The sequence below is a fragment of the Danio aesculapii genome, chromosome 19 (genome assembly GCF_903798145.1).
Source record: "Danio aesculapii chromosome 19, fDanAes4.1, whole genome shotgun sequence".
NCBI classification, from domain to species: Eukaryota; Metazoa; Chordata; class Actinopteri; order Cypriniformes; family Danionidae; genus Danio; species Danio aesculapii.
This window is the reverse complement of record NC_079453.1, coordinates 41,843,122-41,968,351: the sequence shown is the minus strand read 5'-3', so window position 1 is coordinate 41,968,351 and position 125,230 is coordinate 41,843,122. Positions and strand designations below refer to the sequence as shown.

Sequence of the window (125,230 nt, the reverse complement as noted above, 5' to 3'; positions counted from 1 at the left end):
GAATTAAGTTGTGACATTAGGTGACCAAAATTCAATGTCCAGTCAGCATCTAAGGACAACGTCCAATGACGACGTCAAATTATATTTGGTTGATTTTAGGTTGAGTTGGAAAGGGACCAAAATCCAACGTACAGCTAACATCTTAAACCAACGCCATATTGATGTCAAATACTGACATTTATTAGTTAGGTTTGGCAACCAAAATCCAACGTCTGATAGACGTCATAGTGGTAATGTCCACACAATGTCAAGCTGTAAAATCATTAGGCGTTGATATTTGGTTGATTTAAGGTTGTGTTGGAAAGTGACCAAAATCCAACGTCCAGCCAACATCTTAAACCAACGTCATATTGACGTAAAATACTGGCATTTATTTTTCAGGTATGGCAACCAAAATCTAACGTCTGATAGACGTCATAGTGGTAATACCCACACAATGTCAAGCTGTAACATCATTAGACATTGATATTTGGTTGATTTTAGGTTGTGTTGGAAAGTGACCAAAATCCAACGTTGAGCCAACATCTTAAACCAAAGCTATATATTGAAGTCAAATACTGGCATTTATTTTTTAGGTATGGCAACCAAAATGTCAGTGGTAACGTCCACACAATGTCAAGCTGTAACATCATTAGACGTTGATATTTGCTTGCTTTTAGGTTGTGTTGGAAAGTGACTAAAATCCAACATCCAGCGTCATATTTACTTCAAATACTAACATTTATTCATTAGATTTGGCAACCAAAATCCAACGTCTGATAGACGTCATAGTGGTAATGTCCACACAACATCAAGCTGTAACATCATTAGACTTTGATATTTGGATGATTTTAGGTTGTGTTGAAAAGTGACAAAAATCCAACGTCCAGCCAACATCTTAAACTAACGTCATTTTGACATCAAATACTGACGTTTGGTATGGCAACCAAAATCCAACGTCTGATAGACGTCATAGTGGTAACGTTTACACAACATCAAAAATAATTAGACATGGATATTTGGTTGATTTTAGGTTGGACGCTGGACATTAACGTCGCTCTGTTGTTGGGTTCTGACATCAACCCGAATTACATTTCCAAACAAAATGCAACGTCCCCACAACGTTGAGGTACACAGTCAATCTAATGTTATGTTGACATTCTGTGCCTGCTAGTATGGATCTCTGAATCAGATTAAACCATTAGCATTTTGCTAAAACATTACCAAAGATTTCGATAATTTTCCTATGAATTGTTGTATTTTCTTGAAAATCAGCTATCTTCCACCAATATGATTTGTCAATATTAGTACACCACGTAACTACAGAAGAGACAAGCTTTAAATAAGGAAATTATTGAAAGTCCTTGCTCATTTTTGATGCTAATGGTCTAATTAAATTCAATGATCTATGCTAAGCTAAGCTAAAAGTGTTCCCGGAGAATGGCTGAATGGATTCAAAAAATGGCAAATTTCAACTGCTTATCTCTAGAGGAGTTGTAAAATTAGCCTATTTTCAAAATAAAAGCAGAGTGTTGTTTTAATTTTATATTACTTCTGTAATTTGATATTAAAAAGGGAATGCCCAAATATAAACTTTAGTGATGTAGAAAGTAAACATCCTCGCAAAATAGCTGTAATGTTATTTGTGAGTCATTTTTCTAAAAGTGCACTGCAGCTTTGAAACAGAGCTCATTTGGTCACCTTTTCCAAACCATCAGGAAAATGTGACAATTCAGCTTTTCTTCACCTGATCATGAGCATTGTTTCTAAAGGAGTTACCTGAGCTCCTCCAGCAGAGATTAGATGAGATGACTGCACAATCAGCTAAAATGCTGCTGACATTCATTTTTATTTAAACATGATGGGTGATATGCATTGCATCACAAACATATTATTGAGCTCATGTCTATATGGGTGTTTAATGTATGAGAGAATTTGTTGCTGGGCGGACCTGATATTTATAACTATTTATTAACATTTAAAACAGGATTTACAGTAAATATGTATTTTAAAAAGTAAATTTAATTTGATTTCACTTTGACCTTGAACTATAAATGTTGTGGGCTAAAGTCATCAGTTTACAGCTTCTTTGGATGACTTTAAATGCTGAGATGAATATGCTGGTGTGATGGTACCTTTATGGTTTCAGGTGGCACTCCCGGATCAGGTGCTTTCTCCAAATATGTAGTTAGATCCTGGTCCACATGTTCAAAGACCAAAGTTAGTTTGGTTTCTCGGTCAGTCCTGGAAACTGTGCATACGTCAAACAACCTGGATGAGGGAAAGGCACAATCAAGAACACTTTCATTAAAAGCTGTGTGAGTCATGTCTGTTAAGTGTTTAGCATCAGTTTTGACAAGTTCATGTGTGAATTAGGGCCAGAAAAGACCGAAAGATCATTTTCCAAATAAACTTGAGTTTGAAACAGCTTTTCAAAGAAAACTAAAAATCTGTAGAATTCTACTGGTAAAAGGTCATTATTTAAGGTTTACTGACAAAAATTGTAACTCAAAGTAACACTGACACTATTTTTTTTCATGTTTAATTCCACAGGTAGAAAGCGATTAGTCGACTTTACTTTAAAACTTGAGTAAACCAGTTACCTTAAAATTAGTAAGTAAATGAAATATGTGCATAATTCAAAAAATATTGAGTTATGTCAACTAAACAGTTCAAAGTTACATCGGTTTTACTCACTTTTAAGTAACTAATTGTTTTTTACAGTGCGTAAAGCTGCTTGTATCAAAGTAGTCAATTCTATAAAGCATTGCATATAACAAATGTGACATGACTTCAAATTCAATTATCAGATGCTTTCTTAACTGCTGTTTTCTCACTGCTGTCATTCATGTTATATGTTTACTTTGTTTTTAACAGGAATGAGCACAGTACATATTTTACTTATTCAAACAAATGTCGTTAGCAGTATAATGTGGCACAAGTATTTCTAGCACATTTTTACCCCTTAGAAAAGAACAAAAAAATAATAATTACTGTGAGTATATCAGGGGCTTACTTTAGGTAGATTTTACAATTTAATTTGTAAATAAGAGTTAAACATAGATGAAGTCTTATAAGTAAAACAAGCTAAGGTTATGTCTACACTAATCCTGATTAATTTGAAAACCCTGTCTTTGTCTAAAAATTTTCTGTGTAACTTGTATCTTGTATCACCTGCTTTCGATACACCATTGTTTTGATACCTTCATATTGTATGCATGTGTACATGCATTTATTTATATGTTTGTAATTTTATTATTAACATTATTTTTTATTTAAAATTTTTTTGTATGTTTGGTTTTGATTTCTTTAATAATAATAATAATAATAACAATAATAATAATAATTCCTTACATTTATATAGCGCTTTTCTGGACACTCAAAGTGCTTTACACATTTTTGGGGGAAATCTCCTCAGCAGCATCCACCTGGATGATGTGACGGCAGCCATATTGCGCCAGACCACACACCACACACCAGCTGATTGGTAGAGGAGACAGAATGATGAAGCCAATTATGTTTTAATATAATATGTTATAATATAATATGTTAATATGGGGATGCTAAAGAAGCCATGATGGACAGAGGGCAAATTTGGCCAGGATGATGGGGTTAAACCCCCACTTTGTTTCGAAGGACATCCTAGGATTACTCTTTACGAGGGGTGCCATAGGATTTTTAACGACCACAGAGAGTCAAGACCTCGGTTTAACGTCTCATCCGAAAGACGATGCTCACTGTACCTATAAAAATACTATACCCTTAACTATACTGGGGCGTTAGGACCCACATAGACCACAGGTTGAGCACCCCCTGCTGGCCTCACTAACACCACTTCCGGCAGCAACCTAGCTTTTCCATATGGTCTCCCATCCAGGTACTGACCAGAAGCAGCCCTGCTTAGCTTCAGTGGGCGACCATGTTAGAATTGCAGAGAGCTAGCTGCTGGCTAGTACATGTTTAAAGTTTCTAAGAGCAATAAAGACAAAATGTTTTTGTGTCCGCCCAATCATTCTTAATTGTTTCCTAAAAGTTGTCCATCCACACTGAAATGATTAAAAATTCCTTTAAATGAGCATGCGTTAAGACAAAACACACTTTGCGCTTTATCATTTCCACCTGCCTTTTACGCACTTTCCAGCTATTTAAAATGTCACAGCAATATATCGAGGAAAAGCATAGTTTTTTTAATGGACAGTCAGTAAATGGAATTGTTGCTACATTTAGCACAGGAGTATGTTATAGTAAGTACCGTCGAATCTGAAATTATTCATACCCCTGAATTTAAAAAAATAGGTTATGTCAACTGAACCGAACAAGTTTACTCACTTTTAATTAACTAACTGTTTTTTACAGTGTGTAAAGCTGCTTGCATCAAAGTAGAGTTGTCACAATACTGGAAGTCGGTATATCATCAGCGGATCGCTTGTATGTCAGCTCATAGGCAAACCAGCTGATTGACGTGATTTTGAAACGCTCCAGTGTCCCTGTAACTGTGGTTACACTCAGTAAACAGCGATGACTTCGGTGAACTGATTACAATAATTTCAGCTAAGCTCGTGAACACAATGGCAAATCAGCACTGTTTAAGGACATTCTCAACAGTGCTCAAATGTTTGTGGGAAATGGACGTTTTTTATTTTTTATTTCAGTATTGATTGGTACCGAATTCCAGAATCGTGACAACACTACATCAATGTAGTGAATACAAATACAAAGGGATTCAAAAGTGTGCAAGACCAATAAAAAAAATACAGGCCCTCTAAATGTGACATAAAATATTCATACCCCAGAAATTAATCATTTCAGGCTTAACTGGGGTATAAATCATTTCGGGCTTGACTGTAGCAAATGCATGAAAGGAAAGGTGATAAAACAACTGCCCCAAGTAAATATTATGTGTCCTTTGAAGAAAAACAATCTAGAGTATCTATAAAGTGACATCAATCTGTAAAAATGGTGTCCAAATGGAGAGCAACCAAAAACAAACTGCAGTTCAGAGTCCTCCACCATTTAAGCAGAATTGGTCACATGACTAAAAATGCATCATCATTTACGAAAGCCTTTCACAGTCAACACTGCTGCTGTTTATAAAAAGATATGCTTTTGTTGCATAAAAAGAAGTGCAGACGGAAAAATGTATAAGTGGGAACATGGCCTGTGACTTTCCTCAAGGCAAAACATGTCTTCATACCAATGCAACAATGCCAAAGCACTACAATTTCTGCTTGTTCTGCAAGGCACACTCTCTAATTGCCTGACGTCGCTTGAAGATAATGAATTATCCCTGACTTTTAATGAAAGACTAAGTCAAATATCCTTAATCTACCAAAAGAATCTTTCACGGTACCGTTACCCGATCCCATGACATCATGCACTGAACTTCTCCAGGAAACGCTTCTGCTGGAATCCAGATTGAGCCTCCACAATGAAGCCTCTTAACCAACAAAACATATGGCATGAATAATATTCTCATTATAAGCACTGAGAGGTTGCCTGCACTTTCCAAACACACGGCCCTATAGAATTCTTAAGCCCCTCACATCCATTATTACCAGTGTTTCATTTAAACCTATTTTCTTGCATTGACTTCTTTTCCCCCTTGGAGTTCTACAAAAATATGTATACTTTATTTCTTAAATACAAACGCAATGGGATTCAAAAGTCTGCAACCCCAATAAAAGAATATAAACTGTTATGATGTTAAAAAAAGAGAAATATTTCAGATTATACAGTAATTCTTATTAAAGGGGACAAATTATGGCCTTTTTTACAAGGTGACTGTCGCTTTAAATTCAAATGAGATTGTGCTGTTTTCAAAAGAGGACGGTGCTGCAAACTCTATCTAACAAAGTCTATGCATCTTAAAACTCCCCATTTAAAATGCCCATTAGGCCCCGTTTCCACCAATATGCTTTAGCTTTAAAACTGCGTTTTAGAACAAAAACGATCTATGTACACACTGACGTTTTATCTAGAGTTTCTGAAAAGATCTCAGTCCACACTATACCGCTGAAAACGCACATCACGTGACAACACACACACTCTGACATGCGCTGCAGCGTTAGCAGACGTCTGAGCTCCAGGCAGTCAGTGGATGCTTTGAGCACACCTCCCCAGGTGAGAGCAGTGCACGTCATACAGTTAATCAAGGATATACCACTGGATCTAATCTCACTATATTTGTCAAACATGATATTTAATTAATCTTTTCTCCATCTACTGACTTTTTGTTATTACTTGATCTCAGGTAACATGTTTTGGCTGAGCGCAAAGATATTAATTTATGTAAACACGTACACTGATTCTGCACATTCGACTGACTGCTTGCCTTTATTTCCTATATTGTACAAACTTTTTTTTATGCTACATGTTTATAAAGGCTATTATTGATCATTAAAACTGATATTCAGCAAAAGAAACAGGGTATGTTTTGTATTTTTTACTGAAAATGAAAGGAGGCAGTTTTGTTATAGGCTCTATTTTGTTATAAATATGCATACAGTGAAGATGACGTATATAAATATGTAGTTACATGACGCCTCAACAATAAATAGGCAAGAAGGAAATAAGCAGTTCCTTATATCATGTTTTCATTTTATGAATGACGTAATAAAGCACACTGTTTTCTTTGAAGATTTACCCGACGTGTCCTCGTGAGTTTGTTTTCCATATCAAACTTGCAAAGTCTTTGCAAAGAACTTACAAGGAAAGGATGCAGGATTAAACTTTGAAGCCCCAATCAGAGGCGAATGTCTGCAGCCATGGCTCCATTTTTAGATGTTCCCCCATCCACACTGACACGGAGCAGCAGCATTTTCAAACCAAAATGGCCTCTTCAGTGTTTTTAAAATGCTCCATTTTCAGGGCTCGAAAACTCCAGGGGAGTTTGGACAGAAGACGTAACGTATGCGTTTTGAAACTAAAAGGTATTAGTGTAAACTGGGCTTTAGTCAATGGTATTAACTTTAGCAGGTGAAATATCAAATGACGAACAGCTGCTTCTCACTCAGGGCTGTTTAATCTAATGAAGGAGAGATAACCACTAATAGGTAGGGGTTTCCACCTTTGATCTCAAAGGGAGAATGACATTTAAAGTGTTTCTATCAAGTGTGATTAATTTTCACCGTTGGAGGCTGGCTATATTTACACACTGTTGCCACACAGCCCCTTATAAATGGTATTTTTTGCATAATAGGCCCCTTTAACTAATCAAATATGTAAATTTGTGACACCACTCACATTCTTCCATTAAATCTCAAGATGCTCTTTGGATAAATGATGACATGATCTTCGTTTGACTTCCTTTGAGTTCATATGTAAAGCAATTTGCATATTAACAAATAGACAGACTATTTAAAGTCCTTGAACGACATACGTTTGCAATTCAGACTTTTTACGGTCAGGCAGCTTCTGGTGCACAATGCTGTAAGGCAAGGTTGAGGCCTTGAGCTAGGTCAGCCAATGACGTGAGTTCTGCCATCAATTGAATGAACCAAGTCCTTCAAACCAAGCCATTAATCTATTAGCTGCAACAACTTCCCTTACAGGGACACCAATGATCTCAAAACAAGATTTTCCATCTACCAACCAACTCTGACATTCATAAGCCAGCAAGCTAAAAATATCAACACATTACCAAAACAATACAAGACAGCCTTGATGCCAGACACGGACAATGGGGAATTAAAATGCATCTATTTGCAGTCAGAAAAGAAAGCAGACTGCTCACAGACATTTGCGCATCAATGGTTTCACATCTGGAAATAAAGGTCAACAATAGCTATCGCTTGCAGTTGACAAGCAAAGGTGAATTGCCTGAAAGGTGCATGCGTCAATGGTATCATTTGCATTTGTCAAAGTGATTACCAAAACAATGGGGATCCACATATCTGTTGTTGGTAGACTTTGTAATCCTGAATCCAAACACCGCTCAGAGATATATGCCTTATTTTTAACCAACTCAACCTACTTGCTAAAGGAGTATAATGACACAGTAGAATTCATTAAAAGGTACTGGATTTGATAGTTGAAATGGACATTGTAATGGATTTAATGGAAACCATAATGATCATTTGGGTCTCTGCTATTATTCCCAATGGAATATATAAGAAAGCACATTAGAATTAATTAAAAAGTACTGGTGTTAACGTTAAAATGGCAATTGTATTGGTTTTAATAGAAACTATGATGGTCATTTGGGTCGCTACGATAATTCCCAATGCAATATGTAACAAAACACATTAAAAACCCTTAAAATGCACTAGTTTTGATTATTAAAGTGAAAACTGCATTAGTTTTAATGGAAATCATAATGGTCATTTTAATCTTTACTGGTCTCTACAATAATTCCCAATGGAATATGCAACAAAACACATCAGAATTCATTAAAAAGTACTGATATTGATTGTTAAAATGGAAATTGTATTGTTATAACTGAAACCATGAGGGTCATTTGGGTCTCTACAATAAGTCTCAATGGAATATGTAATAAAACACATTAGAAACCATTCAAATGTACTGGTTTAGATGGTTAAAATAGAAACTACATTGGTTTTAATAAAAACCATGACAGTCCTTTGGATCTCTAATGGACTCTACCTTAAATCCTAATAGAATGCGTCACAAAACACACTTGAAAGCATTACAAATATACCGGTTTTGATGGTTAAATGAGATTGATCGGTGATTAACAGGTATAGCTACATATCCTGTCATCAATATAGCACATGCTCACGATAAAATAACCTTTAATTATTTTAAGTAAGCATAAATCACCTTGGATAAAGGCATTAACATTAATGCATTGAGCGTGCATTTATATAGCACAATTTTTTTATTTATTTGCATTCTTTAAATGTTTTGCATATAAATGACCCACAAAAACAACTAGGAGGACTGTATTATGCTTGCCAGATCAGTAGTTGGTCATGTCACTTTGTAAAGAAACTGCAGCCCTGTAGTCCACCATTGTTGTTTTGGTTGTACTTGCTAATGTCGATAGACTGATTTATAAACATAATGCTTAAAAAGTTATTGTAGGTTACACAAAGATGATACTGGTACAACTTTCTGAAATCCATTTATATGTTGTTGTGTAAAAAAATTGCCATTTATTAGCTGAAAACAGCAGTTATATCTGAAAACGACTTGCTGCTCTATTCTAATCAATTGCTATTGTCATTCTCAACATCTGTGTGGAAATTGTGATATTTTTGCTTTCTAGCAAGGAAGCAACACGTAGGAAAATTGTGCAATATGACAGTTTACAATTTCAAGATCTAGCCTGATCTAGATTATGATTTTAGCAGTTATATTTCACTTGTAAACAAGACCAACTTTGTAATGAACATCTCTAGTGTATAGAGTTGAAATGTTAGTTATTTTATTATTATAAACTATTTATGTGCATTTCCAAGCAGTTTTTAAAAAGTATTAATACAAAACGGTCAGCTTTTTTGTGGAGATCTGTATTTGTTTGTGAGTGATTTAGTATGGCAGCCACTATAACGCAATATGACATGATGTAGAATCACATTTTCTATTGGATTACTAAGATTTGAATAATAAGCTCTCTGCACTTGAGTTATTTCAGTAACTGAAAACTGTGTGGTACAACAAAATCCGTCTATGGAGGCAAATTCACCCAATTTATGCAGTTATCTTCAACTAAAAGAAGCGTTTTAAGTTTCTCGAAGATCTTAGGGGACGTCCCTTCAACAGGGGTCGATGAGTTTGAAATGATGTGGCAGGAAATCACAGGCGTGACTTGTGTCTGTACTAATTGTTCACCAAACAGCTCATGATGCCTATAGCTGTACATATTATAGATCATTTTAGGAAAGCTTTTTTTTTGTGGAATGTTTTATGGCTGCCAACATTTCTCAGATCTCCTGCAGATTAGAAGTGAACGTAACATGCCCAAACATTTTTAATGACTGACGGGGACAGGATTTTATGTTTAATAACCTCTGATATCAGGAAAAGGATATGTCAGCAGTCGTATTAAAAATATTGAGGGCCGGAGAAAGGTGCAGGAAATGAAACTTGCGATATGAGGAATAATGTTGTTTTCATTATAGCATCAGGCTTTTTTTAAAAACACCAGCATTTAGCCTCAGTTCTTTTAGCACTAGGTTGACTATAAATAACATTATAATGTGATAGTTGTCTTTCTGCAATCCTATGAAAGTCATCATAGGATTTGCAGGAGTTTTTATGTTTATAATAGAAAAATTTTATCAATTTTAATGTGAAACAAAATGGTTCTTTGAGTCTCTATGGGTTATTTGTTTGTCTTTTATTGGTGGCATGCCAAAAACCAATAAATCCTAAAGGAATATGACACATTAGAATTCATTAAAAAGTACTGGTTTTGATGGTTAAAATGGAAATTGTATTGGTTTTAATGAAACTATAATGGTCATTTGGGTCTCTACAAGAACTCACAGTGGAATATGAAACAAAACATATTGGAATTCATTAAAAAGTACTGGTTTTGATTGATAAAATGAAAATTGTATTGGATTTATTGGAAACTATAATGATAATTTGGGTCTCTACTGGTCACCACATGATTCCCAATGAAATACACGACAAAACCCAATAGAATTCATTAAATAGTACTGGTTTGATAGTTGAAATTAAAATTATTTAAATGGAAACCATAATGATAATTTGGGTCTCTACAATAATTCCCAATAGAATATGTAACAAAACATTAGAAAGCATTCAAATGTACTGGTTTTGATGGTTAAAATGGGAACTGTATTGGTTTTAATGGAAGCCATAATGGTCATTTGGGTCTTTACTGGTCTCTACAATAATTCCCAAAGGAATATGTAACAAAACACATTAGAATTCTATAAAGAGTACTGATTTTAAGCATTAAAATGGAAATTGTATTGGTTATAACTGAAACCATGATGGTCATTTGGGTCGCTACGATAAATCGATGAAATATGTAAGAAAACACATTAGTAAACATTAAAATGTACTAGTTTTGATGCTTAAAGTGGAAACTATTGGTTTTAATGAAAGCCATAATGGTCCTTTGGGTCTATTGGTCTCTACGATAAATCCTAATGGAATGTGTCACAAAACATATTCAAAACCATAACAAATATGCTAGTTTTGATGGTTCAAATGTGATTGCCTGTACTGTGTTAACAGGCTATTTGTAATGTAATCCTTTATAATTTATGTCATGATGTCTATAACTGCAAGAAGAATTATCATCTATAAACAAACCTAAAACGTGTAAAATCATCAAAAACACATACTTAATCAACAGGACCAACATTCCCCCGTTTATTATGTTTTTTTTTTTACCTGACAACATTTGGATGCTCAAAGGATTCGAGCTGCCTCAGCACCGCCACCTCGCGGATAGTGGACAGCGGCATTCCCTCTTCCTCAGTCTGCACCCGGACTCTTTTCAGGGCCACAAACCGGCCCCCGTTCTTCAAATCCCGAGCCTTGTACACCTTTCCATATGCACCTTCGCCGATCTCAGCCACCGGCTCATATTGCTGGGTCGAGCTCTCTTTGTCCATGTTTTTTTTTTCACAGCGAGGATCTGCGGGGAATCCCGAAACGTGACGAGCGCGCGCGGATATTTCACAAAGGCATTATTGGGAGCGCGGCGCTGGCACGTGCACTGCCTGTAGAGCGCGAGCACAAAAGAGGCAGAGGTAAACACAAATGTGATCAGAGCTAAATCAAATCTTATCTAGGGCTTGAAGATAACATACATAGTGCTTAAATCATAAAGACAACATACACAAAGCTAACTCCGCCGCTTTTATAGCCAAATACCAAAGATAGGCTTGTTAATATATCAACATCTGGAGTACACGGTAATAAAGTATGTGGGAGAATATGAGAAATGATGATGTCCTGAAATCATTAAAAGTTCTTGTTAAAGCACACGTGCTTTCAGGCTTTGTATTCATATTTCATACATTTTATATGACATGCAAAGCATCTTGGGCTAATATGTCAAGTGGTGCAACCACCAAGCAAAATTACACGTTAATATATATATATATATATATATATATATATATATATATATATATATATATATATATATATATATATATATATATATATATATAAATAAGTGTTTTCTTATTAAGATTAACAACTTATCAAGATTAAAAAAGACAATTGACTCAATTATGATGGTCTGTTCTAGATCAGTGGGGTCTACATGGGACCTCTGTGACATCATTTCCTTTTTTTATAGCTTATTTTTCAACAAAATGGCTTCCTGCAATCTTGGTTAGACCACACTGACATTTTTGAAAATATATTAATTCCCAACTTTAAACAACTGTAAATAAAAAACATACAGAATACAAAACATAAATAAAACAATAGTTCACAGCTTCAGCACAGTAATACCACCTTGTTGAAGTTGTTAATTATTTTATTTTAATTCCCAAAATAATTTAAATTAAATATATTAGTATTTAAATATCAGCCTGTGATAATATATAAATAAATTTGACAACAACCAAAAGTTAAAAGTTGTAATGTAAAGTGGTAATAAAAAGTTTAATAAATTATTATTTATTATTATTATTACTATTAGGCCTATTTATTTTCTAAATAACTCAACATATTCGCCTGGTTAATCTATAGAGACATCACGGGATATGCCAAAAATACTCTTCCGACATCATAACTCTCTCAAAACCAACTTATAAATATAAAACATGCCCCACATTGTCAATAAAACCCAAACGGCTCAGTTTCCTGACAACCCCTGCTCCTCTTTGTGCCACACTGCCATGAGCACGTGGTTGTCTACTGATTGCATTGTTTTAGCAGTGCGCATATCCATAAACGCAACCAAAAGTGCCTACATTATTCCCATCCACGTGAACGCGCAACTCTAACAACCCACGCAAAAAAAAGCAAAAACACGTGAATGGTCAGTATAGTTACCCGGTTGGTGCTTATTCCGCCCGGAGAGTCGCGTCATTCATAAACTTCAGCAACTTTCCCTGCGTCTCCACACGCATCACAGCTCATGCAGCGTCCGCGCCACGGGCCACACAGGTAGTCGGATGGTGCACGCGCGATTAATCCCCATCTCCGGCAGCACCAAACAGCACAACGGATCAAGTGAAAGATCGTCCGATCAGCCCGTCTTGAGTAGAGCAGAATGCATGCATGCAAAAAAGCGAGTGATTTTCATCGATCCGCTCCCCCTGGATGTTTTGCAGGAATACGCGGCGTGTGTGTGTGTGTGTTCGGTCCCCTCCTCGCTTTCCCACGCTGGCTGAATGTGGCTTGACCCCCTTCAGAGCAGTTTGACACAGAGCAGGAGCGTTTCCGCATTCCTCGCAGACTACAAAGACTCACCGCCTCCTCTTGCTTTCCCCCTGCCTGCTCGATCCCCACACCATTCATACTGCTTTTTTGTTTTTGTCTCGGTGTCAAAACGGGATCACACCGGGGGGATAGAAAGAGAGAGATAGAGCCGGGACGCGGAAGGTTATTGGACGCGAAGGCTTGTGCTAATGGAAAGTTTTGTGAAGATTAATAATCATCAATAAGTGCACTCATTGAATCGTGAGCGTCACTTGTAAATGTTACTGCTGCTTGTTCAAACTACTTATTTAAAATGAGCTGAAACAACACATTTCTTGGTCTTTTGCCAATTTATTTGTTTTATGTTTAGTCCACTTAAATTTGTAAACCATTAAGTCAACTTAAGCGTTTTGTGATGGGATAACATGAAGAAATTGTGTTGGTTCAACTACCTGGTTAGAGGATTTGTAGTTGCTGGCATGGTTTGCATGGGATTGAATTAACAGAGGGAAATGTTGACAATAGAAGTAATCATCAGTGGTGGAAAGAGAACAGAAAAATAATACCCAAGTAAAAAGTACCATTACTTGTCTAAAAATGTAGTGCAAGTAGAGTAAGAATATCTGTTGTGAATATTACTCAAAGTATGAGTAAAAAGTAGATCTTTCAAAAGTACTCAAGAGTAGTGAGTATTGAGTATAATGCTTTAAAAAGCTGATGCATTTACATGTAAGTTGTGCATGTGTGTGTGTGTGTGTAAACGTAAAATTCTGTAGTGCATTTAGTTATTGCCCAGCAGGCACAGAACGTCATAAGACGTTAATATTAGGTTAGATTTAGGTTATGATGTCAGGTGATCAAAATTCAACGTCTAGCCAGCGTCTAAGGACGTTATTCTGATGTCAAATGACGTTGATATTTGGTCGATTTTAGGTTGTTAGAAAGTGACCAAAATCCTTTGTCGAGCCAACATCTTAAACCAACATCATATTGACATCAAATACTGATATTTATTCATCAGGTATGGCAACCAAAGTCCAACATCTGATAGATGTCAGAGTGGTAACGTCCACACAACGTCAAGCTGTAACATCATTAGCTGTTGTTATTTGGTTGGTTTTAGGTTGGACGTTGGACTTTCATTTCGATTTTCATTTCCAAACTAAATGCAACACCCCCTCAATACTGGAGTACAACGTAAATCTGATGTCATGTTGACGTCTTGTGCCTGCCTGGTGTTTAAGGCCATTTTGGTCATCATACAGTAAACATCCGTCATCTTCTCATCAATGACATGCATCTAAACAGTCTCTGGGTCAATGCGTGTAAAGATTCTGCACATCTTCTTGGACACTGTTAATGCTTCCAAACAGTTTGCTGCAATTATAAATCCCTCATGTCTTGAGGTAGTTCGTTATGAGGCGATTTACATAATATGTGTGATTTGATTGGACAGGAATCACAGGACTGATTTTTCTGATCCACATAGACAAGAAAAAATAAAGTAGTGACTGCAGGTTGAAGGAAAGTAGTGGAGTGAAAGTACCGATACAGCACTAAATATGTACTCAAGGGAAAGTAAAAGTACACATAATTGCAATATGGGACGTTGATCTCTGCTCTGTCGACTTTTGATGTTGAAAATTCAACGTTACAGTTTAACAAAGTGACTTTTATTGATATTTTAGTTGTTTAAAATAATATAATGTATATGAAATGATATAGATAGAAATAAGTATGTAAAATAACAGAAAATGTACTGGCAGTTTATTACAAGGTTTTTGAAGCATAATATACAATACCAACCCAGACAATATATATATAACTTTAAACTGTTAAAAATGTTAATAAAAGTCACTTTTTCTAACTTTTCAAGGTTAAAAGTTGTTTCATATAAGATCTAGGTCACATGACGCCATTCAAAAGCATAAATAAATGGGGAAAATAAAAAAATAAAAACAGGAATCACAAAATACGAAAAAAGTCTAATTAACGGATATTTTTTACAGTGTAGTTTTGGAGGTAAAATTTAGGTGTAGTTTAAAGCATTGTTTCCCAACCCTGTTCCCGAAGGCACACCAACAGTACACATTTTCAAGCTCTCCCTAATCCAACACACCTGAATCAACTCACCAGAAGATTAGAAGAGACTCCAAAACCTGAAGTGAATGGGTGAGATAAGGGAGACATCCAAAAAATGTTCTGTTGGTGTGCCTCCAGGAACAGGGTTGGGAAACACTGGTTTAAAGAATAGTTTGAATTATTACGAATGAACTATTACGTTACCACATCTATTATTGGTTCATGTTACATGTGATGCTTATTACTCACTCCTCTTACAACAAGCTTTTTTCAATTCATGGAAAATTTGTGGATCTGAAAATGTGGATTAATATTGCATGTTAAACACTACATAAGTAATCCAGAAGCGGGTGGCGCAGTGGGTAGTGCAGTCGCCTTACAGGTAGAAGGTCAGTTGGAATTTTTGTGTGGAGTTTGTATATTCTCCCCATGTTCGCGTGAGTTTCCTCTGGTTTCCCCCACAAGTCCAAACTCATGTGCTATAGGTGAATTGGGTAAGCTAAATTGGCCGTAGTGTTTAAATTATTAAAAATTATTAGATTATTAAAGGGACCAAGCCGAAAAGAGAACAAATGATTGAATAATCCAGAAACACAATTCTTGAATCATGAAAATCTTGAGCATTTTGCACTTTAATGTACTGAAGCTATATTATAACGTGTTCGACAATACAGATTAGCATTTCCTGTTATATTTTTATTTATACATAGACTTTCTCTTAAAGTGTGTTAAAAATAAATTTTGCTGTTGATTGGGAAGTTGAGCTAAAATGGTAATATACTGTTGCCAGTATATAAAATAAGTGTCAATTGAATGATATTTAAGGACACTTTCTGATTTCATATATATATATTCTCCCCGTGTTCGCGTGGGTTTCCTCCGGGGTGCTCCGGTGTCCCCCACAAGTCTAAAAACATGTGGTATAGGTGAATCGGGTAAGCTAAATTATCCGTATTGTATGTGTGTGAATGAGTGTGTATGGGTGTTTCCCAGTGATGGGTTGCAGCTGGAAGGGCATCCGCTGCGTAAAACATATGCTGGATAAGTTGGCAATTTATTCCACTGTGGTGACCCCAGATTAAAAAAGGGACTAAGCCAAAAAGAAAATGAATGAATATATGAATATATACATATATCTTCAGACCCACCTTAATCCTTCGTGGCATAGATTCAACAAGGTACTGGAAATATTCCTTGGCACACTATCCTGCTGGAAGTAGCCTGCTGGTCATAAAGGGATGGACATAATCAGCAACAATACTCGGGTAGGCTGTGGCATTGATACAATGCTCAATTGGTACTAATGGGCCCAAAGTGTGCCAAGAAAATATCCCCTACACCATTACACTACCACCACCAGCCTGACCTGTTGATACAAGGCAAGATGGATCCATGCTTTCATGTTATTGATGCCAAATTCTAACCTTACCATCTGAATGTTGCAGCAGAAATTGAGACTTATCAGATCAAGCAACATTTTTCTGTGTCAATTGTTGCCTCAGTTTCCTGTACTTAGCTGACAGAAGTGGCACCCGGTGTGGTCTTCTGCTGCTGTAGCCCATCTGCCTCAACGTTAGAGCTCTTCTGCATACCTCGGTTGTAACGAGTGGCTATTTGAGTTACTACTGCCTTTCTATCAGCTTGAACTAGTCTGGCCATTCTCCTCTGACATCAACAAGGCATTTGAGCCCACAGAACTGCCAGTCACTGGATATTTTCTCTTTTTCAGATCATTCTCTTTGAGAAACCCTAGAGATGGTTGTGTGTGAATTTCCCAGTAGATCAGCAGTTTCTGAAATACTTAGACCAGCTCGTCTGGTACCAACAACCATGCCACATTCATATACATGTATAACCCTTTTATTGTTTTGATAAAAACCTTCCATATTTAACCCATATTTATATTTAAAGACTGAAATCTCTTGGCCACACCAAAAAATCTTTTCTATTTGTATTTCTATTTAAAACCCGGGTTAACCCTACTCTTCTTGCAATTTTTAAGATTGATATCCAGCATAAGAAATCCTAAAGTGTTGATAATCAGATGAATCTTCCTGTAAATGAGCTGCATTGTTGTGTGTACAGTATGGGGGCTCTGAGGTGAATGAATCTGCTCGTCTTCAGTATTCACCGAATGCCGAACGCTCATTGATTTTGAGTAAAAGCGCTCCGGCATGGGGGCAGATGATGAGTTTGAAGTAGTTTTGTCTGCCAATACAGTTTCCCCGATGCGTGCCCCCTCTTGTCAACTTAAAATTCAACTTTTTTGCATCACAAAGCGCACATTACACACAAAGACCAATAACTGCGAAGGCTTCCCTGTACATTTATGCATCATGATTGTTCATTTTAAATGGGCCCTGAGAGCCATTTCCCAGATTGAATACATTACCGTGCATACACATGCTTATTAGGCTGTGAAAAACAATATAATTACATTGGTTTGTGTGTGGTATTTTCACTGTTGCTCATTTTGAGAAAGAAGAAACTGTCTTGTGAAAGACAGATGTCATTTAAGCCTCAAATGAGTCACTGAATGTATATGTAAAAGAAGAGAGCGGCAAAAAAAATCCACCTAATGCTATCTAAATCTGCAGCGTTAAATGATTCTCAGGGACTAGAAACATCTGAGTTGGTGAATAAATGAGTAAACCAAAGAAGATTTACACATGTAGCATGGTGGTGGTGTGCTGTTTTTTTTACATTTGTCTTTTTGTGTAAGGATGAAAAGGAATTCTGTGGTCAAGATAATTATCACTTAGCAAAGTATTTTAATTGTCTCCCAGTAAAAGCTGTAATGGTTTATAAAAACAAACACATGCTTTAAATCAAAAATGAATAATTCAGTCTGTAAAGAAAAACACCTAAATATGTAAATGCACTGAGAATTTCCTGTTTTTCTATTTTCTACACTGTATTTCTCAGTGACTTTTTTTGTACAGCCTCACACTGCGTATACTGTGTTTTATACCATACCGCTTTTTGCACTATATACAGTTTTACATCTGCACAACTCTGGTTTGCACTCCTTGCCATGTGCCCTTAAATGTAATTGTATTGTTTACCATTTTTATTTTTACTTGCAGATTTTAGATGATATTATATGGGTAATTGTATTTATTGTAATTTCTTTTTAAAATTCAACTTTTTGTATTAATATATGTTAGGCAACTAGGGTCTGAGAGTAACGTAATTTTGATTCTTTGTATGTCCTGTACATGGGGTTGAATTGACCCTAAAGCTGACTTTGACTTTGACTTGATAGGCAAAGAAACTAGATTTTCCTATGAGAAATTTTCAATAATAAATGATATAATCTAAATTGAAAACTTAAAAACTTAAACAAAATTTTGTAATTATGCAGCTAAATATCTTGAAAAAAAAACTATGTAATTTTAGAATATATTATATTATTGTGAATTTAATTTGTACTGAGATGGAAATACAGAATGTATACTGGGTGAATATATTGACTAATACTAAGTATTTAAATATATATTTTGTATTTAATTTTAGGTTTAAGACAATCATAAACAAGTAAATTTATTTATTTAGTCTTTGCCAAGATGGCAGTACATCATATTTTACTAATTTTGCAGTAAATTAGTATTCAGCTTACAGAACAATTTAAATTGGTAATTAATTTAACTCAAGTTATTGAACAACAGGAGTTTGTTTTATTTATATATTTATATATATATATATATATATATATATATATATATATATATATATATATATATATATATATATATATATATATATATATATACCACTTTATTAGGTTCATCTGTCCAACTGCTTGTTAACGCAAATTTCTTATCAGCCAATCACATGACAGCAACTCAATGCATTCAGGCATGTAGACATGATCATCGAATGACTCGTTACAACTGAGGTATGCAGAAGAGCTTCTCTGAATACACAAAAATCCAACCTTGAGGCAGATGGGCTACAGCAGCAGAAGACCACACCGGGTGCCACTCTTGTCAGATAGGAACAGGAAACAAGCTACAATTCACACAGGCTCACCAAAAAATGGACAATAAAAGATTGGAAAAACATTGCCTGGTCTGATGAGTCTCGATTTCTGCTGCGACATTCGGATGGTAGTGTTAGAATTTGGCATCAACAACATGAAAGCATGGATCCATCTTGCCTTGCATCAACAGTTCAGGCTGGTGATGGTGGTGTAATGGTGTGGGGGAATTTTTCTTGGCACACTTTGCGCACGTTAGTAGCAATTAAGCATTGTGTCAACACCACAGCCTACCTGAATATTGTTGTTGACCATGTCCATCCCTTTATAAACACAGTGTACCCATCTTCTGATGGCTACTTCCAGTAGGATAGCGCACCATGTCATAAAACACAAATCATCTCAGACAATGGTAATGAGTTCACTGTACTCAAATGGCCTCCACAGTCACCAGAACTCATCCCAATAGCTTTGGGATGTGGTGGAATGGGAGATTCGCATCATGGATGTGCAGCTGACAAATCTGCAGCAACTGCGTGATGCTATCATGTTAATATGAACCAAAATCACAGAAAAATATTTCTAGTACCTTTTTGAATCTATGCTATGTAGGATTAAGGCAGTTCTGAAGGCAAAAGGGGGTCCAACCCCGTACTAGTAAAGTGTACCTAATAAAGTGCCCAGTGAGTGTATGTATATATTCATTCATCATCATTCATCGTTTCAGCTTAGTCCCTTTATTAATCTGGGGTCGCCACAGCAGAATGAACCACCAACTTATCGAGCATATGTTTTACGCAGCGTATGCCCTTCCAGCTGCAACCCATCACTGGGAAACACCCATACACTCATTCAAACACATACACTATGGAAAATTTTAGCAGCTTACCCAATTCACCTGTACCACATATATATATATATATATATATATATATATATATATATATATATATATATATATATATATATATATATATATATATATATATATCAACAGTATATGAATACAATATGTATACGTGTGATAAATTAATAATTAATAATGGAAAAAGTTATTTTAAACCTGATCTCTATAGTTTTACCATTTATAAAAATCTATTATGCAATATATAGCATTATATTTCTAATTATTTTAATTACTATTTTTCTTAGGTAAGTCATTCTCAAGGCAAAAGCCAAATGCCATTGTAAAAAGGTGATAATTAGAGAAAGTGTAACATTGTTTGTCGAACCAGCCACTTCAATTGCACAAGTTCAATCGTCTAATGTGTCTTTTTGCATGCGCTTTGCTTATCATTACAATGACGGCTGGTTGACAGAGTGTAAGCCCGGATGAAAGGCTCCAATCATACACTATCAGTGCTTTTTAAATGACAATCTCTGCGGTCATTTGAGACGCTTGAGTGGCAGATGGGGATCAGTCTGTCCATGTAAGAGAGACTCTGTCCAGTGCAGAACAGGTGACTTTCTAGCAGATTACCTTTCCGCCCCATACACTTCTGACCAGACACCAGTCGGCCCGACAGCAGCCTCGCAGATCGGCTTTCTCGAATCAGATCCAGCCACACATGGAGGCAGCATTTGTGAAAGTGATCCTGACAGTGCTCATGTTACTCTGAGTGGATTCACTGTCCCTTCAGTCCACAGAAGAGCTGCTGACCACGCCCCCAACACTGATGAGAAAGCAGCATCTGTGGATGAATTGGAGATATGTCAAAAAGCAGGACTCGGTGACTTGATGACAGGATTGAAAGTCTTACTGTATACAGGGTTTATGCAGGTTTTATAATAGGGTAAACCCCTTTAAGACTTAAAGGGGGCCTATTATGCAAAAATCACTTTTATAAGAAGTGTTGTATCGCAACAGTATACGAATATAACCAGCATCTAATAGTAAAAATGTATTAATTAAATTTTTTATAATCACATTTCATAAAAACAGTTTGCAGAAACACTTTGATTGACGTTCTCCCATTGTACGTGTCATCAGAGGGGGAAAGCCACGCCCATTCGTGACCATCTCTCCCTTCTTAGCATAGAACGTTGTTTTTGAATCTCCACTATGCTGACACATACATTTGTAGCCCCACCCTCTTTTGAAATATGCACACATTCTCATTCTGTTATTTACTTGTTTTTGACTTCTGTTTTTGTCTCACCTGCTTTCTGGAACCATTCTTCGCCAGACTCGAACCCTGTCATCATGGTCAACTCTCTGCAGCTCAAGTCCGCTTACTTACATGGCGAGCTACTGGAAAAACTGGTAACAGCGGGGTAGTCGTTCATATGGAAGTAAGCAGTCAGCTGGTAAGCATGAAAAGAAACGTCATCATACCACCCTGTATCGTTCGTTTTAAAGATGAAATGCAGCCATACATACTTCTGCTTAGATAATTTGCGATCTCCAGAAATGTAAATAGGGCTACGTTTTCAGAATGATTATATGTTGGTTAAGTTTGTCCATATTTGACCCAAAACTGAGTAACAATTCCACCCACACTACAGCAATTTCCCAGATATGAGCAAAGGCATATAGATTTATATACTTATACCTCCTTCTCAAAGTCAGGAAATCTGGCTATTCTATTATTATTCACATGCTTTAAAAATAAATGATCATTCATAAAAAGACGATTGAGTGACTCTATCTGTGCCCTCTCTCTATACAAAACATCTGCTCTAAACATCTCCATTTAATCTCAGCATCAGACACAAAGACAATGCTCGGTTGTTTTTCCATGCTGGATTGATTTTTCATCTTTTTTCCCCCCTCTTTCTCACTCCCCCTCCGCTAAAGTCCGGTCCAGGCAGCTAGTAAAGCCTTCCCCGGCACAGGCCCCTTAAGACAAGACTCTTTCTGTTGAGCATTCCCATGGAAACCAAGTAACTAACTTGAGGAGGAACATAAAAACTTGCTTTTTTGGAGGAGCGAGGAACACCTGCCACCTCTGCAAACGGAGAGCCGAACACACAGCGCTTTTACACATCGTACAGAACGCACTTTCACTGGCTCTCAATGAGACCCTCACATCTGTTATCACTTACATGAATAGCCATTTATCAGTGATTTGTGAGGGGACTGTGCACTAGCGGAATAAACATCGTAAGGATATCCCATAGATCTCAAAGCTTTCAGTGTCGCAGCCGGGGATCAATGCCAATGCTGTGTTTTGTGGCAGATCTACATTTATGTTCTTAAAGCAGAAGCTTTTTCAGCTTGGGAAATTGCTCAAATTGTGACGGCTATTTTGGCGCATGTATGGAAGGCTCTCAGGGACAAAAGGATGAAATTGGATTGTCAACATGCAGTTTGGTAATGTAAATAGGATATTTCCTGCAGGAGTCAAGACTAAATTAAAAAACACCCTAAAATGCAAATTTATTTGATATCAAAACCTTCACATCCTTTTGACTTCCACACACTGATGCCTTTTTGACCACCAAAAGAACGACATAAAATCTTCAATTCCAAATTTACACAGGATTTTTTTATCCGTACAATGTATGTAAACTACCTAAAATTACACCACCTATCCAAGTTTTAGGAACATCAAATGATAACTTGACTTCTATTTGATCATTTGGTATCAAAAGAGGCTTATATAAAAGGCAAAGGCCTCTAGATTACGTTTATTTTACCAAAAAAAATTATTAACAATTAATTAATTATTAAACAATTAATTGATTTTTATAAAATTTAATTATGTAATTAGGACAGTAAGGTCTGACTTTGCTTAGACAAAATCTTGTCACTAAACAGAAATAATGTCCAGTATAGAATATAAAGTCATGGTGCAGTGGAAAAAGAATGAATATTGTGTATGACTCTCATGAGCTTGGAGGACTGCATCCATACATCTCTGCAGTGACTCAAATCACTGATTAATAAAGTCATCTGGAATGACAAAGAAAGCATTCCTACAGGACTCCCAGAGTTCATCAAGATTGGATTCCTCTTTTAATGCCTCCTCCTTCATCTTACTCCAGACATGCTCAATAATATTCATATCTGATGACTGGGCTGGCCAATCCAGGAGCACCTTGACCTTCTTTGCTTTCAGGAACTTTGATGTGGAGGCTGAAGTGTGAGAAGGAGCGCTATTCTGCTGAAGAATTTGCCCTCTTCTGTGGTTTGTAATGTAATGGGCAGCACAAATGTCTTAATATCTCAGGATGTTGCCATCCACTCTGTAGATCTCTCGCACAGCCTCTATACTGAATGTAACCCCAACAGATGATTCATTGGAAAAAATCTACCTTCTGCCACTTTTCCAAATGATCAACTAGAAGTCAAGATATTATTTGTTGCTCTTTCAACTGCGATCGATGACAAGACTTGTCAGGTGTCAAGGGCGTCGCTGGGGGGTGGGGCGGTGAGGTGGAAGTGAGGACGATTCTGAGGGCCCATACATTTAGGGCACCCCCAGAGACATAATAAAGGGCCCACAACAAGCCGCGAACCCACCCCCCCACCACCATTCATTCGCGAATCAGAGGGCTGATGGCAGCCAGCGGCGCCCCTGGGTAGTGTACATTGCTGTGAAAAAACACTTCTAAAATCTATTACAAAACTGTCCTATGATCAATTATTGACAAGTTTCTTTTAACGCCAATCTTAGATTTTGTTTTGACATCAAGGTGACTGCTGGGTTGTAAATGTGATGATTGTGAATGATCAGGGCCCCACAAAAAGAAAGGATTTTATAGTAAACACACACAGTTCAGCTGTTTCCCAAATGACTCTGAACTTGTACACTCAGCTGTTTAGTGTCATCTCAAATAGAACACTAAAGTTTTTTTTACTAATGGAAATTCCTAGTCGAGATTTAACGGTTGCCAGATTAGTAAATAAGCTACCAAACTACTACCTGTCATGAATACAACCACATTCACTATAAATGAGGCAACATAACGGCAGCAAAAACCGAAATAAATAAAAGTAATCCAACCTTAGCGCTCCTACCATTCCTCTGTACAGTACGAGAGCAAAGCTGTGACCATTGAGTCACACTTCTGTTTATTGTTTAAAAAAGTGCACAGTATGCCATTTGTATGCCATCGTGTTAAGGCGACAATATTTTAAAGTGTTTTTTTTAATTCCTGGAAAACCTTGCAACGGTGTCGGGAATTTACACCTTTACAAGAACTTTATTTTCCTTTAGCTTAGTCCCTTTATTTATCAGGAGTCACCACAGTGGAATGAACCGCCAACTATTCCAGCATATGTTTTACACAGCAGATGCCCTTCCAGCTGCAAACAAGTACTGGGAAACATCCATACAAACCCATTCACACAAATACACAACGGACAATTTAGTTTATTCAATTCACCTTGTCTTTGGACTGTGGGGGAAACCGGAGCATCCAGAGGAAACCCACGCCAACATGGGGAGAACATACAAACTCCAAACAGAAATGCCAACAGACCCAGCCGAGACTCGAACCAGCAACCTTCTTGCTGCGAGGCAATATCGCTAGCCACTAAGCCATTGTGTTGCCCCTTTACAAGAACTAATTTTACTTAACATATTTCATCAGAGAAAAGAAAAGTTTTTTGCTTTGTTTATCTTGGAAGGCTACTGGTGCCAAAAAAAAACTCAACTGTCACATTCCACAGGTGGGATGTTTGTCGGTATATATTTACATTTTATATTTACAACTTATTTGGACAAACTATCATGTGCATATATCGTGTGTCATTTTAATATCTTGCAATCATGATATATGCAAATATTGCCTCAAAAACATCAACCGGCAGGCAAAATGTCACAAATGGCATTCAAATTTCAGGTGTGTCATCGTCCATGAACTTCGATTGTGTCAACATGATAAAATGGCAACTTTTAACGTGTTTTCTTTCAGTTTGCATAGACACCCAATTTCCAGAAGCCAGATTAATGTCTGATCTACGCATATGAAAGTACACCCTTATATCAGTGTAATAGATGTAATAATATATAATAATATGAAGTCTGATGTTTCACATGTATCCTAACGTAGCACATAAAATATGCTAATTAAGTCTCAAACACACAAATAGCCATTTATAAGTGATTTGTGGGGGTCTGAATGATAACATTGTAGGGATATCCATAGATCTCAAAGCATTCAAAATCAACAATGTAGATGCACTAACCGGCCACTTTAATAGGTGCCACCTGTCCAACTGCTCGTTAAGGCAAATTTCTAATGAGCCAATCACATTGTAGCAATTTAATTAGCCATGTAAACATGGTCAAGATGATCTGCTGCAGTTCAAACTGAGCATCAGAATGGAGAAGAAATGTGTTTTAAGTGAATTTTAACGTGGTTGTTGGTGCCAGACTGGCTGGTCTTAGTATTTCAGAAACTGCTGATCTACTGGGATTTTCACGCACAACCATCTCTAGGGTTTCTCACAGAGAATGGTCTGAAAAAGAGAAAATATCCAGTGAGTGGCAGTTCTGTGGGCGCAAATGCCTTGTTGATGCCAGAGGTCAGAGGAGAATGGCCAGACTGGATCAAGCTGATAGAAAGGCAACAGTAACTCAAATAACCACTCGTTACAACCGAGGTATGCAGAAGAGCATCTCTGAATGCACAATATGTCCAATCTTGAGGCGGATGGGCTACAGCAGCAGAAGACCACACTGGGTGGCACTCCTGTCAGCAAAGAACAGGAAACTGAGGCTACAATTCTCACAGGCTCACCAAAATTAGACAATAGAAGACTGTCTGGTCTGATGAGTCTCGATTTCTGCTGCGACATTCGGATGGTAGTGTCAGAATTTGACATCAACAACATGAAAGCATGGATCCATCCTTTCTTGGCATACCTTGGGCCCATTAGTACCAATTGAGCATCGTGTCAACGCCACAGCCTACCTGAGTATTGTCAGGTATCCCTTTATGACCACAGTGTTCCCATCTTCTGATGGCTAACTCTAGCAGGATAGCGCACCATGTCATAAAGTGTGAATCATCTCAAAATGATTTCTTAAACATGACAATGAGTTCACTGTACTCAAATGGCCCCCACAGTCACCAGAACTCAGTCTAGTAGAGCACCTTTGGGATGTGGTGGAACGGTAGATTCGCATCATGGATGTGCAGCCGACAAATCTGCTGCAACTGTATGATGCTATCATGTCAACATGGACCAAAATCTCTGAGGAATACCTTGTTTAAACTATGCCATGAAGGATTAAGGCAGTTCTGAAAGCAAAAACATGTCCAACCTGGTACTAGTAAGGTGTACCTAATAAAGTGGCCTGTGAGTGTATTATAGAATCAATATGGCAAGGATATCCATAGATCTCAAAGCATTCAGAATCAATACTAACCCTGTTTTCTTGTAGTTCATCTGAATTTATGTTCTCACAGCAGTTTTCTCAGCACAGGAAATTGCTCATATTGCGATGATTACATAAGCATCACTGTTGCATTAGTGCTGATTGAACATGAAAAGATAGAAAGTCCATACTGTGCTGAGTCACGCGTGTATCTGGTGTTTTTCAGGGGGAATGTAATGACACATTTAGCGACTGAAGGTTTCTGCACTTTTGCCTCAGACCCGTGACGAGGGGCCTTTAAGGGTCAACGCATCACCGGCTGTGAGCGGAGAGTTTTGGAAAGTCTCAAGAGCTTTCTTGATTTGTTCATTAACAGCATTAATCATTAACTGAGGTGCCATTGTCCCAGGCCAGCTGTCTACTGTTTATTCGGCTCTGAGCCTCGGGTTAGCAGAGCTCACACAGAGCTGCCCCTTTAACTTTACAAACTGACAGCTGCTCCTCACATTCATGTCAAAAGAAAGCACTGTTCCAGAATCAGGGTATATTTGGAGAAATGTTACTGATGTATTACTGTACGTCGCTTTGTATGTGTGCTACTGTGAGAGTTCATTCCAGGTCAGTTAGGGTGACTCTTGCATTCAGATAAGTGGATATCTGATTTATCTTACTTCTAGAATAATAGGATTGGGGGAAATATTGATTTGCAGTTAATTTTTCTGTATCTGAACAATGTTGATAATAATTTCGACATTTCCTTGCAATGTCTTTTGGTAGGTTATATTTGTTTTTTGTTTGTTTTTTTACGTCGCCATTATCCTTGTTTTTAAGTCTCGTTTTCATGCTTTATTTTACATTTGGCACAGATTATTGTTATATGAATGGTTTGTCTGTCTGTTGTTTGTTTATACGTGTCTGCAAAAAGCCTAATAAAAAAAAACTCAAAGAATTTCCAAGACCTTACTTAACCCCTAGAATCATTTTGCAATGGCCATGCAAATTTACAGCTCCATGACAAACATTATTTCAATCAAGACAAGACTTTATCTTTGCTTACCTTGTGAAAGGCTATCAGGAACAGTTTTCCACCAAACAATGGCTATTGTGTAAAATGTTGAATTAACCCCTTGTCACAGTCACCAGAGATTTAGCCCATGAAGATCGCTGGAGAACTACAAATCTGCCAGCAAAAGAACTACATATCCAGTCATACCCACTCACACACCTGGCCAAGATCCCCATAATTGCAAACAGACACAGCTGAAGCTGTTCAGAACTAATTACACAGACTATACATCTCTGAAACCCACACATGTTGCTGAGTCTTGTTATTCTGTTAGTGAACATTTCAATGCATTTTCCTTGCCTTGTCTTGCTGTGTTTTTGCCCCTCGCCTTGTTAGTTTGCTTACGTTGCCTGCTGGCTGCCTGTATTGACCTATCGCCTGTGTATTTGGCTCAATATTTTGACTCAATTGGCTTTTGCTCAGTTGCCTTCCATTCCCAAATAGAAATCTAATGTCTATATGTGTGACAAACACACTCACCGGCCTCTTTATTAGGTACAGGGTTGGACCCCCCTTTGCATTCAGAACTGCCTTAATCCTTCGTGGCGTGGATTCAACAAAGTACTGGAAATATTCCTCAGAGATTTGGTCCATATTAACATGATAGCATCACACAGTTGCAGCAGATTTGTCCATCATGCTGCACATCCATGATGTGAATCTCCCATTCCACCACTTCCCAAAGGGGCCCTATTGGATTAAAATCTAGTGACGGTGGAGGCCATTTGAGTACAGTGAACACTGTGGTCATAAAGGGATGGACATGGTAAGCACCTGGTGTGGTCTTCTGCTGCTGTAGCCCATCCACTTCAAGGTTGGACGTGTTGTAGGTTCAGAGATGTGCTGCGTCATAATTCGCATACATATACTACACCATAAAAGTATGTAGTTTTTTGTGAAGGAAAAGTTTATACTTTTGAGTGTGCAACAGAAGAGTATGCAAGCTTTGGGACATACTACTTTCTCTTTAACAGATCGTTGTGTTGCTTAGTTATGCTCTCTATCAATCATCCACACACCATTTACATTTCTGTTGTATTTAATTTCCTACCTCTTTGGAGAAGCAGCAGCAGGTTAATCTCCCAATTACAAGTCTTTCATGCAGAGAAATCTCCTCAGGTCTTTGGGTAATTATGCATTCAGACGTTTTGACGTCCAAACTCATCTTTATATAAGTTCAGTATTGTTGTTGCAGATGAAATATAACACAGATAATGCGATTTAAATATTTTCCAGTGGGCTAGATATTGACTAGCAGTCATTCCAACATCTTTACCGAAGCCTCTCTACTTGACTGTTGGTCTTGCGCGGCCAACATGTTTGTAGTTAACTTACACTTTTCACACGCGTTTGTAGTTCTAATCACATTCACGTCTAACGCACAATGTATTGTGGGTAATATCAGTGGTTAGAGTATTGACGCTTCTACACTTACATCTTTTACCGGAAATAGCAAACCATCCGGGAACCTCTGGCATACTCTTTTCAACATACTATGGTTTGGGACATACTAATTCTATTTTCAAATACTATTTAGGACGCAAAGTATGCGGATTGGGAGTTTGCATGTTTTCCCTGCGTTCGCGTGGGTTTCCTCTGGGTGCTCCGGTTTCCCCCACAGTCCAAAGACATGTGGTACAGGTGAATTGGGTAGGCTAAATTGTCCATAGTGTATGAGTGTGTATGGATGTTTCCCAGAGATGGGTTGCAGATGGAAGGGCATCTGCTGCGTAAAACATATGCTGGATAAGTTGGCGGTTCTTTCTGCTGTGGCGACCCTGGATTAATAAAGGAACTAAGCCGAAAAGAAAATGAATGAATGAATGAGTGTGCCGATTGGGACACAGCAATGCTCTTCTGAAACACCTTGTAACGAGTGGTTTTTTTGAGAGCTCGGTTTGAACTGCAGCAGATCGTCTTAATCATACCTAAATGCATTAAGTTGCTGCCATCTGATTGGAAATTTTAGTTAACGAGCAGTTAGACAGGTGTACCTAATAAAGTGGCCGGCGAGTGTATATATATATATATATATATATATATATATATATATATATATATATATATATATATATGACATACAAGTTTGGATTTTGCAGATTCCTTAGGGCTAAGGTTCCTAAGGGCTGCACACTGCTCTGTTAAATAATAGCATTTAAACAGCACAGTTTATGCCTTTGTCAATTTTTCAATCAATATGGGGCAATTACATGTGAATATGTAAGAGTATATGTGAGTGAAACATAACAGAATTGACATGATTGAAATTCGAAATCAAATTGAGAATGAAATCAGCATGTGTTAATATACTCAGCTATAATTATTCATGCATTTGCTTTCTTACGTCCACTCCACCTGTTTATTGTAAGCTGAATATTTTTATCTGTTGCATTTGCATTAGGTATTTGGATGCCACTTGTTACTTGAGTTTTGCACAGTGCTGCTGCAAATATTTACTTAGAAGCAACCAACGCGGCGAAGGAAGTGTGTTGGTGTCATTTTTTGTGTAAAATGAGTGCAAGACATCATAAGCTGTATCATAGCAACAACTTTTGCTTACTTCGTCAACAGTGCCATTCTTTGTGGTTGGCATCATATTTTCACTTACTTAGTGTTATCGCTTTGCCACTACCCACATTGCGCAATACTTCAAGTAACTAGACTGTGTAAATATTGTGTCCATAAATTCATAGAGACCTTTAAAGTTTCGTCTTTTATATGTGCCATAACGGAAAATAAAGGATTTTTATATCTTGATTGGGTCTTTGAAAGTGCCGCTCTAAGTGCTTTCACTTAAAAGGCCAGTTTACATTACATTTACTCACTATTTACTCACCCTCAAGTGGATCCAAACCTTTATGAGTTTCTTTCATCTGTTGAACACAAAAGGAGATATTTTGAAGAAATAATAATAATAATAATAATAATAATAATAATAATAATAAACTACATTTATATAGCGCTTTTCTGGACACTCAAAGTGTTTTACACATTTTTGGGGAGAATATCCTCATCCACCACCAGTGTGCAGCATCCACCTGGATGATGCGACGGCAGCCATATTGCACCAGACCACACACTAGCTCATTGGTGGAGAGAAGACAGAGTGATGAAGCCAATTATCATGTGGGGATGGTTAGGAGGTCAGTGGGCAAATTTGACCAGGATGCCAGGGTTAAACCCCTACTCTTTTTTAACAACATCCTGGGACCTTGGTTTAACATCTTATCCGAAAGATGCTCAGCGCTCGCTGAGCAGTATAAAGTCCTATTCACTAAACTGGAGTGTTAGGACCCACACAGACTGCAGGTTGAACTGGCCTGCTGACCTCACTTCTCATGTGGTCTCCCATTCAAGTACTGACTTTCAGAAGCTACACATTTGTACATAAAGGGTCCATTTTGGTACCTCAAAGCTATAATTACCTTAAAATTTCAAAAGGTATGCTTTTGTACATTTTAGGTACTAATATGTACCCTTGAAGTACTAATAAAGACCCTTTAGTTATAAATGTATGCCTTTTGAAAAGTTACCACCCCAGTGACAGCTCTCGTACCTTTATTTCTGAGAGTGTAGTAGGAAAAACAATGAAAGTCAATGGTTACAGGTTTTCAAATTTCTTCAAAATATCTTCATTTGTGTTCAACAGAAGAAAGATTTCAAGATTTTTTTGGCGTGAACTACCCGTTTAAATTAGCATATAAATCATTATTCAGTCAGTTTTTCTCCCAAATTATCATTGCCTCCTATACAAGACTTGACTGATTTATCTGAGTGACATTGATGGTTAGGAGGCCATGATGGAGGCCAGTGGGCAAATTTGGCCAGGATACCGGGGTAAACCCCTACACTTTTTCAAAGGACATCCTGGGATTTTTAATGACCACAGAGAGTCTGAATCTTTGTTTAATATCTCATCTGAAAGACAGTGCTCACTGAGTAGTATAGAGTCCCCTTCACTATACTGGGGCGTTAGGATTAGGGTTGGGTACCGAAACCCTATGGAACCGGTATGCACCGGACCGAATCAGCATATGAATTTCGGTGCCTAATTCCGGTGCCACTGGTGCTGCGACAAGAACGTAGAGCAAATCGTCCACCAGAAGCGCATCCGCTGTGTGACGCCCTTAAGAAGCATCAAGGGGTGCATCAAAGGCACACGTAAGTACGCGTTGTGTCACACCATCTCTAAATGTTTAATTCTAAACAGCTTTGAGGGATACGGATGTCAGTGATGTCAGGCGTTTGTTATTGTAGCTTATAGAAGGCAAAGCGCGCAAGACGGCACATGCGGTGAGCGACTCACTTCATAAACAAGCATGATCGCATTCATCTAATTTGCTTAAACTAAGCATTCTACAGTATGGCTGTATTTTACAAGCAAGGATTCTGACACACCAACATGCAGCAGATGCTTTACAAAAGTTGCGTGTAGGGGGAAACACGTCAAACTTATGAAATGTGAGGGCTCATGGAATCAACCTAAAGGTGAGGAATGGACTGTCTTTGACAGCTTGTGATATTATCTGTCACTGAGTACGTTTACATGGACACCAATACTCTGATTTTAATATGATTAAGACAGTACTCTGATCAAGAGTCTACCACGTAAACAGTGTTTTTTGATTATCTTAAAGGACCACAGACACAAACTGCGGAGGAAACATGTGTAGGCTGGTGATGCAATGACATTAATGGATCTATGTGCTATAACATGTAACTGGGAATCAATGCAACATTTTAAAAGCAACTCATGTAAACACCTGAATCATATTATTGTCTTATTCAGATTGAGGCAAATCATTAGATCACTGATGTCCATGTAAAAGTATAGTCACAAGCACCAAACCCAGAAAAAAGGTGTTCCCTGATTTTGATGACAGTCTTTCCATAGGTTAGTAGTAAGCTAATGTAATGTTAATAGCATAATGTAAATCTTACATTCATGCTAACAAACAAATGATCAAAAGAAATATATTAATACAATTCTAATATATAAAATATGAATTGATGTTTACTTTGAACTTATTATAAATATATATTTATATTGTTCAATTATTATATATATATATATATATATATATATATATATATATATATATATATATATATATATATATATATATATATATATATATATATATATATATATTTATATATATATATTAATTTGGCCTCACTAACGCCACTTCCGGCAGCAGCCTAGCTAACCCATTGGTCTCTTATTCAGATTCTGACCAGTTGCAGCCCTGCTTATCTTCAGTAGGTGACCATGTGAGAGGCTAATGTGTAACATGCATACACTCTCAGAAATAATGTTACATGGGGTGGCACCTTTTCAAAAGCTACACATTTGTATATAAAGAGTCCATATAGGTACCTCAAAGCTATTAGTGCTTTAAAATTTCAAGAGGTACGCTTTTGTACATTTTAGGTACTAATATGTACCCTTGAGGTATTAATAAGGACCTTTTAGTTATAAATGTATACCTTTTGAAAAGTTACCGCTCTCGTACCTTTATTTTGGAGAGTGTAGTAGGAAAAAGAATGAAAGTCAATGGTTACAGGTTTTGAGATTTCTATAAAATATCTTCATTTGTGTTCAACAGAAGAAAGATTTCAAGATTTTTTGGAGTGAACTACCCCTTTAAATTACCATATAAATCATTATTCAGTAGGTTTTTCTCCCAATCATCATTGTCTCCTATACAAGACTTGACTGATTTACCTGAATGAGACTGAAGAGCTTTTTGCTTTGTGACTCAAAATAATAAAACCGCATGTTATCTCTCATATTTACATGAATCGCCCCAGTGTTAACCGCAGAATGTAATCCTTGAACCGTTTGGTGAAGCAGTTTGTGTGTGTGTGTGTGCAGTTAAATAAATCCCATCTGGCTTGTCTTTTTGAATCATTTGGTGTCAGAATAAACCACCTGAGCCAAAATACCTCTGGCTCGCTCAGTCTGGCAGCAAACGCATGTGTCTATATAGCACGCTGCATTCTTGGAAAACCATTTCTTTTCATTACATCACTTGAGTGCAAACTTGCCCTGGCTTCCCTCGGAGTATTACTTTTTATCATCTCTTGATCCACTCAAGAGGAGAAAACACGTGAGGGCATGTGGGCAGAGAGTTACACTGCATTTACCACAGCTGAGTGAAATTACTTGACATTACACGATGATTTATAGCAGCTACAGCACTTAAATCTCAGCCATCTTATAAAGACGTGGCCTGTTTTACCTCCAGTCTCTTGAATATGACATCATAATGGGGCGTGAGCTTTTGGAGAGACTATATATCCCACACTTTCATATGAACAGCGATCCTGTCCTGAATGATGTTACAGCAATAATCTACAGAGAAAGAGAGTAATAAACAGTGAGTCTTGTGCAGACAGTCGCATACACAATGCACAAACACACTTCACTAAACATGTACACATGGATATCACATATATATTACAGTGCATCCGGAAAGTATTCATAACACTTCACTTTTTCCACATTTTTTTATGTTACAGCCTTATTTCAAAACGGATTCATTTATTTCCTCAAAATTCTACACACAATACCCCATAATGACAGCGTGAAAAATATTTATTGAAATTTTTGCAAATTTATTAAAAATATAAAATCTGAAAAATCACATGTACATCAGTATTCACAGTCTTCGCTCAATACTTTGTTGATGCACCTTTGGCAGCAATTACAGCCTCAAGTCATTTTGAATATGATGCCACAAGCTTGGCACACCTGTCTTTGGGTATTTTTGCCCATTCCTCTTTGCAGTACCTCTCAAGCTCCATCAGGTTGGATGGAAAGCCACGATGTACAGCCATTTTCAGATCTCTTCAGAGATGTTCAATAGGATTTAGGTCTGGGCTCTGGCTGGGCCACTCAAGGACATTCAGCGAGTTGTTGTGAAGCCACTCCATTGATATTTTGGGGGTGTGCTTTGGGTCATTGTCCTGCTGGAAGATGAACTGTCGCCCCAGTCTGAAGGTCAAGAGCACTCTGAAGCAGGTTTTCATTCAGGATGTCTCTGTACATTGCTACATTCATCTTTCCCTCTATCCTGACTAGTCTTCAGTTTCTACTGCTGAAAAATATCCCCACAGCATGATGCTGCCACCACCATGCTTCACTGTAGCCTGGTGATGAGCGGTGCCTGGGTTTCTCCAAACGTAACACCTGGCATTCACTCCAAAGAGTTCAGTTTTAGTCTCATCAGACCAGATAATTTTGTTTCTTGTGGTCTGAGAGTCCTTTAGATGCCTTTTGGCAAACTCCAGGCGGGGAGTGGCTTCTGTCTGGCCACTCTACCATACAGGCCAGATTGGTGGATTGCTGCACAGATGGTTTTCCCTCTGTAAGGTTCTCCTTGGAGCTCAAGGAGTGACCATCGGGTTAACATCTTCCACTTATGGATGATGGAGGTCACTGTGCTCATTGGAACTTTCAGAGCTGCAGAATTTGTTCTGTAACCTTCCCCTGCCTTGTGCCTCAAGACAATCCTGTCTCAGAGGTTCAAAGACAGTTCCTTTGTCTTAATGCTTGGTTTGTGCTTTGACATGCACTGTCAACCCTGGGACCTTATATAGACAGCTGTATGCCTTTCAAATCATGTCCAATCAACTGAATTTACCACAGGTAAACTCCAATAAAGCTGCTAAACATCTCAAGAATGATCAGTGGAAACAGAATGTACCTGAGCTCCATTTAGAGCTTCACGGCAAAGACTGTGAATACTGATGTACATGTGATTTTAAGGTTTTTCATTTTTAATAAATTTGCAACAATTAAAAAAAATCTTTTCACATTGTCATTATGGGGTATTGTGTGTAGAATTATGAGGAAATACATGAATTTAATCCATTTTTGGAATAACGCTGTAACATAAAAAATGTGGAAAAAGTAAAGCGTTATGAATACTTTTGAGATGCACTGTATGTTTTAACTTATTATTTAGTAGTTAACTAATTCATTCATTCGTTCATTCTCCTTCGGCCTAGTCCCTTATTTTTCAGGGGTCACCACAGCGGAATCAACCACCAACTGTTCCGGCATATGGTGACCATTGATAAATAAGGGACTAAGCCAAAGGAGAATGAATGAATGAATAAGTGAATTATAATGTATGCAATGTAACCAAATATTTTTTATTGAAGGTTTTGATGTTTGACAAGCGCTGCGCTCATCTATCTTTGAATTTAGCAGCTGATTAATGACCTACTGAATATTCTAATCACACTAATGTGACCGTCTGCACTAGAAACCATTCTAGATTGATCACACTGCTATGATTGTATGTGTCAAAGGGTTACAAAGCTGCTGCACTTACACACCGCTGACTTACAGATCCAACATATAGGCAAGTGTTGGTGCAAATCTAAAAATATTTGGAATTCTTGCGACCGAGATTTTAATGCAAAAGTGCTGGATTGAGAACTACATGATAATGAGAAGGCCTTCTTTAAGAAAGCTGCATAGCGCTGCATAGCTGAGTGCAGGATTTGACATCCTTGATTTCCAGTCACTAGCAGTCACATGGCGAGTGTGTGGGCAACAAGCTGAGTAAAAGGGGAATGCGTTAAAAAGGCGAGGCAGAAGTGCAAACGTCGCAGTCTCTCTCACTCTTACATAGACACTACTGTTCTGACTGCGTCTGAGCCGTTACGAAGCAAAGAATGTGAAGACATTTTCAGGCAGAGCTGTGCAACAAGTCATCAGGGCGGGCAGGCTGAGGCCAAGTACTTAGAGAATGACGGAAATGTGCTTGATGTGAGCAAAATAAATCATTTCTGCACACGCAAACACACTTATGTAATTCATCTATACTTTGCATCTACACTCTAATCATCCCATCTAGGGACTATATTTGTTCCTTCCTCTCTCTTTCTGTGTAAGTTGGTTTTCAGCTGTATTTATAAATGGAGTCCGTCTGAAAGGCTTTCAAAAAGCAGCACTGTGTCAAAAATAAAATATAGCCAAAGTCTGACGCAAGTCAACTGACAACACAGCTATCTTGGTAATGGCTCCAAGCAATATTTTTTAAATGGAGAAAATGGTTATATACAATTGAAATCAGATTTTTAAAAATATTTCCCAAATGATGTTTAACAGAGCAGAGAAATTTTCACAGTATGTCTGATAATATTTTTTCTTCTGGAAACCATCATTATACAATAACTTGCCTAATTACCCTGACCTGTCTACCTAATTAACCTAGTTAAGCCTTTAAATGTCACTTTAAGCTGTATAGAAGTGTCTTGAAAAATATCTAGTCAAATATTATTTACTGTCATCATGGCAAAGATAAAATAAATCAGTTATTAGAAATGAGTTATTAAAACTATTATGTTTAGAAATGTGTTGAAAAATCTTCTCTCCGTAAACAGAAATAGGGGAAAAAAATAAATATAGAGGCTAATAATTCAGGAGGGCTAATAATTCTGACTTCAACTGTATGTTCCTGTGTTCTTGAATGGGGTAAGACCAAAATCTCAGGTTTGTTACAAAACTGTATTTTCAAGCTAGTCGAGCTCATGCTTGCTGTAGAAAAAAAGGCAATTCCTCTTTCAAAAGCATGATTGCCTCTAGTAACTGAAAGGCTTGACATCTGTTACTACAGTTGCGATACTGAGCTAATCGTTTCTCCCATTTACTGACCTATTGTGCTACAACTTCTCCTACTTAAAGGGATCGTTCACCCAATTTATATACACTACTGGTCAAAAGTTTGGGGTCAGTAGGATTTTGAAATGTTTTAAAATAAGCTTCTCCGGCTCACCAAGGCTGCATTTATTTTGTCAAAAGTACAGTACAAATTGAACAATTGTGAAATGTTATTGCACTTTAAAATAACTGTTCAAAAGCAGTTTATAATTTAATTTAATAATTTATTCCAGTGATTTTAAAGATGAATTTTCAGCTTAATTACTTCAGTCTTCAGTCACATGATCCTTCAGAAATCACTCTATTAATTATTATTATAATTGTTATTATTATTATTATTATTATTATTATTATTATTATTATTATTAAGGGACTAGTCCGAAAAGAAAATGAATGAATGAATGAACGAATGAATGAATATTATTATTATTAATAGTAACAGTAATAAAAGCAATAATGACTGGAGTAACAATTTCATTTGAAACTACAAACATTTATAAATAAATTATTACAATAATAAAAAAGTAATAAATAAATATTGAACAATTAAACGTTTTTTTAACGTTTAATAAATGCCACCTTGATAAACAGAATCATCAAAAAAATAAATAAACTGACCCCAAACTTTTGACCGATAGTATATTTATATACACTACTTATCCTTGACTTGTTCCAAACCATAGTTGTTGTTGTTGTTTTGTTGTTGTTGATGTTGTTTTGTTGAACACCAAAGAAGATGTTTTAAAGAAAGTTGAAAACATGTAACCATTGACACATTGATATCCATATTGGGAAAAACAAACATTATGAAATTTAAGGGTTACAGGTTTCCAACATTCTTCAAAAAATCTTTCATGCTCTAAAAACTCAAACTGGTTTGAAACAAGTCAATGGTGAGTAAATGATGGAAAAACAATCTCTTTGGGGCTGAACAATCTCTTTCATTAAACCCCCCCAAAAAAAACACTGAGTTGTTTCGACAGAACTTGGGTAAATATGGAAGAACCCAACTGGTTGATAAACTGTTTATTTAACATTTTACCCAGTTGCTAGGCTTGTCCATATTTTACAAAAAAAAAATGTTAGATGTCAATTTAACATCGATTTGATTTCAAGGTGCCTGTTTTATTTAAGGCAACTTCAAAAAGTCTGAAAATAACATCTTTAGAACAGGTCATTTGATTTCTTTTTGATGGATTTTGTTAATGTAATAAAATATTTAGCTTATGCACAAAATTACTTACCCTAGCTGTAAAGTATAACATAAAGGAAGTAAAGGCACAAAACCAGTCAATGGAGTGGTACCTTTTCAAAAGGTACACTTTTTTACTGTGCAGGTTCACATTTGTACCTTTTAAGGTAAATGTTAATACCTAAAATGTTCAATCATGTGCCTCAGTACCTTAAAGCAGGGCTTTCCAAACTTTTCAACCCACACCCCTCAAAATAACAATGCCAGTGACTTGCGACCCCCAATATCCTATGAGGTGGTTATAAATATATAAACCTTGCACACAACAGTGCACACATACCAATAGGTCCAATTCTATTCATCGTTTAATTTTGGAGAACGCCACTCGGAGACCATCCTCCATGTTTCATTGTGGCCAGAAATTATTTTCAACGTACCCGAATGCCGTAAAGGTGTCAGAAAGTTTAACCTGGTGCCATAAAATCAATCTGCTGCATCTGAAACTATTTCTGTGTCTTTAATATAACGTAATCACCCCAGGGGTTGCAAAAAAACTTTAAAGGCTGATGACTTTTTATTTGCAGTTATTTATGTAAATTTTACTTTCAACTTTTATTTTTTCTTCTGTAGGTTAATTCTACTAGTTTCCTAAAATGAATTTGATTTTTGGAAATCACCAAGTGACCCCTCCTCATTGTCCCGCGACTCCCACTTTGGAAACCACTGCCTTAAATGAACAAAAGTGTACAATAAAGGTACTTTTAAAGCACCAATGTGCAGATACAAAAGTGTGTTTATGAAAGTACTGCTCCATTGCCAGATATTTTACCTTTATTTCTGAGAGTGTATAGTCTCCTGTGCACATTTTAGAGCAGGGTTAGACGCAATTCACAAAGAGCATATTTTCTCACTGAAAAAGATGAGACGTGGGCTGTACATTTGGGGGGGGGGAAAAGCAAGATCTCAAAACGTGTGGAACTTGAAACACTACAAATTCTGCCTAACCCAAAAACAATGGGAAAGTAGCGCAGAGGAATGGAAAAATGCAACCTCTTATAGTGTGAAAATGTAAACCATGCAGCTTCAGGCATGACTAAGTACATTCACTGAAACTTACGCCACAGACCATCAGTCAAACAACGCATTTACTGAAAATGTGGGAGGAAAAAACCAGCAGAACATGACATATGGCTGGAGCTTCAGCATGTAGTGCATTGGCGCAGGGCCGCGTGTACAGTCATAACTGGACGGGCGGAGGATTATCTCAAGCTCTCACATGTTGTGGGATAAAATCCTGCCGTTGCGGGTGGGTAACTGACCGCTGAAAGTGCCAACCAGATTGCCTGACTGCAATGATAATGGAGAGGCGCGGAGCATTTTCCTAGCTGCAAGAGAGAGGCACTGTAGGGGCTGAAGTCTGGATGTTGGCTCCTCGTGTGAGTTAGTGCTGAGCGTCTGCAGCTGGAGCTTTTGGCCTCTGACAAAAGAGACTTCAATGTGTTTCTGTTGGAATAACAGGCTCTTATTGCTGGTGTAGCAACACCTCACCTGCGAAATTGACTAGATATATCCACATGTGTGGCCTTTGAAAGTACACTTTAAAAAAACTTTGTAGTTTTACAGTTTACTTCCGGGCAGCTGGGGTGCAGCAAAAAAAAAAAAAAACGTAAAATAAAGTCTCTTAAATTACAGAAATTTACTGTAAAATAACAGACATTAAATTACAGAAATTTCCTTAAATTTTAATTTCTGGTAAATTTCTGTAATTTAACAGCTGTTATTTTACAGTAAATTTCTGTAATTCAACCTGTTATTTTACAGTAAATTTCTGTAATTTAACAGCTGTTATTTTACAGTAAATTTCTGTAATTAACAGCTGTTATTTTACAGTAAATTTCTGTAATTCAACCTGTTATTTTACAGTAAATTTCTGTAATTTAACAGCTGTTATTTTACAGTAAATTTCTGTAATTAACAGCTGTTATTTTACAGTAAATTTCTGTAATTCAACCTGTTATTTTACAGTAAATTTCTGTAATTTAACAGCTGTTATTTTACAGTAAATTTCTGTAATTTAACGGCTGTTATTTTACAGTTTATTTACAGCACCACAGCTGCCGGAAATAAACCGTAAAATTACAGATTTTTTTTACAGTGCAGAATAGAATAGAATAGTCTAAATCAGAGGTCGGGAACCTTTTTTCAGCAAAGAGCCATTTCTGATTTTTTTTATCAAATGCATTTTTTAAAGAGCCATTGGGGGTGTGTGCATTTAACGAAACCTTTATTTATAAACAATACCTTTGTTTATGTCCATGCACAACTCAAAAATAAGCAAATATGACGCATCACAATGTATTAAGAAAGGACAATTTAAATTTTTTTTTTCTTTTTGCCATCGCCACTCATGAATGTTGTTGTTTGAATTTACATGCGTGAGGTTACCATAGAAATGAAAGTTGCTAGCCCTTTATTGGTGTAACGATTCAAGTTAAATGACAGCGCCTGCATGTGCATTGGTTGAAACATCCTGTTATTGTAAACTGAGTTCTTAGTTTGCTAAAATACAATATAAAGGCAATTGTAATTGTATTTTCATTAGAAAACTGATTTCTAGAGACAGTTATAGTTTTTTTTACTTTATAACATTATTAAAGAGGGACAGCTGGAGAGCCACATATTTTTGGTCAAAGAGCCACTCCTGAGTGGCTCCCGAGCCATAGGTTCCCTACCCCTGTTATAAATTGACTAGATACATCCACGTGCAACCCAGGCTCATTCTGAAAATGTACCGCTATATACATATCTGGAGAGCGCCAAAAATGTCCCAGGAGGTAATTTTTTTTTGCAGTTTTGTTTTCACAAATCCACCAGAGGTCACTTGTGTAAGCTTTTTTTTTTAAATCTCAAATTTCTCTCAGGCGTGCCATTCACACCTGCTGTTTTTGCGTAAATACACCAGAGGCCGCTATTGACTGACTGATTGACTGAGCCACCCTTCTCCTTACCTAAACCCAACCAATAGTATTTTTAAAAGCACTGATTGACCCGCCCACCCACTTCCCTAAACCCAACCAACAGTTTTAAACAGCAATCCGGAAAAAGAAAAGGACTCGCCTGATTTTTACCATGTTTTCAGATTTTACCACATTCTCGCCCTGTTATTTTATTCATTTTCTTTTCGGCTTAGTCCCTTTATTAATCTGAGGTTGCCACAGCGGAATGAACCGCCAACTTATCCAGCATATGTTTTACGCAGCGGATGCCCTTTCAGCTGCAACCCATCACTGGAAAACATCCATTCACACTCATTCACACACATTCACTACGGACAATTCACCTATACCACATGTTTTTGGACTTGTGGGGGAAACTGGAGCACCCGGAGGAAACCTACATGGACACGGAGAGAACATGCAAACTCCACACAGAAATGTCAACTGAACCAGCCGAGGCTCAAACCAGCGACCTACTTGCTGTGAGGTGAAATTGCTACCTCAGTGAATGGGTGTTTCCCAGTGTTGGGATGCGGTTGGAAGGGCATCCGCTGCGTAAAACATATGCTGGATAAGTTGCCGGTTCATTCCGCTGTGGCGACCCCTGATTAATAAAGAGACTAAGCTGAAAAGAAAATAAATAAATCAATGAAGGAATAATTTACATGTATTTAAGATGCCATGGAGGCCTAAATACAACCAAAGACTAAACCATTCTCATGCGAGTGACGACCACCCTAAAATACAAAAGACATCTTTAAAGTTTAGTGTATAAAAACCGCATTTTGTTCAGATCCTGACCAACAAGCTGTGCTCTATATATTTAACAGGAATATATACGACTGATATATCATGCAGGTTGCAGCTGGAAGGGCATCCACTGCATAAAACATATGCTGGATAAGTTGCCGGTTCATTCCGCTGTGGTGATCGCTGATTATTAAAGAGACTAAACAATAAAGAAATGATATATCATGCATGCATTAATGGATTTCTGCTATAATTCCTTCTGGTAAGTAAGCTGCTCATTTATAGTTATCAGACATCTTCATATAATGTTCACTCATCTGTACTTGTTACAGTATATCTCCCACACAACGTCTCTACACATAAGCAGTACCTCATGTTCATGTGTGTGGGTTCAGACGGGACACTGGTTCCTCAGAGTCACCGTGGCCTCCATCCAGCCTCTTTTGGCTCAAGCAGCATCTTTCCATCCTGCACAGTGTCAGTTCAGAAGACCAGCGCTCAACACAGCCATCCAGACAAGTGTCAATGTGTGCAAGACACTGCAAAAGAGACACACAGAGAAAGGTATTACAATTATTAATATTAATAAAAGCACTCACATACCTAAAAGTGTACCTTTCTGTCACTGAACAGCAAATGACCTGTTTTATAGTGAAAAGCAAACTGGAGCTCAACAAACAGCAGTCATATATAGTGATTCAGTGGCGCCACCTTGAGGTTATTAGTTGGAAACACAGACTGATAAATGGAGGAGATGATCCAGAAGCGTTCTCTATACGAGTTTAATACTCTCATATTTCTAAATAGGCATATACATATAGGTAAACTATACACTGTAGCGGTTTCAGTTTAAATGGCACCTGGATGAACCACCCTAATTTCAACCCTCTCCCTGATCCCCCGAGAAATAAAAGAGACACTATGTGGTTGGCTTTTTATTACTCTTATTGGAACACATGTAATTGTCTAAAACAAACAATTCAGACAGCATACAATTTTACTAATACTTCACTACATCTGAACCTTTCTTGCCCTTTTTCCTGCAAAGTCATCCATTATATGGTCATATAGCCCAATAACGTTTAGCCTATACAAAATATATAGGCCTATAGCAGATATTTTTTATATTATTATTGTAATGGTTGTTATTATCTTGATTTGATGTGTTTTGCCAACATGGGTTAAATTTGGTGAAAATTTGAAGAAAAAAAAAGTAGGAGTTAAAAAAAAGTGTTTGTTTGTGTGTGTGGTTCTGTCACATTGTGAGGACCAAAACTAATACAAGTATTTTTTTCCCCCAAACGTCCTCACAAGTATAGTAATGCTAGTAATGTTTTTAATTCTCCTTGTGTTTTAATCAAAGTAACGCCCAGGCAGTTTGGTATTATTCAGTGAATAACACCAAGGAAATAGGAAAGTAATCATTTGTTCATTTTCCTTCAGCTTAGACCCTTTATTCACCTGTGGTCGCCACAGTGGAATGAACCGCCAACTAATCCAGCATAGGTTTTACACACGGGTTCCCTTCCAGGTGCAATCCAATACTGGGAAACATCCATACACACTCACTCACACACATACACTATGGTTAATTTAGTTTATTCAACTTAGCTATGGCACATGTCTTTGGACTGTGGCGGAAACCGGAGCACCCATGCCAAATCCATGAAAACATGGGGAGAACATGCAAACTCCACACAGAAATGCCAACTGACCCAGCCGGGACTCGATCCACTGACCTTCTTGCTGTAAGGTGACAGTGTTAACCACTGAGCCACCGTGTTGCCCAGAAACTAATCAAAAGCTATTTAAAAAACTGTAATTACAATCTTTAACCACAAGGTGCCTCTAAAAACAACTGCATAAATAAATAAATAAAAATGTGCACACTTGATAATGTGAACAATTAAAATTATGAGACCTTGTAGAGGAACAGAGTTAGTCATGACAAACATACTTGTGTCCATTTTTATGTTGCGTTATTAAAAATACCACATGCTTTTATCCATTAAAGCCATAATGAATTAATTTCTATATTTTTAGTTGATATTTTTGTAAGAAATTTCAAGAGTTCACACTTAGATATGCTTTGCGTTTATAGCAGGTTTGGCATGCTGTCCCGGGAGAGAACCCTGAGCTCAGAGACACTTGAGCCCAAGGCTCCCGCCTGGTCAATAAACATATAAGGGGATCCGAGATCAGGTAGGTCTCAAGAGCTCCCCTTAGAAAAGGGAGAAAAAGGAGGAGATGGGGTGGAAGGGGGGATTCTTTCAAAACGAAGAGCAGTAGGGAGAAAACGATCCATTTATAGTAAGCTTGGATTACTCTGATTGGATTATTACTGACTACAGATGAGAAGGAGCACTCAATCATATCACATGCTCCTCAAAAAATTAGTTTGTGAAACTTCACTTGGTGTAGAGTAGACACACGTTTCGTTCACAATTTGTGCAAATTTCAACTATTACAAAGAAACTGTAAAGCACACTTTGAATGAATCATGAAACTTCTGAACCTTTCATCTTTTTGTAAGCCTGCCAGCTTCGTGATCTGATGATCTCTTGTGATCATGACATCACTTATTTACAATCTCGAGATAATAAAAACTTGTTTCTTGTGATCTTGATGTCATTTTCCTGTGATTTTGTCATAAAGGTTTTCTTATGATCATAACTTGCTTTTGTTTTGTTATTATCTTGACAATACCACTATTACTATTACTATTTTAAATAAAGCAGTAATAAAGACCGTTTCAGTAAATAGTCATGAGTCGTTTAAGTCATAAAGTCTTCAGTTTTGGTCAGAACCTGTCCATATGCATAGATAAATAAAATGTGAATAAACAGCATATATGAAATTATATGATAAAGTTTTTATTTTAAACGGATGGCAAAAAATAAAGTGAGCTGGAATAAAGAGCCCTAAGGGTAGAGTTGTAGATGAAATAAATGAAGATTTGAGCATAACAGACTTCATTTAATACCATACAAGTTATATATATATATATATATATATATATATATATATATATATATATATATATATATATATATATATATGAGATATGCATAAATGAGAACACCCTTCATAGATTTCTCTTTTAAATTAATATTTTCTATAGAATGCTTTGCAATAATATATATTTGAGCATGATTAGTCGGTACCAAAGCTAAAACTGGAACTAATCTAACAAAAAAACTGAAGTTCAACAGTCCAAAACCACAGACAAAAAATAAGGACACCCAAATTGATATGTCAGCATAAAAAAAAAAAAATTACATATATATATATATATATATATTGTAATAAACAAGAGAAATCATAAAAAATCGTTAACAAACATTTTAAAAATGAAAGTTTTTTGTACAGTTTTGTAGTTTGTAATTTTATCTGCAATATTTCACATTAATTTAAATGCATTATCTTTCTATTCCTTTATATTTTAGGTGACCAAAATCTTCTTTTAATAGTTAGAACTTTTTTTAATGAAACTGTTATGTTTACATGCATCAAAATAATTATATTAATAGTATATATTCACTGAGAAATAAATAAAAATGTGAAGTTTTAAAAGGGGGTGTTTTCATTTATACTGAGCACTTTGTATCTATAACCACTAACACAAATATATTTTACTACAACAGAAGAAATAAAGATAACAACTGAAAAACAGTTACATTTTTGGGAACTAACTGACCCATGGCCCGACCCAACCTGATTTGCACGTTAAATGTTAAATGAAGTCGGGAAGTTGTGTTTGTGTTGAAATCCTGTAAATTTTGAGAGGAAGTCTTAAATTTGCATGATAATAATTTAATGGGGAACCTCTATCAAAAGCTGCAAATGGCAAAACATTTCTATGTTAAAGATGTATGGAGGATGAAAGGTGAAGACAATTAAAGGTTAAAGAGTTTAAAAAGTTAAAGAGGCTACAACACACATACCTTAAAAACTGTAATTCATAAAATCTCACATTAAATTGGCAACATGTTTTTTATTGGCCATTAATCATTTAATGCTAATTATTCATTAATATATATTTGAAGTGTTTTTAGTTGTTTTATAAATCATGTTTATTTTGCAGTTAACATTAAAATATGATTTATGAAAATGACTAAAACAGAGTTATGGGTTATTAATAAACTCTTCATTTTCACTCAGTCAGGTGATATTTAATTGTATTCACCATGGTTCAAAATCTTGCTTTTTAACAAAACAAAAATGTATACTTTTATTAAGAAAGGATGCGTTAAATTAATAACTAATAGCATTTAAAATGTTACAAAAACTTGATTTTAAATAAAAGATGTTATTTTAACCTTTCTATTCATAAAACAGTCCAAAAATATATCACAGTTTCCACAAATACCTTAATCCAGGGGTGGGCAAACTCGATCCTGGAGGGCCGGTGCCCTGCACAGTTTAGCTCCAACTCTAATCAAACACACCTGCTTATAGATTTCTAGTGATCTTGAAGATACTGATTAGCTTGTTCAGGTTGTTTGATTAGTGTTGGAGCTAAACTGTGCAGGACACCGGCCCTCCAGGACCGAGTTTGCCCACCCCTGCCTTAATCAGACAAGATAACAATAAATATTTTTTAAAATCTCAGTGAATGATTTCTGAAGGATCACGAGCCACTAAACACTGCCCCCATTATGCTGGAATTTCAGCTTTGCATGACAAGAATAAATTACATTTGAAGATATTTTATAGTAAAGTTAGCACGGTGGCTCAGTGGTTAGCACTGTCGCCTCACAGCAAGAAGCTCACTGGTTTGAGTCCAGGCTGGGACAGTTGGCGTTTCTGAACTAAATTGGCTGTAGTGTATGTGTTTGAATGAGTGTGTGGATGTTTCCCAATACTGGGTTGCAGCTGGAAGTGCATCCGCTGTGTAAAACATTTGCTGGATAAGTTAGCAGTTCATTCCGCTGTGGCGACCCCTGATTAATAAAGGGACTAAGCCAAAAAGAAAATGAATGAATGAATGGATATATTATAGGAAGGGCGACATGGTGGCTTAGTGGTTAGCACTGTCACCTAACAGTAAGAAGGTCGCTGGTTCGAGTCCTGGCTGGGCCAGTTGGCATTTCTGTATGGCGGCCTGATGTTGGATCCCTAAATATGTTCATCTCAAGCATTATATCACAATGACTGCAATTACCACATTTGCAGTTTCCTGTTGTTTGACTTAGCCAAGATTGTCTTACCAGTTTTTAGATTTTTTTAATAAATGACAAATACAATGTACTTATTTTTTTGCTTTACAACACAAACGACAAAATATTATGTTATGAATGAGTTAAGTCCAAATGCCTTGTTTACATTTTTAGCAGAAAAAAGTGAGAAGCATTCTATATAAATCTATATAATTCTTCTCTGAATAATAATTCAGCTTTCCCCCATAACACATATAAACTGTTTAATGGCAGATACTCATATATTGACCTTTTATCTTTTTGTTAGCCTGCCAGTTTCGCAATTTGTGATCATGACAGCATTTTCTTACTGTTTTCTTGTGATCATGATGTCATTTTCTTACAATTTCCACATGGTTTTTTTTTTTTTTCTTGTGCTCATGACGTCATTTTCTTGTGATCTGGTCATAAAGTTTTATTGTGATCACAATTTTCTCATGATCTTCACAAAACATCTGCCTTTTAGAAAAATACATTGTTAAAAACATTAAAGTTTGTAGTCTGATTTCTACTTTATACACAATGCTGGTGTCAGAACTAAAGGAATCTTCAAATTTTAAATTGGAACCTTGGAGATTAGATCTTAAGGAGGATATTTCTATAGAGGACTGGATGAAGACATGCGAGAAAGCTCCATCACTAACAATGAACACTCGTCTCAAACTGTTACAATATAAGTGGTTGATGAGAATTTACATAACTCCAGTTTTATTTCATAAATATAATGGAAATATTCCAGATACTTGTTTGAGATGCAGGAAGCTTAAAGGAATGCTGTATCGCTGTATATGGGAATGTGAAGGAATACAGAACTTTTGGAAAGGTGTGTAAGAAATGATAGAAAAGATTCTTAAGGTTAATATACCAATGTCTCCTTTAGTTTTTTTTATTTCATTTATATTCCAAGGAGATCAAGTTAAAAAAAGACAGAGCATATATATTAATATACAGTGTATCTGGAGAGTATTCATAGCGCTTCACTTTTTCCACATTTTTTATGTTACAACCTTATTCCAAAATGGATTAAGTTCATGTATTTCCTCAAAATTCTGCACACAATACCCCATAATGACAATGTGAAAAAACATTTTTTGAAATTGTTGCAAATTTATTAAAAATGAAAAACCTTAAAAATCACATGTACATCAGTATTCACAGCCTTTGCCATGAAGCTCTAAATGGAGCTCAGGGACATTCTGTTTCCACTGATCTTTCTTGAGATGTTTCAGCAGCTTTATTGGAGTTTACCTGTGGTAAATTCAGTTGATTGGACATGATTTGAAAAGGCATACAGCTGTCTATATAAGGTCCCAGGGTTGACAATGCATGTCTAAGCACAAACCAAGCATGACGACAAAGGAATTGTCAGTAGACTTCTGAGATAGGATTGTCTCAAAATTTCTGCTGCTCTGAAAGTTCCAATGAGCACAGTGGCCTCCATCATCCGTAAGCGGAAAATGTTTGGAACCACCAGGACTCTTCCTAGAGCTGGCCCGCCATCTAAGCTGAGTGATCGGGGGAGAAGGGCCTTAATCAGAGAGGTGATCAATAACCCAATGGTCACTCTGTCTGAGCTCCAACATTCTTCTGTGGAGAGAGGAGAACATTACAGAAGGACAACCATCTGTGCAGCAATCCACCAATCATGCCTGTATGATAGAGTGGCCAGACGGAAGCCACTCCCGCCTGGAGTTTGCCAAAAGGCATATGAAGGGCTCTCAGACCATAAGAAACAAAATTCTCTGGTCTGATGAGACTAAAACTGAACTCTTTGGAGTGAATGCAAGGTGTTACGTTTGGAGAAAACCAGGCACCGCTCATCACCAGGCTACAGTAAAGCATGGTGGTGGCAGCATCATGCTGTGGGGATATTTTTCAGCACCAGGAACTGGAAGACTAGTCAGGATAGAGGGAAAGATGAATGCAGCAATGTACAGAGACATCCTGAATGAAAACCTGCTTCAGAGTGCTCTTGACCTCAGACTGGGGCGACAGTTCATCTTCCAGCAGGACAATGACCCAAAGCACACCGCCAAAAATCAATGGAGTGGCTTCACAACAACTCTGTGAATGTTCTTGAGTGGCCCAGCCAGAGCCCAGACCTAAATCCTATTGAACATCTCTGGAGAGATCTGAAAAGGGCTGTACACCGTGGCTTTCCATCCAACCTGATAGAGCTTGAGAGGTACTGCACAGAGGAATGGGCAAAAATTCCCAAAGACAGGTGTGCCAAGCTTGTGGCATCATAGTCAAAAAGACTTGAGGCTTTAATTGCTGCCAAAAGTGCATCAACAAAGTATTAAGCGAAGGCTGTGAATACTGATGTACATGTGATTTTTCAGATTTTTTATTTTTAATAAATTTGCAAAAATTTCAATAAATATTTTTCACATTGTCATTATGGGGTATTGTGTGTTGAATTTTGAGGAAAGAAATTATTTTAATCCATTTTGGAATAAGGCTGTAACATAAAAAGTGTGGAAAAAGTGAAGCGCTATGAATACTCTCCGGATGCACTGTATATATTCTGCAAGCGAAACGGCTTATTTCTTTCAATTGGAAAAGTATTTGTGCACCAAATATAGGCCATTGGCTGAAAGAGATGGTAACAAACATGTCAATGAAAAAAATAACTTATATATTAAGAAATACATAATTTTGTACATGGTTTGGGGACCTTTTATGTTGTTTTTAAAAGGATTTTAAAATTTGGAAATGTTTTATTAGAAGATTAGTAAAAGAGGTGATATTGTATTCTGATGTAAAATACCAAGAAGCCTTTTGTTTTGTTTGTTCATTTGTTTGCTTGTTGGTTTATGTTATATCTGGCACATGGAAATATGCATGTTAATATATAATAAAAAGGAATTTGTTTGTTGTTTGTAGTCTGCACTTTTTTTTCAAGTTTTTGTGACTTTAGCTGTCCATGAGGTTGAAGAGAGCAACCGTGTAAAAGAAACTAAATGTTAAATTGACCACAATCATATGTATAGAAGTAAAACCTCCTCCGATGTCTGCATTTAAAAGGGAACTGAAATTGTAGGCAGTTAGTGTGGTTATGAAATACAATGTTTATGAACAGGAAACTCAGATTTAAAATTTTTTTAAAAAATCCGGTAAGTAAATGTTGCAATAAAAACTGGGGAATTTAAATATAGAAATTACTGTAAAGTGATTTTCTCATGGCAGTTCATTCTGTAGTGGCGACCTCTGAAATAGAGACTAAGCCGAAGGAAAATTAATGAATGAATGATTTTCTCATCTCCCTTAATGGAGCTTACTTTCTTTACAAGGGGATTTTAGTCAAATAAAGAGTCTTGTGATGATTAACAATAATATAAATAAAACAAATATATTTTAATATTAAGCTACCAAGCTTAGATTTCAGTATTTACAATGTTTTCATTGCTCTACAGATTGAGAACAGATTGTTTAGATTTAATTAATGTCAGTTTTAATGTTATTGATTAATGCACTTGACAGATTTCATTCATTAATTTTCTTTCTGCTTTTTCCCTGGTTTATCACAGTGGAATGAACCGCCGCTTACTTGACACATTTATGTATTTTTAATTTTAGGTGGTTTGTGTAATGTGTTTTATGTTTGGAAAAATTATTTCTAATTGTATCTTTAGCAAATTTCAACCAATTGTCTTCTCCTAATAGGTGGATTTAGAGGTTTTTGCAAAAAAAAATCTGAAGTGGATTTAGCTGGTTTTGACGCAAAAGAGAATTTAACTTGTCAAAAACCAAAGAATTGTCTAAAATTTTTGAAAAAAAGTTTTTTATTTACTAGCTAATAACCTTATCATTACATATAAAATGAAATTTCTGAACCTAATCAGAGAAGCCTGATAGAAATAGCTTATTTACAAGAAAAGAGGTCTGATGGATTTAGAGGGTTTTGCATCTGAACTCTTCATTTATAGTTGTGCGTATCAGCTAAAGCATTTTTGTTTTGTTCTGCAAACTGACATTTCTTCCCAATTTATAATAAAAAAGTTTTCTTTTAGAGTTTAAAATAACAATTAGTCATATACATTTCCATATACAATTACAAAATACATACAAGTCATTTTCTGGAAAATAAAAATGCTCTAAATGGCAACATTTTTATTTGTAATTGGGGAACCTTTATTAAATTAAACAAACATTAAAATTGGACCCAAACATAAATACAGAAAATTCAGAGAGTTTTCAAACGTGTGTGTGTGTGTGTGTGTGTGTGTGTGTGTGTGTGTGTGTGTGTGTGTGTGTGTGTGTGTGTGTGTGTGTGCGTGTGTGTGTGTGTTTGTGTGTTTGTGTGTGTGTGTGTGTGTGTGTGGATGAGAGAATTTCGTTAAACTTCAGTTTTAAAACGCATCAATTAGTGCAGAGGAACTACAGCTAAAACTGCTTCTTTTTTCTTTATCAGGTAAATTTCTGCTTTGTCTTTTATACTTACTCTTTTGTTTGTTTAAAAAAACTTAACTACTTCTGTAAACTTTATATGGAACAATCTTATGCTAATATTACTTGTACATATTTTGAATATTACTGCAATATTTTAGGCTACAATTCACAAATTCCAATTGCAATTTACTTTTAGACTTAGTAATCAAAACTGAAATAAATATCTATGGCAATAACTACATGTAAATTGAACCTTTGGCAGTTTGCAAATCTAAATGTAACTATAAATTGTTAAAATACATGCTAAAATATGTATATATTCATGTATGTGTACTTCATTAATTAATAAAACATAACCAGAAGTTCTAAAAAACACCTAAAGAACACTTTAATATAATATAATATAATATAATATAATATAATATAATATAATATAATATAATATAATATAACATAATATAATATAACATAATATAATATAATATAATATCAAATAATATAATATAATATAATATAATATAATATAATATAATATAATATAATATAATATCATATCATATCTTATCATATATAATATAATATAATATAATATAATATAATATAATATAATATAATATAATATAATATAATATAATATAATATAATATAATAAAATATAATATAATATAAAATAATATAATATAATATAAAATAATATAAAATAATATAATATAATATAATATAATATAATATAATATAATATAATATAATATAATATAATATATCATAACATAACATAACATAATATAATATAATATAATATAATATAATATAATATAATATAATATAATATAATATAATATAATATAATATAATATAGAAGTCCATCTATTAGCCCAATGACAAACTAACAGCAGGGTTGAAGGTTAAATGCATGTAAGTTTTTTCTAGTGCTTCTGAAAATAATTTTGTTATTTATTAAAATTCATTTATATTTGTTTTTTAGCTCCGAATTTAATTTGACTCCAATTTTAAGTGACTGTCAATTTTAGACTATATTTCTATGTAAGAACGGATCACACTCATTCATTCATTCATTTTCTTTTTGGCTTAGTCCCTTTATTAATCCAGGGTCACCACAGCGGAGTGAACCACCCACTTATCCAGCACATGTTTTACGCAGCTGATGCCCTTCCAGCCACCACCCATCTCTGGGAAACATCCATACACACTCACTCACACTCATACACTACGGACAATTTAGCCTTCCCAATTCACCTGTACCGCATGTCTTTGGACTGTGGGGGAAACCGGAAGACTCGGAGGAAACCCACACAAACGCAGGGAAAACATGCAAACTCTACACAGAAACTGTCACAGAAACCCACCCGAGGCTCAAACCAGCGACCTTCTTGCTGTGAGGTGACAGCACTACCTACTGCACCACTGCTTCGCCTCACATTCATCATTTATGACTTAATTTAGAGTTTTGATTTATATCTGATTCCTTACTCTTCAGTTATACGTTCATTAGGGACCAAATGCCACTCAGAGTTTCCCGCCCCAGTTTTGCGCGTCTTCTCACAGACAGTATGTCGACACTCTGAAGTTAGTCAGAGGATGCAGGATTAGCTAATATTCAAATAGACTGGTTGCAAACTGTTCACTCATCCTAAAAGAATAGGAAATTTAGCCAAGCCCGTGCATCTTGCTAATTTCAGTGATTACATGATTAAAAGATCTTCATGCTGTCGCGCCAAAACGGCTTCGTACAGTCAAATGTGTCTATTAATCAAATAACTATGTCGAATCATAAAGGTAGCACAGACTCCACTTAATCTACTGGATATAAAAAGATTTCAGGAGAATTCAGAATGAGTCAAAAATGTACATTTTATTTGTCAGGTAAAATTGTATTATGCCAATTACATAATAAAACATTCAGAAAGCCAATTCAGGGATGATACTGTAAAAATACGACATCCATTACTCAAAGATAAATCAAAGAGTTACGAGATGCATACCTGACCAGAGAAGTACAGTATATAAGTCTCAGAGATACTGCAACAGGATGTCTTGGCTACAAGATACCAATGATATTTGTGCCCATTTCCCTTAAATACTCAACTCAGAACAAACAGCCATAAATTTAAGACAATAAAAGCGTCACCGAGACCCTTGTCTGCATGGTGAATTTGAGGAGTTAACCATTTCTATAGGGGGGAGCATCTGGCAAAGATTTTATCAAAGCCAAAAACAAAATCAACATATACCAGTGAAATATTACAGTGACATTAAGACCACTTTACCAATCACACAGAGACATTTCAAATGAGACCAAACATGAATATAGAGCTACAAGATACACCATTTTAAAACCTTGGACATTTTATGTGAAATGTGAGTGATCTGCACTGATGGAGAAAGGCACCTCAAAGGTCAAGAAGGGGGGCTTGAGGTGAAAGAAGAAGAGTGAACTTTCTCGCATTCTCCACTGGTGAGGTGTAGCACTGTGTTTCCAGCCTATTGTAACAATTCTTGTGGTCTTGTCTCATGAAATTCCATAACAGTTAGATTTAGCTATTCTTACAACAATATAATATAATATAATATAATATAATATAATATAATATAATATAATATAATATAATATAATATAACATAAAATAATATAATATAATATAATATAATATAATATAATATAATATAATATAATATAATATAATATAATATAACATAAAATAATATAATATAATATAATATAAAATAATATAATATAATATAATATAATATAATATAATATAATATAATATAATATAATATAACATAAAATAATATAATATAATATAATATAATATAATATAATATAATATAATATAATATAATATAATATAATATAATATAACATAAAATAATATAATATAATATAATATAATATAATATAATATAATATAATATAACATAAAATAATATAATATAATATAATATAATATAATATAATATAATATAATATAATATAATATAATATAATATAATATAATATAATATAATATATTCCCAGTGATGGGTTGCAGCTGGAAGGGCATCCTCTGCGTAAAACATATGCTGGATATGTTGGCGGTTCATTCTGCTGTGGCAACCCTAGATTAATAAAGGGGCTACGCTGAAAATAAAATAAATGAATGAATGAATAACCCCATAATCCCAATTCTACACTGAAGATCTTGCGATGTGACTATTGCGGATGCTCACATTGTGGATGCTGAAACAATATATTGTGCAGGCCTATAATGTATATGCACAAATATATATGCTTTATATATATTTATATATATATATTATATGAGAGGAAGTGACTAACCACCACGCTTTCATATCTTTATATACATTACTTTCATGCAAACACCTCTCCATGTTCATGATCCTATTTCTAAATGCCATGGGTCACAATTTGACTGAAGAAATTTCCTGTTTTTTACAGTTGGTATAAACATCAACAACAAATCTGATGAAGTTTCCAGTAATTACTTTGGGAGGAGTCTGGCTACAAATATAAGAGGTACAGAAGAGAATCACCGGGCAGAAAGACACAGACAGCAGCAGAAGCATCCCAAACAGGCAGAAACCCAGCCAGCAAGGTAAAGTTATTATCACTCTCAGCGAATCTCTTATAGGAAAAGTAAACTATAGTTTTATCTAATCTAATTCTAATAGGTAGTCTTATATACAGTCAGTGCACAGCGTAATGCACCCCTCTTTAAAAAATGATTATTTTATCCATTTCTGAAAATGGTCAATATAGACAATATATTTTGGTGCACTACTAAAAAGTTATTTTGATTAAAATAAGAGTTTGGTCAACTATACAGATAGTACATTTAATTTCAAATGAGGTGCTGCCAAATAAAATGACAAACTACAACACTTACAACACCTAAATTCTTTTGATTTTTCTATGTATTACAATTTTTATTTAATACTTTTCCCTAACATATTCATTGGAGTGTACAAAGTTTTTGTAATCTTAAATTAATTTGTTAATTAGTTCCAGATTTGGCTTTATTACTGACATGCAATGTATACACACACACACACACACACACACACACACACATTATTGTTTAGCATCTTATAGAAAGTTTTAATTTAAAATAGAGATTCATAGGGGGTGTACTCATTTATGATGGGCAGTGTACTAAACTAAACTAAAATAAAATAAAATAAAATAAACTAAGATAAACTAAACTAAACTAAACTAAGCTAAACTAAACTGAAATAAACTAAACCAAACTAAACTAAACTAAACTAAACTAAGCTAAACTAAACTGAAATAAACTAAACCAAACCAAACCAAACTAAACTAAACTAAACTGAAATAAACTAAACCAAACCAAACTAAACTAAACTAAACTAAACTAAACTAAACTAAACTAAACTAAACTAAACTAAACTAAACTAAACTAAACTAAATCAAAATAAACTAAACCAAAATAAACTAAACCAAACTAAACCAAACTAAACTAAACTAAACTGAAATAAACTAAACCAAAATAAACTAAACCAAACTAAACTAAACTAAACTGAAATAAACCAAACCAAACCAAACCAAACCAAACCAAACTAAACTAAACTAAACTAAACTAAACTAAACTAAACTAAACTAAACTAAACTAAACCAAACTAAACTAAACTAAACTAAACTAAACTAAACTAAAACTAAACCAAACTAAACTAAACTAAACTAAACTAAACTAAACTGTCCCCAGATTAATAAAGAGACTAAGCCGCAAAGAAAATAAAGAAACGATGAAAATAAAATAACCTGATATTATAAAAGAGAGATCTATACTCATTTACGATGGGGAGTGTATTAAAATAAAAATACAAATATAAAAAAAAATAAAAATAAAATAATACATACCTGATATTCTCAAATTTCCTATTTTCAGATGTTCCCAGTGTTGATGTTACTCATGGCGGCTCTGGTGGCTGCAGATGAGCCTCTGCTGGATCTGTCCATCCCGGTGGAGACTGTAGACACCTCTGCCTCTGTGATTCACTGCGATGCTCGAACTGTGTGCCCCGATAGAACAACATGCTGTCGGACTCCATATGGCAAATGGACATGTTGTCCTTACTCAATGGTAAGAAAATCACGTTTTTTATATTTTTCTACTAATAGTTACGGGGTTAACCTTTGTTCACTCTCTCCTCTGTCTCAGGGTCAGTGCTGCAGGGATGGGATTCACTGTTGTCGACATGGTTATCGTTGCAATTTCACCTCCACCCGATGCCTGCGAGGCTGGCTGACAATGCCATCGTCCTTCCAGGAGGCCACCAGAACCTTCCAGAAAGATCAGGTATGTCAGACCACTGTAAAAATGTACAAATAAAATAATACAAATTATATGCAAAACACACACTTAAATAAAAACAAAATTATACAAAACTTTTTTGTAACTATATATATATATATATATATATATATATAGTTGAAGTCATAATTGTTAGCCCCCTTGAATTATTAGCCCCCCTGTTTATTTTTTCCCCCAATTTCTGTATACGGAGAGAAGATTGTTTCAACATATTTCTAAACATAATAGTTTTAACAACTCATCTCTAATAACTGATTTATTTTATCTTTGTCATGATGACAGTAAATAATATTTGACTAGATATTTCTCAAAACACTTCTACACAGCTTAAAGTGACATTTAAAGGCTTAACTAGGTTAATTAGGTTAATTAGGCAGGTAATTAGGCAAGTTATTTTATAATGATGGTTTGTCCTGTAGACTATTGAAAAAAATATATATAGTTATATTTACTGTCATTATGACAAAGATAAAATAAATTAGTTATTAGAAATTAGTTATTAAAACAAATCACATTTAGAGATGTGTTGAAAAAAATCTTCTCTTTGTTAAACAGACATTGGGGAAAAAATAAACAGGGGGGTTGATAATTCTGACTTCAACTGTATATATCGTATGCACACATATATTATGTCAACACACTTTTATTTTGGATGCGATTAACCGTGATTAATCTTTGCCCAGCACTAAAATAAATGTAAATAAATGTAATATAAACATTTCTAATTCAAATAATATATTAAAATAAATATATATTAATATTAATAAATATTACTGAAGTTAGACATGTCTATATTCAGTAATATACAGAGATATACTGTGGTATTGAACATGCATGATATTATTATTGCTGTGAGTGAAAGTTTATTGCCTTTTACGAATATTCAGATTACTTTGTTCACAGTGCTGCTCATCACAGCACTAAATGCTTTGATTTCTTTTCAAACGCAAACATTTTCATAGTAATTTAGTCTACAACAGGCCTGAGAATGTTGACTGAAATTTGATGACTCTTTATGGAGCTGTTGTTTATTAAAACTTAACAATAAAGCTCCATTTTTGAACATTAATTATTCAAAATTGACAATAAAAACGTCATGTATCGCATTTATTAATCATGCTAACTCAAAATCAAAAATCCTACCATTTAATAGAGCTAATTAAAAATTATGTTCAGTTACTTTTTTTAAACTAAGATTAACTTCATAACCTTTGTATCAAATGTAGCTGCATCTCTTCTTTGATGTTAGTTAATGCATGACTATCACTTTATTTATGAGACCTTATTGTAAAGTGTTACTTAATAATGAACGTTATAAACATGAATATTTGATTATACAAAATATTAAGACACAATAAAATAATACACAAAAAATGTAGTTCTTCTCCTTTTAAAGTAACCTCTAACATATGTCAATATTGTGAAAATAATACACAATTATCACAGCAATTATCGCTACAAAAGTGCAATAATTACCATCACATGCTTAATTAGACTACATTTATATTTGAGGTATTTTTATTGGTTCAAAATACATTAATACATTGTGTTACGGCTGTTGCCTGTCTGTGTTTGTGCTTGCGTGTGTGTCATGACGTCACTCACGGTTTGTTTCCTAGAGTCCGCCTTTGCGCACCTGCGGCGAGTTGCGCTCATTGAAAATTGCCTATATGGACCAACATTGAGCGGCGAGAGAGAGGAGACTTCACATCCAGCTTTTATTTTCTTTAATTTACTGTTTAGTTTCCCTTAAGTCCTACTTTGATCTGCTTTGTTAATTGTTGGGTTGTTTAGTCTTTGGTTAGTGTTGTATATTTGTTGGAAAACGTGAGTTTGATTCTTTATTCATTCTTTCTTAGTTGTTACACATGATTTGTTTGATTTGGTTGTAATTTATTAATTTAGACCACTAAGTTCGTGTGTACTCTTTAAATTAATAAATTTATTACAACCCAAACAAACAAATCACGTGTAACAACTAAGAAATGAATAATCAAACTCACGTTTTCCAACAAATATACAACACTAACCAAAGACTAAACAATCCAACAATGAACAAAGCAGATCAAACTAAGACTTAAGGGAACCAAAACAATAAATTAAAGATAATAAAAGCTTGATGGCTGGCTGTGAAGTCTCCTCTCTCTCTCCGCTTAATGTTGGTCCATATTTATAGGCAATTTTCAATGAGCGCAACTCGCCGCAGGTGCGCAAAGGCGGACTCCAGGAAACAAACAGTGAGAGAAGTCATCACACACACGCAAGCACAAACACAGCCAGCCAACAGCCGTAACAATTGTTACTCAATATTTCAAAGTAATTGTTTGTGAACTGCATTCATTTCTAAGTTGAAAACTTTTTTAATCCCCACTTCCTTTATCAATAAAACACGGTTGAACTTTTCAAGCTGCAAACAATAAAACAGTGTGAAATAAAAGACATGTGACTTTCACACAAAGGCCACGGTGACTTAAGGCCACAACTCAAACACTTTATCTTAAAAATAAATCCCATACCAAACTATTAAATTCTGAACAAGCTGCTTGAGATGCTGCATGTTATGATTTTGCCAAGTACGATGCGATCCTGGAACATTTTTGTTCTAAAAATGAGGCCCATACCTATTCCCTACCCGTAAACCCAACCATAACTGTAAAATCCAATAGTTGCATAATCATATAGAAGTGCATAAACCTAACCATAAACCTAAACTAACAGGTTTACTCAACATAAATGGTAAACGTATCCCTTCATTCTGATTTTAATGTTGTTCCAAGACATGTTGGAACGTTGTTTCAATATAGATGTTAATCCAGGAGCATGTCCTACTTGGTAAAATCAGGATGGCGTTAAGATGCTTGCTAATCTCAAAAAGAAGCTGATTTTGCAGCACTTATAGACCACATTCTGTCTGTGGTAGTTTTAATTATTTGAGCTGCCATCATTTACATTGGTCGTACTAATGTAATTATTGTGAAAGGAAATTCAGACCCAGGCTGAGACTGTCCAATGTGAAGGAAATTTCTACTGCCCGGCTGAGAAGTTTTGCTGCAAGACAGGAACTGGCCAGTGGGGCTGCTGCAGCGGTAAAACAGACTTCATGTTACTGTATTAATAACCATGGCTAATCATGAAGCATAATATAATTCACTTATAACCTGTATTTCTGTTTTTCATAGAGTTGGAGTTGTAAGCAAACAACCACTGTTACATTGGTTCACCTCTTACTGAAGACTGTCAAAATGGCAAAGGGGGCTCCAAACTTCATTTATGTTTCAGGCTTTAGTTTATTCTTACTGAATTAAAGTGAAATAAAAAGTAATAGAATTACTGTCGAAATGCATTGTAATTTAATAAATGTTTCTGATTAGTGGAAAAAGAGATTGTGTTTTTATTCATTCGTTTGTGGTATTTAATCTGTGCTTATAAATTAAATATTTAAAGGGATAGTTCATCACAAAAAATGCAAATTCAGTCATCATTTACTTACCTTTTACTTGTCTCAGACTTTTATGAGTTTCTTTCTTCTGTCAAACACACACACACACAAAACAAGATCATTTGAAAAATGTTGGAAACCTGTAACGATTGATTTCTATAGTATTTGTCTTCTTTTTTTTAGGGAAGACATGTTTTATGTTTTCAACTTCCTTCAAAATATATATTTTCGTGTCCAACAGAAGAAAGAAAACACATGAGGGAGAGCAGAGAGTACATTTTTATTTTGAGGAAAGAAATGAGCACTTCCATGCAAATGTCAACCTTGCCACGAAAAAAAAAGGTTTTCACCAAAATATGGAAAAGTTATTGTGTAAGCAAGTATTTTACAGTACTTTAAAAATACTCAAAAATGTCCCTGTCAATGATTTCATACTCTTATATTTGATTTACCGAAGTCACACAAGTGACAATTTCACATGTTACATCCATAACGCAGAGATGTCACATCCATAACGACACTTTTCCCTCATAAATGCAAAAATCTTAAATAAAATAAAACCAATCATGCTTGTTCTATAGTGAGCCAAATCTGACTTTCATTATTTCTTTTGGGTTGCTCAGTTTAATTCACAGAATTTCAACAAAGCCTGTTTTATACTGTAAACTCGCTGACTTTTTTAGTCAAATCCATAACACATGTTTATTTTCCTCAATTAAAGTACAAAACATGTTTACAGATTGATAGTTTTCTTATCCTATAACTCTGTGGTTAGTTGTTCTGGAAAATATAAACAAATGTTTTAATATAATGTTAACATATCCTTTCTCTGTGAATTTATGAGTTGAGTTTTTACTGCAAATGGCACTCACATAGTTCTGTCCATATACCTCTGTTACCTTTACCTCTATCCACTGACTCGTTTAGTTAAGTGTTTGGCTATATAACTATATGTGCTTCATTTGTAACACTGTTAACTAAAATAAATACCTATAAATTACAAAAGTAACCTATGTTTTTGCATTATTAAACACGGACTCTTTTTCTCGCACTTTTCCACACACAATGGGAGCAAATGTGGATTTCCAAAAGTAAACAACAAGTAATGCACGTATTGTCAATATGTGATTGGCAGGATATAATTTGTATATCCTACCACATTTGTATAGCTTACCACTGGTACGCGACTTTAAATGAAGAAATTACCGTCATAAATTCAGAAAATGTGTCCATGAGACTAAACGCTTGACAAGGTAAAATACGTTAAGTCGATATATCCTGATTCGTCTAAAGCAGGTCGCACACCACAAGTCGGTGGCTGTCCGCAGCGCCCAGCCACCACTCAGGACACTGTTCATTTTTCTTCCGCGCTACAGACACCATCTGAACAGTTCCGTTTAAAATAGCATGCGAATGTGAATGCTATGTTCATGTTTCATTGTAAATAAACAGTTAATAGGTCAGTAATATGTTTTATTATCATTATTTACAAAATAAAAAATAAGTAGTATACATTAGCAGCAAATAGGCCCACATTAGCAAACAGATCAGCTTATTAAACTGAATAGCTATTATAATGAAACAGAGTCGAGCTATCAAATCTCATTAGCCATTTCTTCACTGTATAACTTACACATTCTGATTAAAGAGCAATGAATGAATCTCTTATTTATTTAGATTTCTTTCGTTTGTTTACATTAACTAACAGGTGTCACTTTAAAAATGCACACATCTAACATAATGAAACCATTCAATTGTTTTCCTAACTTTTTATGCTCATTTAGGACGAAATTAGCTGTGTTTGAAAGAAAACCCACCAAGATCGACACCTTTGAATATAATTTTTATTATTAATTATGTGTGTATGTGTTTAAACACGCACCCAAAATCCAGACTTTCGCTGCGCTTCAAATCGCATGTACAGAATCCGTTTGGGAAACAGCGTCTATTTATCACTATGGAGCGCGTCAGCTGACAGTCATGCACTGCTATGACTGTTTTGAGGATTGCATTTGAAGGGGAGACGGCACCTGTAATAACAAGGAAAGGGAATCCCGCTGTTTTTATATTTATTTCAAAGTGTTTTACAACAAAGCGAAAGCATAGAACAGATTCACATATAAGAGCAACGGCCGGCCGCTGGTGGTTCGGCGGTATGGGTTGCGTATAGGGAGGCTCGGCTCTTTAATGTTTATTTGCCTCCCTTCAGAGAAAGACTGAAAATACGGGAGAATCTGGGGAAAAACGGGAGGGGTGATAGATATGTATATAGTATGTATTGTCTCTTACATTATACTCTGTCCAGCCACTTTATTGGGTCGTCTATATTGCAAGTAATATTTTCGGGTTTAAAGGGATAGTTCACCCACAAAAAAATGAACATTTAGGCTGCACATTATTTGCTCACACTGGTTCTCGACTTTTATGAGTTTCTTTGCCATGTTTGGGTAAAAATTTAGTTTTTAAAGTAATGTTTTATATACTTAATCTTTAAAAAAGAGCGAAAGAAAAGAAAGAAAGAAACAGAAACGCAAAAAATATATAGCACATACTTTCACATTACTTTCCTTAGAGCAGTGTTTCCCAACCCTGTTCCTGAAGGCACATCAAAAGTCCACATTTTCAACCTCTCCCTAATCAAACACACCTGAATCATCTTCTCATAACATCAGAAGAGACTCCAAAACCTGAAATGAATGGGTCAGATAATGGAGACATCCAAAATATGGACTGTTGGTGTGCCTCCAGGAACAGGGTTGGGAAACACTGCCTTAGAGCATAGGTATCAAACTCAATTCCTGGAGGGCCGCAGCTCTGCACAGTTTTGCTCCAACCCTAATCAAACACAGCTGATCCAACTGATCAAGGTGTTCAAGACTACTTGTAGTGACGTTTCCCTTTTTACCTTTGTACCACCTCTTTGGCTTTAGAACTGCTTACATTCTTCATGGCACAGATTCGGGCGGGTGCTGAAAACATTCCATATTTTGGTCCATATTGACATAAGTATGTGCAGTAATAATGCAGTTGCATTCATATCCATGATGCTAATTTTCCATTCCAGTGCTGTGTTGAACGGAGATCTGGTGACTGTGGAGCCGTTTGAGTGAACAAGTTCAAGAAACCAGTTTGTGCTTTGTATTATGTTCATACATTATATATTTTTAGGGAGGCCATGCAAACTGCAGCTTTGTTTTTTGTTTTTAGCAGACATGGTTGCACTGTTGTGCTCTTTTTCTGCTGCTGTAGCTCATCTGCTTCAAAGTTTGATATGTGGTGTGTTTAGAGATGCAGACCTGGTGCCAGTACCATGAAGCTACATATAGCTGGCTAACCAGTTTATATTGTTTATTTTGCTCCAATCTTCAATCTTGAGTTTAAGGTATTATAAAGGCAGCTCGACTTGAATCATTCTTTGTTGCCATGGTATTATGGAGCAGCTTTGCTGAGCTACCTGAGGTACACAAAACCCAGAAGTTGTGCAAACTAAACTGAAAATTAACTGGCTAGCTATTCCAGCTTTATGGTGGAGGCTCCTGGGTAGTATAGCAAGGCAAGGTTATTTATATGGCACATTTCATACACAGTGGCAATTCAAATTGCTTTACATAAACAGGAATAAAAGAAAAAGGTATAAGAGAAATAAAAACAAATAATAAAAATGGTAAAAAATAAATAAATAAAGAAAAATGTGTGAAAAAGAAGAGAAAAACATAATAGTGCGATCTGTTGGACATAGCACAGTGCTCAGGTTGTAAGTCGTGCTCAGGTCGTAGGTAGTAGTTCGTAACAAGGATTTATTTGAGTAAACAGTGCCTTTCAATCAAATCAAACCACTCTGGTCATTCTCTTCTGATTCTCATAGCTATCCATTACTTATTCCTTAAAATACCAATAGATAAGCAGTTTGTGAAATACTCAAACCACCCCATTTTTCACTAATGTCCATCCCATATTCAGTCATTTACATCAGCTACCAATTTCCACCTTTTGGGTGAAAAAGAAAAACAGAAAAAGAAACTCATAAAGGTTTGGAAACATTATGGGTGGAAGAATATTTTGGGTGAACTATCCCTTTAAAGCATTAAGTTGAATCCATGTGATTGGCTGATTATTAGTTATTAACATTAACAAGCAGATTAAAAAGCACACCTAATAAAGTGGCCAGTGAGTGAATATATATATTTTCAGGTGGATGTCACCCACTATACTTTTAATCTCTTCTGCTTTCAGTTTGCCATGTCATTGACAAGGACAACAATGGCTACTTAAGCATCAAAGAGTGGGTTGAAGATTGAAGACAGCCACATCAGGCTTAGGATATTGTGGAGATTGCCTTGAAGAAAATGGTACTTGTGTCAGAATATTTTCTGAAATATTATGGGGTTTTATTTTCTCCATCTGTTAAGATGCTTTGTCACAATCTACGTTGTAAAACACTATAGATGTAAACATAAATTGAATTGAATATGGAATATTTCTCCATTGTTAAAGGGACAGTTCACCACCAAAAATAAATTTCTGTCAAAGATTTACCCAGTCAAGTTTTTTCAAACCTGTTTGAGGTCATTTTTTCTCTGAAATACAGAATATATTTGTTCCCCATTGAGTACAATTGTATTTTCCCCATAGAAATCAGGAGGATCTAAGAGTTTTTTGGTTTTTATTGTTGAGTGAACTGCCCCTTTATCACACTGCCAGTATTTTTCCCCTATCAGGATTATGACCATGATGGGAGAGTTTCTTATGCAGATTTTGAGAAGACGGTCATGGATGAAAACCTTTTACTAGAAGCTTTTGGAAACTGCCTTCCTGATGCAAAGGTAAAACTCACAAGCAACTATGTGTGCATGTAATATTTAATTCTCTTAAATAATCTTTTCATTCATCTGGCAGAGTATACTAGCATTTGAGCAACAGGCATTTCAGAAACAGTATGAACAGTGAGAAAAATGACTGGATTTTGTGGGGAAAAAACTAAGTGTCAAACAATATTTGGGGCTGAAACTAAATTAAAAAACTAAAACATTGTTCATTGTATGACCCTGATTGCATTCCTAACTTCTTCTTCATAGTTTTGGAGAAGTGTGTTTTACTTGAACAGGTTTAACCTTTGGAACAGACGCAGCATATGAAAAGAAAACACAAAAGAAATCAATATATTATGAAATGCAGCACATAATGTACATAATATGCATAATAGTTCATTCCAAAATTAACATTCAGATACTATACACTCACTCTGGTGTTGTTCTAATGATTTACATGTCTTCCTAATTTGTACAAAAACGTTACGATATTTATTTTAGAAATATATATATATTTATTGGCATATCTTCAGAACTCCTGCAAGTAGGGCTGCACAATATATTGTTTCTGCACCGATATCGCTATATGCGCATCTGCAATAGTCACATCACAGGACCTGCAATGTTAAATCTGAATTATGGTTGACCAGGTGCTACAGAACACTTGATTTGTAGAGCCACTGCTAAGTTTACCCATATTAGAGTGAACGTTTATCATTTGTATGTTTTTAAGTTCTGTGACTAAGCGTTCCAAGAGAGTTTAAAACATTTGGCCACAAAAAATGATGATGTGTAGAGGTGTAACCAAGATTAATTGTATTTAATTGTGTGCAGAATTTTTTTTCTTACTTAGAATTTCTGTCTTGTTTCTAGTCATAATATCTACATTTCAAAGCAAAAACTAATTTTCTCACCTTATTTGCTGATAATTTAGCTCATTTTAAAGAAAAACTCTTAATTTTGATTTATTTATTTCTTCTGAAGGTGAAAACAAAACAATATTTTTACTTGATCTAAGAATTTGAGATCTTTTGACTAGAAATGAGACAAAACAAAGTAGGAAAAGTATTGTTTTTGCATTGTGATTATTCAATTTCTGCACTTGAATACTGTTAGACTGTCGGACAAAGCCGTTCAAACCACCTTGTGAAACTGTATTCATATCGTAATATCTTATGCAGAAAAATAAAATAACGCAATATCCAATTTTTTCAATATCGTGCAGCCCTACTTGCAATATATGTCAAGTGTCCAATCCAATGGGATGAATTGATTCTGTGATACATTTCATTCTGTGTTATATAAACGAATACAAGCAGAACAGTTTAAAAAATGTCTCCTTTTGTGTATCCTATATATATATATATGTATGTGTGTGTGTGTGTGTGAGAGGAACTAATGACTAAAGTGACTAATCACATCACTATGCTTTCATATCCTTATATACATTACTTTCATGCAAACACTTCTCCATGTTCATGATCTTGTTTCTAAATGCCATGGGTCACAAGATAACTGATAAGATTTCCTGTTTTTACAGTGGGCATAAATCTCAGCAACAAATCTGATGAAGTTTCCAGTAATTACACTGGGAGGAGTCTGGCTACAAATATAAGAGGTACAGAAGAGAATCACCGGGCAGAACGACACAGACAGCAGCAGAAGCATCTCAAACAGGAGGAAACCCAACCAGCAAGGTAAATGATATGATCAGCATTCTCAGCGAAACTATTATGGGAAAAGAAAACTAATTCTATTTGGTAGTACACTGAAAAAAAGTGTTGCATGGAAAACTGTTGCAAACAATTTATTTGTGTTGAATTTAAACAAACAAATTAAATTGAGCAATGTTCAACTTAATTTGTTTGTTTAAATTCAGCCCAAATAAATCGTTTTCAACCACTTAACGTAAAAAATTTTAGTAAATCCAAGGAATCATCTTTGAATAATTTTTTTTCAGTGATATTGTGTACAGTCAGTGCACAGCATAAATGAGTGCAACCTTCTTTAAAAGTGAATATTTTATACATTTCTTAGTAAATATATAGTCAATATATTTTGGTCCAGAGTTTACTTTGGTACTGTCAAATGTAATGTATACACACAAGTATATTATTGTTTAGCATTCTACAGAAAGTTTTAATATAAAGGAGAGATCTGTAGGGGGTGAACTTATTTATGATGGACAACGTACTAAGCTAAACTAAAATAAAATTAAATAAAATAGAAAAGAAATTTAAATAAAATAAAAATTACCTGATATTCTCTGGTTTCCTATTTTCAGATGTTCCCAGTGTTGATGTTACTCATGGCGGCTCTGGTGGCTGCAGATGAGCCACTGCTGGAGCTGTCCATCCCGGTGGAGACTGTAGACACCTCTGCCTCTGTGATTCACTGCGACGCTCAAACTGTGTGCCCCGATAGAACAACATGCTGTCTGAGTCCGTATGGCATATGGTCATGTTGTCCTTACTCAATGGTAAGAGAATCTCGGTTTAATATTTTTCTACGGGGTTCACCTTTGCTCACCCTCTCCTCTGTCTCAGGGTCAGTGCTGCAGGGATGGGATTCACTGCTGTCAACACGGTTATCACTGCGATTCCACCTCCACCCGATGCTTGCGAGGCTGGCTGACACTGCCATCGTCTTTCCAGAAGGCCACCAGAACCTTCCAGAAAGTTCAGGTATGTCAGACCACTTTAAAAATGTACAAATAAAATATGTCAATAAATAACATAGTGCAGTGCAAATATTAATTGCATTCAAAGTAAAAGTTTAAAAAGTATCATATGCAAAACACACACTTATATAAAAAAATTATACAAAACCTTTTGCATCGGTATTTAAATTGATATATAATTTGTCTGTGAGTATATATATATATATATATATATATATATATATATATATATATATATATATATATATATATATATATATATATATATATATATATAGTTGAAGTCAGAATTATTAGCCTCCCTTTGCTTTTTTTTCTTTCCAGAGCAAGGAAATTTTCACAGTATGTCTGATAATGTTTTTTCTTCTGGAGAAAGTCTTATTTGTTTTATTTTGGCTAGAATTAAAGCAGTTTTAATTTTTTTTTTTAAACTATTTTAAGGTAAAAATTATTAGCCCTTTTAAGCTATATATTTTTCAATAGTCTACAGAACAAACCATCATTGTATAATATATATATATATATACAGTACACACATATTATGTCAAAACACACTTTTATTTTGGATGTGATTAAACGTGATTAATCTTTGTCCAGCACTATAATAAATGTAAGTAAATGTAACATAAATATTTCTAATTCAAATAATATATTAAAATAATAAATTAATATTAATAAATATTACAGAAGTTAGACCTGCCAATATTGAGTAATACACATTGTGATATTGAACATGCATGATATTGTTATTGTTAAATTAATGTGAGTAAATATTTCTTATTACCTTTTATCACATCAGTTATCACTGCAAGAAAATACAATAATTACCATCATATCCTTAAATGGAGTACATTCATATTTGAGGTATTTTTTATTGTTTCAAAATGTATTTTAATTCAGTGTTACTCAATATTTTAAAGTAACTTTCTGTGAACTGCATTCATTTCTAAGTTAAAGTAGTTTCTAAACTTATTTTTATTGTACCTATGAGCTAGTGATGCAACTTGTGTTACAGTGACCTACAAGACAATCTTTACACTCTATGTCATATGACTCTGAATCACCACTTCCTTTAGCAGTAAAACACAGTTGAACATTTTCAAGCTGCAAACAATGAAACAGTGTACAATAAAAGACATGTGACTTTCACACAGTCAAGGCCACAGTCACTTTAGAAGTGAAAGTTAGTTGTTAATTCAACTTTATTAGTGCTTGATTTAGGAGAGTGGCAAATAATGCATCTAAAAAAACTGTTATTAAGATTTAGTCAGATCCACACTGCAGTGTATACAAATCCAGACAGAACAATTACCTCTTGATTTGAGAAGACACTGCAGGTGATAACAAAGAACAACAGGGTTTTAATTACATTTCATTTTAAAGGAACAAAACCATCAGAGCAAAGTTTAACTCAAGCACTTTATCTTGAAAATAAATCATAAACCAAAACATTAAATTCTTGCCTGATTACATTCATAAACTGGATTTCTTAAGATGCTGCACGCTATGATTTCGCCAAGTACGTTGCGATCCTGGATTAACGTCTGTGTTGATCCTCGAACATAATTTCTTTTGTTTGAAAATGTCATCCAAACCTACTCTCTACCCCTAAACCCAACCAAAACTGTATTTCTCAAAACAATAATAGGCATAACAATCATGTAAAAGTGCATACACCTAATCATAAGCCTAAATTAAACATAAAGGTAACTGTGTCCCTTAATTCTGATTGGCTGATTGGAATGTTGTTCCAGGATCAACTTAGATGTAAACCCAGCAACATGTCCTAATTGGTGAAATCAGGTTGGCGTTAAAGCAAAGATGCTTGCTAATCTCAAAAAGAAGCTGATTTTGCAGCACTTATAGACCACATTCTGTCTGTGGTAGTTTTAATTATTTGAGCTGCTATCATTTAAATTGGTCGTACTAATGTAATTATTGTGAATGGAAATTTAGACCCAGGCTGAGACTGTGCAATGTGAAGGAAATTTCTATTGCCCGGCTGAGAAGTTTTGCTGCAAGACAAGAACTGGCCAGTGGGGCTGCTGCAGCGGTAAAACAGACTTCATGTCACTGTATTAATAACCATGGCTAATCATGAAGCATAATATAATACAATTCACTTATAACCTGTATTTCTGTTGTTCGTAGGGTTGGAGTTGTAAGGAAACAACCACTGTTACATTGGTTCACCACTTACTGAAGACTGTCAAAATGGCAAGGGGGTCATTCATGTTTCAGGCTTTAGTTTATTCTCACATCCAGGCTGAATTCATGTGAAATAAAAACTAATGGAATTACTGTCAAAATTCACTGTCATTTAATAAATGTCTGTGATTGGGGGGAGAAATTGTGTTTTTTTTTCATACATTCGTGGTATTCTTATAAAGTAATCAGTGATTATGAATGAAATATTTTAACGATAACTAAAGCTGCAAATTCTGTCATTATTTACTTACCCTTTACTTTTCTCAAACCAATATGAGTTTCTTTCTTCTGTTTAACACACAAAAAAAGAGATATTTTGAAAAATGATGAAAACCTGTAACCATTGACTTCCATAATGTTTGTTTTTCTTACTATGGAAGTCAACTGTTACAGGTTTTCAGCTCTCTTCAAAATATAGCTAATCTATGTTCATTAGAAGAAAGAAACTCAAAGGTTTAGAATCATCTGAGAGTTAAGTGATTAGTTATATAACTATATAGTCTTTCTTTTATTTTAAACACTGTTAGCTAAAATACATAACCATAAATTACAAAAGTAACTATTATATTTTCATCAATAAACATTGACACTCTTTTTCTCGCACTTTTCCACACACAATACCAGTAAATGTGGGTTTCCAGGTGTGAACAACAAATAAAGCAATTACCATCAATGTGTGTTTGACAAGATAAAATGTGTATATGACCACATACTCTATCCGCCGGTATACGACTTTAAACGAAGAAATTACCGTCATAAATTTGCAAAATGTGTCCCTGAGGCTGAGGGGTAAACGCTCGACTAGCTGGCGTTAAACCGATATATCCTGATTTGTGTACGCAGTGCTCGTCACAAGATTGCTCCGCCCACATTACACGTTTCCATAGCAACATTCAACCAAAGACTAAAAAGAGAGTAAAAACATGCAGAAAATGTCCGCAATGAACAGAAAAGTAATTCAAAACCTCGCCGAGACTTTATGCAAACAAGTCAAACATTGTAAGTATCTACTTGCGTTTGAGATAACAGCTGTTGGTTCGTTAATAACCTGCAGCATTATAAAGTTATAGTAAATAACGTACCTTGCGTGGTAATTTGACGAAGCTGTGGTCATATTGTAGTTAATAAAACAGAGACGGAGTGTCTGATAAAGTTGTTCAACAGTCTGCTGGGAGAGCAGACAGAGAGAAAGGCGAATCATGGAGTGGACCGGGCTAAATTCAGAAATATACTGCACAACACTTTCGGGATGACCGACGATATGATGACTGACCGAGGTAACGTTTCTGATGTCAATGAGAACAATGACCAACGAAACAATCACAATTGCAGTAACCTTATATAGTATGTAAGTTATTGTCTATTAAATTATACTCTGTCCGGCCACTTTATTGGGTCGTCTATATTGCAAGTAATATTTTCGGGTTTAAAGGGATAATTCACCCACAAAAAATGAACATTTAGGCTGCACACTATTTATTCACACTCTGGTTCTTAACTTTTATGAGTTTCTTTCCCATGTTTGGATAAAAATTTAGTTTTTAAAGTAATGTTTTATATATTTAATCTTTAAAAAAAAAAAAAAGAAAGAAACAGCAATGCAAAAAAAGTATAGCACATACTTTCACATTACTTTCCTTAGAGCATAGGTATCAAACTCAATTCCTGGAGGGCCACAGCTCTGCACAGTTTTGCTCCAACCCTAATTAAACACAGCTGATCCAACTGATCAAGGTGTTTAAGACTACTTGTAGTGACGTATCCCTTTTTACCTTTGTACCACCTCTTTGGCTTTAGAATTGCTTTAAATCTTTATGGCACAGATTTAGGAAGGTGCTGAAAATATTCCATATTTTGGTCCATATTAACAAAAGAACCTGTAGATTTCATATCCATGATGCAAATCTCCCATTCCAGTGCTCTGTTGAACGGAGATCTGGTGACTGTGGAGCCGTTTGAGTGAACATGTTCAAGAAACCAGTTTGTGCTTTGTAACATGTACATACATTATATATTTTAGGGAGGCCATGCAAACTGTAGCCTCATTTTCTAGTTTTTAGCAGACATAGTTGCACTGTTGTGCTCTTTTTCTGCTGCTGTAGCTCATCTGCTTCAAAGTTTGATGTGTTGTGTGTTCAGAAATGCAGACCTGGGGCCTGTACCAGATTAGCCAATTAAGTTTCAGTTTAGTTTGCACCAGTTCTGGATTTTATGTACCATGAAGGTAGCTCAGCTTAGCTGCTTCATAATAGCTAAGCAATAAAGAGAGATTAAAGTCAAGCGGTCTTCATTTTAACTTTAATGTTTGGTGCAAACTAAACTGAAACTTCATGGTACAGGCCCCTGTTTGGTAACAAGTGTTTATTTGAGTTAACATTGCCTTTAAATCAAATCAAACCACTGTGGTCATTCTCTTCTAGTGATATTCAACATTTTTGCCACTCACTTTATATTTTTAGGCCCATAGTCTGTAAACCCAGAACATAGCTGTCCATGAAAATCCCATATTCTATCACTTATATCATGATGCTAATGCGCAGTTTGCTTAATTTTATGTCATCATGACCATATTACCTTACAGGGATAGTTCACCCAAAAATAAAACAACCAATTTATTCCTAACTTGTTTAAGTCTATTTCTTACATTGAACAGAAAAAAAATAGAAGTAAGATTAAAAGTAAGTTTGGGTGAACTGTTATTCTTTAAAGCATTAAGTTGAATCCATGTGATTGGCTAATTATTAGTTATTAACATTAACAAGCAGATTAAAAAGCACACCTAATAAAGTGGCCAGTGAGTCAGGAAGATATCACTCACTACACTTTTAATCTCTTCTGCATTCAGTTTGCCGTGTCATTGACAAGGACAATGATGGCTACTTAAGCATTAAAGAGTGGGTTGAAGCTCTGTCTGTCTTTCTAAGAGGCACACTGGATGAAAAAATTAAATGTGAGCTCTTTACATTATAATCTAATACATGTTTTATACATTGCGCTATTTGATATATAATATACAATAGACTGTTTTGAGGTGTATGACCTGAACGGGGATGGATACATCTCACGGGAGGAGATGTTTCAGATGCTGAAAGACAGCCTCATCAGGCAGCCTACCGAAGAGGATCCCGATGAGGGGATTAAGGATATTGTGGAGATTGCCTTGAAGAAAATGGTACGCGTGTCACAACATTTATCTGAAATATTATGGGGTTTTGTTTTATTTTCTTCATCTGTAAAATGCTTTGGCCCAATCTATATTGTACAACACACTGTAGATATAAATATAAATTGAATATGGAATATTTCTCCATTTTTGAAGGGTCAGTTCACCCCATAATTAAATTTCAGCCAAGATTTACTCAGTCAAGTTTTTCCAAATACAAAATCTATTTGGTCCCCATTGAGTACAATTGTATTTTCCCCATAGAAATCAGGAGGATCTAAGAGTTTTTTGGTTGTTATTGTTGAGTGAACTGCCCCTTTATCACACTGCCAATATTTTTCCCCTATCAGGATTATGACCATGATGGGAGAGTTTCTTATGCAGATTTTGAGAAGACGGTCATGGATGAAAACCTTTTACTAGAAGCTTTTGGAAACTGCCTTCCTGATGCAAAGGTAAAACTTACAAGCAACTATGTGTGCATGTAATATTTTTAAGGACATGCTCTCATAAATAATCTTTTCATTCATCTGGCAGAGCGTACTAGCATTTGAGCAACAGGCATTTCAGAAACAACACGAACACTGGAAAGAATGACTGGATTTTGTGGGATAAAAACAAATTTTCAAACAATATTTGTGGCTGAAAATAAATAAATAATAAAAACTGTGTTCATTGTATGACCCTGATTGTTTTCTTAAATTCTTCTTCGTGGTTTTGGAGTAGCTAGCTTTACTTGAACAGGTTGAACCTCTGGAACAGACACAGCCTATAAAAAAAGAAAATGCAAGAAAATTCAATATATTATGAAATGCAGCACATAATATACATAATAGTTCATCCCAAAATGAACTTTCAGATACTATACACCCACTCTGGTGTTGTTCTAATGACTTACACATCTCTTCGTAATTTAAAAAAAAAAAGCTTATGATTTTTATTTAAAAATATATATTTTATTTACATATCATCTGAATTCTTGGAATATACATGAATTGATTCTGTGATACTTTTTCATTCTGTGTTATATGAATGAATAAAAGCAGGACAGTTTTGAAAATGCCTCCTTTTGTGGTCCAAAACACATAGACGGACATTACAGGGGATAGTTCACCCAAAAAAATCTTGTAATAATTCATTTATTCTTTACTTGTTCCAGATTAGTTTGAGTCTGTTTTGTAGCACACAAAAAAATTGAAGAGTGGTGGAAAGCGGCAACCATTGACTTAGTTAATATTTGTTTATGTGAATGTCAAAGGTTACACATTTCCAACATTCTTCAAAATATTTTCTTTCATGTTCAACAGAACTTGTTTATAACGAGTTTATAACAATTATGGGGATTAATTAATTAATAAGAGGGGAGTAAATTATAGCCGAATTTAAATTTTTGGGTTTACAATCCCAATATTAATGAAATTAATAAAAAAAAACTAACCTTGGTCATGGTGTTACGGATCAAATTGGCGGTAACATTTAACGAAGGATCTTCCATGTCCAGCTTGGGCAGCACTGGTAATTTTGGACCAATCAGAACTCCCGTTTTATCTGCTTCGTTCAAAAAGAATGTTTGTTCATCTAGTTTCCTTTTTCTGCTTTCTAAATGCGTAGTCCTTGGCATAAATCTAATAGATGGAGTGGAAATCTTCTGCCTTTGACTCAAATCTCCGTCTTTAACACCTGAAGAAGACGACGAACACTGCTTTGAGGTTTTTTGTACGGGAGGGATGAAATTATGCAGAGAGCCCATCTTATCCTCTGTCGTATCATTGATCCACTGTAATTGTGATGGCTGAGTGAAATTATTTTGAAGTCTAGAAGAAATATCTGCTGTTGGAGGCAAAGGCAACAGAGGAAATCCCATATAGTCAGAATTTACACTCTGCCTTCTGGTTTCTTCTGGGTTTTTCTGCATTTTAGGAGCTTCAGCTGTTTGTGTGTCTGTGCTTGATGATGACTCTGTGTTTACTTCATCTTGCTGATCGTATAGTTTTGCTAAAACAAAATAAGCATATGAGAGTTATTAGATTTTCTACACATGCAATTTATTTTGAGACAATACAAATGCATTAGCATACCTGCATTTTGACTTGCCCAATTAACATATCTCCTCCTGTCCTGTAATTTCTGCTTGGTTTCCTCCACTGTTTCATACTCGGGAGCATAGCAGACATGCAGCTGGCCCCCGAAGAAGCTCTTTTCATCTGTGTGCCTTTTAGCTGCCCTGTAAAAAATATATATACAGTTTAAGTCAGAATTATTAGCCCCCCTGTTAATTTTTTTGCACAATTTCTGTTTAACAGAGAGATGTTTTTCAACACATTTCTAAACATAATAGTTTTAATAACTCATTTCTAATAACTGATTTATTTTATCTTTGCCATGATGACAGTAGATAATATTTTGATAAATATTTTTCAAGTAAACTAAATAAATGGTAAAGTTTATTTAACTGAATATAATCAGTTAATCGGGGGGGGGGGGGGGGGGGGGGGGGGGCAATAACAGGTCACCGGAAGTTTATCAGCATGGGAAAAACACTAGCTCGGCATATACCCTGTTGAGAAAGCTTGCGCTGCGGGTTACCATGACGATACTCGTTGTGTTTACTTCAGATGCTACTATGCTGCGCCTGGGGAAATACACTGAAGTCTCAATGTGATTTTGTTTCTCGTGATAATTCAGGCACTTTTAATCTGGTCCCGTAACTATTATTAACGAGAAAGGCCTGATGTGAAAATATAAAACCAACTTTACCTCAATATATAGCACTGATTCACACTGAGCATGGTTTATTCAGCCTGTTCTTACCGTGCACTCGTCAGCTTCTGGAACTGAATTAAGTAAACCTCAGTGAACTCCTCAGCTGGGTATTCATCCAGTGGCCTGTACTCCTCAATCACTCCATACAGAGCAAACAGCTGCACCAGCTCAGCCATCACCCCAATAGCGGGCACTCCTTGAACCAGTAAATACCGAGACTCCAGGTTGATGGTGTACACCTGAAATAGGTGATTCAGCCATTATTTTAATAAGCAGAGACTCAATTCCATTGAGAGAGACCTTACATACAGCATGACTGCTTACATTGAAGCTGCACAGTACGTTAAGATAAAGACATTTCTAGAATAAACCGACCTTAACAGCTTTCAGGCGTCTTCCTTCTCTGTATTTTGGTCGAGTTTGGGCAACATGTTGCTGCTCATGATGTTTATACACTTTTTGTGTGTCCCACACAGAAGTGCTACCGACCGAACCGTCCATTACTGGTGACTGTGAAGTCAGCGACGGAAAACAACAGACTTTCAAAATAAAAGTCTCAATAAAAAAAAGTCTGTTTTCATTCACTCATTTTCCTTCGGCTTACAGTCCCTTTATTCATCAGGGGTCGCCACAGCGGAATGATCCGCCAACTTATCCAGCGTATGTTTTACACAGCGGATGCCCTTCCAGCTGCAACCCAGTACTGGCAAACATCCTACACACTCAATTTCACACTTATACACTAAGGACAATTTAGTTACCGGAGCACCTGGAGAAAACCCTCGCCAACACGGGGAGAACATGTGGACAGAAAAAAAAGTCGAAATGATTTACACTTAGAAACAAGGATAGTTTTGTGAGATAGAATTTCGCTATTATTATTATTATTATTATTATTATTATTATTATTATTATTGGCAGTTCATTCCGCTGTGGCGACCCCGGATTAATAAAGGGACTAATCCGAAACGAAATTCAATGAATGAATGAAATATTATTATTATTATTATTATTATTATTATTATTATTATTATTATACTCCTTGTCGGAAACAAGCATTTTTCTTTTTACCCTTATTTCACTTATTTGACAATTCTGTTATTATTTAGCCTACTAGCTTGTTGACTTGTTCCAAACCTATTTGACTTTCTTCTGCTGAATAAAAATAAATAATAAAAATAGAAATAAATAAAAAATAAATAAACAAAGAACTGAAAAAAGCAGGAAACTGGAAACCATTAACATATTATGATTTTCAGCATTTTTCAAAATATCTTCCCTTGTGTTCAACTGAATAAAGAAACTTGGAAAGTTTTGAAACCAGATTAATATAAATACATATTTAAATGTAGGTACATTTTTCTGTTTTTAGGTGAACTGTCGCTTTAACGTTTGTTTTTAATAAACTATATGCACAGCTAGTGTTATTCAGCCACTGATAAACTTCCAGTGAAAGCTTAATGTAACTATTTTTATTTCATAGAGTTCCCTTTACAGCATCGATGTTGTAATGTAATTACAATACATTCGATTAAATAGACTTAATAATTTAGTCAGTTGTTCAAGCGTAAAACCAGATGAAAGACCATATAACCGATAGCGCCAACAAATACAAATACTTGAAAATACCGGGGTAAAATCAATTGTCATATTTTAAAGACATGGCAGGGGAAAATGTAATTTACTGCAGAGCTTTATCTATCAGGCAGTGAAGAAATCAGACCTTAAACGTGGTGATTTTATAATGGAGAGACAGATCACAGGAAGCGCTGAGGCTGTCTGGCTGAAATTAAAAGTCCGTCTGCATATAGCCCAAACCTTTTTTTTTTTTAATTAAACAGTAAATTGCCTACTAATACACAGAAATTATTGTAGCTAAATGATCATAACTGTAGTTTGTTGTAAGTAAAACCCGGCTACTCAGATAATGACCAATCAGCAGCAAGGACTGGAAATATCCGTTTGATAAAATAGTATTATCATAGGCTACTATTTCATAATATATGACAACAGATTCTTGACAGAAAGGACCACGAGGTTCCTCTTTTCCCCATCATTCTGTGATACAGGCTTTGAGCAGCATCCCTTCAGAAGTATGTCTGAGGACGTGGTTTATTCAGAGGTCGTGTTTGTGAAGAAGAAACAGGCGGACAAAGATGATGAAGATGATCCAGATCAGTGCGGTGAGTTTTCAGAAAGAAACGTGATTGTGTATTATTACAAAACTTATTTTGTTTGTGTGTGTGGCAAATGTTTATGATGCAATAAAGCGACAGAGAGCTGAAAACACCATAGAAATCATCAATGAATTTGTAATGCTTTAAAATGGTGAGGATAATTTTTAATGGTAATACAATGCTTGCACTCGTATTTTTGCCAAAAATCAATAAATCCTAATGCAATCTGTTCCAAATACATTGGGAACTATTAAGATGTACTGTTTTAATGGTCCAAATATGATGGTTTGTAATTTTTTTATGCGTTTTGAAGCAGAAGCCATTATAACCTGTGTGAAGATTTCTATTTTTTTCCCGGGACAGTCAATGAGAAGCAGATTTAACACTTGTTTTAGTCAGATTCAACACTTAGTTCTACTGCAAACTTGTTGACAGAAAGATATTTGAGTTTAGCATCAGGCAGATATATATTAACTCGTTAATCAGTTTAACAACAATACTTAAAGGTTGTCGATATTAAACTGCAAGCAGACTAATTGATGTAGTATGATGTTGTACTGTATAGTACAAAAACCTTGTACTAAACTTTAATAAAGTGCATTTTTCTAAAATATTTTATAAACTTATTTCTTTATATAATGTTTCTCATTTATTATATTATTTCAAACTACTAATACGGCAATAAAAGTCACTTTACTAAAATGTTGAGGTAAATTTTCCACATCAAAAGTCAACAGAGCAGAGATCAAGGTCCCATAATGCAATTTACAATCGTAAATAGATGGAAAAGACTTGTGAATTAACATATATTTTTAGTCAGAATTATTTAAGTCAGAATATTTAAGTCAGAATAATTAGCCTCCCCTGATTTTTCCCCCCAATTTCTGTTTAACGGAGAGATTTTTACAACACATTTCTCACAATAGTTTAAATAACTGATTTATTTTATCTTTGATATGATGACATTAAATAATATTTGACTAGATATTTTTCAAGACACTTCTATACAGCTAAAAGTGACATTTAAAGGTTTAACTAGGTTAATCAGGTTAACTAGGCAAGTTAGGGTAATTAGGCAAGTTATTGTATAAAGATGGTTTGTTTTGTAAACTATCGAAAAACTATCATTTTTGATCATTTTTGGCTGATAATTTTGACCTTAAAATGAATAAAAATAAACAAATAAATAAAATAATAATAATAAAGACAAATAAGACTTTCTCCAGAAGACAAAATATTATCAGACATACTGTGAAAATGTATTTGCTCTGTTAAATATAATTTGGGAAATATTTTATAAAGAAAAAAAAATTCAAAGGGGGGCTAATGATTCTGACTTCAACTGTATGTAGGGTAGTATACACTTTTTGATGTACCTTTTGACATCCTCTTTACTGCTGATTGGCAGCAAGTAAATAAGCATAAATTAGTGTATGAATTAAACAAATGGTTACTGTAAATAAAAAGGCTATTGTTTACTTGTGTGGTGGAATGGGCACCAGGGTGAGTATTTCCAGTTCAAAGGTATTTAATTTAGATTTTTGGCTGAAGAACAGTTATTTACTCATCTATTTAAAAAGAGCATAATGTTTTTAATTTTTTAATTCCCCTAATATTTTAGCCAAAATACCATCTACAAGACTTTGCAAAGGTCTGTAAGGGTTAAATAAACGCAAGGCCTTTCAAATTATATGTTCATGCCCTATTGATATCTTTATCTAATATATATTTTGGCGGAAATAACAAGTTTGAGCACATATTCCTGTGAGAAGTCACAGCACTGACTGCGGGCACGCGCGAGCGATATGGCGAAGTAGAAAGCGCGTCTGTGAGGAAGAAACTAGCGGAAAATTCGGGGGAGCTGGATGTCTGAAACACATAAATAAATACCTTGATCCAGCTTGGACAGAAGAATGTGTCCGTATGCCTGAGATTTTCACCATTGCAATGGCTTCTCTGTCATCGGTCTGCCATTACGGGAAGCGCCACCTGGTGGCGGCTGGGTGGACTGTAGCTGTCCGTCAGCGTTAAAGACGGATTAATTAACTCAGATCTTTTGTAAATTTAGATAAATCTCGATACTTGGCGCCAGGGTATGTATCGCGGCCGTAAATAACATGATAAATTGGAATATATTTTGTCCCACCCCTAATCCACAACGAAACAAACTAAAACGAAAGTCACTCAGTGATTTCACGCACTCTTGGGGGCCTAAGCAGCCGCTTAGTTCGCTTATGCCTTGGGCCGGCTCTGAGTATGATTCACGCTAAAGCAGTGAGATTTTTTGCTAAATTGGGAAATTCAAGAGTAAAATTGAATGAAATATGGCTTTAATAGAGTGGCTAGGGTGGTTAGCACTGTAGGTTGCTGGTTCGAGTCCCTGGTAGGTTAAAAGTTCTCCCCATGTTCACGTGGGTTTCCTCTAGATGCTCCAGTTTCCCCCACAGTCCAAAGACATGCTGTATAGGTGAATTGGATGAACTAAATTGGCCATCGCGTGTGTGTTATTGAGAGTGTGTATGGATGTTTCCCAGTACTGGGTTGCGGCTGGAAGGGCATCCGCTGTGTAAAAATGCTGGAATAGTTGGCGGTTCATTCGGCCTTAAATAAAGCACTAAGCTGAAGGAAAATTAATGACTGGCTTTAATAAATGTATTTATTGCTGTTTTACTTAATTGTAATGTAATAGCCTTTCATTAAAAGTAAAAATTAAATATAAATAAATCTCTACTAAAACATTTTCATGGTCTTTTTACACGTTTATATATATAATTATAAGTATGCATACTACAAAAAAAACCTACTTTCACAGGCCTAAAATAGTTAATGTGGCCTTTAGACATATTTCGCAAATATAAAAGACGTGTGAGAATTTCACAGTGGTGTGTTTGCATTTGCATGAACGTGATGTGATGAAGGATGAGGTTTCAATAGATGACAGAAAGGGAAGTTGCGTACAAAAAAAAAGTACATTTATTTGATAGTCAAAATTCAGAAGGGACTGGATATTTCGTAAAAAATGTGGAAAATATATCTCTCTTTTAAAATTCTCTATTTCTGGAAAACCCTTAAAGACCAGCTGTAAAGCAAATTAAACAATAAATTAATCTAATTAAAAGTTGACAAATTGTGAAAGTCAGGGCAGGATGTCTTATGAAATCACGGTAACATCAGGACAATGAAAGTCTAATGACAACATGCCACATTTACAAAACTATTCAAACACACAGAAAGATTAAACAAGCGTCAACTTAAATGCTTCAATAATCAGATGCATGTAAAAGTTTAACATATGGATGAAATAATGTTCCATCATAATCCAGCATTTAATTAACATAATTACCTGTACTTATTAAATATGTAAATTAATAAGTAATCATACACATTTATTACTGTATTGATTATTAAAAACATGTTGCTGACAAATGGTTAAAACCTAGTGGATTGAATGATAGTGGTAAAACATTAAGATTTATAATGGTATTTAATTAATATCCATAAATATAATATTTTAATGTCATCAAATGATTATTTTACTAAACAGGCCTTGTTATATAATATGATGAATGACATTATAAAGTGTCTTCTAGAACAGTAGTTTCCTAAGTGGGGGGTCGCGGGGCAATAACAGGAGGTTGCTTGGTGAGTTCCAAAAGTCTAATTAATTTAAACTATTATTCATTCATTTTCTTTTCAGCTTAATCCCTTTATTAATCTTGGGACGCCACAGCGGAATGAACCGCCAACTTATCCAGCATATGTTTTACGCAGCAGATGCCCTTCCAGCTGCAACCCATCTCAGGGAAACATTCATACACACCCATTCACACTCATACACTATGGACAATTTAGCCTACCCAATTCACCTGTACTGCATGTCTTTGGACTGTGAGTGAAACCAGAATCACAGGGCTGTTGCTGGACGCTGCTGTTGCAATGGAACGTTCTATTGAGTGCCTCTTGGTCATTCTAAGCTCTTTAGCTTGACTGAGCTGTTGGCGAACGAGTTGTTGTCAGATCATGTAGTGTGTGACCCCCATCTTGTGGATCATTTACACAGTGTGAACACCACAGCGATTAAAATACACAAAATCAAGTCATGTAGTGTGAACGGCACAGCAATCTGCCAATGTTTGAAGTCATGTAGTGTGAACTAGGCTTTAATCGTTTTATTTATTTATTTTTTTACAAATGTAAGTGGATTGAACGTGAACCCCCCCCCCCCCCCCCCCCCCCAGAAACCTAATAAAAAACCTCAAGAATAGCGTAGTTTCTTTATATAAGTAGTTTAAACAAGCCGCAGAAATTGTTTTGAATGCAGGACCAATTCTAATATATCAATTTATGAAAATAAAAATCCAAAGCTGTTTTACACTTGTTTTGAGCTGTATACATCTTTAAAACCGGTGTGTTTGAATATATTTAAAAGACTCTCTCATATTAATACTTGTAGGTTTGCAGAAGAGCAGCTCATGTTGTGATGGTGTTCGCCTGGTACTGATGGCTCTGTGTGTGATCTTCACCGCTGGACTGATCGCGCTCAGCTTCTTGTGTATTAAGACATTTATATACTTTTTCTTTCAGGTTTATTAACTTTATATACGGGCACAAATTAATATTGGATTAGACTAAGTATGTTTCTTTCATCATGCAGGCTATATGCAGGCTACATCTAATCATAACTTGAAGAAAAAGCTTCAAGATCTTCAGGAGGTCCACAGTGCACTGCAGGAGAACTTCACAGGTAAACGCTCTTAAATTAAATATAAAAAAAGAAAAGAAATTTCACCTTAATTTCAAACAAAAAGCGAGCTATTTTCTGTGAATGTACAAGACTTCTGTTTTTTGGTCAAATATTTGCACTCTCCAGAAGGTCTACTATTTAGATTATAATGTGATGATTATGATGATAATAGCAAACCATTCTGAATGAACAATGGAAGTAAATAGCTGTTTCCATCCAAAAATGTGCGAATAAAGCAGCGTTTCCATATCAACAAATATCAACAGTAAAAACTGAACTTACTGCGGTAGGAGAAGCTGCATCAATCTTTTCTTTATCTAATAAATGACTTGTGCCTCAGAAGGCAATCCTGATACATAGTGAACGCACGGTGGCGTTTGAAGGTGTCAACGCTCTTGATTCTGGAGGTCATTAATAACATTTAAATGGTAAGGCATTTTAGAATGACCAAAACAACAGTTCAGATGTTTTACAGTGTGTTCAGCCTGCTGGTTTGTCCATTTACACACATTTTGATCATCACATGATCTCTCATAACAAAATCACATGACCTTTTTTAATGCGCATACTGAAATTTGTGCGGTAAAAGTTTCCATCGTAGTTTATGCGCATCTTTTCTTATCAAATAAAAGTTTATCCTACTCAGTTATGCGCATACGTTTTTTATGCGCATTTTCAAAATTTATGCGCATCTTGGCGTTTCCATTAACCGTTTAATGCGCATATGCAAAATCTGCATAAAAACAGGTGGACGGTAACGGTAACTAATGACAAGAAGACTCGCACATTAATGCTTTTTCCTCGTTAAAGAGTCAAAACAAATGTAGATTTAAATAAAATGGATTAAATTATCTGTAACATTCACAGGCTTCAGTAAAATTCATTAATTCATTATTATTATTAATCATTTAATAAATTTTGGCCCCTTTCACAATCCATATTTCAGACACACAACAAAATCCAATAAGATCGAAATTGTTAACCTCCACCAGTCGTATTATGACTTTAAGCAGTTCAATGTTTTCTATATTGTGTGGCATTTAAAGTCTAAAATTAAGTGTAAAAATTGCTAACTTTATTTTGTCAGCACACATATTACTATTCTTTAGGTGAACATGTCATCTGTGCAAGTTGATCCACTAGACAAAATAAAAAATTTGCTTTGGTGATCTTCAATCAGTCTAATCATTTGCAGTTCTTCTGTTGACGTCAGTTTGACTGCTTCACCAACAGTATTAACCACGTACCCACGATCATTTAGGCCCAATCCCAATTCTACCCCTTTCCCTTAGGGAAGGGTAGGGATATCCCAATTATCTTTAGCTTGAAGGCATAGGGCTAAGGGGAAGGGCTAGATAGCCCTTGAAACTGAGATTTTTCAGGACCACACTCGAAACCAAGGGGTAAGAAAATTTCCCAGAATACACCACACGGATATAAGGAAGTAAGATCTACATTAGTATTTTTTTGTAATTATTGCGAATTTTTACAACAAACAAGCTTATGTTTTAATATATTCATAATGGCGTTCATGGTTTACTGTAATGTTAAAAAAAAAAAAAAAAAAAAAAAAAAAAAAAACACTTAAATAAAAATTGCTATCTATAATCCATAATAATGAATCCTGTATAGCGATGACACTCGAATACCCTGTCAGAAAAGTCTAGTGGCTGGGAATGAGCTTTTTACAGTGTCTCCTATAATGCTAATGTTGTTTTGGTGTGTTAACATAGATGAATATGGCCAGAGTGTAAACACACAGTACAGTTACGATCTTAAAGTCACATTATATCGTTATGATAACATGATATCGTTGCCTTCAGTGATTTCCTGAAGATAAAAAGCAAAAAATAAAGCAACTGGAATAACTACAGCAGTCACGATCATCGATCTCATATGAAGCAAGAGATCACGATGACATACAATGACATGTGCAGGTTTTGTAGTGCTGTCCCATTTCTTAGGGGTAAATTTTGAAGCCCTTCCCCTGCTTCAAGGGCTAATGGTAAGGGGTACAAAAATAGAATTGAGCCTTAGACTTCTGAGCCCGATTACCTTCCATAATGACGCGGTTACAACCTTGCAAGAAAACGTATGTTTTATTTTATCATGAATCTCTTTCATCTCTTTTAAATGGGATTTTCAGCAGTTCTTGAACACGTGTATAACAGGGAACAAAATCTATCCCGGGCTCTGAATAACAGTGGTAAGTGAAAATCATAAAATCACAATATCCATCAATATAAAACAGTCAAGAAACTAATATCCCATCTCAAATCCTATAAACCTGCAGCTAAATGTCCAGAGGATTGGGAATATCATGCAGGAAAATGTTACTACTTCTCTGCAAACCCACTGGATTGGTTCAAAAGTCGAGATGCCTGTATTTCAGACGGCGGTCATCTGGTGATCATAAACAACAGAGACGAACAGGTTTGTGTGTATATTCAGACAAAATTGTTAATTATCTGCCTCACATCTCGTTAATTAATATGATTTTACATTGAAATAAAGCAGTTTTGTCAAAAATGTTATATTTCTGAAGAAACCTATCTGCATTCAAGTGTAATGTAATGTGTATTTATATAGCGCATTTATCGTGTATGGTCATACACCTAAAGTGCTTTACAATCAAGGGGGGGCTCTCCACACCACCTCCAGCGTGTAGCATCCACTTGGATGATGCGACAGCAGGACACAGGACAACGGCGCCAGTGTGGAGTGGAGCTTATAACAGCTATAGGTGGAGTGGAGAGACAGTGATAGAGCAAATTCAGTGGATGGGGATGATTGGGAGGCCATGATGGGTGGTGAAAATTTGGCCAGATCACAGAGGTTACACCCCTACTCTTTACGAGAAGTGTCATGGGATTTTTAATGACCACAGAGAGTCAAAACCTCAATTTAACATCTCACACGAAAGACGGCGCTCACTGACCGTATAGCGTCCTCTTCACTATATTGGGGCATTAGGACTCACACAGACCGAGATGAGCGCTGCCTGCTGGCCTCACTAACACCACTTCCAACAGCAACCTAGTTTTCTCGTGTGGTCACCCATCCAGGTACTGACCAGGCTCAGCCCTGCTTAGCTTCAGGGAGTAACCAGTCTTGGGCTGCAGGGTGATATGGCAAGTCTAAGTGTATGATTCCCGCTTCAGTGCGAGAGGTCCCGGGTTCAGATCCCGGATGAGCCCCCACCCACACCAGACCCCTCACCAGCCCTTCTTTTTCTTCTTGTCCCTCTTGTTTCTGTTATTGCACTGCGTTATAAAGGAAAAACCCTGTCCGACTGTGTATTTTTGTTGTTGCCTGTTTCTGTGTGCACGTTATCCGTCCGTCATTCATAGCTTATATCATTCCATTTCTCATTTACGTTGTTTACGAGGCTCGGACGAAGTGGACAGGTAAGCTGGTCACGTGACATGCATCTTGCAACACGTAGGACTACTCTTGTGCATAGTACACAAGTTAGGGGCGAGCGCCACCCCTTTAACTTTTTGGATAGATAGATAGGTAGTCAGGACTCGGAAGACTCTTCGAGTGTTTGTTATTTTGTTTCATATATTTAGTTAGCTAGAAGCTTCTGGGGAGTTAGATATTGTTTGGGTTTCGTTCTTTTCATTTCTTCAGCGCCGCCCACGTCCCTTCTGCCAGCTCTCGTTTTTTTTCCCGTCTTTGTATTTGTCCCAGTGTTGTATATATTGTAAATATATATTTTTGCCTTATTTTCTTTATTTTTGATTATTTCATTGTTTTTGTTCACTTTGGGTATTATTTTGGTATCTACTTTGGTTGTCTTTTGCACTTCATTCACTGTTTGTATGAATTTATTTAAAAAAAAAAAACGCACATAAAATGTCAATCCCCATTTCCCCAAGACCAACATCAGAGGTTTGTAACTAATAAAACACGAGGCTAGAATTAAAAGCTTTTTTGCTTAAAATCAGACGCGTTTATTTTGATATAGAATGTGGTCATATTCCTAGCACAAAATATTCTGAGGGCCGTCAAATTAATGAAAAATAATCAAAAATGCTTGCGGAGAAGGGGTTAATAAATACTATAGAATGTGGTGTAAATAACAAGCCTACCATTCATCCTTTAAGGAGTTCCTGACGAGCAAAACAAACAAATATAAAGACTCGTTCTGGATTGGGCTGACAGACAAATCTACTGAGGGTCAATGGCTGTGGGTGGACAACACGAAGCTGAATACAGATATACGGTATTTGAAAAAGTTTTCACTCAAATGCTATAATTCTATAAAACACACTATATTGATGATGTTGAAAAGATGGTGACAATGAAACATTCACTTTCAGTTACTGGAATGGACAGGAACCAGATAACTGGAAGGGAAATTACAAAGAGTACCATGATGAAGGAGAAGACTGTGCTCGCATTGCACACAACACCTGGGGCATTAACAGCTGGTTTGATGTATTCTGCACCGTTGCATTCAGAAGAATATGTGAAACCAGATCCCCCAGATAAGCATAGTGGGCACAGAAAGCAATGCGTCAAATATAAATGTATGCTTATGTCAAGGGAACTTCACCACAAATGCTTTAGAATCCCATGATGCTTTAGTTTTGACTTTCACCAATGTTTTGTGCTGCTTGCAAGTTGTGAAGCAATAAAGTCACACATTTGAATCTCTGTATTGACATGATTGGATTTTTTAGTTCTAAATTGTCCAAATTTGACTAAAGTTGTCCGTTGTATTTAATCTAATGTCTGTCACTGATGTTAAAAGTGTCCAGGCTGGGTCAGTTGACATTTCTTTGTGGAGTTTGCATGTTCTCAGTGTTCGCGTGGGTTTCCTCCGGGTGCTCTGGTTTCCCCCACAGTCCAAAAACATACGCTATAGGTGAATTGAATGATCTAAATTGGCTGTAATGTATGAGTGTGTATGATTTTTTTTTTTTTTATCCATAAAAACAAACAATAGGAATGCTCCAATCAGGATTTTTGCAGCCGATACGGAGTATCGATTCTGATGCTTCAAGCTTTATAATGCATAAAGCACATCTAAGTATGATACTTTAGTGGAGATCTCTTGTGGAGATTTTAACCATTTCAAGAGTTCACACTTGTGCTTGGTATTAATAGCAGGTTTGGCATGCTGTCCCAGGAGAGAACCCCAAGCTCGGAGATAATTGAGCCCAAGGCTCCCACCTGGTCTATAAGCATTTAAAGGGGGTCCGAGATTAGGTAGGTCTCCAGAGCTCCCCTTATAAAAGGGAGAAAAAGGAGGAGATGGGGTGGAAGGAGGGCTTCTTCCAAAACAAAGATGAGGCAGTAGGCTAAAATCAGACTATTTAATGTAAATTGGGATCAGTCTGATTGGATTATTGCTGATTACGGATAAGAAACCAGTCATGCTCAATCATATCACGTGCTCCTCTCGAAATTAGTTTGTGAAACTACACTTAGGTGTGAACATGTCATGGTCAGAATATAACAGAACATAATAGTAAGAAAATTTACTAACAATGCAATTTGGAAACATTGCAAATGATGAAAGAAGAATTCAGCGTCTCAATCAAGAGAAAGTTTGGCACACGTGCATGTTTGATGCATGAGAAGTTAAAATGCACACCTATAAATACTTTACTTACTAAAAGGAAATAGGCTTATAAACTACTGTTTATTGCAATGATTAAATTACAAGAAGTTATATGATTAAATATTTATGTTAAAAAATATAATTTTAAAGTTTTTTTTAATTCATTTAATATTTCCAGGCAGGGTTTAGTGAACTTAAAGGAATTGAGAGTTCTGTGTTTTTGACAATATTTTATGTAAAAAGGCCTAAATACATGCAGTAGCTGCGGTGTTTAACCCAAGTGCGCACGTACATCTTCCTCTGCTTATAAATGCATAAATAAACATTTGCGGTCCGTTCATGAGATCGGCCAGATGAGCGAGTAACAATCGAGTCATCAAATGTGATTATCGTCCGATACCGATCTCCAGCCGATTGATCATAGCATCCCGAAACAACAACATCCATAATTTCTGGAATATTAAAGATTGAAGACTTGAATTAGTTTCTTAGTGTTTTTTTTCTCTCCATAAAACAAACAATGATATCAATAATTTCAGAAAAATAAAGATTGAAGGCTTAAATTAGTTTCGTAGTGTTTTTATCCATAAAACAAACAATAATTTCAGAAAAATAAAGATTGAAGGCTTGAATTAGTTTCGTAGTGTTTTTATCATCCATAAAAAAACAAAAACATCCATAATTTCAGGAACATTCATTCAATACATACTAACATGGTTTGCGATGAAGAACAGCAAATGTCAAAATAGTGTTTTTTTGGAATGATGCTGCCAATGTCTTTAATGTATCGATAGAATACATAATGTGGTGACTTACAATAATCCCACTGGTGTTTAATGAGTGATCAGCTTCCACTACTGGAGGAGTTCAAGCATCCTGGACATCCGGGAGAAACTTTGAAAAAATGAAAGATGTCGGGGAACAAGACATATTGGTATCTAGAGCCAGTAATATATAACAGAATGAACGACAACGGACACAATAACAAACCGCTTGCTTTCCAGAACAACTTCAGAGGACGTGCTCTGTTTTGTGGTCTTAAAACTGATTGTAGTCAGAGTCGCTGTCTGAATCGGTGTCAGCGGTTGTTTGCTCTGTCTCCATATGAAGCTCTCTGACTGTGAGGATGCGGGATAACATGCTGTCCAGAGCCTCGTCGCTCAGAGCACTGATGGAGAACCACGTAGGGCTGCTGGGAACACAGGAGCGCTCGGGGCTAAGGTAAAACTTGGTCGCGTGATGCCTAATGCCTGGCGAGCTGCAGGAATAAAAATTATACATAAATAAACAAATATAACAGTTTGATGACAACGTTAGGTAAGTTCAGTCAAAACAGAAATGAATAACTAATGACATTATTAAAATAGTTTTAAAATGATCTGACTAATTGCTGAAAATGTATTTACCCAAATTGATGTAATTAGACTCAATACTGCTTAACCCATCTATCTATCTATCCATCCATCCATCCATCCATCTAAATGCACAGACAACAGAGATGACATTTTTAATACTTTTTAAATGCCACGATTAAAGAGAAAACTGAAGTGATTGCGTTTGGGAACAGAGATGAGGTTCTCAAGGTGAATGGGTACGTTGGCTCTAAGGGTCGAAAAAAAAAAATAAGGTCAAGAATCTTGGTGTGACTCTGGAGTCAGATATGAGCAGTAACTAAATCAGCATACTATCATCTCAAAAACATTGCAAGAATTAGATGCTTTGTTTAAAGGGAGGACTTAAAGAAACTTGTTCATGCTTTTATCAGCAGCAGAGTGGATTACTGTAACGGCCTCCTCACTGGCCTTCCCAAAAAGACAGCTGCAGCACATACAGAACTCTGCTGCCAGGATTCTGACCAGAACCAGACAATCAGAGCACATCACACATGTCCTCAGGTCTTTACACTGGCTCCCAGTTACATGCAGAATAGATTTTAGTATTATTGTCTATAAATTACTAAATGGCCTAGGACCTGAATACAATACAGATATTCTCACTGAATGCAAACCTAACAGATCCCTCAGATCATTAGGATCAAGTAAAGTAGAAATTCCAAGAGTTCTTTCAAAGCAGGGTGAATCGCCCTTCAGCTCCTGTGGCCCCTCGCTGCTGGAATCAGCTTCCAGAAATGATCAGATGTGCTCCAACATTAGGCACATTCAAATCAAGACTGAAAACACATCTGTTTAGCTGTGCCTTTACTGAATGAGCACTGTGCTACGTCCGACAGATCACATTATTGTCTTTCTTTTCTTTTTCATTCTATTAAAATCTGTTTTTAAACACATTTGTTTTTATCTGTTTTAATCACTTTTATTTTCTTAAACTAGTTTCTTTTATTTCTGTTTATGTAAAGCACTTTGAATTACCATTGTGCATGAAATGTGCTATTTAAATAAACTTGCTTTGGTGCCAAATGAGGCCTTTTAGTTCCAGTTAGTTTCAGATAAAAGTAAAAACTTAAACAGAAATACTGCACACAAAAAAAAAACAGTAAAAGTCAAAACTAGCAGAGTCAAACAATTAATCACATCCAAAATAAAAGTCAGTATTAGATTAGTATATATTAGCCATATAGATTAGTATTTTAACTCAAATGGTTTGTAGTAATCGGTTTCCTCAAATGGTCTGAGTTGCCTTAACTTATTAGGTTTTACAGTAGTCAGTTTGTTTGAGTTCTTTTCGTTTATTGGGATTTACTGTGCTCAAATTGCTTTGTTTACTCAAATGGATTAAGCTCACAGTACTCATCAGTATTAAATTCTGAAGGATTACAGAATGATTACATTTATTTTCAGTATTTAAGGCAAGTATACTGTAAATTACTATAATTAAATGACCAATAAATTAATAACAATCCCTTACTTTAGTTTTGTCAAAGGAGAAGTCATTTAATGACACAAACAACAACCAATTAATTACAGTGATGACAACCAAGAATCATTTAAAATAAAAAAAGCTTCCAACATACCATTTGGAGAGATAAAATTCGTAAAGCCTGACGGGACAATGGAGAGGATTATCTGAATTCTGCCCTATCTTCAGCACCCTTTGCCTTTCATCGTCCTTCTTTCTTTTCTTTACAGGGACGCCATCTATTATTAAGAAAAATGATTAGCTGTTACATAATTAACAACAGCTTATTAAAGTATGACTGATTACTGACCATCACTTGTGTCTTCTTTTGGTGGGTAGAAACGCAGAAAGGACACTTTACTATTGGCTGGCCCACGAGTGTAACGTTTGACGTGAGCGAAAGAGAGGAGACGGTGCTGCTCCACGGTCCTGTAGTTGAAGTACTTTGTGAAGAAATAGATTAAAGTGTTAAGCAGAACGCCGGGTGAAAAGGCCCCGAGCTGCTTACAGTTCCACAGATACTCCTCTTCCACACGAGAGTGAACATAACCTGGAAAAAATAAAATAAACGCTGATGTTTGCAGAGTGACAGCCAAACAAGCAACTCATTTATGAGGCTCTGTTTCATAAACATGCATTTTTAGTGACCTCAGGACAGACTAGTGGACTATTTTTAAGAAATTCCTTCATAAAGTCTACATGAAATCAAAATGTACAATGTTTATTATGCTAGTTTCTTTAGGTGAGGAATTAATCCGCTGAATTTTGTTTTGCATCTTCAATCAGTCAGACCATTTACTTTCAGGAGTGGTGGTGCTTTCCTGTTGACGTTAGTTTGATGGCTTCAGCTACAATATCTTTAAAGAGAACCAAGACATGTACTCCTTAATATTATAGTACTGGTGCCTCTTTGAGAAATATATATAAAAAATCCTGACATTTACTTAATAAAAAAAAAAAATCCACATTTATTCCAGTTTGTTTTGGACCATGGGCACCTTTTTGATGACTTAATTTGACGTAAGATGACTTAATCAATTCCCATTATAAAGCACCAAAAGTAGTCATACAAAATGCTCCCACAATGCCACATACGCTGCTTTTGGTTGTATTTTTCCCCTCAAAGGGATCTTGATCCGGACATTAAGTGAAATTTACATTGAGAAAATAAGTAGCCAATAAACACGCCAACGCTTCATAGCGATCTTAAAATGCCCATACATGTCTTGATGCCCAGTTTTCCCGTTAACCATGCTCCTCTTACCGTTAGTTTGCTAGGAGAAAATGTACAAAAGGAAAGCCCCGACCCCCTACCTAAAATTAATTTTAAAGCACATCAACATACTGAAATAAAGGTCTCAGCAACTTTCAGTTTATGCAGACTTGATTATTTCCTTGCTGTTTTTTTAAATTGACCCCTTCCCTCACCAAAAAAAATCCTCTTAGAATGTTCTTATAAATTTTAACTAAGACTGTTCTCAAGACAAAACCATAAGAAGAATTATAATTATTTTTATGCAAAGGTTAAAGCTTGTAAGTTTTATCACTCTTGGGGCTGTTTGATAGGCTATTTTGAAAGTGACAAGGTTTTGTTTTCATCCAAGATGTAATTTATCAGGAACAAGGATATTTCGATACAAACGGACAGCCACACTTCTTTTCTATGTATGAGTGGAAAAGGGTAAATATTTTTGCTTTGTGTAATGTGACCTTGTAGGAACATTGTATATAAATTTTGATTTAAATAGGTCTGCTTATGTTGTCTCTCTATTCCAAAAAATGTTTTTTTCTGAAAGGAAAGTTTTTAAAAATCATCTTAACTTAGTCTTATAATGACATTTTCTTTTTCAAATATTAAATATTTTTTAAAATGACACTTTTAACAATAAAAAAAAATTAGTGCTGGGCAAAGATTAAATCGCATCCAAAATAAGAGTGTATATTAAAAGTGTAAAAGCGTGTATGTAATATATTTATTATGTACATGTGATCGAAACAGAACTATACAAAACTATTCTGTTACATAATTAAGCTGTAGAAGCTCTGTCACGAAAACAAATTCCTCGTATGTGTGAACATACCTGGCAATAAAGCTCTTTCTAAAGCTCTTTCTGAAATATAACAAATGTATATATAATTTGTATCATATTATATTATATCATATTATATATATTAGTGGTCCTCAACCACCGGGCTGCGAACCGGCACGAAAGTCAAGGGGTACCGGGCCGCACCAGAAATCATTTATTATTTCCATTTTGAGTCTAAACAATCTTTTATTTAGAAAAAAAAATTATTTAAAAAAAATGACCGTATTCTCTTGCTTACATCTCGTTCACTCGAGTGCCCAAATTTAACCCACAAGCAGCAAAATGAGTAAGAAACCAACATCTTCGGAAATTTTCTTTGCGAAGGGCAAAAGGCCCAGTGAAGGACCCACGAACTGCTAAGGAATAGATCCACAACCCATTTGTCAACAAATCAGGTGAATCCAGCATGTCTGTACAAGAAGAAGATCAACTGATGGAGATCACTTTGCATATCCCTTTTCTAGAGTTCGCTCAAGTTCGCTATTTCCAATGGAGGTGAGTGGTGTGACACACTTATGCCTTCCAGACGCACCTAGTTGAATAAACGCCGGGAGCGCACCGCGAGTCACGTTACAAGAACTGACCGATCAGCTTGAACTTGTATTGAATATACATATTTCGGTAACGTAATTATTTCAAACAAACACAGAAGACTGAAACACTGCAGTGCTTTGTAATTTTCTCCATAAAACTTGTATCAGAGTTACAGCAATGTTTTGTCAGCTTGTCATCCTCTGAGAAAATGGTTGAAGGTCACCTAGCAACCTACGAAACACCACCCCCCCCCCAGGAAAAATCGTCCAGCGTTGACCAGTCTGCAGTCAAAATGGTTGGGGACCACTGAGAGATATATATACACTTTATATCTAAACATAAATAAACATTTTGTCAAATGTATACATACATGTGTGTATTTGTATGTACACATAAATATACCTATTTTGCTGTCAAAATAAACTTAATTTGGATGCGATTAATCTCAGAATTAAAAATTCTCATGTCTAATTAGTGCAGTAGTCTACTCTTTTCTGCAATTAAATTCTCTTTTGACAGTTAATGTTATTAAAAATGCTTTAATGCTGTATCCTGGTAGCCAATAATTTCTAGTGCTTTTCTTCTACTTTGAAAATTAATTGTTACAAGTTTTCATCATTCTTCAAAATATCTTCTTTTGTATTCAACAGAAAAAAGCAACTCAGAAATGTTTGAAGCCATACGAGAGCAAGCAGTGACTAAAATTAAGTTTTTGTGAGAACCGTCCTTTCATTACCAGGTGTAAACAGGTCATGATCAAAAACTACTCACCACTAGGCAGAATAGTTGGTTTCCACCCCTTGAGTACGTTGCTCATTTCGCAGCAGAATTTAGTGTAGAAAACGTCTGAGAAAATGTTCTCCATCCTATTGTTCTCAAACAGGTACTGCAAGCATGAATGACGAGAACTAAATCAAATCAAACCACACAGCACGGACCGATTGTGTTTAGTTTGTGCCTTTTCTTCTGGGTTTACCTGCTGGATGCCCAAGCAGAGGTAATAGATGCTGTCAGGACTGTATTTCTCTCCATTGGGTCGGCGGACATCAGTAATGAACTTACAGAGACCGTAGCTTAATTCTGCCGTGCAACACTTCAACACGTCCTCCTTTAGTGTCATACTGCGCGCTGTAGGAGATAAAAATAGCGTTTTTAAGTAATCTGTGCCTGTCATTAAGAAAAAAAATAGTTTGCCCTTGCAATCTAAAATTAAAATCTGAAAATGCACTTCCTGTTTGTTTTCAGTTACATAATTAGATTAAGTGATTGAGGTATTGGGCGTGGCTAACACACTAAACACACCCCTCCAACAGTCAGTTTTGGCAACAAACAGAAATGGCGAGGAGATGTCTGTTAGGTTGTAATAACTCTCCCCAAACCCTCTTTCTGAATGAAATACCTACTTTACTACATCCAATCAGCTTGCAGCAGAAAAACAAGCCATGCCCACTGTTGTCATTTCATATTCGATTTCAATAAGAACTGTGTCACAGTACGGAAAAAAAAAAGGCGCCGTTTTCGCTTCATGTGGACTTTATTATTATTATTATTTTTTTATTTATTTATTTTTTATTTTTTTAAACCAATAAAGTCCACATGAACAAACTAATAAAAATCACAACTTTTCCAGCTAATTAATTATAACGAAACAGTCTGGGGGAAAAGCAAACAAACAAAAAACTGAATTACAAGTTTTCTGAAATGTTTCAACATGCAAATGATACATTACTTAATTTGCATACAGACAACTAAACCTCAACAATCTAAACTGCTGAATTTATTCTGTGTACAAGTAATTGTCATAAATAGTGATAAAGAGGATTTACTTTTTTTTTACACTGATATTGTTTTCAACTTGTTCCTCGAAGTAAAAAGGACGACTTCTGTCACATGTTATTTGTTTTCATTCTACTTGCATATTATTTTGGTATGATAGGGTGAAAAATATTTACTTCAAGCTCTTTTACTTGAAGTGGTTATAAGAAAAAATAAATTTATTTGGAGTTTTTCTTATGTTCAGTTTTTAAAATGTATTTATCTATCTTGTATAAATAATAATAATAAATTTGGACATATCTTTTATCTCTCCATAAGACAAATATTTCTTCGAAGTGAGAGAAAAAAAAAAGTGAAGCTTTTTGAAGAAGATAATTTTGGCAAAAAAAAAACCTAAACTCTAATATAACACACACACACACACACACACACACACATATATATATAAATAAAAGTAAATAAATAAAAACTCAGGCTGACATCGTGTAGTCTGAACTTGTTATTAAATGGTACAATGTTCCACAAGTATACTGACTAAACCAACTTTCTTTCACTGGTTCATTTACATTTGTCAAGATGCTCCAGAATCAAATATAGTACATTACAGATATTATTTGAGAAATGAAATGCTGGATAAAAAGCAAAACAAGACTTACAGCCAAATTTGGGAGCATCCATGTTGGGTTGGGCGTTTCTCCAGCGCACCCAGTCCCTCCAGGCCTTGACGCCGTACTCGTGTTGAAGTTTGGAGAGGATGTTTGAAGGAACGGATGCACACTTACGACCCTACATGCAAACAACAGACTTTTCAGCATTTTATGATGACGTGAATAATGTCAGGATCAAATCAGATTGCCTTTAAAAGTGTGAGTGTTTAGATGGCGGTTAGAAATAATGCTGCTTTAGTTATTTTACCCGTTTCTTCTGAGATAAGCCATCAGGTACTTTCTTGCAAGATCTCCGTTTTCCAGAATCATTTTCCATTTGCTCTCGGAGAAGCGCAATGGTCTCTGAAATGTGAAAGAAACCAAATATACATCAAGTTTAAATGGAGGATCATAAACAGCTTTGATTGCGTTTGTTAGGGATGCACCGATACCAGTATCGGATCAATACTTGGTTAAAATACTTGTACTTGTATCGTACATGAAATGCCGATACCACAATACACTTCATTTACACTAATTTCGTTTGGTATTATTTGTATCTTTATTTTAATGTATGTTTAGTTGGTCAGTTATCTACAAAATAAACAAGTTCAATAGAGGTGAAGTGTTCAAAACCAGTCCACTATATGCTTCAGAGCCAAAACTCAAACTGGTTTGTGAAATCAAATAATAGTATAAATATAAAGTGAATTATTGTTTCAGAGAAGTCTTTATTAAACTGTTTTCACTGTTAATGACAAAAAAAATGTATTTCGCCTGTCAGTTTCAATCCCCTATTCGCAGCACTGAAAATATTCCCAGATTACCTTGGAAGGACAAACTCGTTCAAAAGAGTGAGAAAACTCAGAAACATTGCGAGATGATGGTTGCGCGATTTTTAAAATGAGAGTATGTGTATTTGTGGCAGCATGTCAAGATAAAAATCACTTAAAACATCTTAATATTTTAGAGAAAGTAGTCAAAGTTTACATAACCAACTTTTGATCTTATCCTCCCCGCGACCCACCCATATTTAAACATCATGTAGCCTACTTTTTGATTACCTGACCCGTGGATTAACAGCAGAACTCGTGAATATAACGAAGAACCACGCATAAAATTATGCGTCTGTAATGGAGGCCAGCTATTGAAGTGCTGCGCAGGTAAACCTCACTTCTCTCACTTCTAAAGTTGCTCTAATGACAGACGCCATAATCTTTAGCCTCCTTGATAAAGCAACCGACTCCTATGTGAAAGGTTGCCGGTTTGATCCCAGCTCTGAGCAGGTTGGGTGGTGCAGGACCGGCGGGGTTACATTGGTGCCGTGACCCAGATGGGAGTGAGTGTAACGGAGGCCAGCTAGTGAAGTGCTGTGCAGGTAAACCTCACTCCTCTGACTTCTAAAAGGTGCTCTAGCGACAGACGCTAGAGGCCATGGCCTTTAGCCTGCTTATTAGAGCAACCGACTCCCAGTCGGAAGGTCGCCAATTTGATCGGTTACATGTCCCCAATATGCAATGTCAAGAGAGGGACTCCATAAGGTAACATAAACTGCACACACTTGATTATGTAATGTGTGAAGTTGTGGACATGTCAGTGTAAGAATAACTTGTCCGTTTAAACGTCCATGCTTAATCGGTCTATCAATTTACAGGGTTATCAACAATGTGTGTATATATTTGGCTTGGAATAGCCTTCTGTTAGTGATTTGGGTGTTCATTCTTGCTACAAGCAAAACATAATACCTCCTTAAAAATTAATTGCACTTTCATTGCAACCAAATCTAAGAAGTATTGGAATCAGTACTCTGTATCAGTGAGTACACAAATGAAAATACTAGTACTCATATGGGTTCGTAAATAGTATCGGTTCATCCCTAGTGTTTGTTAACTCTTATTAACTCTTCAACAGAAATTTTACCAATTGGGAAATCTGCCTCCAAGTCCATCAGTGGCTCCCCTGCTTTGGTGGAGACAAGTGTCATTGTGGCAGATCTGGATGATGGCGCAGGAGCAGGAGCTAAAGTAGGAGTAGGAGTAGAAGCAGGAGCAGGAGGTGGTGGTGGTGGCTCAGGCTCTGGGGTTTGATCCAAAATTTGAGCAGGAGACACAGGATCCTCCTCCCAGCTCAGATTACTGGAAAGATCTTGCAAATCGAGATCCTCCATAATGTTATCAGTCTGATCTAAGAAGCAAAATAGGACTTTTTTAGAGATATAGCTGATTGAGCCCACACACTAAAACCATCAATGCTTTCTTCATTTACCACAGGAGCTGATGTGTTTCTCCTTCTCTGCATCCTCCGCCACCATCTCCGCCATCATGATGAGGTCGGCCTCCAGAGGATCATCAGGGATCTTCTCTTTGATTTCCTGAATGGTCTGTACAATGTGTTCGGCGCTGTCCAGAGTCGTGGGGAAGAACAAGGGTACTGGTACCTGTGGAGAGAATTAAAGGGACATTTACATCATCATGGACTGAAAAATGACATTCAGTGTTTAAATCTTAAACGAAGACTGTAGCCTTAATTCACTTTAACATGCATTACCATTATGTTGTTTTTTTTTGTACACAATTTAATGTCACAGGTGTCCAAAAAAATGTGTCAACTACTGATACCCCACAGGTAATTTATTTTATACAACAGTTCTGTCTGGTTCTCGAATTTAATTGGCTGATAGCCATGCAATATTCCCATAATAATAGCACTCGTACAGCCTTCTTACGATTGTGTATTACTCAGCCAACCTAGAGTGACAGGAGATCAATAAAGCCACTACAGTTTAACAAATATTGCAGCTGTTGGACAACATAATGCACTTTTGAGTTTTTTTTCAGGTGAGAATGTAGTTGTTAGATTGCAACTATGCAGTTTATTTATAAAGACAGTGCCTATTTTAATTATTTAAAATTTCTGAGATACAGCGCATCGGCATCCATCAGCCTGTCATACTGAGCAGAGCGAAGACGGTTGACATTCTGCCACAAGATGGTGACAGAGATCACAGAGATCAGTTGTACATTTCAAACTACAGCTGATCAAATTATTATAAAACAGGTAAGTGACATTCTAAGTAGATCTCTCTTTTTTGTATGTTGTAGTGCTGCATTTATACTGTAGTAATTGTTGCGTTTCTGGAAGTGTTTGCTTTGCTTTTCTCTGGATTAATTTTTGTGATATCCCGATTGCAACACAGAAATACTGGGAAATCTCTGTAGACTGATGGCATTTCATGCCGTTCAAGCCTTATAATCTTAAAATGTGAGCAAAATCACCTGTTTTGTCATCACTTTAGACCAGGTATGTCAAACTCAATTCCTGGAGGGCCGCAGCCCTGCACAGTTTAGTTCCAACCCTAATTAAACACAGCTGATCAAACTAATTAAGTCTTTCAGTCTTGTTTGAAACCTATACAGGTAAGTGTGTTGAAGCAGGGCTGGAACTAAACTGTGCAGGGCTGCAGCCCTTCAGAAATGTCTGCTTTAGACATTACGCTAGATAATCATTCAAATACTAGCTCAAGTGACGTTTGTGAAGTAGCAACAGATTCTGCTGTCCTGACGTTAGCTGCAGATGTGAAGCAATGGTGGAAAAAAGTAGTTCCTCATACAAAAGGATTTTTAGACTCTGTGTTTGATTTTCTTTTTTATATAGACGATTATGCCATTGAACTGTTGCATAAACGCAATAATCACACTCATACCAGTGCGATATGCACACCTCCCACCAGTGCCAATATACAGCCATATTGCACTGCTACTTGTGTAATATTGCTCAAATAGCATGCTGCAAATGCCCGTTTGAGAGCAAGCATGCAAATGAGCTTCATCTCTTTTTGAAAAGGGGCGGAGACTTTACAGCTGTGCCTCAGTTACTCTGGCATTAACATACAAAACAACTACATGCATGTAAAATCTTGTCATTATTCTTATAAACTCGTATCAAAAGTTACTTCCTTTGTGGAAAAAAATATTTTAATGAGCTAAAAATCTTCTCACTCTGCATCAACATTGGATCAATGAACTTATTTCCTACTGCAGCCCTGAATAACCTCTGTTCAGTGTCAGAGGATCACCAAGGACTTCTGGAAAAAATCTGAGGAGCTTTTCTAGTGTATCTACCTTTCACTTCTTAGTTGCATGCATTTTTATTATTATTAATTTATTTTTTAAATCTCTTTGATAGAGATTTTTTCCTATTTGCTTTTGGTAAACAATAAAAACAAAATATTTGTTAATGTTTGTGCAATATGCTTTGTTTTACATATATTTGAAAATAAAACTGGGGAAAAAAATAAATGACTTCCTTTGTAACATTACACACTAGAGTCTGGATAACACAGAACACTATTATTTTTTAGCAGCGAGAGGTTTTGTGTGCTGCTTGGGAGCTCTGAATGCCTTAAGTTGAACAAAAAAAATACATAAATGAAAATAACTACAAGAATCATTTGTGTTGAGCGCCTACACACCCATATAATAATTTTTTTTTTAAATACGGCACACTGCTCTTTTCTAAAGTCAACCAAAAAGGCAGTGTTGTGTGCCTCACAATTTCAGATCTGAAATCTGTGTGATTCCACCTAAAACAAGGTAAAAGTGTAGAAAGTAGGAAAGGATCACTTAAAAATATTTGACATGCTCACTATAAACAAAACTATTTGAACTTGTAAAAGTGATGATGAGAAAGGTGTAGATGTACCGGAAGGGGCATCCCAACAGACTTTGGAACATATTGAGAGTAGAGATTCATGGGAACCGGCACATAGACTGGCACCGGAACAGGCAGCACTATCACTTTCGGTGTCTCATCTGCAAGACACAAGAGTTCAGATACATAGCATCAGATTTGAAAATATATTCTTTATTAATAAAGAATGCAGAAAAACAGGGTAAATTTGCATGAAGTAGCCAGTACCTATCTGTATCCCAGCATCAGCGGTGTGGGGTTTACAGGTTGTGGATTTGTTTTTGCTTGGGGATTTGTTCTTTAGGATCTGGGATCTCAGATCACGTTTCTGATAGCAGAAAAAGGAGCAAATGTTAAATTCACATCTAATCGGACTGATCCTAACAAGCACTTTGAGAATCTGATTTTGTTTTCAACTAATATTGTGTTACTCCGAGACAGTTTTTTTGCTGATAAACTCACATGTTTTACGGTCACATCTGCTTGAACAGAGCCTGAGGAAACAAATAGTTGTAAGTAAATGATTTGAGCAACAAAACAAAGCAACACATCTTAAGTTTACAGTACACTGAATCTAAAATTCACACGTTAAAAAATTTATTCGACCTTGCGTTGTGATAATCACACTGACACACTGCCTCTAATACTTTTATCTATCATCAGGTTTGTTTTTTCCCCCCAATTTTTTGCATCCAAAAAGCCATTTTGAGGGGTGTTTTGATAATTCAGGGCCGCCATACAAGTGAAAGGTAAAATCCAAAATGTCACCACAGAAATTAATCCACTTGATCTCGCAACACAAAACCTTTGCTAAGCAAAGACCGATTGTGTCAGGCAATTGCAGAACAGCTTGGAAACCAGGATGTTAGATACCAATTTCAAATTAAATAGTTTGCGAAAGATTATAAACAGGGTTCCCACTCTTTTAAACAGCAAATTCAAGGACTTTTAAAGCACCAATTATTTCAAGTCAAGTACCTTTGTAATTCACACCGCCAGCATATGTAGCACCATGAAAGTCTTCACAATTCCCTTACACTTAATATTTTCATTAAAACGTCAGAGTGATGATGTTTCGAATGTGTCATTTTCCAAAAAAATGTCAAAGTACTTCAATAAAATTTGTTGAATTCAACACTGGTGATAAATATTTATGAAATGTGCATTATCTGTCATAGTTCATGTACAAGATTTTAAGCAAGATTTGTAAATTAAGAATTTCTCATTGCTTTTTATTCAGTTTTCGACAGCAGCACATTGCAATTGTTAAAAACAAAAACCAATAAGCAAATTTAAAGGACACTAATTTGACCACTTTTCAAGAATTAAGAAAAGTCTTTTGTGTCTCCAGAACGTGTCTGTAAAGTTTCAGCTCAAAACACCCATCAGATTATTTATTCGACCTTTCAGAAGTTTGTAATTTTCTGTGTTGAACACAATGTAGCTGTTTTTGTTGCCTGTGCCTTTAATCCTATTCTCCTACCGCTCACCGTTCCCACGTGCCTGTCAGAGTGTGCCTCAATCTCCGGCTGTGTCAGAGAAACAGCACAGTGACAGACATGAAGGAAGCAGCTCTCACTTAACATTGTGGGAAATACTACAGTAAGAACTTTCCCAATGATTATTTGATTTATTGTGGAGTTTATTCAAGCCTTTCTGCAATGATGAGTCACACACAATGTCGTTCCACGCATACAAACACACACACAAACACGTGTGTACATTACTGGATTACATGTGACAGGATATACATTAATATCCACCGATGTATGGACGTTATGTTAAAAATGTACAAAATAAACCTGATTTAACGTCCACAAACCGGGATTGAAGCGTCTTCTTTTAGAATTGTACAGACACTTTGCGGCTGTGGTGATGAATTACATCGATTTTGCTGTATTTATTGCAAACATGCACCGTTTTAAAAACGTTTTAAAACTTGTAAAACTCATTCTTGTTCACATTTTATGTTGATTGATGATCACAGTGAGCTGAACAGATCTTTTAATCCCAGTTGCTTTGCGCAAGTCCTGTCTTGTTGATATGATTATACAAGTTACAACAGAAACATGTTAGTACATGGCTATCAATCAATTCAGTGGGCAGGGAAACCACACTCCTATTTCATGGTGCGGTGGGCCTCAAAAGGGGAGGAATTTGGATCCTATTTTAAAGACAGAAAAAAATAAATAAATAAAAAAGAGACTTTTATGTCATTGTTTCACCCCAATACGACTGTGGACACATTATACCTACACACAACTCTGTACAAATAGCTTACAAAAGATGAGTTTCACCAAAGGTGCCCATTAATATCAGATTTAATATTCAAGCACCTGTTTGTTTTTAAGTACTTTTAAGGCCTTAAATTCACATGTCTGAAGTTCAAGTATTTTCAAGAAGAGTGGGAACCCTGTGTAAAGTAAGGTTGGTGAGGTAAACATTAATACAAATTGAATTCGGTGTGCAATTTTTGTGCGCATGACCAATTTTTCGGATTTGAATATAAAACAAACAAACAAAAAAAAAAAACACATATGAAAATTTCAGACTTCAGTGTACAAAACCTTCTTGTTTACTAGTTCTTTAATCATATGTTATGTAAAAGTGTTTCATTTCAATACTAATATTTCTTATCACCTTTCGTGTTTGTGTTTCCTGAAACGCCTGGCTGTTTGCTGGATGCTCCTGAAAGTGAAACGACACTGGCAATGACCGGCGTGGCCTCTTTAGTGTTTTGCTGGACTGCAGATGACATTGGCTTTGCACCTGTAAAGAGAACATGGGACTCTTTGACTTTTAGCCAGTCAACGTATATACAGTTGAAGCCCTCCTGAATTATTAGTTATTGTATAACAGTGATTTGTTCTGTAGACATACGAAAGAAAAATATTGCTTAAGGGGGCTAATAATATTGACCTTAAAACAATTTAAAAACAAATTTTAAAAAAGTGCTTTCATTCTAGCCGAAATAACAAATAAGACTTTCTCCAGAAGAAAAAAACATTATAGGAAATACTGCGAAAAACTTCCTGTTAAACATCTTTTGGGAAATATTGAAAAAAGAAATTCACAGGAGGGCAAATAATTTTGACTTTATGTAATGAACAAAAAGTAGATTAGATAAAAGCAGAGCGATCAAGCCAATGATCTGCATGTGGACATACACTGTGTGGTCAGAGATTTGCTTGTTGCCTTGATGACGGCTCCAGTGATGCCCTGCAGACTGCAGAAAAACATCAGGCACCGCAGGCTGCAGAAGTGCTTCATCTCTCCCAGCCATTTCACAGACTCGTTCATCTTCTTGATCTGCCTGCACATTGAGCACTTTATTTCCTGTCAAAATTGTGCAACAGGAACATTTACTGTTAATTTCAGAAGCCACATCTGTTGCATAAAGTGTAAGGTTGCAGCACAATGATGCTTACAAAAAGAGAGCAGAAATAGCTCACATTTCTTCAAATAAATAGGCAGTGATACAACTAAACTACCAATAAATGTGTAGTTAATTGAATAACTAAAATATATATTAATATTGCTAAAAAAAACAAAACAAATAATGACAACTAAATTGCCTAAATAAGCCAAAACAAAAACAACTAGATTCATATTATTGGAATTAACTGAAATTAACTACAACCCCCAAATCAGAAAAAGATGGCACAGTATGAAAAACAGCAGTGATTTACAAATTTACTTTGACTTGTATTTCATTGGAGACAATACGAACACAAAATATTTCATGGTTTGTCTTGTTGAATTCATTTGCGTTGTAAATGTACATCCTTTCCTGTCATTCAGACCGATAAATCATTCCAAAAAGGTTGGGACAGGAGCAATTTAGGGCTAGCTGAACTACGGTGATCTCCAACCCCTCAGGCTGCACTGCATCAAGAATCCTTATATATCTATCATCACCACATGGGCTCAGGAATACTTAAGCAAACCTTTGTCAAGTATCAATATACATAGTTATATCTACAAATAACAGTTCAAACTGTACTGTGCCAAAAGGAAGCCATATGTTAACAGTGTCCAGAAGCACCGTCAGCTTCTCTGGGTTCGGATGCATCTGGGATGGATCTTTATTAATTCTGTTTTCCATACTGTCCCACCACATTATGATTTGGAGTTGTAAGTTTAGTTGTTGGGTTTAGTCAATCATGTAATATCAACTACCTAATTTAATATTTTGTTATGCAGTGAGAGTACTTTTAAGTTTTTGTTATACAACTTTTTAATATATTCAATATTTTGTATGTTGGCTGGTTTTGTACTTGTTGGTTTAGCTGGTTTAATACATTTAAAACATTACCTGACGGATCAGTAAATTATGTTGTGACAAGCAATCGCTCCCACAGAACTCCTCCTGCTTGCCATTAAAGACTTCTGTCACTACAGTCTTAGAAGTGCTGTTACAGTGGAAACAGTTGCTACAGTGTTTCGTCCCCCAACGCTTCACCAGGTTTTGCTCGAAGAGTGACCTGCATTCTAGACAGAAAGGAAAAGCACATCTTCAAACTTGTGGTAACAAATCTTGCATGACAGATTACCAAATGATAAAATAAGACGATGATAATTATATGCATGCTCACTCTCATCGCAGAAGGAACGGTCAACTCTGTTTATCCTTCTCACGACTTTGACTCTTTTATTGAGGTTGCAGTTTTCACAGCGAGCCACCACACGGTTGACCTTTCTGAACTCATCGATGCAATCGTTACCGCAGAATGCATACATTTTCCTCTGGAAATAAAATTAAAAAAAAATTATGCAAACCTGCAATCAAACTAGAGCTTCACAATATATGACAAAAATGATTGTTAGCATGACAATAGTATATTCAATATACGCATCACAGACAAGTGATGAATTACATTTATTTTATGCATTGGATGTTTATCTTAAACCGATGAGGCCATACTACAAATTGAAATAACAATATAAATGACATGCATCAATTCAAATACCCCCTCCACACTTAACGACAGTGTTTTAAAAACTTTTTAGTCTGAATTACAATGAATTAAATCTGTAAAATATCTTTAACCTGTTTTTTTAACATCATTAAATAAATTCTTTTAAAACATAGCTAACAAAACAGCCTTTTCTATGAAAATATTGTTATCACAATTCAACGTTTGCACATTTTTCCAGTATCATGCAGCCCTAACTCAAACAAGTACAATAAAAAAAAAAATAATAATAAAATAAATATATATATATATATATATATATATATATATATATATATATATATATATATATATATATAATAATAATAATAATAATAAAAATTTGATAAAATAATGATCAGCATAATAAAGTGAACCAGGAGTACCTTATACTCCATCAGTTCTGGCTTGTGGAAGAAGGCATTCAGACATTGACAGCAGGGGATTTTAGTGACGCTTTGGCCTTGACCACTAGGGGTGCTAGTCTTGGCTGATGAGCTGGAGTCTGATGAAGCAGGTTTGGTGGGAGCAGCTTTTGCTGTAGTTGTGTTGCTGCTTGTAGAGGTCACGGTGTTCACCTGTGTGTTAGCTTTTTTATTATTCAAGGACTCCTGAAGCAAGCAAAACAAAGATCAACATATTAATACCATCACTTATGTAGAAAAGATTGGTGCCAGATTTTACTGAACTGTACCTGATATGCTACTACGCAGGAAAACGTGCAGAAGTTTTGAACGGATCCTTCAGACATGGCTATGTGGTACTGAGGCACTAATTTCATCTTGCAGTTGTTGCATTCCACTGGAGCAGCTAGATTGCACGCAAACAAACAAACAAACAAAAAAAATCTTAGAATGAAAGAGTGGTGGCCAAAATGAAAACACTTAGGATATTTAAGAGGTTTCATTGTTTTAATTAAATTGGCCATTACAATACCCACAATGAGGATGATGATTTTTAAAATTTAATGCCATGTCAGCAACAAAGGCTATTTTCATGGCTAGAACATTTCATTAAAGGTGCCATATACTGCATTGGTTTAATAAGTTAAATTGTTCTCTAATATCTATATAGTAGGTTTACGGCTACAGTAGGTTAAAAATAAAATGTCCAGAAATGGTTTAATAAGCTAATTTATTACTCTATAAAACACCCATAGAATCAGAAGGTCCATTATTGACCATATATGGTTCGTGTCATGAATATTAATGAGCTCCGCTCTGATGTGCCGCTCTTATACACACACAGAGCATGATGTGCCGCTCTTACACACACACAGAGCATGATGTACACTGAACACAGACAAAAATAAACCCAATCAGAGTAACATTTGAACATGCCTTGTGCTGTCGTTGCTCAGGAACCCACATTAAACAATTTGAGGTTTGCATTTTCAAAATAAACGTTCATAGTAAGTGCATTATAAATGCTTAAAATAACTGTGGGAGAAAAATCATCACGGTTGTCTTACTAGAAAATGTTTGGCTTATCAAACGCAGCCTGAGGCATGCATATTAATGATCTCAGAGCTGCATGAGCCGTAGTCTCTTGTGGCTGGTTGTCAGGTCCGGATGAATGACCCAAAGTAGGCATACACACAACTACGGAGAGCATGGTGTAGGAGTCTCGTCACAGTTTGTTTGTCCACCGGGCTTTTATACTTGTAGAATTTACATGAGAACGAGAAAGCAGTGGTGTCTCAGGCTCACAGTATGCCCATTTCCAAATATCGATCTCTTACTATTCTACTATGCCTTGGTATACCCAGATATTTATTACAGGGCACCTTTAACAAATATAAAAAGGTATGACTTTTTGCGGTAATAAATGATAAATTTTACAATTTTTCCTGCTGACACTTTGCTAAAAAAAAAAAAAAAAAAAAAAAAAAAAAAAAAAAAAAAGAGGAGAGTTCACTTCATAAAAAGCCTTCTGCAGCCATTAAAAGCAGGAGAGTACAGTAGAATGCGTTTTACTGTAAGAGGAATTTTTACAATACCCACAAATTGAATGAAATGGTCACAATAATGCTCAATAAACTGCTGAATAGAGACATCATAAGGAGATTTAAGTTATATTCCTAAAGAAAAACAGGTCCTAATTCACTGTCAATGTCACACAATCACAGAATTCAAAAGAAAGCCTTTGCTAAAGGAATAATTATATGTTGAAGCTCTTAGGAAATACACAGACACATTAGAATAATGGTCTGTGAGTTAATATATTTACTAAAATTAAGTATGAATAATCGTGTAAGCATTGATTAAAACAGTTCAGCATTGACTAATGCATTATTAAAATTTAAAGTCATGCGAGTAAACATGATCCAACGTTATTAATAACTAACTAAAACTAACAATGAATAAATACGGTAATAAATGCATTACTAATAGCTTGTTAATGTTAGTAAATATATTAACTAATATTAACTAATGGACCATTATTTTAAAGTGTTACCCACTATTCTTTAGTGAGTATGTGGCCATAGTACCTGACAAACCGACAGTCTGATCTTTACTCGCAGTGACACAGGAGACAGAGCAGAAAAGCTCCCGGATTCCCTCTGCGTTTGGACTGTCCAGCGCATCTTCTGCAGGCCTCAGGGCATGACACGTCTTACAGGTGACAAGTTTCAGGCTCCTCTGTAAATAAAGATCAGTTCATCAAATGTATGCATGCTTTAATAGTAGTATTTCAACCAAATGGCTTCCCTTGCAGTTAACCTTTTTGTAAGCTGTAAGGCATGTTTGGCTGCAGAACTTCATAACTCTGTCCTCCATCCGCAGAGATGGACACTGAGCGTCTGTGCCGTAGCAGAATCCTCCACAGTTCACACAGCTGTTCATGTTCAGCTTATTGGAAGAGCGGAACTGGTTGAAGCAGCCGTCGCTGCACAGCTTTTGAATGGAGCCCCTGAAGTTCACCTCATGAACGTGTCTCTACATGAGAAATAATGCAAATAAAAGATCTTTAAAAGGGGACTTGTGCAAAAATTACTTTTATAAGGGGTTTAAACAGTTGTGTGGCAACAGTTTGTAAATATAAACCAGCTTCAAAATGGTAAAAACTTATTTTATAAATCACACTTCATAAAAACAGTCTGAAGTAACAGGTTGTTGCTAGATCAGATATGCTTGCTGCCGGACGCTAACAAGAATTATTTTTATAATTTATTAAACAACCCATTAATTGGTTTTATTAACATCTACCCCTTGTGCGCATCAGAAGGAGAAAGCCCCGCCCATTAGTGACCAAGTCTCTCATTAGCATAGAATGTTAGTCTTGTTTTTGAATCTGCTGTATTCTGACACATAGGAATTTGTAGCTCCGCCCTCTTTTGAAAAAGAACACAATCTGATTTGAATTTAAAGTGACAGTCACCAAAAAGGCACAATTAGGATGAAAACCTAAAAGGGGCAGTTTTAAAGAAAAATAAAACATTATTTGTATGGTATTTTGTGCTGAAATTTCACATCCATACTCTAGAGACATCAGATACTTACTTTAGATCTTGTAAAAGGGGGCATAATAGGTCCCCTTTAAAAGGTAGAGTAAAAAGTCCTTTAAATGCAGATTTTTCCCCGTAGTTTGACATCATCTCAACTTACATCGACATATCAGACAGGGTGAAACAATATAGCTCCTCCCCTTTAAAAAAAAAAAACCACCCAATAGCATTTAGTTATAAAATCACAGGTCTGCCAGTTATAGTAGAAGCATTTTAAACAGGGCCAGACATGCCAGATACTAGAGAGCGTTTGATTGTAACGATTCACCCTGAGGCGGTTGAAAATTGACTTAAATGTGTGACTATTCAAACCTGTTGAAATGTTGAATGAATCCTAATACACGTTGTAAACAGGCGGCGCTGTGTTTACAGGCGCAAGCTCGCTTTACCTGCAAATCAGCTGCGAGCCAGAGGTGGAGCGGCAGAGTAAATGACAGCAATGAAGTGCGCTAGACAAACTGAGCAAATACTGCAAAAAGACGTTTTTTTACACTAACAGAAGAATGAATATGATGCACATAAAGCATAAGCACTGTGAAAAACTACTGTCCCAGACGTCTATACGCAAAAAAGACTATTAATAAGCCAAACCACACGGAGCAGATGATTTGCAGCTCCACTTGCTCCGACGAGTGCTGTGGAGATCACACAGTGCATCAGGTATTCATAGCGAAAGTGTGAAGATGTTTTTTTTTTTTGACTGAAAAAGACAGTTGTTCTGATACATAACCTGGTATTAGATTATTTTATTGAATATTATTATTGAATATTTAAAAATGTTCAAGATTATCTCTTCTTAAGTGTATCACACTGATACTTACACAAATTAATTATACAAGTAATGTTAATCACCTTTATAATCATGTTCAACTCCTGTCTCTAGTTTACTTTATAATTAGTAAATTTATAATCAGTATTTTATGCCAGCGGTCAGTCCCCTGGAGCAGAGGGCCTTATTGCCACCTCTGTACACACTTCTCACTGGTTTAGAAAAGGCTTTCCACTCTACACAGCCATCTCTGTCCCCAATGAAAGAGTTCCTATCAGCAGGGGATATTGTAACGATGCAAAGATCTCAGCTTATGCCAGAAAACATAAATATCCTGATATATTAAAAAAATTAAATCCCAGCACAGTTTTAGTTTGTTTATATTAATGTGTTTTCTTTAGTTTGTATTATTCTTTTTTATTTGTTTTTAAAATAGCAATTCGGTTTTAGATAATACATTATTTTGCAAAAATGTGCAGCATTTAAGACAGAAAAAACGAAAGGGCTCTTCACCTTAAATTTGTTTCAAATAATTTGGTTTAAAAATCGTGACTAAATCCTGAATCGGGAGATTAGTATCGTGAATCGTATCAAATTGTGAGTCAGGTGAATCGTTACATGCCTATTTGATTAGTCAGAAGACTTAATAAGAAACTGAAATATGAGGTGATGTCAAATAAAATCGTTGATTCATTTCACAAACTGCATCATCTGGCCATCTAAAGAATGAAGAACCGATACTAATATCGAAAGAGCTTCATTTTCATATTACGGGACCTTTAAAATGAAGAAAAAAAATCTGAGTTTGTGCGCACACTTGTAGCTCTGTTTCTTTAACAAAAAAAAAAAAACATGAATAATAGCATAAAAGTGGCACTCCAAAGCAAAATATATTTGGTGTTTCACCTTTTTCCAGCAAATAAGTTTTTTTTTTACTTAGAACAGAGATGGTTACTCACTATTCCTCCCTTCTGACACACACTCCACTTGAAAGTTAAAGCGTTGCGGCATTTCTGACTGCAAAAACTCCTTCCCAGCCCCTGACATGTCCACTGGGGCAACTATAATGCTGCTGTCTTCATGAATCTCTCTGAAGGGAAAGAAGACATAACATGTTACTGAATAAGCTATGCATAATTAGTCATCTTGAAATTTTAAGGTTTACTTTTGTTAAAACTGACAAACTTACGTTGTGATTTGTTTTTAAAGGGGTGCCCAAACTCAGTCCTGGAGGGCCGCTGTCCTGCTGAGTTTAGCTCCAACTTGCTTCAACACACCTGCCAGGAAGTTTGTAGTATATCTAGTAAGAGCTTGATTAGCTGGTTCAGGTGTGTTTGATTAGGGTTGGAGCTAAATTCTCCAGGATACCAGCCCTCCAGGACTGAGTTAGGACACCCCTAGTTTATTACAACGTTGCACTCTAACCTGGTTCTATAAGGTTCTCTTTGTGAACCAATCAACACTTTGAACGCATAGAACAGGACCAATCAGGATCTTAGAGGCCCGGATGAGTAACATATATGAGTGCCATTTGGTCTGTTACAAAATGTCACTAGCAGATGGAGATTTTTTTTTTTTACTAATGGCAACAATGTTTTAAAATAATTACCCATTATATTTCTACTTAAAATTAACTTCTGGACAAAATATCTAGCAGTTCATGCTTATTTTTAAAAAAAAGATGCGTCCTAAAATACAAAGCAGTATTAATGTAATTTTCTTATACACGATGACACTGTCAAATACTAATAGTTTTAAAGGACGCATGCATTAAAACTAATAAAGTTTTTCATCAGAGGGTTTGGAATCTATTTAAGCTGTCCCAAATGATTTTGATATTATACATTTCAATACATCAGAATCTCTCAATATGCCATTTTCATGCATGAATGAGATTTGCTCACAATATATTGCTTCACAAAAAAATGTTAAATCTTTCAATCTCAATATCACAAAAAAAATGCTCAGAATGCAGATGAACCTTATACACCACCTGACAAGTCTTGTTGTTTTAGTAACAACAAATAATAACTTGACTTCTAGTTGATCATTTGGTATCAGAAGTGGCTTATATGAAAGGCAGAGACCTCTAGATTAGGCTTATTTTACCAAAATAAAATATGATCATGTCTTGATTTTTAATGTAGTAATTAGGACAGTAAGGTCTGACTTTGCTTAGACAAAAGTCTTGTTACTAAACAGAAATAATGTACAGTATAGAGTATGAAGTCATGGTGCAGTGGAAAAAGACATGAATATTGTGCATGACTCCCATGAGCTTGGAGGACTGCATCTATACATCTCTGCAATGACTCAAATAACTGACTAATAAAGTCATCTGGAATGACAAAGAAAGAGTTCATCAAGAGTCTTTTTGGATTAATTTTCAGTGATTCCTCCATCTTACACCAGACATGCTCTATAATCGTAATACGCCAATCCTGGAGCACCTTGACTGTCTTTGCTTCAGGAACTTTGATGTGGAGGCTGAAGTATGAGAAGGAGCTCTATCCTGCTGAAGAACTCGCCCTCTCCTGTGGTTTGTAATGTAATGGGCAGCACAAATTGTCATCTTAGAATTATAAGGTTCTATCTGCCATTTTTTTGTCAAAATTGAGTTTTTGACATATTCTTATTAAATGATAACTTATTTACATTATGGGATGTGTTGTGTTGTTTTTTAAGTTGTTTACATTAAGACTTTTTATATTAAAAAAAAATTGTTACACATACTGTTTGCTATATGGAATGCAAAAACATTGAAGCTCAATATCTCAAAATCATTCAGAATGCAGATAGAACCTTATAATTCCAAGGTGACGAAATGTCTTGATACCTCAGGCTGTCAATGTTGCCATCTACTCTGCAAATCTCTTGCACACCGCCATACTGAATGTAACCCCAAACCATGATTTTTCCTTCACCAAACTTGACTGATTTCTATGAGAATCTTGGGTCCATGAGGGTTTCAATAGGTCTTCTACAGTATTTGTGATGATTGGGAATGCAGTTCCATCTGAAAAATCTGCCTTTTGTCACTTTTCTAGACTTGAAGTCAAGTTATTATTTGTTGCTCTTACAACTGGGATTGACGATTTTGTCAGGTAGTGTATATGCCAAATAATATACCTTGAATTACTACATTTAAAAAATAGTTATAGAACACTGAAGCATACTTGAGACAGTGGTGACATGCTTTATTCTTGGTGCTCCGGAGACATTCAAGCGAGCAGTAAATTTTAGCAGAGCCACTGCGCTGGAACGCCGTTTGTCCCTTCAGCAACACCTTATTACAGGCTGTGCACAGAACGCCAAGTCGCTTGAAATTCTGAATGGACTCCGTTTGTGCTCCTGTGACATGAAGAGGAAACTTAAGAATGCAAGAAGTGATTTCAGACCCTAAAGACCAATTCACACTGGAATCTCTGAGAAGTGATGTGCTTGTCAGTGTGAATTGTCTTTCAAGGCAATGCAAGTTTATTTATATAGCACATTTCATACACAATGGTATTTCAAAGTGCTTTACATAAATATCAATAAAAGAAACAAAATACAAGTATAAGACAATAAAAACAAGAATAAACATGATTGAAAACAGAATAAAATGTGTTAAAACAGGTTTTAATGGAAAGAAAAAAGACATAAGTGTGATCCTTCAAAGGAGTTGCTCATGCAAAAGAGATGATTTTTATCCTGTTTTTTAAGGATGGTTAGTAAGAAATGTGTAATGATGTCAAATTAGTTGTAAAGCTAACAACTGTTATAATGCTCATACCAGTGGATGCATTATTTACACCAGACACCTGATGATACGATCCAAGCCTCTGTTGGTCAAAATCCTAGAATAGACAAATTAACACACATTGGGAAAATCCATAATCATTTATAAAAATCTGCATGCAAAAGTACTAAAAACATGTGGCAGACATTAGAATATGAATACTGATTTTATTTTATTTATTTTCACAATTCACACATGTATTGTCTGTAAATGCTATATGCCATGCCATTATCTTAAACAAAATATAGAGTATTATTCAAATGTTTGTAGACTAAAAATACAGACTGCTGCTAAATATTTTTCTTGTCCCCAAAAATAGGATTCTAAAATGATTAGAACACTTAAAAGAACGCCATATACACTAACCGGCCATTTTATTAGGTACATCTGCCCAACTGCTCGTTTATGCAAATTTCTAGTCAGACAATCACATGGCAGCAACTCAATGTATTTAGGCATGTAGACATGGTGAAGACAATCTGCTGCAGTTCAAACCAAACATTAGAATTGGGAAGATTTAAGTAACTTTGAATGTGGCATGGTGTTGGTGCCCAGACGGGCTGGTCTGAGTATTTCAGAAACTGCTGATCTACTGGGATTTTCACGCACAACCATCTCTAGGGTTTACAGAGAATGGTCTAAAAAAGGAGAAAATATCCAGTGAGCGGCAGTTCTGTGGGCACAAATGCTTTGTTGATGCCAGAGGTCAGAGGAGAATGGCCAGACTGGTTCCAGCTGATAGAAAGGCAACAGTAACTCAAATAACCACTCGTTACAACCGAGGTCTGCAGAAGAACATCTCTGAAACCACAACACATCCAACCTTGAGGCGGATGGGCTACAGCAACAGAAGACCACACTGGGTGCCACTTCTGTCAGCTAAGAAAAGGAAACTGAGGCTACAATTCACACTGGCTTACTAAAATAGGAAAATAGAAGATTGGAAAAACGTTGTCTGGTCTGATGAGTCTCGATTTCTGCTGCCACATTGGGATGGTAGGGTCAGAATTTGGCATCAACAACATGAAAGCATGGATCCATTCTGCCTTGCATCAACGGTTCAGGCTGGTAGTGGTGGTGTAATGGTGTCTGACCATGTCTATCCCTTTATTACCACAGTCTACCCATCTTCAGATGGCTATATCCAGCAGGATAACGAGAAATGTCAAAGCGTCAATCATCTCATGGTTCCTTAAACAAGATAACGAGTTCACTATACTCAAACGGCCTCCACAGTCACCAGAACTCAATCCAATACAGCGCTTTTGGGATGTGATGTCACAGGGGATTCGCATCATGGATGTGCAGACGACAAATCTGCAGCAACTGCGTGATGCTATCATGTCAATATAGACCAAAATCTAAAAAATAGACCAAAAGTAATATTTCCAGTACTTTGTTGAATTTATGCCACGAAGGATTAAGGCAGTTCTGATGGCAAACTAGTACGAACCTAGGGCTAGTAAGGTGTACATAATAAAGTTGACTGGTGAGTGTATTTGCATATGCATTTTTTGTTAACAGGCCTTTAGGCCTTTAATGTCATTTATAATCAATTTAATGCATCAAAGGAATTAAGTTTTTAAGGGTAGTTTAATTAAATAATTTGCTTCATAAAAAGCATAACTCTAGTTGGAGATATAGAGCCCATAGGTGTAGGTTGAACTTATACAAGAAATCTTCTGTACCCTTTTCAGTGGGTTTATTTAACAAGAGTTTATTTTATTTATCAAAATAACTACTGTATTTTTTCTTATTGTATGTCTGCAGCAATACAGTGATCTCATTAAGAACTTTCCTTTCAAGGACAATAATGTTTACTACTACTAATTACATGGCATAACTAATCTCAGCACACAGAAAAAAATGTTTCAATTTCTGTATATTTGATTAACCTCGTCATCCTTAATGTTTCTCAGTGGACTTTGAGGTGTTTTCTTCCACTCTTCATCCATCGGTTCATCCTTGATCTTCACAGGTAAAACGTCAGAGGGGTCGAATGCTGCAAATCTTTTATCAGCAGCCTGTGTTTGCTGAATAACAGAGGAAGATTTTATTTGTCTAACTGTATTGCTCCATGGATTAGCAAACAAACATTTAACATAAAGGTTGCTGTGTTTACCGTGACGGCAGATGAATGTGAAGGTCTGCTTTTAAGGCCTTTGGCCCTCAGTGCTTCTGTTGAATGAGAAAAGTATATAAATCAGGTTTAAAGATATTAATAAGAAACGTTTTCATTTATTATGCATGAATTGGCTATGAAATAAAATTATGAACTACTTTAACGTCTCTGGATTTGCTACTAGGGATGCCGATACAGAGTACCAATTCTAATGCTTCAAGCTTTATAATGCATTAAGCACATTTTCCCTCTAAGTATAATACTTAAGTGGAGATCTCACCTTACCTAAGACAATAAATTAAAGATGTTACATATAATCACACCTATTTTAACCATTTAGGTGTGAACATATCATGGCCAGAAGCAGCTTTACAGAAAACAATAAAACACATATAAAGAAAATATTACTAAATACTATTAAATTAAAATACAATAGTAGGAAATATTACAAACAATCGCTCCGCTCGTGTCACAGCAGCTCAAAACATGGTAAATACAATGATTGAACTTGCAATAAAGAGACTATCACTAACACGTCACACCGCATCTGTATATATTTTAGCTGTTGTGACGCAAGCGTATCGATCGCTCACGCCTCCACACATCATTTATCTTCTCAAGTGTTGTAGCTCTTGTAGGCTACGTATAATATATGGGAGCAAAAGTGTGTCTACCTCAGCTTGTAAACTCCTAAACAAACACTTGTGATCAGTTCATGAGATCGGCTAGAATTGGCAAGTACCGATCGAGTCATTAAATGTAAATATCGGCCGATACCGATCTTCGGCTGATCGATCGGAGCATCCCTATTTGTTACTATTAGGTTAGTGTTTGGGGTAAAATTTTATTTGGGTTTCATTTTATAAACTACCGATGACATTAAAAATTTCAAACAAGAAAAATCCCATTTATTTGCAGAACAGATGTTTAATTCCATATGCATTTGCATGTTTTCTGTTGATAATTAAATGGGCTGTTTTAATCCCTTTAATATATTTGCTTAGTTACTGTACTTTATAATAATTACAGAGCCCCTTTTATGGGTTTTTGAAAATGACCTTCTATGCAGTGTGTAACACAGCTCTACGTGAGGGGAAATATCCAGCTAAGGCTTAAATCTGAAAGTGCCGTGTTTAAAACTATTGATTCATCTATAAAAGAGTCGACTCATAGTGGTTTCAATATTAATCGCTGCTGTAACGAATCTTTAGCCATGTCGGTGTGACATCGATACAAAACTTAAGCTCCACCCATTAGTTGCAGTGCACAGACCCCCCGCCCCGCCCACAAACACTATAAAAAGAAAGAGGAAAACAAACACTGTAGCATGGTTCAACCAAGTTGCGAAGACGCTGTGCTCTGAAGTGTGAGGGAAAGTTAGTGTTATTTTCTCTACCCAAACATGAGGCTGTGAAGAGTCAGTGGATGAAGTTCATTTTTGCAAAAATACCTCAGCATTAAAGCCCCAGCCTTGTACTGAGTTCCCGTAATTTTTTTGACGGGTTCTTCAGCGATCTACTTGCTTAGAGCGGGGGATTCATCGGCCTTTGTTAAAGGAAGAATCAGACCATTGATGTATGGGACTTTATCAGAGCTTGACAGAACTTTACAGACACAGTTCATGGATCAGTTTCTTCCTCCATTTCACAAGTGTAAGTAACTTGAGTGCGATTAAAACGGTTGCCTCCTTGTTTTCTCTAGCTTGCAAATTATTTGTATTTTTTGTATTTAATTGTGTTTTGTTACTTGTAACCGCTAGTACTGTATCTGGTTAACTCTTTATATTCTCATATCGAGTCTAAAACCATGCTGAAAACGTGACGCGTGCTGCTTTGACTACGGATTTAAATGCATTTGGAGCTTGCGATCCACTGCCATTTGTCCTTGCTATGGCTATGTCAGCTGCTCCTACACATGTGTGGTCAAGTTTCAAAATAGTTCAGCTTTTGCCACAGTGTGGATTAATACTAAATGTGTGTTATTGGTTAAGAATAGAGCAATATGCTGGTGTTTAACTGCATTGCTTTAATGCACTGGGCACACATACACTCTGACTACTTTAACAATGTTAACAATGTTGATCAGCGCAGATTAGCATCACGCTGAGGAGTATGGGAACAAATGAATCGCTGAATGAATCATATGAGAGTCGCTGGGATAATTAGGTAAAAATAAATGCATATTATAAGAATGAAAGTGTTTTTTGACATTGCATGCATATCAGCCTGTTATTGGACCTTTTCTAATGCACAATAGGGGCCCTTTAAATCATGTGGGTAACTGATGGACCTGTAATGCTGTCAGCGTTGAACATTTACCTGAATCTTCTGGTTCATCCGTGTCCATTTTCCCACTGTAATTCTCATTCTGATCAAATTCACTCTCATTTGAGAGGTCCTCGACTTTAGTGATCACAAGCTCTTCTGAACACTGTGCATTTTCTTCTGTGTTGATCTCTTTGTCCTCGTTCTCTGAATCCGTGGCATCCTCTGGCGATTCCAGTACACTCCTTTTAAATCCTCTATCCTGGCTTGATGGGTTCGTCTTTTCTGGTCTGCTTCTCCGACACACATGTGAATGTCCTTTAGAAAGCTCATTGGTCAAAAAGCCACCAGCTGCAGATGTAGAGCCCAGCGGTGAATGTGGGGAAATTGCAGAAAAATTAAGATATTTGGCTAAATAACACAAAGTTAAATGCATTTTAAAATTAGTTTATAATATTTAAAGCAGTGGTTCACCTAATAATGAAAATTATGCCATCATTTACTCAACGTTCACTTGTTCAAAACCTATTTGAGTGTTTCTTATGTTAAACACAGTGGCACCCACTGAGACGATGAGTGCCAACAATCAGCATTTTTCAAAATATCTTCTTGTGTGTTAAACAGAAGAATGAACAAAGACTACAGAACACACAAGACGTGTCACTCGAAAAGGTATGATTGGGGAAAAGTGTAATGGTTAATATAGAGAATGAAGCCCTGCCTACTAGTACAGGAGCCAATAATCAATCACTACAGACTGATGTTTCTGCGGGGGAGAAGCTCGGACCAGACGTGTGCTTTACAACAGTTTATGTGGTCAACAAACGTACTAAAATCTAATGTCTTGCTCCACAGACATAAGAAATACATCCAAATAAAGCTTGAAATCTCTACTTTTAAATGAACCAACAACACTTCCTTCAACTTGTAAAATTATTACAATTAAACTTTCCCTTATTTTTAAGTTCAAAGAAAAATGGACTATTATTTGTTATTATTATTTTGCTGTATTAATTGGTTACTGAGCAGCAATAAATACCACTTTAAAATATAAGGAGTTTTCATGTGATTTTCTAAACTAGTAGTGTTTTAAAATTAATGAATGCATAATAATCGTGATAACCATGATTATTCCTCAGACTATAATCGTACAACCATAATGAATAATCGTTGCACCCCTAATAACAAGTAGGTAATTAGGCCTACTTCACCTTCAACAATATTTGTTAGAGATGTTACAATGTTGGCTGCCTCTTCAATCAGGATAGTGGCTAAATTTGGAGAGGCCAAACTCACAGGAATAATAAGATCTTTCTTGCCTTCTTTATTAGCAACAAAATCCATGTTGACGTTTTCACTGAACGGTTCTTCCATGTGTAGCCCAACCTTTGAAGGATCATCCTGTCAAAAACAACAACAAAAACAGTTACTAAAGCAACAAGACAGTAAAACCGCACAACAATACTTCATCCCAGCTAGCCTAAACTATCCGCTTGTTAAGTCATGACGTATGGAACACGATTTCTAGGTCCAAGCCGCTAGTCAGCTGAATTAAGAAAATATTAGTTTATGACCCCTTATTAGTCATATCACACATTAAAGTGTTTTTTTTTTCAATGTATTCATTTTTTCATATACCAGGTAACTCTGGTATAATTTTAACAAGAGTGGGCGTCTAACAATATCGCTCCAGAGCACGCGCGCATCCGCATGGATGCTGTATGTATGTATGTATGTATGTATGTATGCATGCATGTATATTTGTGTATGTATATATGTGTACGTATATATATATATATATATATATATATATATATATATATATATATATATATATATATATATATATATATATATATATATATATATATATGTGTGTGTGTGTGTGTGTGTGTGTGTGTGTTTGTATGTGTGAATGAGAGAGCGTGATGCTGTGTGTCGCTTGTTTGGTGCTGTATGTGTGTGTGAGTGAATGAGAGAGTGTGTTGCTGTGCATTGCTGGCTTGGTGCTGTCTATGTGTGTGTGTGTGTGAATGAGAGACTGTGTTGCTGTGCATTGCTGGCTTGGTGCTGTCTATGTGTGTGTGTGTGAATGAGAGAGAGCGTGGTGCTGTGTGTCTATGCATGTGTGTGTGTTCATACAGACAGCTTGTTATTGGCTGTCTGGACTATCATCTAGCTGGGTGTTTTTGGTTTTGCTCTTCTGTTTGCGAACACATCACCCCCTGCGTAGATCTCTAATATGAACAAGACAAACAGGTGACCGCGAACCTAAGGTTGCATATACTGTATTCAGTTTCTTAATTGGTTTAGGCACAAGCCAAACCAAACGCTGTCTGAGCCTTACATCTTTTTTTTTTTTATTAATACCGAGGTAAAATAGGGATGAGGTTTGACGGTATCAAAATTTGGATACCGCCCAAGCCTAGTGTACACAACAGTCTCTGGACTTTCTGCATTCAAGGCATCAATAATTCAACAATTTATAAAAATATATCACATTTGTTTAGCCATCAGATATTAGGCATGGACATATATATTGTGATCATGATTTTTGAAAGCATTCAGGTGCTTTGTAAACGTTTATTATTTCCACTTGTTCAGCCCACCCGTACAGTTTGATAGAGTGCTTGGATCCGGAAGCTGCTTCGCGTGTGGTCACACTTAACAAGCGGATGAGAGGATTTACCATTTGGTAGTACCACGTGGGAGAAAGAGCATAATAGGTGCCAAATACAGATGGAGGTGTAGATGGTTCGGTAGATGGATTTGTAACGGTTAAAATGAGTCTGGACTGAAGACGTTCACCAGGGCACGATCTGGGATTCTTTTGCCTTACTAAAGTTGTCTGAAAATCATCCTCATCATCATCATCAAAATAGGCCTCTTCATTTTCAAAATCAAAGCTGTCATCAACTGATTGGGTGTCTGGGTCAATCTCAGTCTCCTGAAACAGAAGCAAATGAACGGTTTAAGGAGGAGTTTAGCCAAACATGATAATTCGGTCAGTACATACACATCCTTATGCAGTTTCAAACCAGTCCAATGAATACAAAAACCACAGTTTGCTGTGACAAAAGATACCGTCAAACACCAAATTTGAAATGTCCAAAGCACCATAATACAGTCTTTGTTTTTGTTTATTCCATGCAGTTCTGAGAGCTGATGCATATTTTGATTTTCTCAGACATATCAAGGTAAGTGCGCAAAGGTCACTCACACACTTCCAAAAATGTTTAAAACATGCTATTAATTAGCCACTCTTGAAAAAAAAAAAAAAAATAGTAATCTTGATCCAGCTTCACTTAATAACTACAGGCCTATATATAAATTGCCTTTTATTTCAAAAGTTTCAGAAAAAATAGTCGCCATGCAGCTGAATATTGTTTTGAAGGCTCATAATATCTTTAATAAATTTCAGTCTGGTTTCCGTAAACCTCACTCCACAGAAACTGCCCTTCTCAGGGTCTCAAATGACATTCTAATGCAGGCATGGGCAAACTCGATCCTCGAGGGCCGGTGTGCCTGCAGACTTTTGCTCCAACACTAATCAAACACACCTGAACACCCTAATTAGTGTCTTCAAGATCACTAGAAAGCTACAAGCAGGTGTGTTTGATTAGGGTTGGTGCAAAACTATGCAGGGACTCCAGGATCGAGTTTGCCCATCCCTGTTCTAATGGCTGCCGATGCAGATGAATGTTCTGTGCTGGTTTTGCTGGATCTTAGTGCAGCTTTTGATACAGTCGATCACTGCACTTTAATAAGGAGGCTGCATTCTCTTATGAGTCTTACTGGGTCAGCACTGAGTTGGTTAACCTCCTATCTTGCTGAGTTTTTCTGTGTCCATAGGAACTCGTATGTCAGACTCCATTACTCTGTCCTGTGGTGTGCCTCAAGGTTCTGTCCTAGGCCCTCTTCTTTTTAATTTATATATGCTCCCTCTCAGCAAGATTGATAGTAGTTTTAAGGTCAAGCTTTTAATTAACTGTATTAGTGTTCCTGTATTTGAGTTTTTTACTTGTTTTAATATGTTTTTACATGTTTTCTTTTATTGATATCTCTTCCTTTACCCGTTTTCTCTTATTGTAAAGCACTTTGTGACTCAATGTCTGGGAAAGATGCTATAAAAAATAAACCTTTACTTACACTCACACACACATACTTTAATTTGCTGTTATACTCCATATAAAATATGTGTTGCCCTCGATGGACGTTAACATAGCTGAATACTGTAATAAATACATTGTTCATTAATTATTTGTTCAGCCTTGTAAAGATAATATTAACATTAACTAAAGGAACCTTATTATACAGTGTTACCCATGCAATGTCAATTTTAAATGCATTTGGTAAGATATTTATTTAGTTTACTTTGTCCCGTAGGAAAATTTCATTGCAGCATACACTCAGAGACTTCTGACATTTCACACTTGGCATATATAAAATAAATATTTAAAAAACATGGTACCCTAATCTAAATAAATGTCCACATTACTAGCTATCAACTGCTACTGAGGGAGGAGGAATTAAAAAACTTAATTGCTTGGGGCATACATCACTTTCATATTTCTTAGCATCTGGAAACTTAGTATCGATGACCTGATGGGAACAATTGGAAGGAGTTTTATAAAAGATGTCTCTCATCATTGACAATCATGATAGCCTTATTTAGTACTCTTTCTTTGTATATACTATCAGTGCTCTTTAGTTTTATTCCCAACAACTTACTAGCTGTTGTTACCACTTTACCCAGTGACCTCTTATGGGCCTCCGAAGCATTTCCATACCAACAGGTTACACAACATGTTACAATACTTTAGATAGAAGCACTATAAAACATGATCAACAATATTTTGTCAACATTAAAAGACAAATGTTTCTTTAATTAGTTAATTCTTTGTTGAAGCTTGTGCACTTAACCCTTTAACTGCACCCCCAAGAGAATAAACGTTTGGATTGCATTTCTTAGCTCCTACTGGCGCTAGTTAACACACTCATCGCATTTTTTCCCAACACATCCCATAATTTCTAAAATATCAACCAACTGACATGTCGGTTATAGTAAAAGTAACTGAATTAATACAAATACTATGAAACAATTGGAAATATGAAATGTAAGACCAATTTATTTTAAAACAGTCAAATAAAACATTTTTGAATACTAAATCAGCTTTATTTTTTTAAGTATGCCATAAAATATTTCTGATTGTCATTTAACATGTTTTCTTGGTTTCTTTTTTACAATAAAACCAAACTCGAGTGTAATAGTGCAACAGGATTGTGTTTGTTTGATTTTTTTGTAACCCAACAATGCTGTGTGTGTGTGTAAACCATTATTTAAAACGGTCAACCATTTGTTAGAGCAGGCAGGTAAAGGGTTAAACGGTTCTCTAACAAACGAATTACAGTATACGAGTTTTTTTTTTTTGTGTTCTCCAGTCGTTAAAACCCACCGCATTCGCATTGAGCTCAACGCAAACCTCGTTTGGCTCAAACCCCTGAACAGAAACAGGCACAGCGGACGATTTCAATAGGCGCCTGATCTGTCCCTCGTCTGGCTTGTAATCCCCTGGAGTGAAATGTTCACTGCACAACCTGGAGCCGTCGATTTTTTTCCACGGTGTGTTTACATCCCAGCGAATAGCGAGCAGCCATTGCGTCAAGCGCTCCGGGTCATTTAGAGGGAATCTGTGAAATGTTAATTTTTCGTCTCCTGTTGACGAGGACGCGCGCAACCTTACTACTTTATTCAAATTAAAGCATCCCGGATAGACGCACGAACGCACCATTTTAAGACGAATCTACAGAGACAACTCACTTCTGTTTACAGTTACTTCCTCGGAGTTGAAAGGGCGGATGGTAAACTCTAAAATGCGTCTTCCGCCACCTATAGAACGGGCGTACAGAGCAAAAAATTACGTATACACTTACCGGCCACTTTATTAGGTACACCTGCCTAACTGCTCATTAACGCAAATTTTCTAATCAGTCAATCACATGGCAGCAACTAAATGCATTTAGGCATGGTCAAGACGACCTGCTGCAGTTTAAACAGAGCATCACAATGGGGAAGTTTCAAGTGTCTTTGAATGTGGCATAGTTGATGGTGCCAGACGGGTTGGTCTGAGTATTTCAGAAACTGCTGATCTACTGGGATTTTTACGCACAACCATCTCTAGGGTTTACAGAGAATGGTCGGAAAAGAAGAAAATATCCAGCGAGTGACAGTTCTGTGGGTGCAATGCCTTGTTGATGCCAGAGGTCAGAAGAGAATGGCCAGACTGGTTCCAGCTGATAGAAAGGCAGTAGTAACTCAAATAACCACTCGTTACAACCGAGATGTGCAGAAGAGCATCTCTGAATGCACAATATGTCCAACCTTGAGGTGGATGGGCTACAGCAGCAGACCACACTGGGTGCC

General features: G+C 35.9%; 7 protein-coding genes across 10 annotated transcripts in view; 4 read left to right on the top strand and 3 right to left on the bottom strand.

The window, feature by feature from the left end:
• cdk6 (cyclin dependent kinase 6) overlaps positions 1-13,341 on the bottom strand; it is an 81,718-nt gene extending 68,377 nt beyond the window's left edge. Inside the window, exons 1-3 of the mRNA XM_056480289.1 lie at positions 12,934-13,341; positions 11,311-11,642; positions 2,115-2,250 (exon numbers count right to left, since the gene is read on the bottom strand). Coding sequence (XP_056336264.1) covers positions 2,115-2,250; positions 11,311-11,534 — 360 coding nt within the window. The 5' untranslated portion in view covers positions 11,535-11,642; positions 12,934-13,341. The remainder of the gene's footprint in view (positions 1-2,114; positions 2,251-11,310; positions 11,643-12,933) is intronic.
• Positions 13,342-55,431: 42,090 nt separating this feature from the next.
• On the top strand, positions 55,432-70,413 carry LOC130247203 (progranulin-like). Of its 3 annotated transcripts, none has more exons than XM_056480413.1 (5): positions 55,432-55,524; positions 56,836-57,030; positions 57,109-57,246; positions 60,242-60,347; positions 70,340-70,413. In XM_056480413.1, exons 2-5 carry the CDS (start codon positions 56,836-56,838, stop codon positions 70,351-70,353), a joined length of 453 nt encoding a protein of 150 aa, XP_056336388.1. In that variant the 5' UTR covers positions 55,432-55,524; the 3' UTR covers positions 70,354-70,413. The 3 variants fall into 3 exon arrangements, with proteins under 3 accessions (XP_056336388.1, XP_056336389.1, XP_056336387.1); XM_056480414.1 differs by lacking the exon at positions 70,340-70,413 and adding an exon at positions 60,441-60,640 and having other exon boundaries at positions 60,251-60,347; XM_056480412.1 differs by lacking the exon at positions 70,340-70,413 and adding an exon at positions 60,441-60,640.
• On the top strand, positions 67,107-70,429 carry grna.1 (granulin a, tandem duplicate 1). Its single transcript, XM_056480415.1, has 5 exons — positions 67,107-67,205; positions 67,793-67,987; positions 68,055-68,192; positions 70,145-70,241; positions 70,340-70,429. Exons 2-5 carry the CDS (start codon positions 67,793-67,795, stop codon positions 70,351-70,353), a joined length of 444 nt encoding a protein of 147 aa, XP_056336390.1. The 5' UTR covers positions 67,107-67,205; the 3' UTR covers positions 70,354-70,429.
• Positions 70,430-70,931: 502 nt separating this feature from the next.
• clxn (calaxin) lies at positions 70,932-74,169 on the top strand. 2 transcript variants are annotated; one of them, XM_056480251.1, is made up of 6 exons: positions 70,932-71,395; positions 71,518-71,673; positions 73,242-73,346; positions 73,417-73,568; positions 73,910-74,014; positions 74,097-74,169. In XM_056480251.1, the coding sequence occupies exons 1-6, from the start codon at positions 71,320-71,322 to the stop codon at positions 74,154-74,156; spliced, it is 654 nt and encodes a 217-aa protein (XP_056336226.1). In that variant the 5' UTR covers positions 70,932-71,319; the 3' UTR covers positions 74,157-74,169. The 2 variants fall into 2 exon arrangements, with proteins under 2 accessions (XP_056336226.1, XP_056336227.1); XM_056480252.1 differs by lacking the exon at positions 73,242-73,346.
• On the bottom strand, positions 73,962-76,831 carry rbm48 (RNA binding motif protein 48). Its single transcript, XM_056480250.1, has 5 exons — positions 76,698-76,831; positions 76,371-76,561; positions 75,638-75,783; positions 74,998-75,554; positions 73,962-74,328 (listed from the first exon to the last, which is right to left on the bottom strand). The coding sequence occupies exons 1-5, from the start codon at positions 76,821-76,823 to the stop codon at positions 74,257-74,259; spliced, it is 1,092 nt and encodes a 363-aa protein (XP_056336225.1). The 5' UTR covers positions 76,824-76,831; the 3' UTR covers positions 73,962-74,256.
• Positions 76,832-78,340: 1,509 nt separating this feature from the next.
• On the top strand, positions 78,341-87,873 carry illr4 (immune-related, lectin-like receptor 4). The gene is made up of 7 exons (XM_056480028.1): positions 78,341-78,505; positions 82,953-83,051; positions 83,154-83,243; positions 85,390-85,449; positions 85,537-85,676; positions 87,353-87,471; positions 87,569-87,873. The coding sequence occupies exons 1-7, from the start codon at positions 78,418-78,420 to the stop codon at positions 87,738-87,740; spliced, it is 768 nt and encodes a 255-aa protein (XP_056336003.1). The 5' UTR covers positions 78,341-78,417; the 3' UTR covers positions 87,741-87,873.
• A 1,574-nt stretch (positions 87,874-89,447) lies between these two features.
• LOC130246437 (zinc finger MYM-type protein 4-like) lies at positions 89,448-124,603 on the bottom strand. The gene is given in 30 exon segments (XM_056479382.1): positions 89,448-90,073; positions 91,787-91,910; positions 91,982-92,221; positions 95,067-95,181; positions 95,272-95,423; positions 96,728-96,857; positions 96,987-97,081; positions 98,639-98,902; positions 98,984-99,155; positions 101,420-101,529; positions 101,636-101,735; positions 101,870-101,901; positions 104,048-104,176; positions 104,575-104,743; positions 105,723-105,898; positions 106,003-106,153; positions 106,749-106,973; positions 107,057-107,172; positions 108,854-109,004; positions 109,086-109,301; positions 111,599-111,664; positions 111,666-111,729; positions 113,816-113,990; positions 114,415-114,478; positions 116,316-116,453; positions 116,543-116,598; positions 118,861-119,157; positions 120,126-120,207; positions 121,496-121,753; positions 124,263-124,603. Coding segments are annotated over 30 exon segments (4,623 nt in total). The 5' UTR covers positions 124,599-124,603; the 3' UTR covers positions 89,448-89,853.
• Between the last annotated feature and the right edge of the window lie 627 nt (positions 124,604-125,230).

Bases quoted from the DNA above. Each gene is read 5' to 3' on its own strand.
- LOC130247203 (XM_056480413.1), top strand. From the start codon at position 56,836: ATGTTCCCAGTGTTGATGTTACTCATGGCGGCTCTGGTGGCTGCAGAT. The intron at 57,031-57,108 runs GTAAGAAAATCA...CCTCTGTCTCAG, and splicing joins CATGTTGTCCTTACTCAATG to GGTCAGTGCTGCAGGGATGG. The intron at 57,247-60,241 runs GTATGTCAGACC...TTATTGTGAAAG, and splicing joins GAACCTTCCAGAAAGATCAG to GAAATTCAGACCCAGGCTGA.
- grna.1 (XM_056480415.1), top strand. From the start codon at position 67,793: ATGTTCCCAGTGTTGATGTTACTCATGGCGGCTCTGGTGGCTGCAGAT. The intron at 67,988-68,054 runs GTAAGAGAATCT...CCTCTGTCTCAG, and splicing joins CATGTTGTCCTTACTCAATG to GGTCAGTGCTGCAGGGATGG. The intron at 68,193-70,144 runs GTATGTCAGACC...ATGGAAATTTAG, and splicing joins GAACCTTCCAGAAAGTTCAG to ACCCAGGCTGAGACTGTGCA.
- clxn (XM_056480251.1), top strand. From the start codon at position 71,320: ATGCAGAAAATGTCCGCAATGAACAGAAAAGTAATTCAAAACCTCGCC. The intron at 71,396-71,517 runs GTAAGTATCTAC...GTCATATTGTAG, and splicing joins ATGCAAACAAGTCAAACATT to TTAATAAAACAGAGACGGAG. The intron at 71,674-73,241 runs GTAACGTTTCTG...TTCTGCATTCAG, and splicing joins CGATATGATGACTGACCGAG to TTTGCCGTGTCATTGACAAG.
- rbm48 (XM_056480250.1), bottom strand. From the start codon at position 76,823: ATGGACGGTTCGGTCGGTAGCACTTCTGTGTGGGACACACAAAAAGTG. The intron at 76,562-76,697 runs GTCGGTTTATTC...CACCTATTTCAG, and splicing joins GACGCCTGAAAGCTGTTAAG to GTGTACACCATCAACCTGGA. The intron at 75,784-76,370 runs GTAAGAACAGGC...TATTTTTTACAG, and splicing joins CAGAAGCTGACGAGTGCACG to GGCAGCTAAAAGGCACACAG.
- illr4 (XM_056480028.1), top strand. From the start codon at position 78,418: ATGTCTGAGGACGTGGTTTATTCAGAGGTCGTGTTTGTGAAGAAGAAA. The intron at 83,052-83,153 runs GTATTAAGACAT...TTCATCATGCAG, and splicing joins GATCGCGCTCAGCTTCTTGT to GCTATATGCAGGCTACATCT. The intron at 85,677-87,352 runs GTTTGTGTGTAT...TCATCCTTTAAG, and splicing joins TAAACAACAGAGACGAACAG to GAGTTCCTGACGAGCAAAAC.